Source organism: Dendrobates tinctorius, unplaced genomic scaffold (genome assembly GCF_039654945.1).
Source record: "Dendrobates tinctorius isolate UK_male_01 unplaced genomic scaffold, ASM3965494v1 ptg000113l, whole genome shotgun sequence".
Classification (NCBI taxonomy): Eukaryota; Metazoa; Chordata; class Amphibia; order Anura; family Dendrobatidae; genus Dendrobates; species Dendrobates tinctorius.
Genome location: NW_027361781.1, coordinates 3,249,404 through 3,393,582, shown reverse-complemented (window position 1 = coordinate 3,393,582; position 144,179 = coordinate 3,249,404).

Sequence of the window (144,179 nt, the reverse complement as noted above, 5' to 3'; positions counted from 1 at the left end):
GCTGTAAACTAAAAACAAAAGTCCTTTCCAAGGCTACATATTTTCTTTTCCCTATTAATATGGGAAAACTTGCAAACATATTTTATATACTTAATATAAAAACACAAGGCATGGGGTAATGGACAGGGAAGTTTACGTGCTGCTGATGGTGCATGCAGGGGCCGAGGCCAAGTAAACCTATGCATGCTGCGGGAACACAACAAGCTTGTTCATCCATGAGATGTAGATTCCTTTCCCACTTTGCAGGGGGATGCAGGACACCACTCTTAAAGCCAAAACAGTGCAAGCAGGTGGTCGGTTAAATGGCAGATAATGCTTCCAGTATGTTTCCTGGCACTACCCGTCTTCCACACGGTCCAGTCTCACTAGTCAGGAGTCTGGACCACAGAATCCTCACCCTGATGCTCTTTCCTCCCACCATGAGTAGTCCCAGGAGACAAGTAATTCCACACTCGGACACTCAGAGGAGTTCTTTACATTTCCATTTATTGACTCTGGCCTCTGACAGAGGGACATGAGGAGATCATGTGTAGTGAAGCCCAAATATTTGAGCAGCCACGGTCAGAAGAAGATGACAGTGGGTAACAGCAATTAGTGTCTCAAGAGGTAGATGATGAAATACAGTTGCCAACAAGTGATGTTATTAAGTCAAGTCAGGAGGACCAGAGTGTGGAAGTGGAAGATGAGGTGGTGGACGATGTCACAGGCTCAGTATGGGAAGGTGACATGCAGAGCGAGGACAGCAGCGCAGAGCTGGAGGAATCCACAGCACCACAAAAGGCAGGAAGAGGCAGTTGAGTGGCCAGAATGTGAAGGCAGGCAATTATTCCCCAGAGCACCCACACGCAAAAAGGGGTTTCGCTTTTCTGTATCTTTGCTATATTTTGCACCTATCTTCTGTTTGTAATTAGGAAGTAGGTAGTATGTTTGTTAGCAATACTTGTTTTATTCTTTGTCTGGTATTTCATTATTTACTTTACTCACTCTGGATTCTTTCCTTTTTTGGCACACTTCTCCTTTTGTAGGTAATTCCCAATCTGTAGAAGGAAAAAAGAAATGCCTCACCGTGCAATAAGTCATATGGATGCTCTCATTAGGTAGGCGTAAATCCAGTAACTGTTGACTACTGATGATAGATACATAAGAAAAGAAGGAAGCACATCACAGAAGAATATAAAATAAAATTCAAGTCGCCTTTATTCCATCCAGGTTAAAAATTAGAACATTCATGATACAAGATTATTTGACGACTAACGCCTTCAGCCAGAAACGCGTCAGAATGAACATGATTTTAATCTTGTGCCATTGATATTCTAATATTTAATCTGGAAGGAATAAATACTTAAATTCACATTCTGCTCTGCCCACCAGTTCTTTAGAAGGAATGTGAAGCAATTTGACATCCTTTTAGGGTATGTGCACACGGTGCGGATTCTGCTGCGGATCCGCAGCGTTTCTGCAGCTGCGGGTCCGCAGCAGATTTAGGTGCGTTGTACAGTACCATTGTTTTTAATGGTAAAGTGGAAAATGCTGTGCACATGCTGCGGATTTTTCCGTGCGGTTTTGCTGCGGTTTACAATCCGCAGCATGTCAATTCTTTTGTGCAGAAACGCTGCGGTTTCACACCTCATCCATTATAAGGTGTGAAACCACAGGGCAAAACCGTAGGCAAATCCGCAGATAAACCGCAGGACTTTATTCCTGCGGATTTATCTGCAGATTTTACTACAAAATCCGCACCACCAAAAAACTCCGTGTGCACATACCCTAAGGCAGATAGGTCAAAGTTGCCATCTCCTAGTCTGTGGTTAGGCTATCTCTGCCCCAGTAGGCACCACTAGGGACTTCGGTGCCAAGAGATGTATTCTGTACAAGAACCGTCAGGGTCAGTTGCAGTTATTTAGTGTATAACCTATTTTCCCAAGTGAGTTACCACACAGGCATAACACCGCATTTTGCCTGAGCTATTTGTGAAGGAACACCTTGTGTGTTCCCTATCCACAAGTCAGCTACAGCTGCCGCCAATCTAGCAGTGCTTCAGCAGCTCTTTCACATGCCAGTTCACAGACTGTAATTGTGGAATACATAGCTGACATCGAATTAACTGATGTTTTTAGCTGGTAGGCAGGTTCCCTTTAAACATAAGTGATAATAACGTTTTCCTCCACCTCCCCTGTTCCTAAGTCAATTATAAATCCCCCTTCCTCCCTTCCCAATCCCCCACACCCCTTATTGTCCTCCTCCCCCCGCATCCAATTATTGTCCTCTCCCCCACCATTGCCTTCTCCCCCAGCACCCCCATCATTGCCCTTTCCACCACATCTATCATTGCTTCCTCCCCTAGCACGCCATCATTGCCCATTCCACCACCTCAATTATTTTCTCCTCCCCTATCATCCCCATCAGTGCCCTTTCCACCATCATTGTCCTTTCCACTACCACCATCATTGCCTTTTCCCCCACCACCCCCATCAATGCCCATTCCACAACCTCTATCATTTCCTCCTCCCCACCACCCCATTATTGCCCTTTTCACCACAACCGTCATCATCCTTTCCACCACAATCATTGCCTTTTCCCCACCACCCCATCATTGCCCATTCCACCACCTCCATCATTGCTTTCTCCCCCACCACCCCATCAGTGCCCATTCCACCACCTCCATCATTTCCTCCTCCCAAGCACCCCATTATTGCCTTCTCTGCAATCACCCCCATCATTCCCCTCTCCTACACACACACACTCACCTCACCGCATGCTCTCCTGCAGCATCACCTTCGCCTGCAGCTACACACACACGCACTCACTCACTGCACCGCACACTCTCCCACAGCATCACCTTCGCCTGCAGTTTCCACTCTCTGGCACAGCTGTCAGCCATGCACTGAATGACATCATCCAGCCGCGCTGCTGACTGCTGTGACAGAGACAGGAAGCACGGGCAGGGAGCTGGATGGATCACTGCAGCTCCGCTTCCATTTTCTCTTATAGGCAGCGGAGCTGCAGGGATCTCTCCCTGCCTGACACACATGAGGGCAATCTGGCCAGGGGCCCCCCAGATCCTCCAGGCCAGATAAACAAGCCAGATTGCCCTCATTATTAGACACCCTGCAGGGGCCCCCTGGAGCCCCTGTGCAGCCACACTGGCTGCACATGCGGTGAGTCCACCCGTGTGTGTGTAGTGCTGCGGGGGAACATCCAGAGAGGTGAATGGTGCTGTCTGTGTTTGTGTGTGTGTAGGTGAAGAGGGCAATAATGGGGGCAATGGGGGAGAAGGCAATGATGGGGGTGATGGGGGAGAAGGCAATGATGGGGGAGACGGAGAGGGCATTGATGGGGAGGTGGGGGAGAAAGCAATGATGGAGGTGACAAAAAAGACAATTATGGGGTGATGGAAAGGGCAATAATGGAGGTGGTGGGGGAGGAAATGATGGAGGTGGTGGAATGGGCAATGATAGGGTGGTGGGAGAAAAGGCAATGATGTTGGTGGTGGAAAGGGCAATGATGGGGATGGTGGTGGAGGAGGAAATAATTGAGGTGGTGGGGAGAAGGCAATGATGGTGGCAGTGGAAAGGACAATGATGGGGTGGTGGGGAAGGGGGCAATGATGGAGGTGGTGGGGAAGAATGCAATGATGGGTGTGTGGTGGGGGAGAGGACAATGATGGGGGTGATGGGGGAGAGGGCATTGATGGTGGTGGTTGGGGAGAAAGCAATGATGGAGGTGGTGGAAAGGACAATGATGGGGGTAGTGGAATGGGCAATGATGGAGTGGTGGGGAAAAGGCAATAATGGTGGTGGTGGAAAGGACAATGATGGTCGTGGTGGAACGGGCAATAATGGGGGTGGTGGGGGAGGAGGAAATGATGGAGGTAGTGGAATGGGCAATGATAGGGTGGGGGGAGAGAGCAATGATGAGAGTGCTGGGGGAGAAGACAATGATGGGGTAGGGGAGAGGATAATAATGGTAAATGAAAAAGGGGAAAGCAACTGACCAAAAACTGGGATCACCACAATAAATCACAAAAAATATCAAACTTTTATTAAGTGTCACACAGACCAAGACACAATTAAAAACATTAAAAAGTCACTTAATGACAATACACCCATAAGGTTAATAATGTAACCCATGAAGGCTCCCCTAAAACTTAGAGTACAGGTATAATAAAGACAAATGATTGGTCCATTGAATCAATAGTCACATCGTATTATTCCACAAAACATGTAATACAAGTGAATAAATAGAGTCCAAATGGACACAATAAGAAACCAATGATAGTAGACTATTAAATAGTATGAAATATATCATTAATCAAGCCGCCCTATAATGTAGGAAAAGGACATAATCTAGAGGCAGGAAAAATTTCCAATGGTATATCTGAGCCCTGTAGAAATATACTCAGAGCCAGATGACCATCCTCCAGAATAGCGCATAACATGTGCGCTCAAATGCATAGCAGCCGTACCATACCAAAGTTAGGGGAAGCCTGTGAAAGTGCCTGACGCGTGTCGCTACCACACAGGTAGCTTCGTCAGGGGCTGAGAGAATGGTCTGACCGACATGAAATATATATAATGATAATCATACAAAATAAGCAACAGCTGCGGTATGTACCTGCATGGTAGCGTGTAGAGAGGCGGAGCCTAGTGATCAGCCACACACGAGTTTACGCTCGGATCTCACATCCGGCGGAAGAAGGTCACCAGGCCATCATGTCAAAAACAAACTAGTGCGCTTGCACATCAGACACTCCAGGTGTCCCTTCCGGCGGAAGAATGTCACTCAGGCCGCCGTGTCTAAAATAGAATAGTGCGCTTGCGCAACAGACACTCCATACTGGGAACCCAAGTACTATCAGAATAAAGATCATGTCGGCCGTTTTACTGAGGATGTTGCATTGCTAAAAATGTTACATTTGCTAACAGTATTGCATTGCTGCATATGCGCCCAACTAAAAAAGTAAAAATTTCAAATTATATATAATATGCCAAGTTATTATACGTTGATCCGCGCACCAGACCAAGTCATTACACATGCGTCTTACACACAAAGTGTCTTAAAGAAGAAGGCATTTCTCACATTATATATATATAGGAAACGGGTTTGTATATAATTCAAAATGCCGCATATTGCATCAGTTAAAACAAGCGATATATATGGTTTGCACAAATAAATAACCCGTCCATGTAAATAAAGAGATGTACACAACGGACCACATATAACAAATGCCAGTATTGAATATTTGCAGATATAATTAATGAATTATAGCACATGCCGACATACTAAGGTTCACAGCTAAGAACAAGCTATTTGTTCAGGTATCCAATAGTTATGCATACGAAAAGTGAACAGTCTTAAGGCCCCTTTACATTTAGCGATGCACCAGCGATCCGACCAGCGATACGACCCGGTCAGGATCGCTGGTGTATCGCTAAATGATCGCTAGTGAGCTTCCACACAGAAAGACCTCACAGCGATGCAGCAGCGACGCAGCGCACGATACTTACCATTCACACACAGCGATCCTGACGTCCTGCGCCGCGTCCAGCGTCGCTCGTCTCACACAGCAGGAAGCCCAGCAGGAAGCAGACGACGAGAAATGGAGCCGCCCGATCTCGCGCGATCAGCGACAGACAGCGGGGGAGCCGGTCGGAGGTAAGTATCACACATAGCGATATCGCTAGCAATATCGCTATAACGTCACAAAATCAGTGACGTTTTAGCGATATTGCTAGCGATATCGCTATGTGTAAATCCCCCTTTAGTGTATATGGGATAGCCATACAACAGAAAAAGTGTAAACACATGAGTTTTGATGACTCTTGATAAGACCCATGAGCTACAATTATGTAAAAGTAATAAAAAACAAATTCAGCACTGAATGTTCCAGGCTGCAGTTTTTAAATTTACATCAGCATGTATCAAAGACCAAATGATGGTCAGTCCAGTCAGATGATCACTATGGCCTTCCAAGCCAGAGTATACAACAATCCTATTTTAAAAAGATGGTAAACTTAAATTAAGAAACATAGAGTATATGTACGGATAGGTTTAAAAAATCCCTACATTGTATCAAGACACATAAAAGTTGCTCCCAAAATGATCCTGGACACCCTGAGATTCCAGGTCATTGTCATGATCCACAGGCTCCTCCCAAGATGATATATTGAAAAACAGTGGACAAATTGTGTCGCACCAGTTGATTCTGCATTTACAACAACTGTTTCTTTATTAATACAGCTTAGTTTACAGCTTCCAGGGTGGAGCCGGTGGATTTGCATTTCCGTCCACGGCACCACATGGGTGTGAGATTGCTTGGAGCTTCTTGCCCCCATGTTGAGAAGTGGATTGGTCATTCCCCATGGTGGGGCAGGGTTATACCTCTAAAATTTGGTCTTGAGACATGTATAATTTGTCTGGTGTCTGTACATAGTGGATTACATCTACAGGTACAACTTGATGTATCTGAACATGCCTTGTTGGCATGACTTTATCTTTTCACATTGTCGGCATCCATAAAATTTGGACGCCCCCACATCATTGTGGGAGGTCCAGTTTTGCTGATCCCGACTAGCAATTTATTCAGCACATTCATTCCCCTTTTTTTCCCCCATTTTTGTATTAGGTGGGAGTTTCAGTGGACATTCATTATGTCCGCTGTTTTTCAATATATCATCTTGGGAGGAGCCTGTGGATCATGACAATGACCTGGAACCTCAGGGTGTCCAGGATCATTTTGGGAGCAACTTTTATGTGTCTTGATACAATGTAGGGATTTTTTAAACCTATCCGTACATATACTCTATGTTTCTTAATTTAAGTTTACCATCTCTTTAAAATAGGATTGTTGTATACTCTGGCTTGGAAGGCCATAGTGATCATCAGACTGGACTGACCATCATTTGGTCTTTGATACATGCTGATGTAAATTTAAAAACTGCAGCCTGGAACATTCAGTGCTGAATTTGTTTTTTATTACTTTTACATAATTGTAGCTCATGGGTCTTATCAAGAGTCATCAAAACTCGTGTGTTTACACTTTTTCTGATGCATGGCTATCCCTTATACACTAAGACTGTTCACTTTTTGTATGCATAACTATTGGATACCTGAACAAATAGCTTGTTCTTAGCTGTGAACCTTAGTATGTCGGCATGTGCTATAATTCATTAATTATATCTGCAAAAATTCAGTACTGGCATTTGTTATATGTGGTCCGTGGTGTACATCTCTTTATTTACATGGACGGGTTATTTATTTGTGCAAACCATATATATTGCTTGTTTTAACTGATGCAATATGCGGCATTTTGAATTATATACAAACCCGTTTCCTATATATATATAATGTGAGAAATGCCTTCTTCTTTAAGACACTTTGTGTGTAAGACGCATGCGTAATGACTTGGTCTGGTGCGCGGATCTACGTATAATAACTTGGCATATTATATATAATTTGAAATTTTTACTTTCTTAGTTGGGCGCATATACAGCAATGCAATACTGTTAGCAAATGTAACATTTTTAGCAATGCAACATCCTCAGTAAAACGGCCAACATGATCATTTTTCTGATAGCACTTGGGTTCCCAGTATGGAGTGTCTGTTGCGCAAGCGCACTATTCTATTTTAGACACGGCGGCCTGAGTGACCTTTTTCCGCAGGAAGGGACACCTGGAGTGTCTGATGCGCAAGCGCACTAGTTTGCTTTTGACATGATGGCCTGGTGACCTTCTTCCGCCGGATGTGATATCCGAGCGTAAACTCGTGTGTGACTGATCACTAGGTTACGCCTCTCTACATGCTACCATGCAGGTACATACCGCAACTGTAGCTTATTTTGTATGATTATCATTATATATATTTCACGTCAGTCAGACCATTCTCTCAGCCCCTGACGGTAGTGACATGCGTCGGGCACTTTCACAGGCTTCCCCTAACTTTGGTATGGTACGGCTGCTATGCATTTGAGCGCACATGTTATGCGCTATTCTGGAGGATGGTCATCTGGCTCTGAGTATATTTCTACAGGGCTCAGATATACCATTGGAAATTTTTCCTGCCTCTAGATTATGTCCTTTTCCTACATTATAGGGCGGCTTGATTAATGATATATTTCATACCATTTAATAGTCTACTATCTTTGGTTTCTTATTGTGTCCATTTGGACTCTATTTATTCACTTGTATTACATGTTTTGTGGAATAATACGATGTGACTATTGATTCTATGGACCAATCATTTGTCTTTATTATACCTGTACTCTAAGTTTTAGGGGAGCCTTCATGGGTTACATTATTAACCTTATGGGTGTATTGTCATTAAGTGACTTTTTAATGTTTTTAATTGTGTCTTGGTCTGTGTGACACTTAATAAAAGTTTGATATTTTTTGTGATTTATTGTGGTGAGCCCAGTTTTTGGTCAGTAGCTTTCCCCTTTTTCATTTTCTAGTTTCTTATACTGACTATTGGTGTATCCCTGTGTTTATTGTTGGTGGTGCCCTCCCCATCCTTACTATTGAGGATAATAATGGTATGCGGGGGAGAAGGACAATGAGGGGTGTGGGGGATTCGGAAGGGAGGAAGGAGGATTTATAATGGATTTAGGAACAGGGGGAGGTGGAGGAAGACGTTATTATTGCTTATAATGTTTAACACAGCCCCTTAGTATATGGTGTACTCACTATACACAGCACAGCACCTTAGTATATTGTGTACTCACTTATGTATAGCACAGTCCCTTAGTGTATAGTGTACTCACTTATTATGTATAGCACCATCCCTCAGTATATGGTGTAGTCATTTTTTTCAATTTTTATGTATAGCACAGTTCCTTAGTATATAGTGTACTCACTTATTATGTCTAACACAGTCCCTTAGTATATAGCGTACTTACTTATTATGTATAACACGGTTCCTTAGTATGTAGTGTACTCACTTATTATGTATAACACCATCCTTAGTTACATAGTTTCCTCTTTTGTTATGTATAACACCGTCCATTATTAGATACCATCCTTTCTAGTTATATGTGGTGCTGTCCCTTATTATTAAACAGCTTCCTCTGCTGTTATGTACAGTGCTGTCTCTTACATAGTGTATTCTTGATATTTTTGTTATTCACAGTGCCCTCTTTTATTACATAGTCCGCTCTCTTGTTAGATATAAAATGACTGCTGATGGAGGAGCCGGTGACCAGACTACCAGTCCATCATCTCTTCCATTAGAAAGCAAGCTTTCCCATGCTCCATCAGCCATCATTGCATTATACAGCCAACAAGACAGGACCGTATGTAATAAAAAACATGGCTCTATATAATCCAATATGAAAGGGACAGTGCTGTACATAGCAAGAGAGAGCACTGTATAAGGGCCGGCAATATATATAATAAGTGAGACTGTAATATATATACATGTATGTATGTGTGGCTATATATATATATATATATATATATATATACAGCTCTGGTAAAAATTAAGAGAATACTTTCAAATGTTCAGCTTGTCTGATTTTTCTCTTTATAGGTATATTTTTGAGTGAAATGTAAATTGTTCTTTTAGTCTATACACGTTGGACAACGTCTCTGAATTTCCAAGCAATAAATTTTGTATTTTTTTATGACAAAGAAAAATGGTCAAAATTTAAAAAAAATCAGTGCTTTCAGACCTCAAATGATGCAAAGAAAACAAGTTGATAATCATTTAGAAACAACAATACTAATGTTTTAACGCAGGAAGAGTTCTGAAATTAAATTTTGTGGAATAACCATGATTTTTAAAAACAGCTTTCATGCGTCTTGGCATGCTTTCCACCAGTCTTTCTCACTGCTTCTGGTGCAAATATTTAAGCAGTTCTTCTTTGTTTGATGGCTTGCGACTATCCATCATCTTCTTGATTACATTCCAGAGGTTTTCAATGGGGTTCAGGTCTAGACAATGGGCTGCCCATGACAGGGTTTTGATGTGGTGGTCTCTTAATGTTTGCAAGAGCTATATATATATATATATATATAAATATATATATATATGTCTGTGTTTTTTTGCCCATATTAATCTTTTACTTTTCTTAGCCAGTCAGATATGGCTTTTTCTTTGCCACTCTGCCCTGAAGGCCAGCATCCCGGAGTAACCTCTTCACTGTAGACAATAAAACTGGCATTTTGCGTGTACTATTTAATGAAGCTGACAGTTCCTTTTTTCTGGTCATTTTGAGAGTTTAATGCAATGTACGAGAAATGTAATGCTCCAGATTCTCAACTAGCCCAAAGGGGGGTCAGGTTTATTCTCTAATCAGCCAAACTGTTTTTAGCTGTGCTATCATACTTGCACAAGGTGTCATGATCCAAGGTGGATCTGACAAGTAAATGGACAAAGTGAACTTTTTTCCTTTGGCTTGGTGCCAAAGTGGTGTGATTGCCCCCGGTGGCCATTAGAATTATTACACGTGGTGTCGTTCATTCTATGTTGCCCCGGTGGTGGTGAGCGGTAGTGCACTTTAGTTTCTTTGGTTTAATGTGCACTTAATTACAAATCAGGTTTGAGGCTCTATAAAAGAGTTCAGGTGTGTTTGATCACTGTTGGTGATATTGTGAGTTAGTCATTCTCAAGGAAGCCTGGGTGAAAGAAGGAGCTGAATGAGAGTCCTGGGCAGCCCAGCCAGAGGGGTTGAGTCAGCTATGGAGTCTGCATGGAGGGCTGGCATGGCGTGGTGGAGTCGCAGTTTATGGTGTCAGCAGGAGGTGCTTGCATGGCTTGGTGGAGTGGCGACGATGGTGAGAGTTGCACTCAGCATGCTGGACTTGGTGGCTGAAAACTGGACTCAAGCATGCTGGACTTTTTGGCAGAAGCTGGACTCATCTTTGGGACTCTGTTTACTGGGCAGCTGCAACTGGTGGTGGACTCTGCTCCAAGGCTGCACTATGGTGATGGATCCGGGTGGAGGAGAAGATGCACGCAGGTGGTGGGCTCTGTTGCTAGGAGTGTATGCAGCAGAGCAAAGCTAAGTGGTGTTCCCCCTGTATTGTCATTTTCTCTTGTGTGTGTTTAGTGCAGTGGTGGGATTATTTTCCGCACCGACCAATTCCCTAGTGAGGGTTTAGGGTCAGGGCGAGTCAGGGTTTTAAGGTTCCTGTGCGTTGCCCGGTGCGGAACCGGCATAGGGAATGTTAGGAGTGCAGGGACTCTGGCTCAGGGGAGTGCAGGAGGTCTTCACATCCCTATTCCCTATCGCAGGGCCCACCATTGTTAATGTTACCCAGGTTCCCCTTTATTATTTAAATTTGCCTTACTGGAGGCGGGGTTTCCAGACTACTTTATATATACGGGTAATATCTAAATTCGCCAGTTGGAGGCGGTGTATCCAGCTGCACATGTTATTATTTAAATTCGCCCCACTGGAGGCGGTGTATCCAGGGTCACGTGTGTCATATGGGTTCGCCTTGTGGTACTCGCTGCGTCCAGACACACGTGTCCATGACACAAGGATATTCAAGGGTATTCTACCTATCTATTAGCCTTCTTACATAGTTACCAAGCACAAACTACCATAAGAACAGTAGAGTGATGGTTGTTGGAAATGAGCCTCTATACACTTATGAAGATACTAGATGGTGGCCTGAATCTATCACATCGGGTAATCTAGAGTCTCTGTTAAAATAAAAAATAGTGATATACTCACCTTCCGATGGCCCCTGGACTCTGTCCCTCCTCTCACCACGCTCCTGGCATCTTCCGGTCCCAGTAATGCTTTGTGCGAAACACCGCTGATGACATCGCACTCTTGCAAGAGCTGCAGTCACTTTTCTGCTGTTACCTAATGTATTGTACTCCAGAATATGTACAGGACTGTGCCTGTGTAATGAGCGACGCAGCAGTGATGCCTTTACAGGCTGTAATATGCCTGTACAATAAGCAATGCAGTCATGTTGCCACGATGACTAAGCAACTGTCGCTGATTGGTCACGGCTAGTGTTGAGCGATACCTTCCGATATCGGGAAATATCGGATCGGATTGGATCGGACTGATACCCCAAAAATATCAGATATCACCGATTCCGATACCGGAAACCAATGCAAGTCAATGGGACACAAATTTTGGAATGATAATAAACCCTTACTTTCCTTGTAGGTTAATTCTACATGAAGGAAAACAACTAAGAATAATGTAGAATGTATTGGGAGAGGTGGAGGAGACGTTAAAGGCATAGAAGTTTAGCCCAATCAAATGGAATAGCAAGAATTAATTTTTTTTTTAAGACGTTCGGAGTTACAAAGATATTGACTATGTTAAGCTTTTTTATATTTTGTCAGATAATTATGTTTCACTACTTCCATGCTCTTCACCTTCTTTTTTTACTTCTCCCACTCTTTCTCCTTCATCATCCTCAGCAGCAGCATCTTTTTCATCAACTTCTTCACCTTATTCATCTTCTTCTTCTTCACCTTCTTCCTATTATTCTTTTTTTTTACATTCTTCATATTCTTCATATTCAACTATTATTCTTCTTCATATTCTACTTCTTCATATTCTTCTTCTTCATCATATTCTTATTTGTAACAGGCATTCCTGTAGTTGTTATCTATAAATGTTTGAAGACTACACCTTCCGTTCTACCTGTCACAAAAGATTTACAACAGGATTTGTCCACATTCAATTTTGCCTGCAGCAGCAGCTATTTTCCAGGGGCACCACGAGGAGGAACGGACTCACCCCCATACACTGCTTAGTCTTCTTCTGCTTATAATTTAGATAATATCTTTTGCTCTGATTTTTAGTCTTATGCTTAATGTTCATCTGCTTTTTGTTCTGCAACTTCTTGCTCTTCTGCTTCTTGGTTTTCTGTCTCTTGTTAGTCTGTATCTTGGTGGTTATCTTCCTGTTCTTTGTCCTCTTGGTCACCTTCTTCAGGGTCATCTTCTTGGTCTTCTTCGGGGTGGTCTTCAGGGTCGTCGTCATCAGGATCATCGTCTTCTTCGGGGTGGTCTTCAGGGTCGTCGTCTCCAGGGTCGTCGTTTTCGGGGTCGTCGTCTTCTTCGGGGTGGTCTTCAGGGTCGTCGTCTCCAGGGTCGTTGTTTTCGGGGTCGTTGTCTTCTTCAGGGTCGTCGTCTTTAGGGTCGTCGTCTTTAGGGTCGTCGTCAGGGAGATCCAGAGTGATTACCAAAAACCATTTCAAAAAGCTTGAACTTGGAAATGTAGCAGAAGGTACAAGAAGGCTGAGGAACTGCTGAGAACCAGCTGACGGTACTGGAATCTGGATGGGTAGCCGAAGGTACAAGGGCCAATGGAACTACCGAGGACCAGCTTATGGTACTGGAACCCGGTTAGTAAGCAGGAGGTACCTGTGCCAGAAAGCACTACCAAGGACCAGCAAACGTTGGTGGAACTCGGATACCGAGAAGGAGGCACCTAAGCCAAAGGCTCTGCCTGGAACCAGCTGACGTTACTGGAACTCAGGGGGACATATTCAAGATTGACTTCCAAAGAACCAGCTAATGGTACTGGAACTCAGATAGGCAGCAGAAGGTACACATGAAAAAAAAGTTGCAAGGCCGCGAGCCGGCCGGAGTTACTGAAACCCACAGTCTTATTGGCACTACAGAACCAGCCTTCATTGCCAGATCCCGCAGCCCACATAGGAAGCACCTAAACTGCAGGCACCATAGAGTCGGCTAACCCGACCTCAACACAACAGGACAACGTATTGGAGGCAAAGTGACCTTGACACTACCCGGAAACAGCTGGCGTGCTGGAACCAGGCTGGGCAGGAGGGAATACCCGTGCCAAAGACACTTCTGAGCAGCAACTGGTGGTGTTGGAGCCCAGGGATTACAGTAGAAACAGAGTGTAGCCAGAGGCCTAATTGGAGCAAGTTTAATATCTGTAGTAGTGTGAGTGTGGTCGGAGCAGGAGAAATTGCCGGACACACAGCAGGGGATCAGCTGACGTTACTGAACCCCAATAACACAGGAGCAAGTGTTGACTGTGCAGACAGCACTTCTGAGCAGCAACTGGAGGTGTTGGAGCCCAGGGATTACAGTTCAGGTGGTAGAAACATGAACACAACAGGAGACCTGGATACTGTTGCCAACCAATTATTTAATCTGGAAGAGGACTGGCAAATTCCTGCAAGATCCAGGCCTTGTTCATTTTCAGAAAAGTAAGCCGGTCAGTCAACGTTATCGCAGGATAGTCGCATGCGACGGTCTGCTAGTATACCACGTGCGGCACTAAAGACGCGTTCCGATAATACACTAGCAGCAGGGCAAGCCAGCACCTCCAATGCATACTGGCTAAGGCTGGTTTCACATTTGCGTTTTTTTTCGCGGTAATTTAGCGCTAAATAGCGCATGCGTTTTTTTTTCCTATACTTTGCATGGGATGCGCTTATGTGCGCATACACATGCGTTTGTACGCGTTTTACCGCGCATGCGTTTTTTTGCGGTATGCGCTCGGGCGCACAAAATGCAACTTGTTGCATTTTTTGTGCGTCCGATTTGCCTCAAAAAAACGCATGCGCACGCAATGCGTTTTTTTACAGCAAGACACCCATTATAAGTCTATGGTGAGCATATGTGCGCATTGGCATGCTTATTTATGCGTTTTTTTGCACATGCGTTTTTTTTTTACCATTAGTTTAGACAATGGAATTTAGGGGTTTGGGTAAAGTTAGGGTTAGTTAAGGGGGTTTAGGGTTAGGGTTAGGGTCAGGGTTAGGGTTAGGGTTAGGGTTAGGGTCAGGGTTAGGGTTAAGTATGGTTTGGTTAAGGGTTAGGGTTAGGGTTAGGGTTAGGGTCAGGGTTAGGGTCAGGGTTAGGGTCAGGGTTAGGGTTAAGTATGGTTTGGTTAAGGGTTAGGGTCAGGGTTAGGGTTAGGGTTAGGGTTAGGGTCAGGGTTAGGGTTAGGGTTAAGGTTAAGTATGGTTTGGTTAAGGGTTAGGGTCAGGGTTAGGGTTAAGTATGGTTTGGTTAAGGGTTAGGGTTAGGGTTAGGGTCAGGGTTAGGGTTAGGGTTAGGGTTAGGGTCAGGGTTAGGGTTAGGGTTAAGGTTAAGTATGGTTTGGTTAAGGGTTAGGGTCAGGGTTAGGGTTAAGTATGGTTTGGTTAAGGGTTAGGGTTAGGGTTAGGGTTAGGGTTAGGGTTAGGGTTAGGGTCAGGGTTAGGGTTAGGGTTAGGGTCAGGGTTAGGGTTAGGGTTAGGGTCAGGGTTAGGGTTAGGGTTAAGGTTAAGTATGGTTTGGTTAAGGGTTAGGGTTAGGGTTAGGGTCAGGGTTAGGGTTAGGGTTAGGGTCAGGGTTAGGGTTAAGTATGGTTTGGTTAAGGGTTAGGGTTAGGGTTAGGGTCAGGGTTAGGGTTAGGGTTAGGGTCAGGGTTAGGGTTAGGGTCAGGGTTAGGGTTAGGGTCAGGGTTAGGGTTAGGGTTAGGGTCAGGGTTAGGGTTAAGTATGGTTTGGTTAAGGGTTAGGGTTAGGGTCAGGGTTAGGGTTAGGGTTAGGGTTAGGGTCAGGGTTAGGGTTAGTAAAGTCATGGTTTGGGTTAGTGTGAGTGTCCACCTAATGTTGGAAAAAAACGCAAACGCGGTAAAAACGCACTAAAAACGCATACAAACGCTTAAAAACGCTGCGTTTTTTTCATGCATGCTCATAAAAATGCTTGAAAAAAACGCAGCAGTTGTATGCTTTTGTATGCGTTTTTCAATGCGTTTTTTTGCGGGAAAAACGCGCTGCAAAAAAAAGCAAGTGTGAAACAGGCCTAAGCTCTGGCTATGTATCCAGCTTAGAGACCCAAAACTTGAAGGGGGAAGAGCCATGTGGGAGAACACTGAGAGGGCAAGACATGTAGTCTGTCAGCATCTGAAGGAAACGTTGCCTCCTGCTGACTGGAGCCGTCTGTGATGGTGTAGACATTTGTGGCGGGGACACATTTGGGCCATAGTGGTCTTGCCTTGTGCTGAGGCACTGCATCTGCTCCCTATTTGTGCAGAGCTTGTCCACTGCCTCGACGCACTGAGCTGCTTTGTAAAGCACTAACAGCACTGCTCTCGGGTGGAATGGAGAACATGATGGAATGCACCAATGTGGTACTCTCGCATTTTACGCTCCCGGTTCAACGGTGTTATGAGGCTTTGTAAGTTGTCCCGGTAGCGAGGATCTAGGAGGGTGTACACCCAATAATCAGCCGTGTTGAGAATGTGGGGGATGCGGTGGTCGTTTCTCAGGCACTGCAGCATGAAATCAACCATGTGCTGCAGACTGCCAACTGGCCAAGAAACGCTGTCCCCTGCTTGAGGTGTCATCTCTGCCTGTTCTGGATCACCCCACCCTCGTTCTACATACTGACTACTAGAGCATTGTGTACCTCCCTCCTCTGGACAGATGTCTTCCTCCTCCATTGACTCCTCTTCATCCTCCTCACAAAGTGTCCCCTGCCTAGGCCTTTGTGAGGAACCACATTGTGCAGACTGTCCAGAAGCAGATGGCATTTGTGACTCCTCATCCTCCACCTCTTCCACAACTTCCTCCCTTAGTGCTTGCAGTATTTTTTCAAGCAGGCAGAAAAGGGGGATAGTCATGCAGACTAGTGCATCATCTGCACTCGCCATCCACGTGGAATCATCAAAGGCACGCAAAACGTGGCAGATGTCCTTCATAGAGGCCCACTCAGTGGTGGTGAAGTGTGAACGGCGCGAGGTGCGACTTGTTTGCGCCTGATGCAGCTGGTACGCCATTACTGCTGGCTGCTGCTCACACAACCTCTCCATCATATGTAACGTTGAATTCCACCTGGTGGGTAGGTCACATATGATGCGATGTTCCAGAAGGTGGAATCGGCGCTGCAGAGATGGAATGCGCGATCTTGCCATGCTGGAACGCCGCAAGTGAGTGCACTCTAGGCGGACCTTGTGCAGCAGTGCATCAAGATCCGGATAGTCCCTCAAAAAACTCTGCACGACCAAGTTGAGCACATGTGCCAGACATGGGATGTGAGTGAGGTTGCCTAGGCCCAGAGCTGCCACCAGATTTCGGCCATTGTCACACACTACATGCCTGGCTGGAGAGTCGCTGGCACAAACCACACGTCGCTCTCCTGCTTGATGGCATTCCAGATCTCCTGCGCTGTGTGGCTTCGATTCCCCAAAGAAATTAATTTCCGTACAGCCTGTTGACGTTTGGCCACGGCTGTGCTCATATCGGTCGTAACAGGTAAGCTTTCACGGGTCCATGTGGAGGTAGACTGTGATGGCTCCTGCAGCGCTGATTCAGAGGAACTGGAGTATGAGGAGGAGTCAATGTGTACAGACAGGATTCCTGCAATCCTTGGAGTTGGCAGAACACGTACAGCACCACTCTCAAGATCTGCACCCGGCTCCACAACATTTACGCAATGGGCAGTGAGGGAAAGATATCGTCCCTGTCCATGGCTACTGGTCCACGCATCGGTGGTTAGGTGGACCTTGCTGCTGATGGCGTTTAGTAGCGCATGTTTAATTTTTCCCTCCACATGCTTTTGCAGGGCAGGGACGGCTTGCCTGCTGAAATAAAAGCGGCTGGGCACGTTGTATTGTGGGACTGCCAATGCCATGAAGTTACGGAAGGTGTCAGTTTCCACCAGCCTGAATGAGAGCATTTCAAGGGACAGCAGTTTTGCAATGCCAGCATTCATAGCCTGTGCTCGGGGGTGGTTGGCCGAGTATGGGCGCCTTTTCTCCCATGCCTGTGCTACCGATGGCTGTAGACTGGCCTGGGAGTGTAAGGATGACAGGGAACGTCGTGCTGTGGGTGGAATGACACTGTGTCTCTGTACTAGAGTGCCAGAGGTTCTTCCATAGCGATCCTGTGAGGAAGCCGAACCAGCTGTGTGTGAGCTGGAGGAAGAGGCTACAACATGAGCTGAAGAGGTGGTAGGTGGCGCTGTAGGTTGGCCTAGGTCTTCAGTGTGTCCTTGTAACTCCACCATGTGCTTGGTGGGCACATGTTTCCACATATTTGTGGTATTGAGGTTGCTGACACTTTTCCCTCTTTTCACTTTCTGATTACACAGCTTGCATTTGACAAAGCAAACGTCATCTCCAACTATGTCAAAAAAGGACCAGGCACTGCAAGTCTTGGGAGCGCCCGTTTTGGGTTTTGGGAGAGGCATGCTCCTAATGGGTGCCGAAGTGGAGGCTACAGGCAACCGAGTCTGCCTCCTCCCTCTCCCTCCTTTTTTGGCTGTTCGAGGAATCTCTTCCTCAGAGCTGCTCCCACCACCTTCCTGTACCTCACGCCATGATGGGTCAAGGACCTCAGCATCTACACTACCCTTTTCAAATGACTGCTTCTCCTGGGTAGTCTCGACAGCACAGTACACACCAGAAAGTGTCACCTGAGTCTCATCATCAGATGTGTACTGAGGTGTGCTGACCATAGGCACTGGCCCACCCGCCTCTTCAGATTCAGAGAGACAAAGCTGTTGCGCATCACTGCATACTACCTCTTCTTCAAATTCTCGAATGCTGCTTGGCTGGCCCCCTCTTTCCAAGCAAACAGATTCAGAGAACAGAAGTAGAGATGACTCCTGTCCAGGGCTCTCTGACTGCCTGGGCAATTTGGCAGGTGGTGAAGAGACAGATGGGTACTCTTCAGTGCTCTCTCCCTACGTTCTTTCTTTCTTTCTTTCCCCTCTTTCTCTCTGTTCTTTCTTTCTTTTTCTCTCTCCATTCTTTCTTTCCCCTCTTTCCTTCTCTCTCTGTTCTTTCCCCTCTTTCTTTTTCTCTCTGTTCTTTCTTTTTTCCCCTCATTCTTTCTCTCTCTGTTCTTTCTTCCTCTCTGTGTGCTTTCTTTCTTCCTCTCTCTGTTCTTTCTTTCTCTCTCTGTTTCTTTCTTTCTCTCTCTGTTTCTTTCTTTCTTTGTTCTTTCTTTCTCTCTGTTTCTTTCTCTCTCTCTGTTCTTTCTATCCTTCCCTAATCTTCTTTCTCTCTCTCTGTTCTTTCTTTCTCTCCAATCTTTCTTTCTCTCTGTTCTCTTTCTTTCTCTCTCTGTTCTTTCTTTCCCTCTCTCTGTTTTTTCTTTTTCTCTCTCTCTGTTCATTTTTCCTCTCTTTTTTTCTTTCTTTCTTTCTTTCTTTTTTCTCTTTTTCTTTCTTCCTTTCTTTCTTTCACCTCTTTCTTTCTCTCTCTCTTTCTTTTCTTCCTTTCCCTTCTTTCTTTCTCTCTGTTCTTTCTTGCGCTCTCTGTTCTATCTTTCCCCTCTTTCTTTCTTTCTTTCTTTCTTTCTCTCTCTCTGTTCTTCCTCTATCTCTCTTTTCTTTCTTTCTCTAATCTTTCTTTCTTTCTCTCTCTCTGTTCTTTCCTTCTTTGTTTTTTCTCTCTCTCTTTCTGTTTTTTTTTCTCTCTCTCTGTTCTTTCTTTCCCCTCTTTCTTTCTCTCTCCCTGTTTTCTTCTTTCTCTCTCTGTTCTTTCCTTCCCTCTCTCTATGTTCTTTCTTTCTCTCTCTCCGTTCTTTCATTTCCCTTTCTTTCTTTTTCTCTCTTTCTTTTCTCCTTTCTTTCACCTCTTTCTCTCTCTGTTCTTTCGTTCACTGTTTTTTCTTTCTGCTCTTCCTTTCTCTCTCTCTGTTCTTCCTCTTTCTCTCTCTCCCTCTGTTTTTTCTCGCTCTATAATCTTTCTTTCTCTCTCTGTTCTTTCTTACTTTCTCTCTCTGTTCTTTCTTTCTCTCTCTTTGTTCTTTCTTTCTTTCTCTCTGTTCTTTCTTTCTCTCTCTCATTCTGTTCTTTCTCCTCTTTCTTTCTCACTCCCTCTCTGTTCTTTTTTCTCTTTCTTTCTTTCTTTCTTTCTTTCTTTCTCTCTCTCTGTTCTTTCTTTCCCCTTTCTTTTTCTCTCTCTGTTCTCTTTCTTTCTCTTCCCTCTTTCTTTTTCTCGCTCTGTTCTTTCTTTCTCTCTCTGTTCTTTCTTTCTATCTCTGTTCTTTCTTTCTCTCTCTGGTCTTTCTTTCTCTCTCTGTTCTTTCTTTCTTTCTTTTTTTCTTTCTTTCCCCTCTTTCTTTTTCTCTCTCTGTTCTTTCTTTCACTCTCTGTTCTTTCTTTCGCTCTCTGTTCTTTCTTTCTTTATCTCTCTGTTTTCTTTTTTTCTCTCTCTGTTCTTTCTTTCTTTTCCTCAGTACCAGTCAGTGTGCTGCAGCGCACCGCAACCCTTGTCCCTCTTTCCCTTTTTCAAAAGTTGGTAGGTATGATGGTGGGCCCCAAGAATGATTTTTATTTGGTGGGCCCAAGGTACTCCAGTCTGACGCTGTTCACTTCCATAGAAACATGTTCACTTCCATAGAATCCCCATATTCACCGCCATAGAATCCCCATGTTCACCCCCATAGAATCCCCATGGTCACCCCATAGAATCTCCATGTTCACTTCCATGGAATCCCCATGTTCACCCCCATAGAATCCCCATGTTCACCCCCATAGAATCTCCATGTTCACTTCCATAGAATCCCCATGTTCACCCCCATAGAATCCCCATGTTCATACACATGAAAAAAAACACACAACATACTCACCATGGTCCCATTCCGAGGCGCCCTGCTTCTGCTTTTGTTGATGTCTCCGATCCGCTGACTCTCCAGCAGTACACAGCTGACGCGATGAAATGATATCATCGCGTCAGCTATTTTGCACACTGATTGGTGGAGGAAGTGGCCAGAGGCCCCTCCTCCACCAATGCTTTCTGTGCCTAGGGAGACAGCGAACAAGCAAGCACGGTGCAGCCGGCAGACCTCAGGTTTTCAGCCCCATGGCTTTCTCGCTCCACGGGCCAGACTGAGACAGTCAGAGGGCTGGATGTGGGCCCGTGAGCCACACTTAACCCAGGTCTGAATTAGGGGATGATGAAGATGCCCCCCATGACCCCTATATTAGAAGCAGAGGTGGCCATGATGGCTCTAGATGGAGAAGCCAGAGATTCAGTCATGTTACGACCCCCCAAGGAGCGAGAAACCTTTAACAAGGTGCTGCAAATTTTGGAGGAGACCCATGGGGATCCCACGGACATAGGGGAGTTAAGGATGTGTCTATTTAGCTGTATACAAAAGGAGGAGGAGACAGTGACTCAGTACATGAACGCTCTTCAGGAGATTCATACTGCTATCATTAAAAAAGACAGCATAGGTGTAGTGCCTATTGACATATTTCTGCGAGATCAATTGGTAACAGGCTTGCGGGATGTGCTGGCAAAACAGGTTTTGCAGGAGTGCTTGCGGGTGAATCCTCGCATGACCTTTTCTGAGATAGGAAGTGAAGCATGCACAAGCGAGCAGGAGCAGGGGGAGCGGAGAGGTGTCTGTAAACATGATCACTGAACCACAATGGGTGGAGCAATTGCGGAAAGAGATCCAGGATATTCGAGGGGAGTTGGCTGATGTAAAGAAGAAGTCAGGAGGTACCTTAAATCTGCCAGGGGGCAGAGATGACCCTGTACTCTGCCATGAAACAAGGATGCTCTGTCGAGAGAGACCCCTCACCTGTTATAATTGTGGAGAAATTAGACATATGGCTTGTGAGTGCCCACGACAGGGTAGGCCCCTTCATCGTCGCCCATTACACTAGAGGGCTCTGAGCCCGAGGGCCACCACCCAGAGCCTGAACAGTCATGAAGGAGTATCTGAAGTCCCACAAATCTAGTCTCTACATGCCCTCTCGTTTGACTGAATTGGATGGTCGATCCTTACGTTGTCTGATGGATACTGACTCGCAGGTGGCTATGATGCCTGAAACTTACTTTCTGCAACACTTTCCTGAAGCAATGCAGCCTGAGTAAGGCCCAGTGATAAAGTTGACAGCTGCCAATCAATTGCCGATTCCGGTCGCAGGAGTGGTCTGGATTAGTGTTGAGCATTCCGATACCGCAAGTATCGGGTATCGGCCGATACTTGCTGTATCGGAATTCCGATACCGACTTCCGATATTTTTTCAATATCGGAATTCGGCATCGGAATCGGAAGTTCAGTTGATTGACGGCCTGACGTCATCATGATGCGCGGTGTGTGCGCATCATGATGCGCCGTCATTTCGGGCCTTCCGGGGGTCTCTGCCGGCCTGCCGGGGGGCTGTGCCGGCCTGCCGGGGGGCTGTGTGGACTGCCCGGGGTCTCTGCCGGCCTGCCGGGGGGCTGTGCCGGCCTGCCGGTGGTCTGTGCACCCTGTGGGGGTCTGTACCGGCCTGCCGGGGGGCTGTGCCGGCCTGCCGGGGGGCTGTGCTGATGTCCGGGGGTCTGTGCAAGCATCGTCCGATGGGACTACAAGTCCCATCGGGCGATGCCTGCTACCATGACAGTGATTGACACATTAGCCAATGATGGGACAGTAGTAGTCCCATCATCCGGCTAATGTGTTAAATGTTAAAAAAAAAAAAAAAAATACTACATACATACTACATGCATGCTACATACATACTACATGCTACATACATACTACATATATACTACCATACATACTACATACATGCTACATACATACTACATGCATGCTACATACATACTACATGCTACATACATACTACATGCATGCTACATACATACTACATATATACTACATACATACTACATACATGCTACATACATACTGCATGCTACATACATACTACATACATACTACATACATACTACATACATACTACATGCATGCTACATACATACTACATACATGCTACATACATACTGCATGCTACATACATACTACATACATACTACATACATACTACATATATACTACATACATACTACATACATGCTACATACATACTGCATGCTACATACATACTACATACATACTACATACATACTACATACATACTACATGCATGCTACATACATACTACATGCATGCTACATACATACTACATGCTACATACATACCACATACATACTACATGCATGCTACATACATACTACATGCTACATACATACCACATACATACTACATACATGCTACATATATACTACATGCATGCTACATACATACTACATATATACTACATGCATGCTACATACATACTACATACATACCACATATATACTACATACATACAATACATACATAGACATACAGTACATATAACATAGAGTAACATACTTACCAATACTTGTCACATTGTTCCCCGAAGCCATTGTCTTTCCGGAATAAATATTAACATAACAAACCACAAAAATACTCACCCACGATCCGAAGCAGTCCACGAGTGTGTCCCACGACGATCTTGGGTAGAGAACTGCAGCATCAGATGATGCTGCCGTTCTCTACGGGCTGCAGGAATCCAATGACGGAAGGTAGGTATCCTTCCGCACTGTATTCCTCCGCCACTTAAAAAAAAAAAAAGTCCCTAGTCTCACTTTATGCCATTGCTGCGTGGGAATTTCCCACACAGCAATGGCATAAAGTGAGACTAGGGACTTTTTTTTTTTTTAAGTGGCGGAGGAATACAGTGCGGAAGGATACCTACCTTCCGTCATTGGATTCCTGCAGCCAGTAGAGAACGGCAGCAACAGCTGATGCTGCAGTTCTCTACCCAAGATCGTCGTGGGACACACTCGTGGACTGCTTCGGATCGTGGGTGAGTATTTTTGTGGTTTGTTATGTTAATATTTATTCCGGAAAGACAATGGCTTCGGGGAACAATGTGACAAGTATTGGTAAGTATGTTACTCTATGTTATATGTACTGTATGTCTATGTATGTATTGTATGTATGTAGTATATATGTGGTATGTATGTAGTATGTATGTAGCATGCATGTAGTATATATGTAGTATGTATGTAGCATGCATGTAGTATATATGTAGCATGTATGTAGTATGTATGTGGTATGTATGTAGCATGTAGTATGTATGTAGCATGCATGTAGTATGTATGTGGTATGTATGTAGCATGTAGTATGTATGTAGCATGCATGTAGTATATATGTAGCATGCATGTAGTATGTATGTAGCATGCATGTAGTATGTATATGGTATGTATGTAGCATGTAGTATGTATGTAGCATGCATGTAGTATATATGTGTTATGTATGTGGTATGTATGTAGCATGCATGTAGTATGTATGTAGCATGCATGTAGTATGTATGTAGTATGTATGTAGTATATATGTAGTATGTATGTAGCATGTAGTATGTATGTAGTATGTATGTAGCATGCATGTAGCATGCAGTATGTATGTAGCATGCATGTAGTATATATGTAGTATGTATGTAGCATGTAGTATGTAGCATGCATGTAGTATATATGTAGTATGTAGCATGTAGTATGTATGTAGCATGCATGTAGTATATATGTGTTATGTATGATGCATGTAGCATGCATGTAGTATGTATGTAGTATGTATGTAGCATGCAGTATGTATGTAGCATGTATGTAGTATGTAGTATGAATGTAGCATGTATGTAGTATGCATGTTGTATGTATGTAGCATGTAATTTTTTTTTTTTTTTTTTTTTACATTTAACACATTAGCCGGATGATGGGACTACTACTGTCCCATCATTGGCTAATGTGTCAATCACTGTCATGGTAGCAGGCATCGCCCGATGGGACTTGTAGTCCCATCGGACGATGCCTGCACAGACCCCCGGAGCCTGCACAGCCCCCCGGCAGGCCGGCACAGCCCCCCGGCAGGCCGGCACAGCCCCCCGGAGCCTGCACAGCCCCCCGGCAGGCCGGCACAGCCCCCCGGCAGGCCGGCACAGCCCCCCGGAGCCTGCACAGACCACCGGCAGGCCGGCACAGACCACCGGAGCCTGCACAGACCCCCTGGCAGGCCGGCACAGCCCCCCGAAAGGCCCGTACAGACCCCAGAGAGGCTGTACAAGGGCAGGAAAGGGTTTTTCTTATTCCGATACCGGAAGTCCCATAGACTTGAATGGGACTTCCGGTATCGGAATCGGCGATACCGATACTTTTTTTAAAGATCGGCCGATACCATCCGATACGATACTTTGAAGTATCGGACGGTATCGCTCAACTCTAGTCTGGATGCAAATAACCATCGGTGGCAAAGATCTGGGTTGTAAGGGAGTGGCCTTGACCATTGGAGAAGCAGGTAACGGACATGCCGTCAACCTGGGGAAGAACGTGCTGAAGAAGTTCGGGAGCCTTCTCATCAGTGAGTCCTCAGACGTGACCCTGAAGCAGTGGAGCCCCTACACTCCCCAAAGAAGAGTGTTCCAAAAGTTAATACACGTGGCTTAAGCTCATGAGGCTTCCAGTGATGGAGGAACGTTGGGAAAAGTGATTGTCCCTGCCTCTGCTAAACTCATTTTGCCATCAGGACAGACCATGCTTACCCTGCCTGTATGGGCTTGTACCCCTCTAGAAGGAGTTGAGATACAGATTGAACCAGCTACTACTAGCATTTACCCCAAGGGCTCCTTGTAGCGTGAACGCTAGCCATTGTACATGACGGGATGGTTCTGCTATGCTGTGTCAATTTAGCCAAAGGTATCATCACACTATCTCCCAGAAGTGAAGTGGCTCGTATTATGGGCATACCAGAAGTGACACCACCTCAGGCCATGCAGTTGATGGTGAAGCAGGGAGCCCCTTGGACCGTGGCTGTGGATACGTCTCTGACACCGGAACCTCAGCATATCCAGGAAAGGCGTTGTAAATTGGAGCAGATGCATGCTGTGCTGACAGACCTTACTCCACTACAGATCCAGCAGGTGGAAGCTCTACTGGGGCGATATCAGGAAGTTTTCGCATGCCATGAGGATGACTTCAGCTGCACTATGGCAATCACACATGAGATACTGACTGGGAATGCCGCACCCATAATAGAGCGGCATCTGCAAATTCCGCCACAACTATATCAAGAGGTGAAAGGTATGCTAACTCAGATGCTGCAGAAAGATGTCATAAGGGAGAGTCAAAGTCTGTGGGCAGCCCCCATTGTGCTAGTGCAGAAAAAGGATGGCACCCTGCGTTTTTGTGTAGACTATCGTAAACTCAATGCCTGCACTGTGCAAGATTCCTATCCATTACCCAGGATTAAAGAATCCTTGTCTGCACTAGAAAATTCCAAATTCATTCATTGTTAAATCTAGCCAGTGGCTACTGGCAAGTACCGATGTCGGAGCAGGACCAGGCAAAGACAGCCTTTATACTTCCTATGGGACTGTATGAATTCAACCGGATGCCATTCGGTTTGGCCAACGCCCCTGAAACGTTTCAACGGTTGATGGAAAGGTGTTTAGGTGATGTAAACTTTGAAGCCACGCTCATCTGTTTAGACAACATCATAGTTTATGCCGCTTCGTTTGAGGACCAACTACAAAGACTGAAACAGGTGTTTAGTCGCCTTCAGAGACACGGTCTAAAAGTGAAGCCTCAGAAATGTCATCAGTTTTGCACTCAAATTGAGTGCCTGGGACACTTTGTTTCTGCTGAAGGGGTGAAGCCATCACCGGGGCTGTTGGGGTATTACCGGCTTTTCGTGAACAATTTTACCTGCATAGTGAACCCTCTACTAGAACTTTTAAAGGGAGTACCCTCAGGAACCACGAATCAGTCTATATGATTGGAAGAATGGCAGGAAAAGGTATTTCAAGATCTGAAGATGGCGTTGATGGAAGCACCTGTGTTGGCTTATGCGGACTTCTCTCAACCGTTCTTTCTTCACACCGACAGAAGCTTGCATGGACTTGGGGTGGTGTTGTCGCAGATGCAGGACGGGAGAGAGAAGGTGATCACTTATACGAGTAGGTCCCTTCATGATTCCAGATGAAATCCTGACATTTACAGTTCCTTCAAGCTAGAGCTGCTGGCGTTGGTGTGAGCTATGACAGAGAAATTTGCGAAATACCTATCCGGGTCTGAAGTACTTGTGCGCACTGATAGCAACCCTTTGGCTCATTTGGAAAATGCGAAGCTAGGAGCTCTGGAGCAAAGATGGGTGGCTCAAATTGCAAAGTTTCGATATAAAGTCGCCTACAAAAGAGGGGCTGAGAATACTCATGCTGGGGCCTTATCTAGGGTGAAACATGGAAAACCTGAGTGGAACAGAGATGAGGAATTGGATGATGAGGAGATTCCCAAGTTCCGAGATTCTGCCAGGTCGGTGGTAGCAATGCAGGAACAGGTGCAAGTGTTGGCCCAGGAGGGTGTCTTAGGACGATCCCATGATGAGTGGGTTTGGTTACAGCAGGAATATGGGGAACTTGTCCAACTAAGACAGTGGGTGACGTCTAACCAACGTCCCAGTCAAGGAGAGAGAAATGCCCTGTTTCCAGAAGCTCTGCAGATTCTTCAACAATGGGAAAGACTCCACATTAGAAATGGACTGCTGTATCAGAAGGTCCTACTACAACGAAAACTGGGTGTCACCTGGCAGGTGGTAATTCCATAGACGCTGTTATCTAAGCTGGCCATAGAGGTAAATGAAAGAGGAGCATACCTTGGCCAAGAGAAAACCTTTCAGTGGTTACAATGATTAGTTTATCATCCTCGACTGAAGGCTGTAGTGGAAGAGACCTGAAGCCTATGCAAGAGTTGTGAGTTGGCAAAACCACCAGAGCAGAGAGCTCCGACACAAGCCATCATGACTTCTGCCCCTCTGGAGGTACTAATGATAGACTACCTGACTACTGGGCCAGCTCATCAAGGGTACAAGCATTGTCTGGTAATGACGGACCACTTCACAAAGTTCATTGTCAAGACCCCAACCCGTGATCAGACTGCTGAATCCGCCGCGCATTCAATCTGTAAGAATTTCATTCAAGTATATGGCTGCCCAAAGTGAATTCATTCTGGCCAGGGGGCCTATTTTTTAGGGAAAGTGATGGAAGAATTACACTGTCTGTACCAGATTGAGAAATCTCCCACAATGCCGTATCATCCTCAGGGAAATGGAGCCTGTGAACGGTTCAACCGCACACTAATTCAAATGCTGAAAACACTGGAAGAAGACGGGAAGGCCCGATGGCCCGAGTTCGTAGCTGAGTTAGTATGAGTGTACAACAACTGCATGCATCGAACCACCAGTTATACTTTGTATACCTTGTTATTTGGTCGACCAGGGAAAGAGGAGGACAACCTACTGATGGGTGTGTCCACCTGGGTTCGAGAACATCATCACCATTTATAGACTTTGCATCGCCTAGTGGGGACCAGATTTCAGGAATTGGAACATGCAGAAAGAAGAACTCCACTGCAGGGGACAGATCTCCAAACTGGGGACCGTGTAATAGTACGAGAAAAACATCCTTGAGATCAAGAGAACCGGTGGGAGAGAAACCCATATCGGGTAAAACGGCGAATCAACTCTGAAGGACCCGTTTACGAAATTCAGCCTGAAGGAGAAGAGAACACTGCCACATGTATATTTCACCGGAATATGCTTCGGCGCTGTCTGTCAAAGTATCCTGATCAAGTGAAAGAGGTGCAAGATGCTTCTGAAGTACCTCTACCAGTAGTAGTAGATTGTGAAGAGGAAGAAAGTCCTGAAATGCCACCCGAAGATCTACAGGAGGTACAAGTACCTGAATTTCCCAAGGAGTCTTCTCCAGTGGAATCAGACATGCCACCACCCTCACCTATGCAACCTGTTTCTACCACCCAAGGTGATTACTACTCCTTCTGACTTACAGCGCTCTGAACGAACAACAGCCGGAATACTCCCCAATCGATACAATCAGGACCAATTTGTTTGACAGCACACTGTCCTGGAAAAAGAAGACGGCCAACGCAGCTTACAAGAACACTCGCCCATGGAATGGTGAGCAAAAGAAAAGGGGGAGCGTAGGAAGATGGACCGGGCCGGTGGTACCTCTCTTGCGTCGGTTCCGGAACTATTGGGGCTGTCACCATTGTTGCTGGGGGGAAAGCTTTCTGACCCGGACGGACCTTTGCACTCGACTATAGGGGGCATTCCAGAGATAAAAAGGACGGTGCACGACAAAGTGGGGGACTTGGTAGGTTGATTCCCTCTCCGTAGAGCTACGTGATAATGCAGGCCCGCGCTGCAGCTCCCCAGCCTATGTGCACACTGATTGTGAGCAACTTATACCTGAGGATCCATTCCGCTCCATCCCGCTGACTGCCGCAGGAGTGCGGCCTAAGTCTGCCCTGGAAAATCATAAAAAGCCAGGTTGCTTCACCCCTGCCTCCGCTACTGAACTGAGTCACACTCCAGCGGTGCCACAGACTACTTTACATGGGTCACCCTCCCAGGGCTGTGGGGTACTCGGTACCGGGCCGGTCTCTCAGTGGGGATTGTCACAGCAGCGGTGACCCGGTCCATGACCCTGGGCGCCCATGTAAAAGGGATTGAGTTGGAAATAAAGTTTATAAGTGATTCGTGACGCCACCTGTGGTGTTCGGCAAGGGAGGTGTTAAGCCGATGCTGCAGACAGATCCTCTGGGACAGATGGTGTAGTGCAGCAATGATGTTGTAGCCCTCCACAGGTAGGGCTGTTGGTCCCAGGGCAGTGTAGCGGAGTGTTTAGGAAGAGGGTGCAGTGTTTGGCACAGAGATGTAGCAGTGCTGAGGATGTTGCAGGAAGGAGGCAAGGACACAACATGGTGCAGTTTCTTTACCTTAACTTGGCAAACGCAGTCTAGGGTCCTGGTTACATGTGGCACAGGAGCAGGCTAGTCTGGAAGCAACTCAGGGATCTCTCTATCAGATGGGTTGTTTGGTCTCCTTCCTAGCGCTGGCTTGCGGTACATGCAGTACAGTGTTACACTGAAGTTCCTCCTTATCTTCTCTTAGAACTACCATGTATGGCAGACAGCTGTAGCCCTCTATCTCTCTTGGCTCATCCGTCGCTGTTGTGCCTCTGAGTCTTAGTTGGGAATAGAGCATTTACAGCTTCCTATTCCTCTGGTTTCTGTTGCAGGACCTTCAGTATCCATACAACCGTGGAGACCAGGCTCCAGATCATGCGCTTTCAATGTGAGGGAGCTCTCTATCCTCAGCTCAACCCCCAGCTTCTCTCCACATGTCTACACACGTTGCCCTCCTCACACTAACTCCTAATTTTCCTTCCTGGCCCTCAGAGAGCACTCCTCCCCTCATTCTGGTTCAGAGCTCCCTCTGCTGGCTTGGTGTGGGAACTGTGTTGCATGACATGGTTAACTGTCAGAGAGACCCTTCATTGCCTCCAAGCCTGCCATCACCCTCCCCGGAGGAAGGCAATGCCACTGTGGCGACCATACTCCTGGGGGCACCACATTCCCCCCTAGTGAAAGTCAGTACTCCTGGACTGATAAAAGAAAAACATGAAAAACATATAAACATGTAAACAATAGGAAGGTTACAAGATTTAAGAAAAAAGGAAAAATTTACAAAAACCACATGCTCCAAAAATAGTCCTATGATGACAAGTCCAAGCATCAATGTCCATGGTCCATTCCTGGGCAATTGGAGAACTATTTACAAGGGTAGTGACCACACAAGTCCTGTGGTCCAATGTCCATCAAAACTTGAAACAAGAACTTCAAAAAGGCTTCTTACAGGTTATCTGTAGGCACATAACTTGATAACAGTTACATATATATGCAATTTCAACATTCACAGAAACTTAGCTATACACGATATCTGATGGGCGGTATACCTTGTGTAGTATGGGTAGACCTGCGTAACTCTGGTGTGGGTAAACTAGGTAGTATTCTCCTATGGACTCTTAGTCTCACCATGGGTATGACAGATTCACCACTAGCAGGGCGAGGGCATCTGCTACCCGAACTTCTTGATTTTCAGAGTTCTCATGAGTCACTTCTTGTACTACCAGTTGGAGAAATGTCAACACTGGCACCACTATGGCACCATTTACTTTAGTCCAATTGGCAGGGAATTCTCCAAGTATAGTGCTCACCTTTTCTTCTTCTATGGGTTGGATGTTATTTTGTTCTTCCAATCTTTCTTTTAACTGGTCAGGGCATAATTTCAAATGATCCCTTGATACTGCTGCTGAGGTTTCTCCTCCATCTTTATTAATAAGGCACACCTTGGTATTGTCAAAATTTGAGGGTAGAATGGTGTAGGGTTCAGCTTCCCATTGGTCATCCAATTTATGCAGTCTTCTTTTCTTCTTGAGGACTTGTACTCCTGGTGACAAGGGGACTGCAGGTGCATGCTGATTGTAGTTCCTCTCTTGTTTTTGTCTTGCCTGAGCTAGACTCTTTTCCACACACTCTTGTACTCTTCTGTACTGTTGCTGCCTCTCTGTATCCCAGTCAGCATCTGGTGATGTCACTTCAGGTGTCAGGACTCCGATGTCCAAATCAATAGGCAGTTTACCAGGCCTCGCTCTTATTAGGTAGGCTGGAGTGCAGTTGGTGGAATTCATAGGAATGTGGTTGTAGAGGTCTAGCAGATCTGGCAACTTTTCTGGCCACAGATTCCTCTCTTCCAAGGGCAAGGTCTTCAGTAGGTCAATCACTACCTGGTTCATCTTTTCACACATGCCATTGGTCTGTGGATGGTACGGGGTTGTCCTGATCTTCTTGCAACCATACAAGTTACAAAATTCCTGGAACACTTCTGCCTCAAAAGCTGGACCTTGATCTGTAAGCACTCTCTTAGGGTAACCGTGTGGCCTATAGAAGTGCTGTTGAAAGGCTCTGGCTGCTGTCCTGGCTGTTTGATCTTTGACAGGCAAAACTACCAGGAATCTTGAGTAGTGGTCCACTATGGTAAGAGCATAGATGTAGCCTGAGCGGCTTGGGACCAATTTCACAAAGTCTAGGGTGACCAACTCAAGTGGCTGTTTGGTTATTATTGGCTGTAGAGGAGCTCTCTGGCTGTTTCGATCCTTTCTGCGCAGGTTACATTGTCCACACTCTCGGCACCACTTTTCAATGGCTTTCCTCATACCAGCCCAGTAGAATCTCTCCCGGAGCAAGGCTTCCAACTTCTTCCATCTGAAGTGGCCAGCTCCATTGTGGTATGCTTCCAGGACCATTGATGCCTCTCTCTTTGGGACTACCATCTGCCAGACCAACTCATGAGTGCGGGCATTGATACTCCTCCGACACAGCTTTCCCTCATAGATGAACAGCCGGCCTCTCTCCTTCCACAACTGCTGAGTTTCTTCAGGAGCATCCGACTCTGGGCGAGAGTCAGCTTGTGACAGTAGCTGCTTCACCAGGCGGACTGCGGGGTCGCTGTCCTGCGTTTCTGCCCAGTCATGATGGGGCAATGGATTTAGGGTGACCTCTTTCAATCCAGACCACCAGTTTCTCACTCCTTGAGCACGTTGGGCCGCAATTGGCCGGTGGAATGGAGGTAACTCTATTTCTTCAAAAGTCTCAGGGTCTTCTCCTGCATCTGGCAGATTAGGCATTCTGGACAGCGCATCAGCATTGGCATTCTTGTGCCCTGCCCTGTACTTGATGGTAAACTCATAGTTAGACAGCCGAGCCATGCATCGCTGTTCCAGTGCACCTAGTTTTGCAGTGTCCAAGTGAGTCAACGGGTTGTTGTCCGTGAAGATGGTAAACTTGGCTGAAGCTAGGTAATGCTTGAATCTTTCAGACACAGCCAGACTATGGTGAGGAACTCCAGTTGAGGAACTGTAGTTGTCTGGGTTCCTTTCAGTGGGACGAAGCTTCCTGCTGGCGTAGGAGATCACTCTTTCTTTGCCATTCTGTACCTGCGACTGCTATGAATGAGTCACCGGAGGAGGAAAAAACAAAAATGCACGCTAAGTCCAGAAAACCAGAGAGGTTGGTAGCTAGCGGATTGCAGACCCCTGATCCTATTCACAACTAACCGTAGCCGTGGAGCATTCCTACGGTGGCCCTAGATGTCTCGTCACAGCCGGAGAGCTAAATAAGCCTAAAGAAAGAAAGGGGAAATCTAAACTGCCCCAGAGCAGACCCCAAAGCAATAGACAGCCCCCAACATGTATTGTCGGTGAAAACAGATGAAAACACAAACACAGACAGAAAGACAGGCAGAGCAAATGATGGGGCCCAACTAACTAGATAGGACAGGACAGAAAAGATGCTGGCTGCAATCCGCAAAAACCCTACCAAAAATGTCCCAACACGTCTGATAGGAAAAATGGCCCTGAAGTCACTAGACTTCAAAATCCCTATATCAGCACTCCGATATATTCTGAAGACAGAGCAAAAGAGATTAAACCGATCAGGGACAAAATTGAAATTCAGCAAAGCCCCAGCCGGGGCTGGCTGAACACAAAACTAAGCAAATCAGACAAAATCTCATGGAACAATAACAGAGCAAAACTTAGCTTTAGAAGATAGGAACTTAACTTGAGGCCAAAGCTCAGAGCAGAGAAATCACCAGCAACCCTACTGGGCGTCGGCTGCCTTATATAAACTCAGAGATTCCTGATGTCCAATCGCAATCCACCTGTTCAGGTAACAGGTCTCTCCCATCCAAATCAGTTTCATCACCTCCTTTCACCAGCAGAGGGAGTTCATCGAACATCAAAGGTGAACGAGAAAATGAGCTCAAAACAGTACCTCCCCCTTGAGGATGGGTCACCGAACCCTCATCCACGCCACCAGGCCGATCAGGATGGGCCCAATGAAAAGCACGAACCAATCTTTCAGCATGAATATCAGATGCAGAGACCCAAGAATTATCCTCCTGGCCATAACCCTTCCACTTAACCAAATACTGGAGTCTCCGTCTAGCCAGACGAGAATTCAGTATCTTCACAACCTCATATTCCACATTACCTTCACCCAATACATGGTCAGGAGGTGCCACCACAGGAACTACTGGCTCAACAAACCTCTTCAACAGAGACTTATGAAACACGTTATGGATCTTAAATGTAACAGGAAGAGCCAATCGAAAAGAGACGGGATTAAGAATCTCCAAAATCTTGTAAGGTCCAATAAATCTAGGTTTAAACTTTGGAGAAGCCACCTTCATAGAGATATTCTTTGATGACAACCAAACCATATCACCCACCTTAAACCGGGGACCAATGGTCCTATGCCGGTTGGAAAACCACTGGGCCTTTTCCTGGGAGAGAGACAACTTATCCACCACTTGGTCCCAAATCTGGTGCATTCTCTCCACCACAGTGTCAAAACCTGGGCCGGCAGGACACTCCACCTGCCCTGAAGAGAATTGAGGATGAAACCCAAAGATACAAAAAAAGGGTGACATCAAAGTGGCAGAACTAGCTCTATTATTTAAAGCAAATTCGGCCAAGGACAAAAATGAGACCCAATCATCCTGATCAGCAGAGATAAAACATCTCAAATAAGACTCCAAAGTCTGGTTTGTTCTCTCCATCTGCCCATTGGTCTGAGGGTGAAATGCAAAGGAGAAGGACAACTGAATTCCCAGCTTGGAACAAAACGTCCTCCAAAATCTAGAGACAAACTGAACTCCTCTGTCTGATAAAATGTTCTCAGGAATCCCATGCAAGCGAACCACCTGTTACAAAAACAAGGGTACCAACTCTGAGGAAGATGGCATCTTAGGGAGTTGTACAAGATGGACCATCTTAGAGAATCTATCACAAATCACCCAGATAACAGTCATTCTCTGAGAGACAGGCAGATCAGAAATAAAATCCATTGAAATATGGGTCCATGGCCTCCTGGGGACCGGCAAAGGCATCAACAACCTACTAGAGCGAGATCAAGGTTTAGACCGGGAGCAAGTCCCACAGGACTGCATAAAATTCCTGACATCATGAGACAAGGTGGGCCACCAAAAAGACCGACTCACCAAATCTCTAGTACTAAAAATACCTGGATGACCAGCCAGTGCGGAGCAATGAACTTCAGACATCACTCTCTTCCTCCACAGGTCAGGAACATACAATTTTCCAATGGGACAGCGCTCAGGTTTGTCCTTCTGAAACTCTTCCAGAGCACGTCTCAAAGAACTACCCCTTCGCCTAAGATGGTAGCAGGCTTGGTCACCACAAGAGAATCAGCAAAGAAGCTCCTAGAGAGAGAGTCAGCCTTGACATTCTTAGTGCCAGGAAGAAAAGATACCACAAAATCAAAACGTGTAAAAAACAAGACCCACCTAGCCTGTCTAGGATTCAAGCGTTTGGCCCACTCAAGGTAAATCAAATTCTTGTGGTCAGTGAGGACCACGACTTGATGTCTAGCTCCCTCCAACCAATGTCTCCACTCCTCAAATGCCCATTTCATGGCTAACAGTTCCCGATTCCCCACATCATAGTTGCGTTCTGATGGGGAGAACTTTCGGGAAAAGAAAGCACAGGGATTCATTTTAGATGTTACCGGATCTTTTTGGGACAAAACAGCTCCTGCACTAATCTCAGAAGCGTCCACCTCTACAAGAAACGGGAGTGAGACATCAGGTTGCCGCAAAACCGGAGCAGAAGTGAACCTTCGCTTCAGCTCCTGAAAGGAAGAAACAGCCTCCGGAGACCAATTCAGCACATCAGCACCCTTCTTAGTCAAATCAGTCAATGGTTTGGCAATACCAGAAAAATTAGCTATAAATTTACGATAAAAATTAGCAAAACCCAAAAACTTCTGGAGGGCCTTCAAAGAAGTGGGCTGAATCCAGTCATAAATGGCCTGTACCTTGGCCGGGTCTATTTCAATAGTTGACGGAGACAAAATAAATCCCAAAAATGAAATCCTCTGTACACCAAAAAGGCATTTCGATCCCTTAACATACAGGGAATTCTCCCTCAAAATCCGGAACTCAGTCCGAACATGTTCCACTTGAGAGTCCCAATCCCTGGAAAAGATCAAAATATCATCCAGATAGATGATCAAAAATGTATCCACAAAGTCCAGGAAAATATCATTCATGAAGCACTGGAAGACAGAAGGAGCATTAGTGAGCCCAAAAGGCATCACCTGGTACTCAAAATGTCCCTCCGGAGTATTAAACGCCGTCTTCCATTCTTCCCCATGCTTAATGCGAATAAGATTATACGCCCCCTGAGGTCAAGCTCGGTAAACCAGCAAGCACCATTAACTCTGGAGAATAAATCAGAAATCAGGGGTAACGGATACTGATATTTAACAGTAATTTTGTTGAGGGAACGATAGTCAATACAAGGCCTTAATGAACCATCTTTCTTGGCCACGAAAAAAAAAACAGCACCCAAGGGTGAAGAGGATGGTCTAATATGACCCTTCTCCAACGACTCCGTAATATAAGATCGCATAGCCTCATGCTCGGGTACAGATAAATTGAAAAGTCGACCCTTGGGAAATTTACACCCAGGGCTCAGCTCAATTGCACAGTCATAACTCCTATGAGGAGGCAAAGACGCAGACTTATTCTCACTAAATACATCATAAAAATCAGCCAAATAGTCAGGAACATCATGCTACTGGGGAGAGGTGGAGAAAACAGGAGCATCACTAAGAGCACACCGACAACCCCAACTCACCACAGACACAGATTTCCAATCCAAAACTGGATTATGGATTTGCAACCAGGGAAACCCCAGAACAATAGCATCATGCAAATTATGCAACACCAAAAATCTGCAATTTTCTTGATGGTCTGGGGCGACCCGCATTACCACCTGGGTCCAAAACTGAGGCTTATTCTTCGCCAAAGGAGTAGCATCAATACCCCTCAAAGGGATAGGCATCCGCAGAGGTGTCATAGGAAACCCACAAAGTTTAGCAAAATCCAAGTCCATCAGGTTTAGAGCCGCTCCTGAATCCACAAAAGCTTTAGCGGAAAATGTGGACAGGGAGCAGATCAGAGTAATTGCCAGAAGAAACTTAGGTTGTACACCACCCACAGCAAATGTGTGTGCATTTAGGGCAGACAGAAATAATATGAGAGGCATCTCCACAGAAAAAACACAGCTTATTACGCCTTCTGAACTCCTGACGTTGCGCCCTAGACAAAACTCTATCACATTGCATAGGTTCAGACATTTGTTCAACAGGTGGCAACATTTCTCATGCAATTTTACGTTCACGTAAACGCCGATCAACCTGAATGGCTAATGACATAGAATCGTCAAGACCAGAGGGAACAGGAAATCCCACCATAGCATCTTTTAGGGTTTCTGACAAACCCTTCCGAAAGAGAGCTGCCAATGCACCATCATTCCAGTTAGTAAGGACCGCCCACTTTTGGAATTTTTGACAGTACAACTCTGCAGAATCCTGACCCTGGCTCAATGCCAACAGGGCTTTTTCAGCTTGATCAATAGCATTAGGTTCATCATACAACAACCCCAAGGCTTGAAAAAATGCGTCCACATTAGTTAGAATAGGATCATCAGGTGTCAAAGAAAAAGCCCAATCCTGGGGATCACTGCGCAGCAAAGAGATGACAATTTTAACATGCTGTGCGGAGCTCCCCGATGAGTTAGGCTTCAAGGCAAGAAATAATTTGCAATTATTCTTAAAATTCAAAAATTTAGACCGATCCCCAAAAAACACATCAGGAGTAGGGATCTTTGGTTCAGCAGCATGTGAACGAGCAAGATAGGCGGAAATTCCCCGCACTTCAGCAGTGAGCTGCTCCACATGATCAGACAATTGCTTAATCTCCTTTAAGAAAAAATTCCTCCTAAGGCCCCAGAGAAAAAGAGGAAAAAATATACATAAAAAAAAAAAATTCTGACACTTTTTTTTTTTTTACAATTCTTTCCTGCTATTGAGTACCATAGAATCTGCGGTATGGCTGGTGATTCTGTTATGAATGAGTCACCGGAGGAGGAAAAACAAAAATGCAAGCTAAGTCCAGAAAACCGGAGAGGTTGGTAGCTAGCTGATTGCAGACCCCTGATCCTATTCACAACAACTAACAGTAGCCGTGGAGCGTTCCTACAGTGGCCCTAGATGCCTCGTCACAGCCGGAGAGCTAAATAAACCTAAAGAAAGAAAGGGGAAATCTAGCAGACCCCAATGCAATAGACAGCCCCCAACATGTATTGTCGGTGAAAACAGATGAAAACACAAACACAGACAGAAAGACAGGCAGAGCAAACGATGGGGCCCAACTAACTAGATAGGACAGGACAGAAAAGATGCTGGCTGCAATCCGCAAAAACCCTACCAAAAATGTTCCAACACGTCTGATAGGAAAAATGGCCCTGAAGTCACTAGACTTCAAAATGCCTATATCAGCACTCCGATATATTCTGAAGACAGAGCAAAAGAGATTAAACCGATCAGGGACAAAATGGAAATTCAGCAAAGCCCCAGCCGGGGCTGGCTGAACACAAAACTAAGCAAATCAGACAAAATCTCATGGAACAATAACAGAGCAAAACTTAGCTTTAGAAGACAGGAACTGAACTGGAGGCCAGCGCTCAGAGCAGAGAAATCACCAGCAACCCTACAGGGCGTCAGCTGCCTTATATCCACTCAGAGATTCCTGATGTCCAGTCGCAATCCACCTGTTCAGGTGACAGGACTCTCCCATCCAAATCTGTTTCACCACCTCCTTTCACCAGCAGAGGGAGTTCATCGGACATCAAAGGTGAACGAGAAAATGAGCTCACAACATGCGACAGTACTGCTCCAAGTCCCACGTTGCTGGCATCAGTATACAACACAAAAGGTTTGTCATAATCTGGGTAGGCTAGAACTTCATCTCCTGTGAGAGCCATCTTCAGTCTGGTTAAGGATCTCTCCAACTCCTCAGTCCATTCAAAGGTGGAACTTTTCTGTTTGGCCTTCTTGGACTGCCCCACCATAAGATTTAGCATAGGAGTGGCTATTTCAGTGAAGCCCTTGATGAACCTTCGGTAGTAGCCTACCAACCCAAGAAATTGGCGTACTTCATGGAGGTTGCTGGGCTTCGGCCAGTCCCGGATGACTGTGACTTTGTCAGGATCTGGTGCCACACCTTCTGCACTCACTACATGACCGAGGTACTGTACATTGGGCTTCAGGAGGTAACAACAAGCAAAAAGGCAGCAACACTTACCTGCCCAGGTCTAGAACAAATGCACTGCAGGGTGCAGCCAGCCCATATAGCAAGATGTCAGCAACACAGGTGCAAAATACCAGATTAACAGCCACTCTCCACATACCCATTCCTGGAGGGGGTGACTGCCCAGTATACAATTGCACAATGAGGGTCCGCATAGGGTACCGTTCACACAAGGGAACTGCATGGTGTCTGGTTCACAGCCTATTAGTAACGCCCCTACTATTCGATTAGGCGGGCTGGCCAGCACCCTCTCAATGCATCCCAGTGTGAACACCCCTCATACGAGACCAAACGTGTCTGGGCTCGGCTGCACCCCGAATAATATAGTGCAAAAAATTTTTTACCAATTAGTGAGGTATTAGCTGATATTTTGGCCAAAATACTTGAGCCCGTAAACTGCGCCAAAGTTCCTCACGCTTACGGGTCCCTACACTAAACTAAATAGCAAAGCCATTGAAGAAGACTCAGGTCTTCAAAAATTCATTGGGGTGTTCACACTGGGATGCATTGAGAGGGTGCTGGCCAGCCCGCCTAATCGAATAGTAGGGGCGTTACTAATAGGCTGTGAACCAGACACCATGCAGTTCCCTTGTGTGAACGGTACCCTATGCGGACCCTCATTGTGCAATTGTATACTGGGCAGTCACCCCCTCCAGGAATGGGTATGTGGAGAGTGGCTGTTAATCTGGTATTTTGCACCTGTGTTGCTGACATCTTGCTATATGGGCTGGCTGCACCCTGCAGTGCATTTGTTCTAGACCTGGGCAGGTAAGTGTTGCTGCCTTTTTGCTTGTTGTTATAAATGAATTTTTGAAGACCTGAGTCTTCTTCAATGGCTTTGCTATTTAGTTTAGTGTAGGGACCCGTAAGCGTGAGGAACTTTGGCGCAGTTTACGGGCTCAAGTATTTTGGCCAAAATATCAGCTAATACCTCACTAATTGGTAAAAAATTTTTTGCACTATATTATTCGGGGTGCAGCCAAGCCCAGACACGTTTGGTCTCGTATGAGGGGTGTTCACACTGGGATGCATTGAGAGGGTGCTGGCCAGCCCGCCTAATCGAATAGTAGGGGCGTTACTAATAGGCTGTGAACCAGACACCATGCTGTTCCCTTGTGTGAACGGTACCCTATGCGGACCCTCATTGTGCAATTGTATACTGGGCAGTCACCCCCTCCAGGAATGGGTATGTGGAGAGTGGCTGTTAATCTGGTATTTTGCACCTGTGTTGCTGACATCTTGCTATATGGGCTGGCTGCACCCTGCAGTGCATTTGTTCTAGACCTGGGCAGGTAAGTGTTGCTGCCTTTTTGCTTGTTGTTATAAATGAATTTTTGAAGACCTGAGTCTTCTTCAATGGCTTTGCTATTTGGCTTCAGGAGGTAGCATTTGAAAGGCTTCACTTTCAGGCCAAAGTTGGACAAGGCTTCAAACACCTCAGCCAGGTGCTTGAGATGGTCTTCATAAGTCTTGGAGAAAACAATGACATCATCAAGGTACAACAGGACTGTCTCGAAGTTCTTGTGTCCCAGGCAGCACTCCATCAGCCGTTGAAATGTTCTTGGGGCGGTGCAGAGCCCGAATGGCATATAGTTGAACTCACAGAGACCCATTGGGGTGGTAAAAGCTGTTTTCTCCTTGTCTACCTCTGCCACGGGAACCTGCCAATACCCACTAGTGAGATCTAAGGTGGAGAAATAGTTAGCAGTTTTAAGTGCAGCTAATGACTCCTCAATTCGGGGTAATGAGTAGGCATCCTAATGTGTAATGCTGTTAATTTTTCTGTAATCAACACACATTCTCATGATACCATCCTTTTTCTTTACAAAAACTATTGGAGCTGCCCAGGGGCTACAACGGTCTCTGATAACCCCAGCTTCCCTCATCTCTCTCAACATACCTTTAGCTCATTGGTATTGTGTTGGGGGTATAGGCCGGTAACTTTCTTTTATGGGTGGATGATCTCCAGTGGGGATATGATGTTGAACCCTTTTTGCCTTCCCAAAATCTAGAGGGTGTTTGCTGAGTACCCGCTCATACTACTGGTTCACTCTGTAAACCCCATTCTTTTGGTATGAAGGTGTAGAGTCAGTCTCCACCTGCAGTTGCTGGCATCACTCCTCCAGCTGCTTAGCAGAGCCATTGTCCTCCACCTGGTCGGATGAGACCAAGGGCTCTGCTGCCTGCATTGAATTATTACTGACTGTGAGCAGCTTAGCAACTGTGGCATACCGAGGTATTGTGGCCTCCTCCTCCCCACAATTCAAAAGGCATACAGGTACTCTCCCTTTATGGACATATGTGGCGCCCCTGAGGCTCAGTCGCCACAGAGGTACTGCACCTTCTCCTACGGTGTAGTTTTGAGTTCAGTTTGAATTCAGTTAAAAAGAGTGCTGCAGCTGCCTCAGTGATCTGAGCCAGCTGGCACGGGAAAGAGAAGAGAAGGAGAAAGACGTAGACCTGCAACCTAAACTTCCATAAGATAGAGAAGGAACAGCGTGGAACGAAGGAGTAGGAGAACAGAGAGGAGTTGTGGGTTGGAACAGGAAACCTGCCTATAGGTTCTCAGAGCAAGGCCGGGGCCCGGTCCCCGAGGTTGTATGGACACTTATGGTTCTGCAGCAGACACCGGTGGAGTAGTTGGCTGTAAATGCACTACTCCCATCAAAGACTTGGGACACAACAGCAACTGGATTGAGAGCCAGGACTTCAGAGAAGGGAGTCCCCGATAGAGGCTACAGCTGTCTGTCATACAAGTAAGGTTCTAGGAACATCTGACGGGAGGGACTTCAGAGTAACCACGGTACTGGAGTTCTTCACACTAAAAGGCGCAATAGAGGAGTCGTTCAAGAAAGGTACATGTTGGCGGAGTGTTGGAGAGGAGAACCCTGACTTGCCCGGGAGGTTGATTGAGTCTCTACCCTGGAGGACACAGCACGGAGGCAGGCACCAGTGGGTACCATGAACTGTGAGTAAAGCTTTGAAACTGCAGCCCTGGTGTCCTCCATTCATTCGCCGATAACACCTTCAGCACCGCTACATCTGGGTACCAGCATCTATACCATTCTGCGCCTCTCCTCATCCATTGCACCCAGACTGCCCTGGGACTACAGCTCCACCTGTGGGGAGCTACACCATCTTTGCTGCACCACACCATCAGTCCCAGTGGATCTGCACGCAGCGTTGGCTCAACATCTTACTTGCCAAACACCTCGGGTGGCGTCACGAATTATCCATATAAACTATACTATTAACATCACCGCCATTGATATTGGGAGCCCAGGGCCACGGACCGGGTCACTGCTGCTGTGACACATCCCCTTGACACCAGCCAGGTACCGAGTACCCCGCTTCCCCCACGGAACCGGAGCTGCTGCTGGCTCCACCGCCGTCCCCGGTGTCCCACCGGGCAGTGCCCGCTACCACCACGACTGCACCGGAGCAGAGACCGCACCGCCGGGAACTCCCAGGTATATATCCCGGCCTTCCTAATGGGTTGTTGGGGAGGAGGAGGAAGACCATGCTGGTGGGAGTACGGTTGGAGCCGGCGTGCACGATCCGACATCTACAGGCCAGAGGGGGGTCTGGATCGTTTTGGGACGGTGATCTTGGGATCCCTTCACTGCCAAGTCCCCAGGCAGTTGCTTGTCAGCGCCACCAGGATGTAGAGGCCCTAGGAGCTAGACCTCGTACCAGAGCAACGGAGTCATCTATTGTGGAAAAGCAGTTGATAGGCGTTGAGATACATCATGGGTTCCATTTGCCACAGCTTCAAGGTCCTGTAGAGAGAAACCAAAATCAGGGTGAGGACAGTTCCAGTTCTTCCAGAACCCCAGGAGGGGACCACAATTAAGAAATACTTTTCAAATCTCGTTACCCAAGAGGGTTTGTTTGCACCAGTTGTGTCTTGTTTTGCTATCATGTTTTTCCGGTAGCACTTTTGTTGCACTGTTTTTGATTGGCAGCGTTTCTACATTTGGAACTGAGGAGATCATGAACGCTGTATGATCCAAAACTTTTATTGTAAATAGTTTGCACCTCTTTAGGTGCCCTTTCTTGGTTTTACATAAAAAGACACTTTGCGAAGATAATGTTTTTGCATGGACACTTTTTGAAGATGATGTCTACCTCAAAGGACACTGCAAGAGATCCCGGTTGGGAGCGGTGTCCAGCACTTACAAGAATAATTGTTGAATGTTTTACTGTGAAGTATCTGATAATGTGTTTTACAAGAGTATTACTAACTGAGAAATGGCTTTTATAGAAGAATTAGGAATGTCTGATTTAGAGATGAGAAATGTGAATAAAGAATTGAAAGTAGACAGGTGACGGACCAGGTACTTGCGGTCAGCGTCTTGCGTCTAGAAGAGATAGTGAAAGTAGAAAAATAAATGTGTACTAGAGAAGGAAAATGAGAGAAAATGTGTTACAGAGAATAGCACTTTGAATTGAGAATTGCACTTAGAATTAAACATTTTAGATAGAATTTAAGATAGAATTGTTTGTAACGTTCAAGATGAGTACCTCCTATAGTAGGAAGATTAGTATAAGAAATGTTTATGCATTACAAAAATTTTTGTATGTTTCTTTGCTGTCTACTTTGTTATCTTGCAGCCCGTGGACATGCTGTGTTTAACGGGGGGTATGTGGCACCCCTGAGGCTCAGTCGCCACAGAGGTACTGCACCTTCTCCTAAGGTGTAGTGCCCCACCGCCTAGGTAAGTTGGGAACTCCCTTCCACACTCCAACATCCGCATTCCACACACAGAATAGTTCAGTAGGTCTGCCAAGCAGCTTCAAGCTGGGGGTAGCAGAGCACCCTTCGTGGAACCCTGCTTCGTAACCCAAGATGTGCTGGGAGGTGGGTGGAGTTAGTATAAAAGAGCGGGAAGGTTGAGAATTGTAGGTCAGTCTGACAGGAGGTCAGGCGAGAAGAGTTCAGTTCTGAAGTTAGTTTTGAGTTCAGTTTGAGTTCAGTTTAGAAAGAGTGCTGCAGCTGCCTCAGTGATCTGAGCCAGCTGGCATGGGAAAAAGAAGAGAAGGAGAAAGACATAGACCTGCAACCTAAGCTTCCATAAGAGAGAGAAGGAACAGCGCAGAACAAAGGAGTAGGAGAACAGAGAGGAGTTGTGAGTTGGCAGAAGAACCCTGCCTATAGGTTCTCAGTGCAAGGCCGGGGCCCGGTCCCCGAGGTTGTATGGACACTTATGGTTCTGCAGCAGACACCGGTGGAGTAGTTGGCTGTAAATGCACTACTCCCATCAAAGACTTGGGACACAACAGCAACTGGATAGAGAGCCAGGACTTCTGAGAAGGGAGTCCCCGATAGAGGCTACAGCTGTCTGTCATACAAGTAAGGTTCTAGGAACATCTGATGGGAGGGACTTCAGAGTAACCACGGTACTGGAGTTCTTCACACTAAAAGGCGCAATAGAGGAGTTGTTCAAGAAAGGTACATGTTGGCGGAGTGTTGGAGAGGAGAACCCTGACTTGCCCGGGAGGTAGATTGAGTCTCTACCCTGGAGGACACAGCACGGAGGCAGGCACCAGTGGGTACCATGAACTGTGAGTAAAGCTTTGAAACTGCAGCCCTGGTGTCCTCCATTCATTTGCCGATAACGCCTTCAGCACCGCTACATCTGGGTACCAGCATCTATACCATTCTGCGCCTCTCCTCATCCATTGCACCCACACTGCCCTGGGAGTACAGCTCCACCTGTGGGGAGCTACACCATCTTTGCTGCACCACACCATCAGTCCCAGTGGATCTGCACGCAGCGTTGGCTCAACATCTTACTTGCCAAACACCACGGGTGGCGTCACGAACTATCCATATAAACTATACTATTAACATCACCGCCATTGATATTGGGAGCCCAGGGCCACGGACCGGGTCACTGCTGCTGTGACACATCCCCCTGACACCTGCCCGGTGCCGAGTACCCCGCTGCCCTGGGTGTGAGGGCGACCCACATCCACTACCCCTCTGGCTGTCAGGACAGTGGGCCTGCTATCAGAGTACACTGGTTCTGCCATTGCCTGGTAATCTTTTCCTCTGAGGCCTATGGCTGCCCGACACCAAATCAACATTTCACATCTAGGGGGTATTGCAATGGGGAAAGCATCACTCACTCTGACGCTGCCAATTTCTCCGCCAGAGAGTTCTACCTGCCGTCTTTGCATCAGGGCCTTGATCTCCTTCTGCAGGACTCGTTGTTCACTGGAACCAGCAGTCTCAGTCACCTGTTGCAACAAGACAGTAACCTCGGAAAGACAATTTTCAATTACATTTGTACCAAGAGTCATCATGGGATTACATTCTCGTCGATCAATATCCACAACTATCAGACCTTGAGATTTTAACTCCACCCTCCCCACTTTAACAGTAATTTCTTTACATCCCACTTGTGGTAAAGACTGACCATTACTGGCAACTACTGTTAGTTCATCACTTGGGCCACGGGTGAGTTCAGAGTCAGCCCAATACCGCTTGTAGAGGATATAGGGCATAGTGGTAACCTGGGAGCCAGTGTCTCCCTCCAACATACTTGGCTCGCCAGTTCCTTGGGCCTTGTGGTCCTACTCCTGGGGGTTGGCCCTCTGCCCCAGGGGTTACTCGTTTAAAGGACAGAATCTTGCGAGGTGGCCTGCTTTGTGGCAGTGACGACAGATGGGACGTCCGTCCTGGTCATAGCGATCGTTGTTCCTCCTTCGGAGTGGCGGGGTTCTCCTCCTCCGGAGCCACGGGACATCCTCTGGACTGGAAGCAAGCTGGATCTTTTCCTTGGAGGACACCTGCAGGGACTGCATGGTTTTAGTAAGTGCAGCCATCCCTTTGGTCAACTCCTGGACCAGAAGACGCAGCTCTTCTGTGGGATCTTTATCCAGAGTCTGTGCATCAGCCTCCACATGGATGGAAGGGAAAGATGTTGCTTCCTGGTGGTAGGTGATCGCTGGGCGCCGGACGGCTGACAGTTGGTTCATGCAGCACCCGGATAGCCCTGTCCTTGAAGTCTGCAAAATCCAGGTCAGGGTTCTGCAGGGCTATAATGCGCAGCTGTGCTCTGTGGGTACTGGATAGGAGTCCTTCAATAAACTGCTCCTTTAACAGTCTGTCTCCGTCCTGCACACTGTCTGGATCCATCTGGTTTATGACTCGCAGCACCTCCTGCAGGTTAAGAGCATAGTCCCGTATACTGTCCTGCGCTCTCTGCTTACATCCAAAGAATGTCATTATTTCAGCTGCAGTGCGGGTGTCAAAGGTGCTTCTGAGCTTAGCCAGGATCTTTTTAACAGTCTCTTTATCAGTGTCCTGCCAGGCTGTCACTTCTCTCTGTGCTGCACCTGTTAGCTGCCCAATAAGAATGTTCACTTTCTGACTTTTAGACAGAGGATACACCTCAAACAAACTGCACAGTCTCTCTTTGAATTCACTCAGGGTATGTGACTCACCCGAGTACTGCGGTAGCCAGGCCGCTCCCAGTATATAGGGCATAGACAGCTGCATTATGGGGACCGCTGCGGTGGGCGCTGATTCTGGCGCTGCCGGATTCAGTGGCGCTGTTGGAGCCGCAGCTGCGCTGGGCCCTGCATCTGGCAGCGCTGGGAGATTAGCAGGAGCGTCCGCCGCTGCATTGGCATTGTCCTCAGACATTTTCTCTCCCCCCTAGTTAACGTGGGCCAGGCCGCGGGGTTGTGCTGGCTTACCGGATGCTACTCCTCGGCGGGATCAGGGGACGCCGGAACTGCAGGCCTCAGCTTTTCACTTCCCGCGCACTCTTCTCCTTTCGCGCTTCACAGCTGGCTCCGCCCACGAAGGCCTGCCCCCTTTTCATCCCACGCGCGCCAATCAGCGGGACAATGGCGGCAATGGCGCCAATTTCGCACACAGTCTATAGCACTAAACACAGTCTCTGGCACACAGGACCCGGGGACACCGGGCTCCATAATCCTTTTTGTGACACCAAAATGGGTCACCCTCCCAGGGCTGTGGGGTACTCGGTACCAGGCCGGTCTCTCAGAGTGGATTGTCACAGCAGCGGTGACCTGGTCCGTGGCCCTGGGCACCCATGTAAAAGGGGTTGAGTTGGAAATAAAGTTTATAAGTGATTCGTGATGCCACCTGTGGTGTTCTGCAAGGGAGGTGTTAAGCCGACGCTGCAGACAGATCCTCTGGGACAGATGGTGTAGTGCAGCAATGATGTTGTAGCACTCCACAGGTAGGGCTGTTGGTCCCAGGGCAGTGTAGCGGAGTGTTTATTAAGAGGGTGCAGTGTTTGGCACAGAGATGTAGCAGTGCTGAGGATGTTGCAGGAAGGAGGCAAGGACACAACAGGGTGCAGTTTCTTTACCTTTACTTGGCAAACGCATTCCAGGGTCCTGGTTACAGATGGCACAGGAGCAGGCTAGCCTGGAAGCAACTCAGGGATCTCTCTATCAGATGGGTTGTGTAGTCTCCTTCCTAGCGCTGGCCTGAGGTACATGCAGTACAGTGTTACACTGAAGTTCCTCCTTCTTATCTTCTCTTAGAACTACCTCATATGGCAGACAGCTGTAGCCCTCTATCTCTCTTGGCTCATCCGTCGCTGTTGTGCCTATGAGTCTTAGATGGGAATAGAGCATTTACAGCTTCCTATTCCTCTGGTTTCTGTTGCAGGACCTTCTGTATCCATACAACCGTGGAGACAAGGCTCCAGATCATGCTCTTTCAATGTGAGGGAGCTCTCTATCCTCAGCTCAACCTCCAGCTTCTCTCCACATGTCTACACACGTTGCCCTCCTCACACTAACTCCTAATTTCCCTTCCTGGCCCTCAGAGAGCACTCATCCCCTCATTCTGGTTCAGAGCTCCCTCTGCTGGCTTGGAGTGGGAACTGTGTTGCATGACAAAGTTAACTGTCAGAGAGACCCTTCATTGCCTCCAAGCATGCCATCACCCTCCCTGGAGGAAGGCAATGCCACTGTGGCGACCATACTCCTGGGGGCGCCACATACACCAAGGACATCGCTCTGGGAATGCAGGATCTCGCCTAGGAGAGCCAGGATATGCTGCTTCCATCAGGAGACAGTGCCTCAACTTTCTTCAAGATCAGGCCAGGGACTTCACGCATCACTTGTGGCACCACCGCGGGATATCCAGCTTCCCCTGCCCGGAAACTATCAGACTGATAAGTTTACCTATTTCATAAACATTCATTCTTACCCTTATACAATACTCAGTTTTCCTCTCCTCATAACTCTATCTCTCCCTGAGTGGAGTATCCCCTGTAAAAAACCCTTTAGCTCTTGCTCTGCCTCCTGCTCGTCACTGCATCCCGCATACCTGTGATTCCTACAAAAGTATGAATAAACCTTAATTTCCAATTTATAACAAAAAAAATATTGCTATGGCTGTTTCTCCAAATGTATGATTATGAAATTGTAAAATTAATCAACTTTTCAGGAAAATGTTGCAAATAAAAATAATAAAATGCCTAAATTAGTGTTTTTTTGCCACCTTTATTGATGAGTGAGCATCGGGGTACTCGGGTTTGTACGCTGTGCCTGCAATGTATGTTTTGCACCTGTTAGACAACCAATAAACAAGCGGGAATTGACTTCCATACATGGTAGTTACGAAGCCATGCGGGCTATGGGCATTACTGTGTTTGGCCAGCTGCATTGTGTCATGGGGTTTTATATACTCAGATGGTGAAATGGACTCCCCTGTGGGCTGAACACATTTATGGGCTCTCTGATGATGGCCACTCCCACGATAGACAGTTTTTCTCCTCTTCACCAGTGTCGTGTCCATCTTAGAATCCATATTCCTAGCCACCATCTTGGACCACATGTATCCCAATGCTCTCTCTTTTGTGCAATGAGTATTCTCTTCCCCGATTACTTAAAATGAGGAATCTGGTTTCTTGGAACGCTTACAAAAATACTCAACCATTCACCCACATGCCCTGACACTAAAAGGACATATTTGCAGACAGCTTGCCCTGGAAATGTTGCCATTTAGACTTGTGAACACCAAGGCTTTCTGCAACCTCATGGCGGCGACCGTCCTTTGGTACTTGGTCCTCAACCACCACTATTTTTACCGGTGTGCTGTCTCTGCCTTAAACCAGCATGTGTCCCATAATATCACCTGTGCCCTGACCAACACAGTTACTGAGAAGGTACACCTAACCACCAACTAGTGGACAAGTGCTTGTGGCTTGGGTTACTATGCTTCCCTGATGGCACACTGGGTGAACCTTGTAAGGACAGAACCGAGTCAGACCCTAGAATGTCACACGTGCTATCGACACTGAGGATTGCGGGATCTAGTTCCATCAGGGTTTCCCCCATCTCCTACACCAGTTCCTGCACCCTCTCCTCCCCATCTTCCACCATATCAGCAGGGTCATCATGTGGCCCTCGCTCCAAATTTTCAGAGGGTAACAGGCGACCTTTAGTCAAAATATTTAGCGATTCATCATGCTGCCCTCCCTCTAAATTTTTAGGGTGAAATAGGCGGCCTTCAGTCAAAATTTTTAAAGGTTTATCAGGTGGCCCTCAATTATAATTTTTGGAAGGTTATCAGGTGGCCATTAGTCAATATTTTTGGAGATTCATCAGGCGGCACTCATTCATAATTTTTAAAGGGCAAACAAGTGGCCATCACTCAAAATGTTGCAGTACCTCCTTCTAATTTTTGGCAGTCCTTGCACTTAGTGGAAAGGCTTTATGAGTCTAGGAGTCCCACTCAGGGTCGCAGCTATAATGAGTCAAGTTGAGCCACCTGCTGAAGCGGCAGGCAGCAGGGGGCGGCATTATGTGCTCCTCTACCTGCAGCACCTACAATTTAGTCTCTGAGTCAGCAAGCTGATGCCGCGGTCCTGCAAGAGGCTGTAATTGATGGTCACAGGAGGGGAGTAGTTAGGGCCCCCTGATCATGTGACCCCTGACTCCTCCTCTCCTATGACCTCATCACAGGTCCTGTGCGCACAGAGCAGCCATATATGTGGAGTGCAGCTCTGCAGGTGGAGGTAGGTGCCGGAGGCTCCAATGTTCTCTATGTGGAGTGTGACTCTGCGGGTGGAGGTCGATGCTGAAGGCTTCATTATTCTCTGTGGAGTGCGGCTCTGTGGGTGGAGGTCGGTGCTGGAGGCTCCATTATTCTCTATGTGGAGTGTGGCTCTACGGGTGGAGGTCAGTGCTGGAGGCTCCATTATTCTCTATGTGGAGTGCGGGTGGAGTGCGGGTGGAGGTCGGTGCTGGAGGCTCCATTATTCTCTATGTAGAGTGCAGCTCTGCGGGTGGTGGTTGGTGCTGAAGGCTCCATTATTCTCTGAGGAGTGCGGCTCTGCGGGTGGAGGTCGGTGCTGGAGGCCCCATTATTCTCTATGTGGAGTGCGGCTCTGCGGGTGGAGGTCGGTGCTGGAGGCTCCATTATTCTCTATGTGGAGTGCGGGTCTGCGGGTGGAGGTCGGTGCCGGAGGCTCCATTATTCTCTAGGGTTTGGGGAGAAGAATTATATGGGGCCCATTATACTGTATGGAGCATTATATGGGGCCCATTACACTGCATGAAGTAATATATCGCGCCCATTATGCTGTATGAAGTAGTATATTTAGTCATTATTATGGGGGACTTCAACTACCCTGAAATACATTGGGGAACCGAAACCTGCAGTTCCAGCAAAGGTAATAGGTTTTTGACAACTATGAGAGACAATTACCTTTCACAACTGGTTCAGGACCCAACAAGAGGGGGGCACTGCTAGACCTAATATTAACCAACAGGCCAGACTGCATATCAAATGTAAGGGTTGAGGGTCACTTGGGTAATAGTGATCACAAATTAATAAGTTTTCATGTGTGTAGTAGAGGGGTTACAAGGACACTAAACTTCAGGAAGGCAAATTTCCAACGAATGAGAGATGATCTTGGTGCAATTAAATGGGACGATATCCTGAGCCATAATAATTACTCAAAGAAAATGGGAGACGTTTATTAGCATCCTGAATAGGACCTGTGCTCAATATATACCGTATGGGAATAAACATGCTAGAAATAGGAGGAAACCACTATGGCTAAATAGAGCTGTAAGGGGCGCAATAAGGGACAAAAATAAAGCATTTAGAGAATTAAAGCAAGTAGGTAGTGATGAGGCATTAAATAAATACAGAAAATTAAATAAATTCTGTAAAAAGCAAATCAAGACAGCAAAGATTGAGACAGAGAGACTCATTGCCAGAGAAAGTAAAAATGATCCCAAAATATTCTTTAACTACATAAATAGTAAGAAGCTAAAAAATGATAGTGTTGGCCCCCTTAAAAATAGTCTGGGTGAAATGGTGAATGAGGAAAAAGCCAATATGCTAAATGACTTTTTTTCAACAGTATTTACACAAGAAAATCCCATGTTGGATAACATGATCAGGGATAAAAAATTCTCCATTAAATGTCACTACCTTAACCCAGCAGGAAGTACGGCGGCGTCTAAAAAATCACTAAAATTGACAAATCCACGGGCCCGGATGGGATACACCCCCGAGTACTGCAGGAATTAAGCACAGTCATAGATAGACCATTATTTTTAAAGATTCCATAATAACAGGGTCTGTACCACAGGACTGGCGTATAGCAAATGTGGTGCCAATATTCAAAAATTGGACAAAAACTGAACTTGGAAATTATAGGCCAGTAAGTTTAACCTCAACTGTGGGTAAAATCCTGGAGGGTTTTCTAAGAGATACTATACTGGAGTATCTGGAGACGAATAACCTCATGACCCAATATCAACATGGGTTTACAAGGGACCGTTCCTGTCAGACTAATCTGATAAGCTTTTATGAAGAGGTAAGTTCAGGACTGGACCAAGGAAATGCAGTGGACGAGGTGTACATGGACTTTTCAAAAGCTTTTGATACGGTGCCACACAAAAGGTTGATACATAAAATGAGAACAATGGGGATAGGGGAAAATATGTGTAAGTGGGTTAAGAGCTGGCTCAGGGATAGGAAACAAAGGGTGGTTATTAATGGAGCACACTCGGACTGGGTCACGGTTAGCAGTGGGGTACCACAAGGGTCAGTTTTGGGCCCACTTCTTTTTAACATATTTATTAATGACCTTGTAGGGGGCATAGAGAGTAGAATTTCAATATTTGCAGATGACACTAAACTCTGCAGGGTAATCAATACAGAGGAGGACAATTTTATATTACAGGAGGATTTATGTAAACTAGAAGCTTGGGCTGATAAATGGCAAATGAGCTTTAATGGTGATAAATGTAAGGTCATGCAATTGGGTAGAACGAACAAGATGTATAATTATGTGCTTAATTGTAAAACACTGGGCAAAACTGTCACTGAAAAAGACCTGGGTGTATGGGTGGACGACAAACTCACATTTAGTGGCCAGTGTCAGGCAGCTGCTGCAAAGGCAAATAAAATAATGGGATGCATTAAAAGAGGCATAGATGCTCATGAGGAGAACATAATTTTACCTCTATATAAGTCACTGATGCGACCACACCTAGAATACTGTGTACAGTTCTGGTCTCCGGTGTATAAGAAAGACATAGCTGAACTGGAGCGGGTGCAGAGAAGAGCGACCAAGGTTATTAGGGAACTAGGGGGTCTGCAATACCAAGACAGTTTATTAAACTTGGGGTTATTTAGTTTGGAAAATCGAAGGCTTAGGGGTGATATTATTACAATGTATAAATATATGCGGGGACAGTACAAAGACCTTTCTAATGATCTTTTCACTCTTAGATCTGTGACGGGGACAAGGCGGCATCCTCTACGTCTGGAGGAAAGAAGGTTTAAGCACAGACGCGGATTCTTTACTGTAAGAGCAGTGAGACTACGGAACTCTGCCATATGATGTTGTAATGAGTAGAGTTGAGCGATACCGTCCGATACTTCAAAGTATCGTATCGGATGGTATCGGCCGATCTTTAAAAAAAGTATCGGTATCGCCGATTCCGATACCGGAAGTCCCATTCAAGTCTATGGGACTTCCGGTATCGGAATAAGAAAAACCCTTTCCTGCCCTTGTACAGCCTCTCTGGGGTCTGTACGGGCCTTTCTGGGGGCTGTGCCGGCCTGCCAGGGGGTCTGTGCAGGCTCCGGTGGTCTGTGCCGGCCTGCCGGTGGTCTGTGCAGGCTCCGGGGGGCTGTGCCGGCCTGCCGGGGGGCTGTGCCGGCCTGCCGGGGGGCTGTGCAGGCTCCGGGGGGCTGTGCCGGCCTGCCGGGGGGCTGTGCCGGCCTGCCGGGGGTCTGTGCCGGCCTGCCGGGGGTCTGTGCAGGCTCCGGGGGTCTGTGCAGGCATCGTCCGATGGGACTACAAGTCCCATTGGGCGATGCCTGCTACCATGACAGTGATTGACACATTAGCCAATGATGGGACAGTAGTAGTCCCATCATCCGGCTAATGTGTTAAATGTAAAAAAAAAAAAAAAAAATTACATGCTACATACATACAACATGCATACTACATACATGCTACATTCATACTACATACTACATACATGCTACATTCATACTACATAAATACTACATGCAACATACATACTACATATATACTACATGCATGCTACATACATACTGCATGCTACATACATACCACATATATACTACATACATACTACATGCATGCTACATGCATGCTACATACATAACACATATATACTACATGCATGCTACATACATACTACATGCTACATACTACATATATACTACATGCTACATACTACATATATACTACATGCATGCTACATACATACTACATGCTACATACTACATACATACTACATGCTACATACTACATATATACTACATGCATGCTACATACATACTACATGCTACATACATACTACATATATACTACATGCATGCTACATACATACTACATGCTACATACATACTACATATATACTACATACATACTACATACATACTACATGCATGCTACATGCATGCTACATACATACCACATACATAACACATATATACTACATGCATGCTACATACATACTACATGCTACATACATACCATATACATACTACATGCATGCTACATACATACTACATGCATGCTACATACATACTACATGCTACATACATACTACATATATACTACATGCATGCTACATACATACTACATGCTACATACATACTACATATATACTACATGCATGCTACATACTACATGCTACATACATACTACATGCATGCTACATACATACTACATGCATGCTACATACATACCACATACATACTACATATATACTACATGCATGCTACATACATACTGCATGCTACATGCATGCTACATACATACTACATACATACTACATGCTACATACATACCACATATATACTACATACATACAATACATTCATACAATACATACATAGACATACAGTACATATAACATAGAGTAACATACTTACCAATACTTGTCACATTGTTCCCCGAAGCCATTGTCTTTTCCGGAATAAATATTAACATAACAAACCACAAAAATACTCACCCACGATCCGAAGCAGTCCACGAGTGTGTCCCACGACGATCTTGGGTAGAGAACTGCAGCATCAGCTGTTGCTGCCGTTCTCTACGGGCTGCAGGAATCCAATGACGGAAGGTAGGTATCCTTCCGCACTGTATTCCTCCGCCACTTAAAAAAAAAAAAAGTCCCTAGTCTCACTTTATGCCATTGCTGTGTGGGAATTTCCCACGCAGCAATGGCATAAAGTGAGACTAGGGACTTTTTTTTTTTTAAGTGGCGGAGGAATACAGTGCGGAAGGATACCTACCTTCCGTCATTGGATTCCTGCAGCCCGTAGAGAACGGCAGCATCATCTGATGCTGCCGTTCTCTACCCAAGATCGTCGTGGGACACACTCGTGGACTGCTTCGGATCGTGGGTGAGTATTTTTGTGGTTTGTTATGTTAATATTTATGCAGGTCTTTCACGTATTGCATAGGCTTTACCAGTTTAGGAGTCCCAATCCTAATTTTTAACATTTCTTGAACTTAGAGCACAGGCTTTAACAGTGTAGGAGTCTACAGAGTGCTTCCTTCATCAATGAAACAGAATGTGTCTGACCACATCACACACACCACAAGCCCAGACAAGGTAGTAAAATGTTAAAATTACAATTACCGGTGACTACGGGTGGGTGTAATATTATTTCCCCCTCTACTGTAGTCATAGACGAAGGGGAAATACGGTTAGAAATGGCCCGGCTATTGAGGGGTGGAGGAGGCTTTTTTTTCTCTTTTTAATTTTCTCTTATACAGGAAAGAATGTTTGCTAACATTTTTTCCCTTAACCCCTTAAGCCAGGGGCCACTTTCCACTTTGGCATTTTCGTTTTTCTTTCCCCTTTTTCCCAGAGCCATAACTTTTTTTTTTTTTTTTGTCAGTGTGGCAATGTGAGGGCTTGTTTTTTGCGGGACAAGTTGTACTTTTGAATTATACCATTGGTTTTAACATATTTTGTACTGGAAAAGGGGAACAAAATTCCAAGTTAGGTGAAATTGCAAAAAAAGTGGAATTCCATAGTTGTTGTTTTTTTGTTTGTTTTTTAACCATGTTCACTAAATGGTAGAACTAACCTGCCATTTTGATTCTCCAGGCCATTATGATTTCACAGACACCAAATATGTTTAGGGTTTTTTTTATATAAGTGGGGAAAGAAATCCAAAATTTATTAAAAAAAAAAAATGATGCCATTTTCCGAGACCTGTAGCATCTCCATTTTTCATGATCTTGGGTTGAGTGAGGGCTTATTTTTTGCATGCCGAGCAGACATTTTTCTTGATTAAATTTTGGTGTAGATACAATGTTTTGATCAGCCGTTATTGCATTTTATTGCAATGCAGTGGCGATAAAAAAAAATGTAATTCTGAAGTTTTAATTTTTTTTTTCATTATGCCGTTTACCGATCGGATTAATTTTTTTTATATTGATAGATCTGGCGATTCAGATTGCGGCGACACCAAATATACATTTATTTGATTTTTTTGTTTTATTTTGAATGGAGTGAAAGGGGTGATTTGAACTTTTATATTTTTTTTTATATTTTAAAAACATTTTTTTTAACTTTTTGCATGCTTCAATTGTCTCCATGGGAGACTAGAAGCTTTAGTACTTTGATCGCCTCTGACACACAGGCGATGATCAGGTTGCCTGTGTGTAGCAGAAATTCTCAATTGCTATGAGCACTGACAAGTGGCGGCCCTTATATTATTCTGGCAATTACAACCACAGAGGTCTGCTGCACACCTCTGGTTGTCATGCCGATTGCCGACCCATCAGTGACACACGATTAAGTGATAGGATCATAGATGGGCGGGACTAGTGACACGCTTCCTGTAAGCGCGAGTTAAATGGAGCTGTCAGAGATTGACAGCGGCAATTAATTAGTTAACAGCCATGGGTGGATCGTGATTCCATCCACGGCTGTTGTGGGCACATATCAGATGTATAGATCAGCTGTCATGTTCCTGGAAAGATGCGGGCTCAGTGCCAGAGCTCGCACCAACCAGGGAGAGTCAGACATTGGTGTACTATTGCGCCACATGTTGGAAAGGGGTTAAAATCCATTTTATCTTCGGTTTTGTATATTTTACTGTAAGTCCATAAAAGTGGAGTAATACTCTGACAACAATACTCCCACCACCAACCTGGGTGTCAGAGTTGCGTCTAGGGGTCTTACCCATGCTGTAGCCATTCCATTTGAGTGCTGTTTCCATTCATGTCAGTGATTTTACTGACCTCCCAGCACCTCTTGTTTGGGTTTTCTGGAAATGTGCTCAAATTTCCCATTGACTTCCATAATACTCGTTACTCGAGTCAAGCCCGTCCGAGTGTCTGTCTGTCCTACAAAAATTAGATACACGTCACTCTGTATAAAGAGGTGCTCGGAGAAGGATACCACTCCCTTGATATATAAGAAATTCAAAAAATCCGACACTCAAGTAATGTGCAATAAAGTTTATTCAGATGAAGCAATCCCAGGGTTCATAACGTTTCGGTCTTACAACTAGACCTTCATCAGATTAGGATTGAAAACAGAAGAACCAATATATCAATAAATAAAAAAATGCCTTACGCATGATAAATTCACGTTGCAAAAAAAGTTCAATACAACGTCACATAAAGTTGCAATACATAATGAACAATGGTATACATGATTATTCTGAAAATCATATAAGAAGCAGTTTAGACACATAAATGTCATGATGATAAATATACCATAAGGTAATAATATGCAACATGTAAGCATAAATATAAGCTGTCTGACCTGCTCGATTCAAGTACCGAGCACACAAGCATTCTAATGCTCATTCATCACTAGAGACCTGACATCCTCAAAAATAAGAATAAAAAATGTATGCCAAAATGATCCTTATGGAAACTACTGTACAGCTCGGCGTGCAAAAAACAACCTTCTCAAAGCTCCTTTGATGAAAAAATAAAAACAACGGGTCTCCGACAAAGGCTATACAAAGTTCTACATTTTTAATCAATAAAATATAAAAAAATATATTGTGTTGGTAATGATATAATTGTCCTGACCAGGGGTGGACACAGACAGCTTGGGGCCCTGTGCAAGAAATGTGTCTGGGCCCCACTCTTTTTATGGAGACAAAGCTGCAATTATATATATAGTCATAGTCTCCTTTGTTATGTAGATTATTATCCCTTATTACACAGTGCCCTCTCTTGTTATGTACAGCACTGTCCCTTACATATTGGATTATTTATTGTGCCCACTGTCTTTATTACATACCACCGTCCTCTCCTATTAGATATATAATATAATGACAGCTGATGGAGCAGTGGAAAGTTTTTTTTCTAATGGAGGAGCTGATAGACTGGTCGTCTGGTCACCGGCTGCTCCATCAGTAGTCATTTTATATCTAACAAGAGAGGACTATGTAATAAAGGAGGGTGCTGCAAATAACAAAATTAACAAGAATGCACTAAATAAGGGTCAGCACTGTACATAACAGCAGAGGAAGCTAACGGACTGTGCTATACATATTAAGGCTACATATCTGTATCCGTGTGAGGTGTTGGTGTGCTGCACACTTTTACAAATTATTTTCACTAAATACCCTTATTATTACTATTACCTTCATGCAATTTTTGAAATTTATTTTTTACTTTTTTATTTTAGGATATTTGTTTTTTGTTTTTGGCTTTCTCTGTGTAAAGGTCATGTGTTTATATGCATTTACATTTTGCATATACATTAATTTACTTTTTCAGCTCAGATCTAGTTTCTCATTTAGTTCAGTGTGCATTCTGTGCATATAAGGGTGTGACCGCCCTGTTTGAGTTGGGAATTCCATCCTGTCTGGCCTATGCTTTTACTGTTGGTGCAGTGCCTCGGTCCTTGTTCACATTTACGTCACTTCACAAGTGGAAAGGTTTTAAATACTAGAGTAGGGACTGTCCCACAAGGGTTGCCTTGACATGGCGGGATGGCTTGTACATTCTTTTGATCAAAATTATGTTTACTAAATATCCTTATTATTACTATTACCTTCATGCAATTTTTGCAATTTATTTTTTACTTTTTTATTTTAGAATATTTGTTTTTTGTTTTCTCTGTGTAAAGGTCATATGTTTATATGCATTTACATTTTGCATACAGATTAATTTACTTTTTCAGCTTAGGCTAGTTTCACACTAGAGTTTCTCTGCGCTGCGTTTGGTGCGCACAACAAACGCGTGGCAAAAATGCATACACACGCATGTAAACGCTGCTTTTTTTTCGCATCATCGTGCGCGTTAAGGCAAAAAAACGCAGTGTTTGTATGCGTATGTAAGCGTTTCCCATGCGTTTGCTTTTTTTATGCGCATGTGATGTCACAATCACAGGAGGAAAAATCCTTGACCAACTAGTGCAACAGACTCCACCAATTGGACAGCAGTGGGGTTGTGTTATGGGAATTTGTTATATAGACCATGTTTTCAGCTTAATTCTTCACATTTGCTTGCTTTTTATATTGACGACATGGATCTGCGCTGGAAGAGTTTTCACTTCAACTTGGATCTGGACATCAGGATGGCTCAGGCTTATTTATGCAGTTGATTGCCATGAACAAAGGGAGGGAGAGAGACAGCGAAGACGGCAGCGCCGGCATTTGTGGATACCTCCGATTGTTAAACTCCGTGAGAGCCGTGTAGCGTACCACACCCTCTACAGCGAGCTACAGGCAAACCCGGATAAATTTATGGACTATACACGGATGTCCCAACAAAGCTTCATGTATTTGCTTGGTTGTGTCCAAGATGTCATCCGGAGACAGGACACACAGCTCTGTCATGCGATTCCTCCCGAGGAACGGCTCCTGGTCACATTACGGTACATAGTATTTAAAAACCAATGCCTGCAAAATTTTATCTGTTCTCAGATGTACTATTCCAAAGCTTGCTGAATTCTTTATCTGCCATGTACTTAACCAAAGGCTGCAGCATTATTTTTATGCCAGTAATGAAAAGGCTGAAGATTTATTTTTTAATGCCCTTTTTTTTGTGTTAAAGTTTTTTGTTTATGGTGTGGTAAAAAACAATATGCACAGATGTTAATTTTTGTTGTTTCTTTGTGTCGCAGATTCCTGGCTACAGGAGAGACCCTCTCTTCACTGCACTTCCAGTACCGGCTTGGAATATCCACCTTGTCTGGAATAGTTATGGACACCTGCCGGACTTTGTGGGACGTTCTCTGTCCAGAATTTCTGCCCCTGTCCACCGTGGAAAAGTGGATTGAACATGCAGAAAGAGTCTGGATAGTCTGCAATTTCCCCAACTGTTTAGGTGCGGTGGATGGGAAACACATCCGGATTATAAGACCCAAAAGAACAGGCTCGGAGTACTATAACTATAAACAGTACTTCTCTACAGTTCTCATGGCCATTTCTGATGCAGACTGTAAGTTTGTTGCAGTGGACATTGGTGCATTTGGCTGTGGGAATGACTCCCAGGCTTTTAAGAACTCTGACATGGGCCGGAGGTTGTATGGCAACCAGTTCAATTTTCCCATGCCACGGCCTCTTCCCAACACCGAAGGTCCGCCACAGCCCTTTGCAATGGTTGGTGATGAGGCATTCCAGATGTGCCAAAACCTTCTCAAACCCTTCTCCAGCCGTGACCTGGACCACACCAAAAGAATTTTTAATTACAGGCTGACCAGTGCAAGAAGATCTATAGAGTGTGTCTTTGGAATACTTGTCTCAGCACAGCCATTAATCTTAAACTGGAAACAGTGGATGAGGTGGTGAAGGCCTGTGTGGTTCTACACAATTTTGTGATGGTTAGAAAGCACCCGAATTTTGAACTCGATGATGCCGCTCCTAACCCCTTGCCTGAATTTAATCAGCACCCTCTCAGGTCATCCGTTGAAGTAGGCCAAATGAGGGACCAATTTGCTGCCTACTTCAACTGTAGGACGGGTGGCCTGGCAAGAGCAAATGGTGTAACCAAGTTTACTTTTGTGTGTATGTTAATAAAAAACCTGTGTTGATACCTGTACTGAGTGCACTCTGTCTTTTTACACTTCAATACAATAATCAACTGGCCAGGTGTAAGAGTGAATTCACGATGCTGGGTTTTGTGCATCATGAATTTACTAGTACTATACATACACACAAGTTGTGTGATCTTTATTGTCCTTAAACTTTGAGTTCAATGTGATGCGACGGTGGAGATAATACAACTAATATTTGTGTCACCTGTCAGGATTAAAAAACTCTTCATTTTGGAATGCAGTATCATCCCAAAGTATGTATCATACAGAACGCTGTGACTATCGATATTAGTTGTATTATCAGCACTGTGGCCAGTTTGAACTCAAGAATGTATACATAATATTGTTGATACAACTTGTAGAATACCCAGGCCTGGTGTCATGCTGAAGTGAGGACGCCTAAAGCAACGTATCCAGACTTCATAAGGTGATCACACATTGTCAGGAGAATACACATAAGAGGTAAACTGCAGCATCGCTACAGTCTGATAGAAATATATGCAGACTGAAGCAACGCTGCGGTTTAAAACTCATGTGTATTCACCTGGCCAGGTGTGTTAGTTACTTTCAAAGGCCAGGGTATTGCACAAATGGCGTGTATTTTCAACATCATCTCCTCAGTTTTTCAACATACACTGAATAGAGGGTGAGATTAATTACAAAGTCTACCTAGAATAACCATGGATTGTATCCCAAAAAGTTAAATGATGTTAAAACACACCATAGTCAATTAACTGTTTAGGATACAAGTCAAGGTAACAATAGATAGGCCTTGCACTTAACTCCATCCTCTATTCAGTATGTGCTATATTATCTTACTGAAGAGACTGTTGTGGAAAATAAAAGTCATATAGATTAGAGTTTTGACTACACATAGCTCAAAGATTGACACGCGAAGCACGTGTCAGTAGTGGAGCTATGTGTTGACAAAAATGCCAAATATATGGTGCAGGGTGTGTATGCCGCAGTGTGTGTAGGCGGCGAAAGACACATTAAACAAACCTTTTTTTGAAACATAAAAATTGCACATTTTTTGTAACAAAAAATTTTTTTTCCTTTTGAAGGACGTTTGGGGGAAGAGTGGGATACTTTGGGGGTGTGGAGAGACGAGGAACGGCTGGAAATTGAGGAAGGGGTTCTAGGTGAAGGGGCTACTAAAGTACTGGGGGAAGGTAGATCAGGTATGGAAACGGAGGCAGTTTGAGAAACATTGGAAGGAGAGGGGGGACTGACTAACAAAGTCGCGTTATGCTATACCCGATAGCGCAGATGAATCATCTGTGCTAGTGGTGATGGAGCATCAGATGCTGCAGGCCGCGTCCGAGGCTCCATCAGCGTATGACTGCACATCGTGAACGCATGCGTCGCGATGCGCCCCACAATGGGGCTCAATGGTGGCACTAACGGACTGCGTTACACCACGTTAAACCGCGGTGTAACGCAGTCCGTCAATGGACTGCCTAAATCGCAGTGTGAACCCGGCCTAAGGGTGTGACCGCCCTTTTTCTGAGTTGGGAAATCCATCCTATCTGGCTTAGGCTACTTTCACACATCAGTTTTTCGCCGTCAGGCGCGATCCGGCGTCGCCGGATCCGGCAAATGTTATGTAAAACCGGATGTGACGGATCCGGTTTTCTGCTTGATCCGTCATGCGCATCCGACCAAAAACCGGATCCGTCTCATCCGTTTCAACTGTTTTTCGACGGATACGCCGGATCCGGTTTTTAAAAAGCCAGCCCCTTGGTGGGCTTCTGAACAGGATTGGCTACTGAAAAACTATATATACCGTGTTCCTACAGCCCATCTTTGACAGGTTGTAGAGGAGAAAGTGCAGGTTGGAGAGAAGAGCAATTGACTGGCAAAGATGGATGTTGTGATTGGAAATATTTTGAAGAACTTGGTGGATTTTACAGTGGAGGCAAATCGTTTGAGGGTGATTGTTCTGGAGAAAGAGAGAGCGAGACAGCAGCACATCATGCATCGTCGACGCCGTTTGTGGATCCACCCCATCACAGCCAAGAGAATGACGTGTGGGGTCTATTCTGCACTTTGCATGGACCTTAGATGAAACCCGGAGAAATTTTTCGCATATGTTCGGATGAAAATGGAGAATTTTGATTACTTGGTGGAGAGCATAGCACACCGCATAAGAAAATCAGACACCTATTGCCGCTTCTCCATTTCACCGACAGAGCGTCTGATGGTGACTCTAAGATAAGACTCATTTATTGTATCTGATTGCATCAGAGCGCACTTTCACTGGAATGTTGTTGGTGGTACTTTGTATCTGCAAGTGTTATAGCTGATTTTTGGTATGTATGCTGTGATTTGGAACTAATAATTTTTTTTTTATTTGCCCATAGATTCCTTGCAACTGGAGAATCCCTTTCGTCACTCCATTTCCAGTACAGACATGGGATTTCCACCATATCTGGAATTGTGAAGTACACATGCCGTGCGCTGTGGGACTGTTTACTTGATGAGTTTTTACCAGAGCCCACAACAGAGAGGTGGATTGAAATAGCTGAGAAGTTTCAACAGATATGTCAGTTTCCCAATTGCTTGGGCGCTGTGGATGGGAAACATATCCGCATTGTTAAGCCATCAGGATCCAGATCGGAATTTTTCAATTACAAGAAATATTTTTCCATTGTCCTCATGGCAATCGCTGACGCGGAGTATAAATTTATTGCAGTGGATATCGGGGCCTATGGCCGCTCAAATGACTCTCAAGTTTTCAAACTGTCTGCCATGGGGCGTAAACTGTATGGAAACACCTTCTAGTTTCCACCCCCTAGACCGCTGCCTCAAACATCTGGCCCACCTATGCCATTTGTCTGTGCAGGGGTTGAAGCATTCCAGCTGTCCGAACACCTTTTTAAACCGTACGGTAGCAGAGGATTGACAAGAACAAAATGCATTTTTAATTACCGCCTCACAAGAGCAAGAAGAATGGTGGAATGTACCTTTGGTATTCTGACAGCCAAATGGCGGGTCCTATTGACTGCGATCAACCTCAAGACTGAAACTGTGGACGAGGTGATCAAAGCTTGCGTGGTACTCCACAATTTTGTTCTCTGCAAGGAACCCATTACCATTGAGGACACCTCTGAAGAAACCACCTTGCAAGATTACCAGAACATTACCAATAGAAGTTTCGGTTTCAGTAATGAGGGACAATTTTGCACAATACTTCATGTCACCTCAAGGAATACTACACTGGCAGGATGACAGAGTGTGAAAAATGTCTGCCCTTTACCAAAGTTGTGAACCTTCTGTACCAATAGTATACCTTTGCCAACCAAACTTGGCTATGTTGTCGTGGTTGAACTATTTTTACCTTTTGGCCACAGGTGTGTACCTGGTTGTGTTTTATTCAAAGTATTTCACCTTTTAACAAAAGTTGTGTACATTATTAGTAAATCACCAACAAGATACACAACTTTTTATAAAAGGTGAAATACTATGAAATACTTTGCTTAAAACACAACCAAGAACACAACTGTGGCAAAAAGGTAAAATGTTGTTACCTTTTGCCCACACTTATATACCTGGTTTTGAATACCTTTTTACCTTTAAAATACCCTGTATTATACCTTTTAACCTTTTAAATACCCTGTATTAAACCTTTTGGTATACCATATTTCGCCACAGAAATAAATCACAGACAACCATTTTAAAACAATAATTTAACTTTTATTGATAAAGTTATTTTGTAAACATTTTTTTTTTAATAAAATGTTTTGAAATTTTATAAAACTTTTAGAATAAAGCTTTGAAACAATAACATTGGTCATTTTTATTGAACACAAAATTATAAGTTTGTGTATTGTGGGGTGGAAATACTGCTGGAGGGGCTGCGGGACACTTCGACACTTGGAGTGTGGAGAGAGGACTGGGATCGTGGTGGGGAAGGAACAGTTAGAGGTGAAGGTGTGGAAAAAAATAGAGAATGGGTGGAGATGTGGGAGGCAGAACAGGTGGTGGGTGGTGGAGTGCAGGGTTGGGCAGGGACTGTAGGAGCAGATGATGTGGATGGAAAGTGGTATGGGGAAGGAGTTTGGTACGGGGCAGGTTGCTGGAAGTGGGGAGATGGCTGGTACTGGGGTGGTTGCTGGTACTGGGGTGGTTGCTGGTACTGGGGAAGTTGGTGGTACTGGGGAGGTGGCTGGTATGTAATAGGAGGGGGAAGAGGGACAGTGGCTGGAGTGTTATGAATGAGTCACCGTAGGAGGCAAAAACAGAAATACTAGCTAAGTCCAGAAAACCAGAGAAGTTGGCAGCTATCGGATTACAGACCCCTGAACCTATCAACAACTAGCAGTAGCCGTGGGGGGTTCCTACGGTGCCCTAGACCCCTCGATCACAGCCGGAGAACTACATAGCCTAAAGACAGAAAGGGAAATCTAAACTGCCCCAGAGCAATAGGCAGCCCCCAACATATAATGACGGTGAAGCAAGATGAAAAAACATTCACACAGATAGAAAGATAGGCTGAGCAAATGATGGGGCCCAAGCTAACTAGATAGGACAGGATAGAAAAGCTGCTGTCTGTAATCCGCCAAAACCCTATCAAAACAAGAGCCAACAGCTGATAGGGAAAAAAGCCCTGAAGACGCTAGGCTTCAAAAAGACTATATCAGTACTCGGGTATTTTCTGAAGACAGAGCAAAAAGGAATTCAGCTCACCCCAGCAGGGAATGGCAGAAATCAAGGAAAACAATGCAAAACCAAAACACAAATGCAAAAAGTAGAGCAGAAAACTTAGCTTTTGAGGAGCAGGAATCAGATTGGTCTCCTAGAATCCCTCAGAGAGATCACCAGCAAGGCAGAAGGGCGTCGCCTGCCTTATATCCAGTCAGAAATTCCCGTCACCCAGTCATCATCATCCTGCCCAGGTGCTAGGTAATCAACCTCACTACCTTCCTTCACCAGAAGAGGGAGTTCATCAGACCTCAATGGCGAAGGGGAAAATGAACTCTGGAGAGGGTGCAGGTGGAGGAACTACAGGGGTGGGAGGAGGAGGTAACTTGCAGTAGAGCACCATGGCACGAATGCATTACATGCATCTGCTGGCTAGGAGAGAGTGTTTCCTTGCGCTCCACAACAGACCTGAAAAAGGTGTGGTTTGGCGAAGATCTTGCTTCTGAATGCATGGTTTGCAGAAGTGTCTTCAACTCCAGAATGCTGGAGTTGATCTGCTGAAAGCCTGCGGAGATTTGCTGTGACAAGACTTTTAGACAGTTCTGAAAAGATGCATTCAGATGCAAGAACTCTGGCGCATAGCTCTTTTCCTGACTCCTCTGCCGCTGCCGCCCAGTACCTACAGGTGTACTAGAGGTGAGAGGGGCAGAAGGGTGGGGTAAAGGGAAAGCGATCTCCTCACCAGCAGCTTCATGTAATGTAGGCGGCCACGATGCTCCTGCGCTGGTGGTTGGGAGAGATGGGTCGAATGTGTGGGAAGGCTGGGAAGGTGCAGATGTACCGGGGCGGTCGAAGTGTCCCTCGGTGTCGGTCTCCTCGGATCGCTTCAGAAGGGTCCAACCGTGCAGGCTCCCGAATGCTGCTTACCGTGCTGTGGAATAAAGAGAAAAACATACAATTAATATAGTGACATGGCATGGCCCTGGCTGGAAAAAAAAATTAGACATGTAAAGATTTTTTTTGACATGTGGTGTGTAATATTTACCTTCTGGTGACCATTGTATCCCGGAGGAACGACCGGGCTCGTGCGTACTTGTACTTGCTCCTACGTCCTCCGGAGCCACTCGGGGCCCGCATCTCTTTGTTGAACTCCTTCTTGAAACAATCCCTCACAGACCGCCTCCACTTCACAATTCTCTCCCCTGAAACGAGAAAGCACAAAGTGGTTAGTATTCAACATCAGTGTTTCACAAACTCCAGTCCTCATGCCCCCCACGGGTCATGTTTTCAGGATTTCCATAGTGTTCCTCTAAAGGAAATCCAGAAAACATGATCCGTGGTGACCACGAGGACTGGAGTTCAGGAAACACTGGTTTACATCAAGCAACTGGTACTGTATATACTTACGCTCTTTAATCTGGGCCGGAGCATCGAGGTCCTCCCGGCGGTCCACAAGGAGCAAACAGATTTCCTCCCAGAGCCGTCGGGTAACTATCAGGTCAGCTGTTATGAATGTGTCACCGTAGGAGGCAAAAACAGAAATACTAGCTAAGTCCAGAAAACCAGAGAAGTTTGCAGCTATCGGATTACAGACCCCTGAACCTATCAACAACAACTAGCAGTAGCCGTGGGGGGTTCCTACGGTGCCCTAGACCCCTCGATCACAGCCGGAGAACTACATAGCCTAAAGACAGAAAGGGAAATCTAAACTGCCCCAGAGCAGACCCCAAAGCAATAGGCAGCCCCCAACACATAATGACGGTGAAGCAAGATGAAAAAACACTCACACAGATAGAAAGATAGGCTGAGCAAAAGATGGGGCCCAAGCTAACTACATAGGACAGGATAGAAAAGCTGCTGTCTGTAATCCGCCAAAACCCTATCAAAACAAGAGCCAACAGCTGATAGGGAAAAAAGCCCTGAAGACGCTAGGCTTCAAAAAGACTATATCAGCACTCAGGTAACTTCTGAAGACAGAGCAAAAAGGAATTCAGCACACCCCAGCAGGGAATGGCAGAAATCCAGAAAAACAAGGAAAAACAAAACCAAAACACAAATGCAAAAGGCAGAGCAGAAAACTTAGCTTTTGAGGAGCAGGAATCAGACTGGTCTCCTAGAATCCCTCAGAGAGATCACCAGCAAGGCAGAAGGGCGTCGGCTGCCTTATATCCAGTCAGCAATTCCCGTCACCCAGTCATCATCATCCTGCCCAGATGCTTGGTAATCAGCCTCACTACCTTCCTTCACCAGAAGAGGGAGTTCATCAGACCTCAATGGTGAAGGGGAAAATAAACTCACAACAGTACCTCCCCCTTGAGGAGGGGTCACCGAACCCTCATCCACGCCACCAGGGCGATCAGGGTGAGCCCGATGAAAGGCACGCACCAATCTTTTGGCATGAATATCAGAAGCAGAGACCCAGGAATTATCCTCCTGACCATAACCCTTCCACTTAACCAAATACTGGAGTCTCCGTCTAGTCAGACGGGAATCCAGTATCTTCTCTACCTCATATTCCATGTTACCTTCAACCAATACAGGGTCCGGAGGTGCCACCCCAGGAACTACTGGTTCAACAAACCTCTTTAACAAGGACTTATGAAACACTTTATAGATTTTAAATGTGACAGGAAGAGCCAAACGAAAAGAGACCGGATTAATAATCTCCAAAATCTTGTAAGGCCCAATAAATCTAGGCTTAAACTTAGGAGAAGCCACCTTCATAGTGATATTTTTTGATGATAACTAAACCATATCACCAACCTTAAACTGGGAACCAATGGTCCTATGTCGGTTGGAAAACCGCTGGACCTTTTCCTGGGAGAGAGAGAACTTATCCACCACTTGGTCCCAGATCTGGTGCATTCTCTCCACCACAGTGTCAACACCTGGGCAGGCAGAAGGCTCCACCTGCCCTGAAGAAAATCGAGGATGAAACCCAAAGTTACAAAAAAAAGGTGACATCAAAGTGGCAGAACTAGCTCTATTATTTAAAGCAAATTCGGCCAAGGGCAAAAATGAAACCCAATCATCCTGATCAGCGGAAATAAAACATCTCAAATACGACTCCAAGGTCTGGTTTGTTCTCTCCGTCTGCCCATTGGTCTGAGGGTGAAAAGCAGAGAAGGACAATTGAATTCCCAGCTTGGAACAGAAAGTCCTCCAAAATCTAGACACAAACTGAACTCCTCTGTCAGATACAATGTTCTCAGGAATCCCGTGCAAGCGAACCACCTGTTGCAAAAACAGGGGCACCAACTCAGAGGAATATGGCAACTTAGGGAGTGGTACAAGATGAACCATCTTAGAGAACCTATCACAAATCACCCAAATAACAGTCATTCTCTGAGAGACAGGCATATCAGAGATGAAATCCATTGAAATATGGGTCCATTGCCTCCTGGGGACCGGCAAAGGCATCAACAACCCACTAGAGCGAGAACAAGGTTTAGACCGGGAGCAAGTCCCACAGGACTGCACAAAATTCCTGACATCACGAGACAAGGCGGGCCACCAAAAAGACCGACTCACCAGATCTTTAGTACCAAAAATACCTGGATGACCAGCCAATGCAGAGCAATGAACTTCAGACATCACTCTCTTCTTCCACTGGTCAGGAACATACAACTTCCCACTGGGACAACGCTCAGGTTTGTCCTCCTGGAACTCTTCCAGAGCACGTCTCAAATTGGGCGAGATGGCAGAAAGAACTACCCCTTCACCTAAGATGGTAGCAGGCTTGGTCACCACAGGAGAATCAGCAAAGAAGCTCCTAGAGAGAGAGTCAGCCTTGACATTCTTAGTGCCAGGAAGAAAAGATACCACAAAATCAAAACGTGTAAAAAACAAGGCCCACCTAGCCTGTCTAGGGTTCAAGCGTTTGGCCGACTCCAGGTAAATCAAAATCTTGTGGTCAGTGAGGACCACGACTTGATGTTTAGCTCCCTCCAACCAATGTCTCCACTCCTCAAATGCCCATTTCATGGCTAACAGTTCCCGATTCCCCACATCATAGTTACGTTCAGATGGAGAGAACTTTCGGGAAAAGAAAGCACAGGGATTCATTTTAGATGTTACAGGATCCTTTTGGGACAAAACAGCTTCTGCACCAATCTCAGAAGCGTCCACCTCTACAAGAAACAGGAGTGAGACATCAGGTTGCCGCAAAACCGGGGCAGAAGTGAATCTTCGCTTCAGCTCCTGAAAGGAAGAAACAGCCTCCGGAGACCAATTCAACACATCAGCACCCTTCTTAGTCAGATCAGTCAATGGCTTGGCAATACTAGAAAATTTTGCTGTAAATTTCCGATGAAAATTAGCAAAACCCAAAAACTTCTGGAGGGCCTTCAAAGAAGTGGGCTGAACCCAATCATAAATGGCCTGTACCTTGGCCGGGTCCATTTCAATAGTTGACGGAGACAAAATAAATCCCAAAAATGAAATTCTCTGTACCCCAAAAAGGCATTTCGATCCTTTGACATACAGGGAATTCTCCCTCAAGATCCGGAACACAGTCCGAACATGTTCCACGTGAGAATCCCAATCCTTGGAGAAGATCAAAATATCATCCAGATAGATAATCAAAAATTTATCCACAAAGTCTCGGAAAATATCGTTCATGAAGCACTGGAAGACAGAAGGGGCATTAGTGAGCCCAAAAGGCATCACCAGGTACTCAAAATGTCCCTCCGGAGTATTAAACGCCACCTTCCATTCATCCCCATGCTTAATGCGGATAAGATTATACGCTCCCCTGAGGTCAAGCTTGGTAAACCAGCAAGCACCTTTAACTCTGGAGAATAGATCCAAAATCAGGGGTAATGGATACTGATATTTAATAGTAATTTTGTTGAGGGCACGATAATCAATACAAGGCCTTAATGAACCATCCTTTTTGGCCACGAAAAAAACCAGCACCTAAGGGTGAAGAGGATGGTCTAATATGACCCTTCTCCAATGCCTCCTTAATATAGGATCGCATAGCCTCGTGCTCGGGTACAGATAAATTGAAGAGCCGACCCTTGGGAAATTTACACCCAGGGCTCAGTTCAATTGCACAGTCATAACTCCTATGAGGAGGCAAAGACGCAGACTCATTCTCACTAAATACATCATAAAAATCCGCCAAATAGTCAGGAACATCATGTGACTGAGGTGAGGTGGAAAAAAACGAAGCCTCACCAAGGGCACACCGACAACCCCAACTCACCACAGACACAGATTTCCAATCCAAAACTGGATTATGGATTTGCAACCAGGGAAACCCCAGAACAATGGTATCATGCAAATTATGCAACACCAAAAATCTGCAATTTTCTTGATGGTCTGGGGCGACCCGCATTGCCACCTTGGTCCAAAACTGAGGTTTATTTTTCGCCAAAGGAGTAGCATCAATTCCCCTCAAAGGGATAGGCGTCCGCAGAGGTGTTTTCGGAAATCCACAACGTTTAGCAAAATCCAAGTCCATTAGGTTCAGGGCTGCTCCCGAATCCACAAAAGCCTTGGCGGAAAATGTGGAAAGGGAGCAGATCAGAGTAATTGCCAGAAGAAGCTTAGGTTGAACACCACCCACAGAAAATGTGTGTGCAAAACGTTTCTCTCGTTTAGGACAGACAGAAATAATATGCGAGGCATCTCCACAAAAAAAACACAGCTTATTACGCCTTCTGAATTCCTGACGTTGCTCCCTGGACAAAACTCTATCACATTCCATAGGTTCAGACACTTGCTCAACAGGTGGCAACACCTCTCGTGCAGCCCTGCGTTCACGTAAACGCCGATCAACCTGAATGGCTAATGACATAGAATCGTCAAGACCAGAGGGAACAGGAAATCCCACCATAGTATCTTTTACGGCTTCTGACAAACCCTTCCGAAAGAGAGCTGCCAAGGCATTATCATTCCAGGTAGTAAGTACCGCCCACTTTCGGAATTTTTGACAGTACAATTCTGCAGAATCTCGACCCTGGCTCAATGCCAACTGGGTCTTTTCAGCCTGATCAATAGCCTGATCAATAGCACCCCAAGGCTTGAAAAAATGCGTGCACATTAGTCAGAATAGGATCATCTGGTTTCAAAGAAAACGCCCAATCCTGGGGATCGCCACCCAGCAAAGAGATGACAATTTTAACCTGCTGCGCGGAGCTGCCTGACGAGTTAGGCTTCAAGGCAATTACAATTATTTTTGAAATTCAAAAATTTAGACCGATCCCCAAAAAACACATCAGGAGTAGGGATCTTTGGTTCAGCAGCATGTGAATGAGCAAGGTAGGCGGAAATTCCCCGCACTTCCGCAGCGAGCTGCTCCACACGATCAGACAATTGCTTTATCTCCATTGAGAGAAAAAATAATTCCCCCTACCGCCTCAGAGATATAGAGGAAAAAATATACACACTTTTTTTTTTTTTTTTTTACAATTATTTCCGGCTATTGAGGCCTCTAGGATCTGCGGTATGGCTGGTGATTCTGTTATGAATGAGTCACCGTAGGAGGCAAAAGCAGAAATACTAGCTAAGTCCAGAAAACCAGAGAAGTTGGCAGCTATTGGATTACAGACCCCAGAACCTATCAACAACAACTAGCAGTAGCCGTGGGGGGTTCCTACGCTGCCCTAGACCCCTCGATCACAGCCGGAGAACTACATAGCCTAAAGACAGAAAGGGAAATCTAAACTGCCCCAGAGCAGACCCCAAAGCAATAGGCAGCCCCCAACATATAATGACGGTGAAGCAAGATGAAAAAACACTCACACAGATAGAAAGATAGGCTGAGCAAAAGATGGGGCCCAAGCTAACTACATAGGACAGGATAGAAAAGCTGCTGTCTGTAATCCGCCAAAACCCTATCAAAACAAGAGCCAACAGCTGATAGGGAAAAAAGCCCTGAAGACGCTAGGCTTCAAAAAGACTATATCAGCACTCAGGTAACTTCTGAAGACAGAGCAAAAAGGAATTCAGCACACCCCAGCAGGGAATGGCAGAAATCCAGAAAAACAAGGAAAAACAAAACCAAAACACAAATGCAAAAGGCAGAGCAGAAAACTTAGCTTTTGAGGAGCAGGAATCAGACTGGTCTCCTAGAATCCCTCAGAGAGATCACCAGCCAAGCAGAAGGGCGTCGGCTGCCTTATATTCAGTCAGCAATTCCCGTCACCCAGTCATCATCATCCTGCCCAGATGCTTGGTAATCAGCCTCACTACCTTCCTTCACCAGAAGAGGGAGTTCATCAGACCTCAATGGTGAAGGGAAAAATGAACTCACAACAGTCAGCATGGCGGCGGTCAGCCATATTCCATAGCGGCTCCCTTTCTCTGACGAGATCGATTAGCTGGTCCACATCGATTCCTCCATCCTCACCGTCAGAGTCGGGAGCACGCTGTGAAGGCTGTTAAAGTAACAGAGAAAAATAGCAAAATTAGGCACCACACTTTAAGACATGAAATAAAAAGTGTAAAAAAATTAAACTAAAATATTATGCTTACATGCTGGTGACCGCCACGTTGTTGTCGCTGACGACCCTGGGATGCACTGCGAGGACCTCTTGGCCGAGCACCAGATTGGGAAGACTAGAGAAGAAAAGGAAAAAAATTATGTGTTTGGATGTCGGCATATTTGTTTGCTGTGTGATGTCTGCGGTACATTGTTTTCTATGTGTTGTGTGTAGTGTGATGTTGTGTTTCTGCGCTTGATGCAAGAAACTTACCTATTGTGAGCCCACTCCAGGTATCTGTCCACCCCTTCGTTCTTCTTCTGGGAGCTCCTCTTCAGCTTGTGATTCCTGTTTTGAAATAAAAGCCAATGAATAGACATGTAATCCAGAGATAATGGATATTGGAAATAAAAACTTACCGTCAAATGCTGACGATGCGAGGGAGGGCTCCCAGAAGAAGATGTGGTGTCCTCCTGCTGGCCAGACTCCACTCCGGTTGGTGGTGCTGATGCTGCTGTTGCTGCTGATGGTGCTGCCGCTGCTGCCGGTGCTGCTGCTGCTGCATCATCTCTACAGTCATGGCCAAAAGTTTTGAGAATGACACAAATATTATATTTTCACATGATCTGCTGCCCTCTGGTTTTTATGTGTGTTTGTCAGATGTTTTTATCACATACAGAAATATAATTGCAATCATATTATGAGTAACAAAAGGTTATATTGACAGTTAGAATGAGTTAATGCAGTAAGTCAATATTTGCAGTGTTGACCCTTCTTCTTCAGGACCTCAGCAATTCTCCCTGGCATGCTCTCAATCAACTTCTGGATCAAATCCTGACTGATAGCAGTCCATTCTTGCAAAATCAATGCTTTTATTTTGTCTGAATTTGAAGGTTTTTGTTTGTCCACCCGTCTCTTGATAATTGACCACAAGTTCTCAATGGGATTAAGATCTGGGGAGTTTCCAGGCCATGGTCCCAAAATCTCTATGTTTTTTTCCCTGAGCCATTTAGTTATCACCTTTTCTTTATGGCAAGGTGCTCCATCATGTTGAAAAAGGCATTGTTGATCGCCAAACTGCTCTTGGACGGTTGGGAGAAGTTGCTCTTGGAGGACATTCTGGTACCATTCTTTATTCATGGCTGTGGTTTTAGGCAAGACTGAGAGAGAGCCCATTCCCTTGGCTGAGAAGCAACCCCACACATGAATGGTTTCAGGATGCTTGACAGCTGGCATGAGACAAGACTGGTGGTAGCGCTCACCTGGTCTTCTCCGAATAAGCCATTTTCCAGATGTCCCAAACAATCGAAAAGGGGATTCATCAGAGAAAATGACTTTACCCCAATCCTCAGCAGTCCACTCCCTGTACCTCTTGCAGAATATCAGTCTGTCCATGATGTTTTTTCTGGAGAGAAGTGGCTTCTTTGCTGCCCTCCTTGAGACCAGGCCTTGCTCCAAGAGTCTCTGCCTCACAGTGCGTGCAGATGCACTCACACCTGCCTGCTGCCATTCCTGAGCAAGCTCTGCACTGCTGGTAGCCCGATCCCGCAGATGAAACACTTTTAAGAGACGGTCCTGGCGCTTGCTGGTCTTTCTTGGGCGCCCTGGAGCCTTTTTGGCAACAAGGGAACCTCTCTCCTTGAAGTTCTTGATGATGCGATAGATTGTTGACTGAGGTGCAATCTTTCTAGCTGCGATACTCTTCCCTGTTAGGCCATTTTTGTGCAGTGCAATGATGACTGCACGTGTTTCTTTAGAGATAACCATGGTTAACAGAAGAGAAACAATGATGCCAAGCACCAGCCTCCTTTTAATGTGTCCAGTGGTGTCATTCTTACTTAATCATGACAGATTGATCTCCAGCCCTGTCCTCATCAACACCCACACCTGTGTTAATGGAGCAATCACTGAAACGATGTTAGCTGGTCCTTTTAAGGCAGGGCTGCAATGATGTTGAAATGTGTTTTGGGGGATAAAGTTAATTTTCTAGGCAAATATTGACTTTGCAAGTAATTGCTGTTAAGCTGATCACTCTTTATAACATTCTGGAGTATATGCAAATTGCCATTAGAAAAAATGAAGCAGTAGACTTTGTAAAAATTAATATTTGTGTCATTCTCAAAACTTTTGGCCATGACTGTAGGGCGTGAATAAATGCTGATGAATAAAGAGAAACAAAAGGCCAATGAATATCTTGATATTCCATGGCCCTAGTTTTGAGGAATGGGGGATGTCATAATTACCGTCTGTCATCTGCTGGTGGACTCCCCTCCGCCTGGTCACCATGCTCCATTTGGGGTGGTGCAGTTGTCGTCTCCTGCCATCTTCTGCATCGGTCTCCTCTCTTTTTAGGTGGCCTTTTGGCTGTGGCTGAGGGTCCCACTGTCATGGATTTATATATGTTTGTTGTGGGCAGGGCTACTGAGCATGCTCAGACCAAAAAAAACCGGATCCGGCCAAAGCCGGATCCGGCGCATTGCAGCGCTCATAGACTTTCATTGTGTGAAAAAGCTGGACGCGCCGGATCCGGTGGGTCCGGCTTTTTCGCTGGAGACAAAAAACATTACAGTTGCCGTTTTTTCCAGACGCCGGATTGCGACACATTGCCGGATCCGGCCAAAACCGGACGAAACGCATGACCATCCGGCGCGATCCGGCGCTAATGTAAGTCAATGGGGAAAAACCAGATCCGACATTGCATTTCGCCGGATCCGGTTTTCCTAAAAATAGCCAGGTCGCGCCTGATGGCGAAAAACTGATGTGTGAAAGAGGCCTTATGCTTTTATTGGTGGTTCAGTCCCTCCGTCCTTGTTCACATTTATGTCACTTGACAAGTGGAAAGGTTTTAAATACAAGAGTTAGGACTTTCCCACAAGGGTTGCCTTGACGTTTCGGGATAACTTGTACATTCTTTTGATCAAAATTATGTTTACTAAATATCGTTATTATTACTATTACCTTCATGCAATTTTTGCAATTTATTTTTTCCTTTTTTATTTTAGAATATTTGTTTTTTTGTTTTTGGCTTACACTTTTACAGATGCAGTGAATATGTCCTATTCTGATCATCAAAATCGGATCAGAACAGAACATTCTCTGACTCTCACAGATCACATTCCCAGAGCCATGATTTTCACGGATGTGTGAATGGACCTATAAAACTCCCCGAGTCTGTGTGCCATTCGATAAAAAAATCTGGCAGAACAAGGACATTTCATGCAAATGTGAGAATGTGGCCTAAGGGATTTTATGAATATCCTTATCACTCCACATCAAACAGTGCAGATACAGAATTATATCTACATCCAGACACTTACCGCTGACGTCTAGTCTGATTAGTCTTTTACTGCTGTTTCTTCTCCATCTGTTCAGACCTTCATGTCCACATCTCCCAGCCACGACTCGACTTGTCACAATCATCACTGCAGCCCTTAAAATAACAAGTTCAGATTCATTGTTTACATACATGTGTCTCACCCGCACTGCACCCCTGAATAAAGCTATGTACCCCAACATTAATATAATACCACGCACCAATCAAAATATAAAGTCATATGCAGTGCTGTGCATATATCTCTGCCACCTAATAATATCAATTATTCAGTCTGTGACTCTCCTCAATTAACTGTAAGGCTATGTGCACACTGAATATATACAAGGTTTTATAGTACAGGCGAAGTGAATGTGATCCCTGAAGTCTCACACATACGTTGCATATTTTTTCCTTGCAGATTTTCAGCAAATCTTGCAGCATATTTCACCTATACTAATGGGTGGAGGTAAATATGCAACAAAAGCATGGCAAAAATGTATGTTACTCTTGAAAATCCTGAACATGTGCACATAGCCTTAGTCCTTGTCTTGTGGGAGAAGACATCAGGTATTGAGCATCCTCCACCACCTACAAATTCATTACAAGTTCCTGATAACATCTTCTCCCACCTTTCAATTCATTATAACGTGTCCTATGCACCTTGCCCCCTCCTCTCCCCAATACATTTTAAGTCCCTGAAGGTGTCATAATGAACTGTGAGATGGGGAGGAGGCTGTCAGGAATTTAGCACTCTCCTCCACCATCCAATTCATTTTACATCAATATCTTACGTCCTCCTCCCTTTCTCCCTGGTCATAAGTCCATTATAAGGCCCTTTGCTCCCATCTCAATCCCCCACACCCTCATTGTCATCTCCCCCACATACCTCATTGTCATTTCCCCCACATCCCTCATTGTCATCTCCCCCACCACCTCATTGTCCTCTCCCTGACATCCCTCATTATCCTCAACCCCCACACCCATCATTGTCCTTTCCCTTCTCATTTTCATCTCCCCTAACCTATCATTGTCCTCTCCCCACCCCATCATTGTCCTCTGCACCTTATCCATCATTGTCCTCTACCCTACTTTTATCATTGTCCTCTCCTCCGCATCCCTCATTGTCCCCTCCACAAGCAGCATTGCCCTCTCCCTTGCCTCCATCAATGTCCTCTCCCCCACCTCCATTATTGTCCTATCCCCAATCTTCATCATTGTCCTCTCCACCACCACATTATTGTCCTTTCTGTGCCACTCTCATTGTCATCTGCCTCACCCTCATCATTGTCCTCTTCCCTACTCCATCATTGTTCTCTCCCCCACCCCATAATTATCCTCTCCTCCACCTCATCATTGTCCTCTCCCACACGTCAATCATTGTCCTCTCCCCACATACCTCATTGTCCTCTCCACAACCCCCATAGTTGTCCTCTCATCCATCTCCATTTTTGTCCTCTCCCCCATCTCCATCATTCTCTTCTACCCCACCTCATCATTGTCCTCTCCCCCACCTACATAATTGTCCTCTCCACCACCTCCATCATTGTCCTCTACACCACCTCCACCATTGCTCTCCTCTACCAATCCCATCATTGTTATCTCCCATGTGTATCGGATTAAAAAGAAACACAACAACACTCACCTCTCTGTCAGTTTAACGGCAGCATCGTAGTTCCCAACTTTCTGACACAGGCACGAGCTGCATGGTGAAGTCATCAAGCCATGTGTGCCTGTTTCAGAGAGAAATCTCTGGGCAGGAAGGAAGCAGAGGATGGATTCCTGCTGCTCCACTGTCTTTTTCTACTGTAGGCAGTGGAGTTGCAGAGATCACTCCCTACCCGCCACACATGATGAAGGCAATCTGGTCATGGGCCCCCCGGAGCTTCGGACTCCAAGAAACAGGTCAGGTTGCCCTTATAATTAGCTGATCTACAGTGGCACAGCTCCAACTCCAGGCCCCAGTGCAGCTGCACCTTTTTAGAAAAATTAGGTTACCTGTGTTTTCTTTCATAATAATTTTTATTGCACTTGTTTATTATATTTATAAATATATACACATATATTTATATATATTTATAAATATTTATATATTTTTTTTATTTGCACTAGTTTTTATTGCATTTTTGACATTGTGTTTTTTTGTCTTTTCGTTATATCATGTTTTAAATAAAGCTACTTTTGTTCTTGATCCTTCCTGGTATTTGGCTTTGATAAAGCTTTAGTGACATAGTCATGTATTGATTATATGCATTTTATTGCATTTATTCAATGGAAGTGAACTAAAAACTCATACACCATGTGCAGAATTATTAGGCAAGTTGTATTTGAGAGGATTCTTTTTATTATTGAATAACAACTATGTTCTCAATCTACCCAAAAGACTCATATACAGTGGGGCAAAAAAATATTTAGTCAGTCAGCAATAGTGCAAGTTCCACCACTTAAAAAGATGAGAGGCGTCTGTAATTTACATCATAGGTAGACCTCAACTATGGGAGACAAACTGAGAAAAAAAAATCCAGAAAATCACATTGTCTGTTTTTTTTTCATTTTATTTGCATATTATGGTGGAAAATAAGTATTTGGTCAGAAACAAGCAATCAAGATTTCTGGCTCTCACAGACCTGTAACTTCTTCTTTAAGAGTCTCCTCTTTCCTCCACTCATTACCTGTAGTAATGGCACCTGTTTAAACTTGTTATCAGTATAAAAAGACTCCTGTGCACACCCTCAAACAGTCTGACTCCAAACTCCACTATGGTGAAGACCAAAGAGCTGTCAAAGGACACCAGAAACAAAATTGTAGCCCTGCACCAGGCTGGGAAGACTGAATCTGCAATAGCCAACCAGCTTGGAGTGAAGAAATCAACTGTGGGAGCAATAATTAGAAAATGGAAGACATACAAGACCACTGATAATCTCCCTCGATCTGGTGCTCCACGCAAAATCCCACCCCGTGGGGTCAGAATGATCACAAGAACGGTGAGCAAAAATCCCAGAACCACGCGGGGGGACCTAGTGAATGAACTGCAGAGAGCTGGGACCAATGTAACAAGGCCTACCATAAGCAACACACTACGCCACCATGGACTCAGATCCTGCAGTGCCAGACGTGTCCCACTGCTTAAGCCTGTATATGTCCGGGCCCATCTGAAGTTTGCTAGAGAGCATTTGGATGATCCAGAGGAGTTTTGGGAGAATGTCCTATGGTCTGATGAAACCAAACTGGAACTGTTTGGTAGAAACACAACTTGTCGTGTTTGGAGGAAAAAGAATACTGAGTTGCATCCATCAAACACCATACCTACTGTAAAGCATGGTGGTGGAAACATCATGCTTTGGGGCTGTTTCTCTGCAAAGGGGCCAGGACGACTGATCCAGGTACATGAAAGAATGAATGGGGCCATGTATCGTGAGATTTTGAGTGCAAACCTCCTTCCATCAGCAAGGGCATTGAAGATGAAACGTGGCTGGGTCTTTCAACATGACAATGATCCAAAGCACACCGCCAGGGCAACGAAGGAGTGACTTCGTAAGAAGCATTTCAAGGTCCTGGAGTGGCCTAGCCAGTCTCCAGATCTCAACCCTATAGAAAACCTTTGGAGGGAGTTGAAAGTCCGTGTTGCCAAGCGAAAAGCCAAAAACATCACTGCTCTAGAGGAGATCTGCATGGAGGAATGGGCCAACATACTAACAACAGTGTGTGGCAACCTTGTGAAGACTTACAGAAAACATTTGACCTCTGTCATTGCCAACAAAGGATATATCACAAAGTATTGAGATGAAATTTTGTTTCTGACCAAATACTTATTTTCCACCATAATATGCAAATAAAATGAAAAAAAAAACAGACAATGTGATTTTCTGGATTTTTTTTTCTCAGTTTGTCTCCCATAGTTGAGGTCTACCTATGATGTAAATTACAGACGCCTCTCATCTTTTTAAGTGGTGGAACTTGCACTATTGCTGACTGACTAAATACTTTTTTGCCCCACTGTATATCAAAGCTTAATATTTTTGGAAGTTGGAGTGGGTTTTTTTTAGATTTGGCTATCTTAGGAGGATATCTGTTTGTGCAGGCAACTATTACTGTGCAGAATTATTAGGCAACTTAATAAAAAACAAATATATACCCATCTCACTTGTTTATTTTCTCCAGGTAAACCAATAGAACACAAAATTTAGAAGTAAACATTTCTGACATTCAAAAACAAAACAAAAAAAAATCAGTGACCAACATAGCCACCTTTCTTTACGGTGACACTCAAAAGCCTTCCATCGATAGATTCTGTCAGTTGCTTGATCTGTTTACGATCAACATTGCGTGCAGCAGCCACCACAGCCTCCCTGACACTGTTCGGAGAGGTGTAATGTTTTCACTCCCTGTAGATCTCTATGGGGTTCAGATCAGGTGAACAAGGGGCCATGTCATTTTTTCTTCTTTTAGAGCTTTACTGGCCAGCCATGCTGTGGAGTATTTGGATGCATATGATGGAGCATTGTGCTGCATGAAAATCATGTTTTTCTTGAACGATACCGACTTCTTCCTGTACCACTGCTTGAAGAAGGTGTCTTCCAGAAACTGGCAGTAGGTCTGGGAGTTGAGCTTCACTCCATCCTCAACCCAAAAAGGTCCCACAAGTTCATCTTTGATGATACCAGCCCATACCAGTACCCCACCTCCACCTTGCTGGCGTCTGAGTCGGAGTGGAGCTCTCTGCCCTTTACTGATCCAGCCTCGGGCCCATCCATCTGGCCAATCAAGAGTCGCTCTCATTTCATCAGTCCATAAAACCTTAGAAAAATCAGTCTTAAGATATTTCTTGGCCCAGTCTTGACGTTTTATCTTATGTTTCTTGCTGAAAGGTGGTCATTTTCCAACCTTCCTTACATTAGCCATGTCCCTGAGTATGGCACACCTTGTGCTTTTGGATACTCCAGTAGTGTTGCAGCTCTGAAATATGGCAAAACTGGTGGCAAATGGCATCTTGGCAGCTTCACGCTTGATTTTCCTCAATTCATGGGCAGTTATTTTGAGCCTTTTTTTTATCAACACGCTTCTTGCATGGATATTTGCCATGAAACGCTTGATTGTTCGGTGATCACGCTTCAAAAGTTTGGCAATTTCAAGACTGCTGCATCCCTCTGCAAGACATCTCACAATTTTTGACTTTTCAGAGTCCGTCAAATCTTTCTTCCGACTCATTTTGCCAAAGGAAAGGAAGTTGCCTAATAATTAAGCACACCTTATATAGGGTGTTGATGTCATTAGACCACACTCCTCCTCATTACAGAGATGCAAATCACCTGATTTACATAATTGGCAGTTGGCTTTCAAGCCTATACAGCTTGGAGTAGGACAACATGTATAAAAAGGATGATGTGATCAAAATACTTATTTGCCTAATAATTCTGCACCCAAAGTATGCGTTTTGACCTGTGGATTTGCCACATCTATTAAGCCACATTCACACACTGAGTATTTGGTTGAGTTTTTCACATCGGTATTTGTAAGCTAAAACGAGGAGTGGCAAAGAATGCAGAAGTGGTGAATCATAGAATCATAGAATCATAGAATCGTAGAGTTGGAAGGGACCTCCTGGGCCATCTGGTCCAACCCCCTGCTCAAAGCAGGATTCGCTAAATCATCCCAGTCAGATGTCTGTCCAGCCTCTGTTTGAAGACTTCCATTGAAGGAGAACTCACCATGGTGACATGCTTTCATTATATTTTTCTTACTTTTATGTAAAATACTGACTGTTCTGTCTCCGATATCTAATTCACAACCTTTGACTGTCTATTTGATAATATTTCCAATGATGTATTAAGAATATATAGAATGTTCAGTTTACTATAGATTTTATTGTTTTCATTGTTTCTGGCTCCATCTAGTGGCCAGAGTCATAACCGCAATGTTATTCTCTTTTACTTTCATTTTGCTTCTATTTTTTCCCTCCGTTCACAATGTATTCTGGGAAAGTTGCAAGGCACTCTGGTAAGTTTTGCAAAGGATCATGGTTAGTCCAGCCCCCATTTTCCCTCCAGTTCTCCATTTTCTCTCAGCCTGCAGCCTGGAAACATCTCATTTCTCTCCTCCCCTTGTGTCAGCATCGCTGGTATGTAAACATGCTTCCTATATCTATTTTCTGTCCCAGATCAGCCTGCTCAGTTAGTTTTCCCCTGCTCAGCTAGTAGTGCAGATGTTGATTCTTAATGTATTATGTATGATATGTATCCCTGATGTACCCTGTATTGACTCAGTGTATATATATGTTTTTGTTTGTAGTTTCACTCCATCAATATACCACCACGTTCAATAAAATACAGATTCAACCTACAGTCTCCTTACTGTACCCCAGTATAGCGGTTTAGCTGCCTGTATAAGCTACCTGAAGTCTGCTTCAATTAGTGACGACAGAACACTGACCAAATGCTCAATGTGTGCACGTAGTCCTAGGCAAATTGACATGTTTTGAAACACGTGTAACAAGGCGGCACAGGGTGGTAGTTGTGGGCGAGTTCACTAAGCCACAGTCAGTGAGCACCCCGACACCTTGTATATGAAAGGATAAATAAAGGGATAAATAAAGTCCTGGTACTGCTATACATTTGGTTACCTCTGTTACTCCAGCTTCTGACTTCCAGGTTCCAGGAAACACAACAGAGTCACAGTTCTTTTCCAACAGTTGAACTTTACTAAACAGTAAGGCATCCATCACATCAGTAGCACAGTCCACACAGGGCAACATTTTCTGTACTTTCCCTTTCTCTGCCATACGGGCAGTCCCTTTGTACAGTCCATGTCCCATCTGTACCTTCAGTGTCACCAGCTCTCTGTACGTCCCTTGTCTGGTTCGAATAGGGAAAGGTGCCGAGAATGCCATCTCAGCTGCTCCCGCCTCCATCTTACATTCTCTTCATGGGGATGATTCCTTTAAGCTGGTGCCTGTTTACACTATTCTTCAGCTGGGGACCCCATACTGCTATCCACAGACTTATCCCCACAGCTTGCTATTGTCCACTGGATACGTCCAGCTCTTGGGCAGACTGCCCGGGCATCTGAAAGAACCAGGAAGTATCTGTCCTTTACCCCCCTGCTCTGTGCTGCTCTGCTCTGTGCCCCTTCCATCGACTTAATTCCACACTGCCTGTGCCTAAACTAGCACTGTTATCTATCCTATTCGCTATCTCTAATGTGCTCCTTTCTATTCTTATCCCACTATTACTCTATGCTAACTTTGATCTCTAATCCTAAACATATACACATTAAATGGCAAATACATGACATCACAGTACATAAACATTACATTACACATTAATAACAATGAGGTGCCACATGTGATCACCCGAACAGTGGCAGGGGGAGAGGAGGCATGTGAGGTTCCCCGCCACCTCCTTATACTAGCACTGTAGTTCAGTGTAACATAGAAAAGCACAGGGGGCATGAGATTTCTTTAAATCCCATCCCGTTTTCTGGAACTGTAAGACATTTTGTTTGATTTTTCTACATGGAGAAAATGCACAGAGTCAAAAACTCATTGTGTGAATGTAACCTAACCGGAAAACAATGAAATATTTTTTTTTGTTTTTTTTTTCACCATTTTGCCGTAATTGGAATTATATTGCTGTTTTTCAGCACATTTTTATAGTAGAATGACTAATGGAAATCAAAACTGCCAAAAAATCAAAACCTCATATGGCTCTGTCCACAAAATTTTGCTCTTGTAAGAAAAGGATAAATAAAAAAATTAATGGCAAAAAAATAAAAATTGTCTGGAACTGGAATTGGTTGATAAACTTATTTATATATAGCGCCAACATATTCCACGGCGCTTTCACGTGATCCAGACAAATCAGTGATTACGTAGTAACGAATCAACAGTGCAAACAAGTGAAGAGCTCACGATCTATGGGATCAATATATGGGATCAATATATGGGATACATTCTATCAAGGAAACCGCAGAGTCGCCATTTAGAACAAATATATAAAGTGGCAATTATTAGTAAGCTGTAAGCACATGAAGGGGAAGTATCCTGTGGTTATCTTCACTGTGAGCGCAGACATAAATGGGCTCTGAGGTCTCCCCATTAGGCAGGGACGTCTCATCGCCTCCATGCAAATTTTACATTAACGGAAAACATCTTCGAAGAAATGTGTAGGAGAAAAGTAGCACAGCAGACTTATATGTCTGTACCTCTGGGATTTCAACCTATCCTTTTAATTGATTTCTAAATTGCTTTTAAATACCAGGAACGTCGTAATTCAGCATAATGTTGGTTGCAATAGGGCAGCTCACTGACTTTCCAGACCCCACTTGAAGAGAAAGACAATTTGCTTCTCGTTGCAATTTAGTCAGCATTTATTTAATTTGCAAACGCAAGCGAAACCTCTGTAACTCTATTAGACAGTTCAGATACCAAGGCTTCCATGTTCATCAGCAATCATCAGCTTTACTTCTATTCTATTTATCTCACATAAACCCAAAATATCTATTCCCCATCAACAGAAAAGAGCCTCGTGGAGAGCATACAAAGAAATCGCTCAACGGGTAGCTGCAAGTATACAAAAAGCATTAGAGACTTGGATTTTGGCTCTGTATTTGGGGAACCATCTTTAAATGGTCACTGGCAAGGGAAAAAGCTTTGCATAATGGGGAAAGAAAATATAAGAAACTGAGGGATCAGGTTACAGCTGGAAAGTCAAATACACAAAGTGGGTGCTGCAGCTTTCTAGCAAGTGTTTTATTGTACACATGTGCTGGATTCACAGTTACACTACCAATACTACTGCATGACATTCTTCATGCTTCTGCTAATGGCTCTGAACATGTGCTGCACGAGTGCAGTTAAAGAAGTAATCCCTATTATATGGCACTGTGTACTTAATATTCCCCATTTGCCTTTCTATCCAGTTAATTCTTGTGCTTCCATTAGGTTTATAACATCACATGATTGAACACAGACTAGCTGAATCCTTCTTAGCTCTATGTAGAAACAGGAAGTCTCTTTCCCCTGAATGAGTCATCACTAGAACTACAAATGTACCTGCAATGGGTACCTCCTATTCCTTCCTAGTCAGGACAGGACTTCTCTAATCCTCCAGGACCGGCTTACATGATGCCTTTATGTAGCCCACTCCTTCTGCCCCTCTCTGCCCTGTTTATTGTTACAGCTGGTACTCAGTGATGGGGAAAGAAACCTTGATATTCCTCCTAACTCTGCACTCTAGCCATATAGGTAAACCTTTCAAAAACATCTGTTGCTGAACACACTTTCCAACCTGAGGCCTTCTCCCCCTAAACAATAATGCTTATCTCTCCAATAGCTATTTATGAACTCCCTAAGAAAGAGGGGAGAAGCTACCAATAGTGATTTCAAAAGAAGGCCAATGTCATTAGTCTACTGGGAGCCAGTAGAGCATATTATGTGACCGCAGTCATGGAACTAAGGGGGAAGTTCGAAGCTTTGTGTCGGGAGTGGAAGCCAGACTCAGATACAGAGCCAATGAGCAGAGAGGACATGGGAGACTGAGTCACCACATTCGAGATGGAGGAGCAACTTCAAATTGTTGAAGGTAAGTCCTGGGGCTGACGTCAAGAGGAGAAGTAGGCTGCAATATCATATTAGGAATCACTGCTCATCAAAGGCAAAGTTCTCAGTTGTCTCCCCCCAGCTTATTCGGTGTGGTGCCCCTCCCCCACAAGCACGTAGGAGATTTGCACATGTAGTACCATGCCAACAAGCTGCTCACCCTAATTCTCTCAATGTACAGTGAAAAAGTGGAAGAAGCAGGAACCAGTTGTCACTTGACCATATGCATGAAAATCGCACATGACTGAAATGGCCATGTGATGACTGCTGGAACCTGCAAGCAGAGTTGAATCCTGATAGTGAGACATATTACACGCTGTTAGGATTGACTACAGAGCTTCATTTTGTAATTATAGGGCTTGTACAGGTTCGAGATGAAAGTCTGCAGTCACTCTATGCACTCTGTATGACTGCAGGCTTCTGAATTCTCACAGTGCATGCAGTGCACACTTAAGATTCACCTTTGCTGGTGGCCAGAGTGGACGGTCATTTGAGCACAAGTATGCGATTTGTATGCTTCTAGCCACTCTACAACTAGACGTGTCCTGCTTCGCTCAATCCATTTTCACTGAGTGAGACTATGCATCTCCAGTCGGCATGTGACGGTATGTATGCAAATTGTCGACACCAGAGAATCCTGACTGTGAGACTAGAATGACTGCTGACTGAATTAGTCAGTATCACAAATAACATTTACATCCAGGTACCTGATAGATGACTTTGCCTCTGTTTGGAGTCATTTTCTTTCTATTCTTCATCTTTCTTCCAGATGCTATGATGAATTCTCTCATCCACAGCTTGTCTTTGCAGACTTTCATCTTCTCTAATCTTCTGCAGCACATCCCACACGATGCCCTTAAAAATAGCAGTGTCATTATAATTTTCCTGAATAAAAAATATCTGCCCTATGCTGGGCCCCTGAATAAATAATTGCCCCTCACTATATTCCCAGTGCAAAATATTACCCCCCACACTGTCCCTCTTATGGATGGCACAACACTGTCTAAGGAATGTGCCACTGACTGCGGTGCCCCTCCTCCACCACAGAATCATGCAGCCGGGAAGTAACCTCCCCTTCTCCCCCTTCTTTTATTCTTTGATGGTGGTGGTTTTGCCAGTATTACACAGGCCATTGGCATTTTAGACATTTCAGCCCTTCCCCCTGGCAATACCTGGGTATTTAAGGGCAGTGGCAGTGAGGATCCTCCTCTTCAGCTTTTGGGTCCCGGAGGTGCTCGTCTGTGCTGTCTGGTGAAGAGATAGATGGATCACCCCGTGCTGGATTTGCTGTGTGCCAGGGCATCGCAGGAGGGTGAGCAATGGATGCAGGCCCTGATTTCAGGGCTTAGTGCCTATCTCCCAACTCCTGCTGCCGCAATGTCAGGAGGCTGTCGGTCCGCGAGGCTTTCCCGCCCTCCTGCCCATCTCAGCCCTTCCCCCATTACCCCTTCTGCTTTCTCGGGTGTGCGTTCACGTGGCCGTCGGGAAAGCAGAGTGTCCCCATCTTTCCCAGCTTCGGCTGTCGTGGCTCCACCCACTGTGAGTCATGGTGCCGTGGCTCCGCCCACTGCACGGCATAACGCTATAGCTCCTCCCCCGTTATGGTGCTGGTTGTACAGCCAGCACCTGCTGTGGATCCCTCTGCAGTTGCCGGGCACTTGGGTGTGCGCCGGGCAGATGGAGGGAACCAGGTTACTCTTCCCCTAGCTGCGCTCTCTGCTCCGCTGCCTGCCGAGTCTGTGGCTGTGCACTCGGGCCAGACAGAGAGTGTGGCTCCGCCCACTTTTTCACAGCCCAGCCTACCCTCACAGGACAGCGTGCAAAGCAGGGCAGACGCCATTACTGATACAAACCAGACAGGCCTAAATGCATCTGCACTAATGCAGGGTGCAGCGGACCCAAGTAAAATGGCAGCTGCACAGGTGCATAAATACCAAATGAAACAGCCAGCCTACAATCAGGGATTGGCCGTGTGGTACACCAGTGCAGAAGAAATAATCTGCATGTGGCAGTGTTCACACAGGGAATGCAGGGCTACTGGTTCACAACCTCTTAGTAACACCATAAAGGGGGGCTGCCCAGTGCCAACTAGAATGCATCCCATGTGAACAGAGGCCACAAGTTTGCAGAACCATTTGGGCCTAACTGCACCCTGGAAAAAAATATAAAAAGTGCACAAAAAACATATCAATATATGTAAGGTATTGGTTGATAATAAGGCCTTAATACGGAAGCTGGCAAACTGCGTCAAAGTTCCTTACACTTGTTAGTCCTACTCTAACATCTGGCCAATCCCTGATTGTAGGCTGGCTGTTTCATTTGGTATTTATGCACCTGTGCAGCTGTCATTTTTCTTGGGTCAGCTGCACCCTGCATTAGTGCAAATGCATTTTGGCCTGTCTGGTTTGTATCTGAATTTTTTGGAGGATTCAGACGCCATTTCTGAGCCACCAACAGTAACCCCTTCACCACTGCTATATTCTGTGCAGCCCACATATAGTGCACAGATGGGGGCTAGAGGCAGTACCTCAGCCTCCTTTGAGGATACACCTGAGTCTGTGTCAGTAGCCTTGCAGCAACCTCTTAGTGTGCCCCCTCCCCTGCCTGAGCGTGCTGTTTCTGGCGCAGCTGCTTTCTGTAATGTGATTTCAGGTATCGCTTTGGCTCCTGCTGTGCCTCAAGGGGTGGCTCCTGTTCCTGCTACTGCTACTTCTAATGAGGTTGAACCAAATAGGCGTAGTCGCCGTGGTTCCAGTGGGTCCTCATCAAATTCATCCCATCGCCATCATCATTTTGGATGCCGCTCCTCACACCGGCAGAGCAGGCGTTCCGCGCATGCACGTCGGAGGTGTAAATCTCACAGGTGGGGTCGCAGATCACGGTCCTCAAGATGGCACTCTCCGTCAACTTCGGAGTCTTCCAGCGCATCGACAAGTCCCGATTATTGGCCTCTTTCTCATGGCGAGAGACGGAAGCTGACAGATACTGCCAGGGCATCCAGCCTGGCTGAGCCGAGAACGGCATCCAGGGCTGCCAGCCTGGCCCTCACTCATCCAGATGTCAGTCCAGGTGCCGGAGTTCCTCCTTCAAGTGGAGTCCCTCCTCCTGCGGCTGAAGTGGTGAGTGCAACTTTTCTTTTGCAGGAAAAACGGACGATTCTGAGTTGTTACCAGCCCTTAGGACTTTGATTGAGCAATTTCCAACACCGGTTGGTAATACACAAGTGAAGCAAAGGATCTCAGGAAGTAGAGTTGAGACACCTTTAGCTAGTATATTTAAAAATTCCCTTTATTGTGGTATCAGTCCTCTTGATTCTCACTTAGATAGCAAAACAAAAGAGAAAATATGGTCAAATGATTATATAGATATATGGTCTTTAGTATCGGTTGACCAACATACGGTCGATAAGGAAGGGCGTTTAACTGAGAGGCCTTTCGATAGGAGCAGGCAGAAGGTCACAAAAACCATGAATAATTGTTTACAGGTTTTTGCGGTTTTGGGCTGTGTCATGGGCCAAAAGCATCCGGAATGGTGTTCTGATTTGTTCATTTACCAGGACCAGGACATGATTTACACTTCTTACAAAGTGCATGGCGGTTCTGCCTGGTGGCGCTACGATGAGGAGTTCCGGAGGTGGCTGGCCCTGCAGCCTGAAATAGGTTGGGGGGTTAAGGCTACGGATGTGTGGATCAAGTTAATGCTTTCTCAAAAACAGTCCCCCTTTTCAACAGCGGCCACTAGTCACCCCTCAACAGCAGGTCACAACTCAGTGGTCGTCCGTAGACCGGGAGCCTGCTGTTATTCAATAAAGAACACTGCCATTTCTTTGGTTTATGCAAATATAAACATAAATGCTCCTCCTGCAGAGGAGCTCACCCCGCGGCACGCTGTCCCAGCCCTACAAACAAATTGCCAGTCAAGCCTGCCTCTAGTGAAAGCAGGGATCATAAGGACCCCGGTGAGTGTATTCGCGATGGGCCCTTGGTTAGACCAGTACCCCAATAAAGACGCGGCGGGGCGAATTCGATTCGTTTTTTTCATATGGGTTTTTTATTCCTTTCAAATTTACTAGGTCCTCTTCATTTGCTGCTAATTTGAAATCTGCTCGGGACCACCCTGAAGTTTTACGCGAGAAGATCAACAAAAAAGTGAAGTTAGGCAGGATTGCGGGCCCATTCAACACTCCTCCTTTTTGGAACTTTAGAGTCTCCCCTATGGGTTTGGTTCCAAAAAAGGAACCTGGCACTTTTCATCTTATACACCATCTATCCTACCCCAAGGATGAGTCTGTCAATAATGGAATCTCTTTGGAGGACGCATCGGTATCGTACGTTTCATTTGACAGGGCGGTAGCCTTGGTTCGCTAGGTTGGCACTGGTGTCCTCCTGGCAAAGTCTGATATCGAGTCCGCCTTCCGTCTCTTGCCAGGTCACCCTGACTGTTTTCATCTGTTGGGATGCCAGGTGGATGGTGGTTATTATTACGACATGTGCCTCCCGATGGGCTGTTCCATATCTTGTTATTATTTTGAACTCTTCAGTTCCTTTTTGGATTGGGTTGTCAGATCGGGAACGGGTTTCAGGTCTGTCATACACTCCATGGACGTTTTTCTGTTTGTGGGGCCAAAAGATTCAGCCATGTGTTCACAGTTATTGAATTTTTTCAAGGAGATTGCTCACCATTTTCAGGTCCCGCTATCTGAAGAAAAAAATGTCGGTCCAGTTACGACCCTGTCGTTCTTAGGTATTAAAATTGACATCGCGAACATGGTCTATCGTTTACCTGTTGAAAAAGTGAAAAACCTGTTGGACATAATTGAAGGTTTTTGTTCTGTTAAAAAAGTTACCCTACAACAAATGCAATCCTTACTCAGACTCTTGGTTTTTGCCTGTAAAGTCATGCCAATGGGTAGGGTGTTTTCAAGTCATCTGTCGTTGGCTACCTCTCCCGGGCCATAAAATCAGGATAATGAAAAGTTTATGAGCAGATTTGGAAGTGTGGAAAACATTCTTGAGTTCATTTAATGGCCATAATTGTTTCTTGTCTTCAGAAATGACCAGTCAGGAGTTACAATTATTTTCAGATGCGGCCGGGTCGGCTGGTTTTGGTGTAATTTTTGGAGAAAACAGTGGTGTGCAGATGAGTGCCCAAAGTCATGGAAGGTTCAGGGGTTTTGCAAAAATCTTATGTAGGGAAGGTGACCTGACGGAGGGACGGACTAGTCAGAGTGAAGAAGGAAAGGTTTGCACAGTGTAGGTAGGTGTCAGTTATTACAGTGGGGAAACAGCTAGGAAAAGTGTAGTGGACGTGCAGTACCTTGGGATGACCATTAGATGGCAGGGTGGAGTGTGAGCAAAGGACTTGACAGCAGCTTAGGGCTTTAGAAACCGTTGGTCATGGGGGGCGGAGTTACAGTGACAGGGGACCGGGAGAGCTATAAATACTGAGGGAGGATTCCAGAAGGTTCCAGTCCCCAGGGGGAGCTCCAGTGACAGGAGGACTGCGACAGTTCGTGCGCTGTGAGGAGAATCTAAACCAGGGGGACTGAGGAGAGAGAACATCAGGGGGGTGGTCCTGACAGGAAGAACCGCAGAAGGGACGAGGCACTGGGTGTGAGACACCGTATTTGACACGACGACTGATCAGTGGAAGTGCTATTGGTTTACGGGCCTAAGGCGGCCACAGTGATGGACCTGTCAGGAGCGTCGACGAGTGAGGAGGGGACGGTGTGTGCAGACACGTCCCTAGTATAAAGTACGGTATGAGAAGCGGCTCTGGAAACGGAGGGCCGACAAGGGAAGCAAAGTAAAGTGTATTGCTTTGAAGTGCGGTATACTGTGGAGGCTGTCAAGTGGACGGCCAGAGAATAAAGCTTGGACCTGTTGCACCCTGAACTTGCCTCCATCTTGTCTCTGTTTCGTCTTTGCGCGGTAAGAAGAGGGACCACCCCCCCAGCTCGGCCCACCGACCCTACATTTACACTACTGGAACTTTTCCCCATTGTTGCAACGGTGGAGATAGGGGGCACCCAGTTTGCCAACACAAAAATATGTTTCTGGTGTGATAATGTCAGCGTGGTTCATTGCATAAATCGTTTGTCTTCATCTTCCCCTCCGGTTCTTTGCCTTGTTCGCCACCTGGCCCTTGTGTGTTTGAATAAGAACATATGGTTCCGGGCTTGCCACGTTCCAAGAGTAAAAAATTATATCGCTGATGCTTTGTCGCATTTCAATTGGCAGGTTTTCAGGGAGCTCCTCCCCAGTACACACCCGATTGGCCTGCCTTGCCCTCCTTCTCTATGGGACATTGTAGCCAACAGTTGATGTCATTGGTCCGTTCGTCAGTGGCCCCCTCTACATGGCAATCATACGGTAAGTCCTGGGGTGAGTGGTGCCATCTGATCAAGGGGTGACCAGTTCACTCATGTTGCAAGGACAGACTGGATGTGACAGTGGAATTTTTGATGTTAATGTTGCAGTCAGGGATTTCCGTTTTTTCGGCCCAATAACGTTTATCGGGTTTGGCATTTTATTTTCAGTTACTAGGTTGGCCTGATGTTACTAAGGCTTTTATTATTAGACAGTCTTTAAAAGAGTGGAAAAGAGCACAGCCCTGCAAAGAAAGTAGATGACCCATTTCTATTTTCCTATTGCACAAGCTGGTTTCATTTACCTCTGTTAGTTGTTGTTCTCAATTCGAAGCTGCTCTGTTTTCTGCTGCAAACGTAATTTTGTATTTTGGCGCACTGCGGATCAGCGAATTAGTTCCTAGATCAAAATCTATTTCAGATAGAAGCCTATTGTGGGAGGATGTGGTGGTAGCTGGGGATGCGATTTGTCTCCGTATTCGCTGGTCGAAGACAGATCCTTCAGGTCGGGGTTCCGTGCGGATGAGTCCCCCTTGACAAAATTTCAATTTCAGTCTATTTTTCGTAAGGGCTTACAGGCATCAGGGGTCCCTGCAGGAGAGTATGGTACACATTACTTCCCCATAGGGGTCGCTACTGAGGCTGCTGAAGCTGGTTTACCAGAGGCGGAGGTGAAAAGGATTGGACGATGGAGATCCACTTGTTATTCCAGGTATATCAGATCGGATTTAAAAATGTAATCTGTTTTTCTTTTATTGACTAGGTCAGTGGTCCCCAACCTTTTTTGCACCAGGGACCGGTTTCAAGCAAGACCATTCTTCCATGGCCTGGCAGGGCGGGGATGGAGGTGTGGCAGGGACGGGGCTTTGGTCATAAGGGGGCGGGGCTATGGACGCGGTTGTAGTGTAGCAGTGCATACTTATAATTAAATAATATTTATAATGTGACTCAACTCACCATAGGTTTTGAATGAGTGCTCCATCACCTCCATCGTTGTCTGCTCCATCACCCCATCATTGCCTTCACCCCATCACTCCCTTCTCCCCATCATTGCCTTCACCCCATCACTCCCTTCTCCCCATCATTGCCTTCACCCCATCACTGCCGTCTCTCCATCACTGCCTTCACCCCATCACTCCCTTCTCCCCATCATTGCCTTCACCCCATCACTGCCATCTCTCCATCATTGCCTTCACCCCATCACTCCCTTCTCCCCATCATTGCCTTCACCCCATCACTGCTGTCTCTCCATCATTGCCTTCACCCCATCACTGCCGTCTCTCCATCATTGCCTTCACCCCATCACTGCCGTCTCTCCATCATTGCCTTCACCCCATCACTGCCGTCTCTCCATCATTGCCTTCACCCCATCACTCCCTTCTCCCCATCATTGCCTTCACCCCATCACTGCCTTCTCCCCATCATTGCCTTCACCCCATCACTGCCGTCTCTCCATCATTGCCTTCACCCCATCACTCCCTTCTCCCCATCATTGCCTTCACCCCATCACTGCCGTCTATCCATCATTGCCTTCACCCCATCACTCCCTTCTCCCCATCATTGCCTTCACCCCATCACTGCCGTCTCTCCATCATTGCCTTCACCCCATCACTCCCTTCTCTCCATCATTGCCTTCACCCCATCACTGCCGTCTCTCCATCACTGCCTTCACCCCATCACTCCCTTCTCCCCATCATTGCCTTCACCCCATCACTCCCTTCTCTCCATCACTCCCTTCACCCCATCACTGCCTTCTCTCCATCATTGCCTTCACCCCATCACTCCCTTCTCCCCATCATTGCCTTCACCCCATCACTGCCTTCTCTCCATCATTAATAATAATAATAATAATAATAATAATTTTTATTTATATAGCGCCAACATATTCCGCAGCACTTTACAATTAAGCGGGGACATGTACAGACAATAAATTCAATACAAGTTAAGACAATTCAAACAATGACATTAGGAGTGAGGTCCCTGCTCGCAAGCTTACAATCTACAAGGAAATGGGGGGACACAGTAGGTGAGAAATGCTTGTTAATTCAGGTCTGGCAATTATAATAGGGATTTTCATATAAAGCTGCATGATCCGGTCATCAGCCCGTGTGTTTAAGCGCAATAGACAAGTATCAAGTGCAGTTATCAAGTGCATGAAGGGTGTGGAGACAGATGAATAGTAGGGTGCAGATTCAGAATAATATTTGGAAGGAGGGAACAGGGCAAAGTTAGCTTGCTGAGTAGTTGATGTGATAGGCTTCTTTGAAGAGATGGGTTTTCAAAGCGCGCTTGAATAGGTCAGGGCTAGGTATCAGTCTGATCGTCTGGGGAAGTGCATTCCAGAGAGCTGGAGCAGCACGAGAGAAGTCTTGGAGACGGAGGTGCGAGGTTCGGATTACGGGGGATGTTAGTCTTAGGTCATTTGTAGAACGGAGGGCACGTGTAGGGCGATAGACAGAGATGAGAGAGGAGATATAAGGCGGTGCAGAACAGTGGAGAGCTTTGTGGGTGAGAGAGATGAGTTTATACTGGACCCTGTAGCGAATAGGTAGCCAGTGTAATGACTGGCACAAGATGGAGGCATCGGTGAAGCGGCTGGACAGAAATATGACCCTGGCTGCCGCATTCAAGATGGATTGGAGAGGAGAAAGTTTGGTAAGAGGGAGACCGATCAGAAGAGAGTTGCAGTAGTCCAGACGAGAATGAATAAGAGCGACAGTAAGAGTCTTAGCAGTTTCAAAGGTGAGAAAAGGTCGGATTCTGGAGATGTTTTTAAGATGCAGGTGACAAGAGCGACTGAGTGATCGGATGTACGGAGTAAAGGAAAGTTCAGTGTCGAATATGACCCCAAGACAGCGGGCATGCTGCTTGGGAGTTATGGTTGAACCCTCCAGGGTTATTTCGATGTTAGGTAGAGTGAGGTTAGTAGAGGGGAGAAACACAAGAAGTTCAGTTTTAGAGAGATTTAGTTTCAGATTGAGGGAGGACATGATGCTAGAGACAGCAGACAGACAATCCTTGGTATTTTGAATTAGGGTAGGGGTGATGTCAGGGGAAGAAGTGTATAATTGGGTGTCATCAGCATAGAGATGATACTGGAACCCAAATCTGCTGATTGTTTGTCCAATAGGGGCAGTGTATAAAGAGAAGAGGAGGGGGCCTAGGACTGAGCCCTGCGGGACCCCGATAGTAAGGGGACGAGAAGAGGAAGAGGAGCCGGAAAAAGATACAGTGAAGGAGCGGTCAGAGAGGTAGGAGGAGAACCAGGAGAGGGCTGTGTCCTTGAGGCCTATAGAGCGGAGCATAGTGAGGAGGAGCTGGTGATCCACAGTGTCAAATGCGGCAGAGAGATCCAGGAGAATCAGCAGGGAGCAATGACCTTTCGATTTAGCTGTTATTAAATCATTAGAGACTTTAGTGAGGGCAGTTTCAGTAGAGTGTAAAGAGCGGAAACCAGATTGTAAGGGGTCGAGAAGAGAGTTATCCGAGAGATAGCGGATTAGACGGGAGTGGACCAGGCGTTCCAGGAGTTTAGAGATGAAGGGAAGGTTAGAGACAGGTCTGTAGTTAGCAGTGCAGTTCTGGTCCAGGGATGGCTTTTTAAGTAAAGGGGTTATGATGGCATATTTAAATGAGGAGGGAAATATACCTGAAGAAAGAGAGAGGTTAAATATTTTAGTCAGGTGAGTGGTGACCACTGGTGAGAGAGACTGCAGGAGCTGTGAAGGAATAGGGTCACTGTTGCAGGTTGTAGGCCGAGCAGAAGCGAGGAGCTTGGAAACTTCTTCTGAAACAGGCTCAAAGATGTCTAGTGAGCTTGAGGTGCGGCAGGGAAGGGGATCCAGGCACTGAGGAGATAGGGCTGAGATATCCTGATGGATGTGGTTGATTTTTTCTAGGAAATAAGTGGCCAGATCCTCACCGCTGAGGTTGGTGATGGGGGCCTGTACTTTAGGTTTCAGGAGGGAGTTTAAGGTTTCAAAAAGTCGTCTTGGGTTGTTGGATAGTGAGGTGATGAGGGTGGTGAAGTAGGATTGTTTGGCCAGATGAAGGGCAGAGTTATAGGTTTTGAGCATGAACTTATAGTGGATGAAGTCTTCTGCTAAGAGAGATTTTCTCCACTGCCGCTCTGCACACCTCGAGCAGCGCTGAAGAGAGCGTGTTTGTGTTGTGTGCCAGGGCTGCTTTTGTCTGTGTCGGGTCTTTCTGCGTATAGAAGGTGCTGCTTCATCTAGGGCATTCTTCAGTGTATTATTGAAGTGTGACAATGCTATGTCTGGACAGGAGAGGGTGGAGATGGGGGCTAAAGATGTGTGGAGATTGTCCCTAAGCTGTTGGGTATTAATGGTACGTGTATTCCGATAAGTGTGGTAAGTGGGGGTGTCCCGGGTGAGGAGACAATTCTTGACAGAGAAGGAAAGAAGGTTGTGGTCCGAGAGCGGGAGAGGTGAATTAGTAAAGTTGTGCAGCGAGCCGGGACGGGAGAAAACCAGGTCCAGAGTATTCCCGTCCTCATGTGTAGGAGAATTAGTAAACTGTGAGAGGCCGAATGAAGAAGTTAGAGAAAGAAGATGAGAGGCAGACTGGGAGAGCGGATCATTGATGGGGATGTTAAAGTCTCCCATGATGAGGGTGGGGATGTCACAGGACAGAAAGTGAGTAAGCCAGGTGGTGAAGTGGTCTAGAAACTGGCGGGAGGAGCCTGGAGGGCGATAAACGACCACCACTCGTAAGGAGAAGGGCTTAAAGAGTCTGACGGCGTGGACTTCAAAGGAAGGAAATGTAAGTGATGGAACCGGGGGGATGACCTGGAAAGCACATTGTGATGAAAGGAGCAAACCAACACCTCCACCCTGTCTGTTCTCAGGTCTGGGGGTATGTGAAAATTTCAGCCCACCAAACGAGAGAGCGGCAGCAGCGGTGGTGTCTGAATGCTGGATCCAGGTTTCTGTAATAGCCAGAAGGTTAAGGGAATTAGAGAGAAAAAGATCGTGAATGTAAGTCAGTTTGTTACACACAGACCGTGCATTCCAGAGAGCACATTGGAAAGTGAGAGGAGAAGGCATGCACTGAATGTTAATAAGATTAGCAGGGTTTCTATATGCAGCTGGAGGAGAGTAATGTATGCTGGTGGAGGGAGGCCCAGGGTTGGGGGAGATGTCACCTGCAACTATTAAAAGGAGAAAAAACAGAAAAAGCAGGTGGTGGGATGATTTGTATGAACGTTTTGAGTGCTGCATGGAGGTTTTGGATGGTTTGGTGTGGGTAAGAAATGTCAATAGAGCCTCAGAGTTAAACATGGGAGAGGGGAAAAGGGAGGGGTGGATATGCAGAGAGTGCACAGAATGTGTAAAAGGGCAGGCGAGTTGTTAAAAAGCAGAAGTGAAGACAAATAAGCAGCAGGTTGATATGATCAATGCATATTTAGTACAACTGACCAAGAAGCAAGCGTGCATGAAAAACTTATGCACCTTACCCGTCTCCTGCCCTGTCCAACTGCATTGTCTAACTGCAAAACACTTTATCCTGTTGCACTTAATCTGTTGCACGCGTAAGCCCGCACGCGTGCTATCCCAGCCAGAGCTAAATATATATGAAATGAAATGTCTGCTAGCTTCAGCCACCAAAAGGCCACAATCAGTAATTAACCAATTAGCACAAGGCCAGAGCAGGCATTACTATGCAGGGTAAATAACTAACGCTGGACAAGGCCATCAAACTGAGAAAGGGAAAAAAAAAAAAAAAAAAAACACACAAAAAAACATCATTGCCTTCACCCCATCACTCCCTTCTCCCCATCATTGCCTTCACCCCATCACTGACGTCTCTCCATCACTCCCATCAATGCCTTGTCTCCATCACCCCCATCATGGCCTTCTCCCATCACCCCAGGCATCATGGCCTTCTCTCCCCATCACGGTCTTCTCCTCATGTCCCCATATCCTCCAGGGCCAGGCTCCACCTACACAAACACAGACAAACACACACACACAGACATACATGTACACACACAGACAGACATACATACACACACACATTATATATACACACACACCACCTCTCTCCTCTCACCTGTCCGCAGCATCGCCCGCGCTTCCTTGCTCTGACACAGCAGCGGCGCGCTCCTCTCTGTGTCAGTCAGAGACAGGAAGCGTGGGCGGCGGGCAGGAAGCTGGACGGGTCCTGCTATTCCCTCTTGCAGGCAGCGGAGTTGCTTGGATCGCTCCCTGGCCGCCGCTACACGAGGGCAGTCTAAGAATTGCTGCGCGCCGCCCCAGCCCCTGCTACGCCACTGACCGCCCCTGGCTCCCCTTTTGTCCGCGGACCGGCAAGGGCACTGCAGCGGCCCGGCGGTTGGGGACCCCTGGTCTAGGTCATTCCAGGCCAACGGTGTGGCTGTTAGGCCATTCATATATTTTCTGGGCGGCTCAGAGGGCAGAATGCCGTCCTGGTGGAAGACTTTTGGGTTTTCAGGGTATGGAAGTAAATTGGAGGGGTATCCGGGGTCTGAGATGGCCTCAGATTTTACAAGAGGTGGTTGATATTGGGAGGGATGTGGTTGGTCCAGTAATTCTAGTTTTACATGCTGGTGGAAATGACTTGGGTTCCTACAAAGTGGCTGAGCTGCTGACCATGATGAGGTCTGATTTGGAGAGGTTCCCAAGTTTTTCCCCGACCTTGTTTTAGTCTGGTCGGAAATTGTTCCCAGAGCGGTGTGGCAGGGTGCCCGGGATGGGATGGCAGTGGAGCGGACTAGGCGCAACATCAACGCACGTATGTCCAAGTTTGTGCGGGATTGTGCTGGAAGGTGACAATGCAGCTCTCTTGAGGTCAGATTGTGTCTACCTCACTGATATTGGTTTAGATATCCTGTTGTCAGGGCTCCAAGATGGGATAAAGCAGGCGTTGTATTTGTTGGGTGGGGGTTGGAGTCCCGTGTAGGACTACACTGGATCCCCCTTGGCTGTTTCAACAAAGGAAGCAATGGAATGGTGAGGCTAAGTAGGCTGACTTGCCTGCAGATGTTGCAGAGCATTTGGCTACTGGCAGTTGTGAGTTTTAAAAGTGCTTCCTTTTATTGTTATTGTTAAATATATATTTATATAAAAGAAATTAAAAGCTGTGACCCTCACCCAGCAATTACTTGTGTTTGTCTCATTATTTATAAGGTAGTTTTGGGAAGTGGAGGGTGAGAGATATGATTGGGATTTTGGTTGGGGGTCACTGCAGTCTTGTACATGCCCTCCACACTGCCCTCTCTTTTCCATACTGGGCCCCGTCTTCACACGGTCCTCTCACACTGGGTCCCCCCTACAGGGCCCAGTCTCTATACTGTGCGCCCTCATCACACTCCCCTTTATTAGCACATTGTCTCCTCTTGGCTGCACTTTCCCCCCCCATACTGTGTCCTTATACTATTCCCCCTTTCTCCTCATACTGTCTTGTCACATCCCCCTGCTAACCGTACTGTCTCCTCATATATTTACCCCTTGGTCTTCATACAGCCTTCTCACATATCCCCCCGATTCCTCATATTGTGTCTTCAAATTTCTGCTGCTCCCCATATTGTGTCTATGTAGGTAACAGCAGGTTCACAGGATGCAGTGATGAGACGCGAGACTTGTTGAACTTTGAAAAGCAAACTTTTATCATTTGAAACCGCTAGGGCTATACTAAGCAACCAAAAAGGGGTAATAACAGTTGTCCTCGCAGGGACTCAGTACAACCAAACACTATTTGAAAAGACCACGACTAACCCGGCCGAGGCCGGTTACTATGGGGCCACGATATGGCCGTCTACGGGTCTTTATACTCTATAATGTCACTTATCCGTCCTGACGTCCCTCGGCGTCTCTGTTGGAGATGCGTTGCGGATGAAGCTGCTTTGACGTCTTTGATGAGGCTGCTGTGGCATCTTTGATGAGGCTGCCTTGGCGGCGCAGCCACAGGGCCCAGCTGCTGAAGATTTGGAGTAGTCTTCGGGCGTTCCAGCGCCCAGGAGGAGTTGGGGCACAACAGGCCCTGATGGAGTCCTGAGATGAAGTAACCCCCTGTTGTAACAGCGGGGTTGCGCTTGTTAGCGAGTTCAATTAGACTTCTGTCCCCAAGAAGGGTTGTGTCGCATTGCTCAAGAGTGGCTGTTTAGTGGCCACACACACAGCCTGAGGCTGTGTGCAGAGTGTCTCTGTTGATGAGGAACAGGCCCCAACTGAAGACTGCAGCGGGGTGAAGATGGCTGTGAGCGGTGATAGACAGGCCGCAACCACGGGCTAAAGTGAAATGGCAGCGTCCGTGGGTAGCAGCGGGCAGGCCGCAACTGCGGGCTGGAGGGGGATGGCAGCAGCCGGGAGAGGGAGCGGACAGGCCACGGAGGGCTCGAGCTCAGCGGTAACGGCCAAAGATGACCGGGGGCAGATCATAACCCAGGATTGGGGTGGAGAGACAGTCCCCTGTTGGTAAGCTCGGCACCTCTTACCTGAGGGCCACTGTGTATCTACCCTCTGCTGCTGGTCTCTTCTCTCAACTGTCAGTGTCCTTCCTGTTCTCTCACGCCCCCTCCGTCTCCTGCTCCGTGTCTGACGTATCACCAACTGACTTCTCGGCGCGCTCCCTGCCCCTTTTATACTCACCCCTCCCCTTGCTGTCCTGTCACTCTCAACAGTCCACTCTCCTCCTCTGTTCCCCGGGTACTGTTTCCTTAGGAACTCAGATGGTGGTCCCCTTGGTTCCGGCCCGGACACTCTGTGGGGGTCCTCCTCCCTACACCTGGATCTGTCTCATACTTGCTCTCCAGACTTGTATCCTCAACTCTTCCCCGCCCATCACCCACACTAAATGCGACGCTGCTTATGTTGCTCTGATCAGGTGGTCAGAGCTTCAATTGCACTCCTGTTTGAAAGACACAAATATAATTGTTCACTGGGAGCCGGCGGGCTGCATCTTCTCTGAGCCGACTGTCATATTGACAGCCGGCTTAGAGAATGGCCGACTCCCATTCTAGGTGCCGGCAAAATGCAGCCTCCAGGGGAGACACTTCAGACCGCCACATGAGTCGGCCCACCGGCGCTCACCCTGCCAGCAGAACCCCTCCTAGATACACATCTGGGCAGAGCTTTGGTCTGGAAATTATGGACAACTGATATGGCCATTTGTGTTCTTTTACAGAATGGAGCTTGGCTTAAGAGTGCCCCAAAAATGGATATATAAATGTTGAAGTATGATTGCATGAGAGAAGGATTTGAATACTTCCAAAGACCGAACCCCAGTTTCATTACATGGACTATCAATTTTGACCTACTGTAGGTCCTAGCCACAAACTTTTAGTTGCGGTGAAGTTACCAACTCTTTCTAACTGAAGCTATCAACATTGATTCAAGGGCATTTGTCACCAGGTTTTTCCTACCCTGTCTGAGAGCAGCGTAATGCAGAAGCAGAAACCCTGATTTCTCCACTGTGTTACTTACTGGGATTCTTGCTGTAGTTTTGATAAAATACAGTTTTCTTTACTGCAGATGTAGCTGAGCTGTTTGTACTCCCATCCGCACCACTGACTGGCAGCTTTCTGTGTACACTGTGCATAGGCAGAAAACGGACAATCGTTCTGGGTGGGGTTATACAGAGCTCATGAATATGGAGGATTACATGGCAGCAGGTGTACTAGTTTTCTAATGATAATACCCTGCTGATAAAACAGTGAATTTATTAAAAGTACAGAAAAGAGCCCAGTAAGTAACACATCGCTGGAATCAGGGTCTCTGTCTGTACATTATGCTGCTCTCAGATTAAGTGGCAAAAACCTGGAGACAGATTGTCTTTAAAATGTTTTTTCTTTTTGCTTAGACATTCAATGTAGTATCCATCGATGTCCCCTGTACTTGTGTTTGCCATTCATCTCTCCTTTGTAGTAGTGATTTATCTACTGTATCATTTCATACTAAACGTTTTGATTCAAGTGGTATTGATAGTGAATTTAATACTGACCTCCTCACTGAATTACCAAATTACTTACAAGAAAAACATTTCTCTGGATGTAAAATTTTATAAAATACAGGTAAAAAGTAATTGTCTAACACTTATGTAGTAATTGGGGACCATGAATCGGTTGCAAAGACTCAGACCGACACGGTAACAAGTCATTCTCTAACCGCTTCAAATAAAAATCTATTTTCGCTCAGCTGAGCCATCGTGCCTTCCTAGCGTGCACCTTCCTCCTTTTCTCCTGTTCGCACGTTAGCCAAGATGATATTTTATGGACAGATGATAGATATAAAGGAGAAGCCCAGCAGTAGTAGTGTATCTAGGAGATCTTACACATTATTTCAGCTTCCAACCCTCTGGACTTCAATTTCTCACCACACACATTAAATAAAATGGAACTGATTTATTAAGACTAATGTTACGTGAGATGTGTCGGCTGACCAGAGTGTTCTAAGGCTACGTGCACACGCTGCGGAATGGGGTGTGGATTTGGCTGCGCGGATTTTGTAAAATCCGCAGGTAAATCTGCAGGTCAAAAGACCTGCAGATTGCTCTGTTGTTTTTCATCTCCACAATGGAGGAGATGGCAAACTGCAGCGGAATCCGCAGAAAGAATTGACATGTCAATTCTTTCTGCGGTTTCAAAACCGCAGGAAAACCGAGTGGAAAAATTCACACCGTCTGCACTGCGTTTTTTTATTCCCATAGGGAATAATGGTACTGTACACCGCAGCAAAAACTGCTGCGGACGCGCAGCGGCCAAATCCGCGGCAGCGCTTTCACATCACCTGCTACTACTGCCGGCTTCTAAGCGGTGAGCTGTGCACAGCGAGCCTGTGTGTGCACTGTAGTCTGCAGATGAGTGTGCTGTCCTCCACCTCACCTGCTTCCTGCCCGGAGCTTCCTGTCTGAGACAGCCCAGCTGGATGGCGTCATCATCCAGCGCACTGTCTCAGACAGAAAGTTGCCGGCAAGGAAGAGGCTGCCGGGATGTGCTGCTGCTGCGGGGAGGTGAGCTGTGCTGTGTGTCTGTGTGTGTATGTGGTGCGGTGCTTTGTGTGTGAGTGTGAGAGAGAGGTGGTGGGGAAGGACAATGATACTGGTGAGGGGAGACAATGATGGAGGTGATGGACAATGATGGCAGTGGGGGGAGGCAATGATGGAGTTGATGGACAATGATGGTGGAGGAGGCAATGTTGGAGGTGATTGACAATGATGGTGGTGGGGGAGGCAATGATGGAGGTGATGGACAATGATGGTGGTGGGGGAGGCAATAATGGAGGTGATGGACAATGATGGTGGGGAAAGCAATGATGGCGGTGATAGGCAATGCTGGTGGGGGAGGCAATGATGGAGGTGATGAAATGTGCAATGATGGTGGTGGGGGGAGGCAATGATAGAAATGATGGGCAATGATGGTGGTGGAGGCAGTGATGGAGGTGATGAAATGGCCAATAATGGTGACAGGGGAGGCAATGATGGAGGTGATGGGCAAAGATTGTGCTGGGGGAGGCAATGATGGAGGTGATGAAATGGACAATGATTGGTGGTGGGGGAGGAGGCAATGATGGAGGTGGTGATGAGGACAATGATGGGGTGGAGAGGGGCTGCATTATACTTTATGAAGGGGCTACATTATATTCTGTGGGGGGGACTTCATTTTTCTCAGGGGATTACATTATATTCTGGGGGCTACATCATACAATATGAGGGGGCTACAGTATACTCTATGGGGGGCTGCATTATATTTGGTGGTGGGGCTGCATTATTCTCTCAGGGGACTACATTATATTCTGGGGGGCTACATCATACTATATGAGGGAGCTACAGTATACTCTATGGGGGGCTGCATTATTCTCTCAGGGGACTACATTATATTCTTGGGGGCTATATCATACTATATGAGGGGGGCAGCATTATGCCCTATGAGGGGGCTACAGTATACTCTATGGGGGGGCTGCATTATATTCTGTGGTGGGGGTGCATTATACCCTATGAGGGTGCTACATTATATTCTATGGTGGGGACTGCGTTATACCTTATGAGGGGGTTGCATTATATTTTGTGGGGTGCTACATTATATTCTATGAGAAGGAGCTGCAGTATATTTTATGAGGGGGGCTACATTATAGTCTATGAGGGAGGCTACATTGTATTCTATGAGGGGGCTACATTGTATTCTATGAGGGGGCTACATTATATTCTATCAGGGGGCTACATTATATTCTATGAGGGGGCTACCCCTCTATGATTTTACCCCAACCCCTGCTACATAATTAAGATGTGTACTACCTTATATTATACCCTGATATTAGCGTGTTTTACCATACAATTGGTGGTCTTGTATTTCTTTCTATGTAGCTACATAGTGGGCCCCAAGAATGATTTTCTCTGGTGGGCCCAAGGTGCTCCAGTCTGACGCTCCGTGCGCCTGCTTGCGCCTCATAAGAAATTAATTTCTAGTCAGGGATGGGAGTAGCATTTCTGGCGTAGGAAATGGTGGCACTATTAATGGTTTTCCTAAGAGAGTGTAGCCATGAACCATCCTGCCATGGCTCCTTCCCACCTCACCTGTATTTACAGAGGAGCTTCAAACTAACATGGAAATGTCAAAAAGTTGCAAAATGTTTGCACAAGTTTGTATTGCATAAACATTTTGTGACTTTTCAAAGTGTTTTCAGTTAGTTTTCTGTTGTAAAAACTTTTATGACTAGGTCCCAACATAGCTATGTAAGCAGGTGCGAAATAGTGTAATGCAGGGATTGCAGAACAAGGCTGTATAACAATATATATTTTTTTAACAAAAGGGATGGCAATGGTCTCCTCGCAGGGAGTTAATAGACAAAAACAAGGGGTGAAAGGGTTAACTCGATAGTCTGATATTTAAATGACACTTATCATAGTCTTCTCTGGGGAAAGAGGGCCAGGACGGTAGTCACAGCCGAGGACACAGAGGCTCTGGTGTCCTGACCTCCTCCCACAGAAAAACCATCAGCTTCTACCAGCGTACCTGTTTGGGGTGCTGGTCCATGGTCAGGGATTCCACTACAGTGCGACCCAGCTCCTGCACTCTTGGCTCCAGTGCTTAGGGTTGAAATAATGGACACATAACGGTTCTGATGCTAATTTAACGATTTTACTTTCTTCTTCAACGGTCCCGGACACATCAGTTACATTACAGTTCACACAGCATTCCTCCTGTACTTTCCCTTGCTTACTTTCTGCATCCTCACACACATTCCAGGGTAGGAGCGCCCTAGGCGGTACCGCAGCATCACTAATGTAGGACCTCAAGATATAGGGGATCCCGTTCATCCGCTTTGCCTTAGACTTTCAGGCTTCAGCCCTATTTAAGATCTGCCACATGGTGAATACTCTGCACCCTGCATGAGTCTTGGACCACTTATTCCTTTCCGTACCTGCTGCTGTAATAAACCGCAATTTCCCCAGGTGCCCAGGTCTTATCCAGCACCCATCTGACTGTGCCTGTGCTTTTCTGATTTTCATCAATGTTGCGTAGCTGCTATGGTGTCCTGGGCTTAGAGCCCTTGTGGACTTGTCGGGCATGCTCACCCTTCTGACTTACTCCTATAACATACACTGACTTAACCCATAGCAGCTCCTTCTACAGTTAACTCGTATGTGAACTACGTATCAACTATACCTAACAAGGCCCACTAGTATACTCCCATCTAGTGGCCCACAACAGAACTATGCTTACCCAGTCTATGGCACTATATACTAACAGTGCCCTCCACTATTGAACCCAAAGGATGCACTGCCTTACCCTAATCTAAACATTAATATATGGCTTACAATACAATAGAATACAATAGATTACATCATGGTAACACATAATGTGGCAGTACCAATGAACAGGAGGTAATACACCGTAGTGTAGCAGTACCAAAGCATAATCATATCTGTACAATATTTACAATATATCTATATGGGAACTTTTAAAGGGGAGGTGGCATTAAAGGGATACTCTTCTTCAATCCCTTACACTTATCCACATGTAGTCTGATGGGAGTTGGAGTACTGGCAACGGCCAGCATGGTGTCATCAGATGAATCCCAACAAAGCACGGTCCAGCTTCTGGTGGCAACGGGCGGTCACCAGTGCTGTATGCTGAGCCCCTAGTCCATAAATCTGTGCAGCCAAAGTGGAGAGCGCTGCAGGAGTCTCTTTACCACAGGTGTGCTGCTGTGTGTCTGTCAGCAATGGGGAACGCACCTCAGGGTCCTGCATGTTGCACCCGTTCCTATGCATGAGCACTGTACTCTGCTTAGCCGGGCGCACAGCACTCTGCACACTCACTGGCCAACTCCGCGCAGTCTCTCACGCTGTGGAGCACGTCGCACATTTGCCTCTGCTCTATCTGCCGGTGGAAAACTGAGACCTCGTTCCCGCGCTTTGTGTTCACTGTCCGGCTTAGCCACGCTCCCTCTCCTCAGGTCATGGGACCTGTCCGATCCCCCGTTCTTTCCCCCAGGCAACACTGGACGCAGCCTCGACAGTTCCAGACCCAGCATGACACAGGTACCCGCAGCCCGGTCTTCCTCCTTACAGCTACATGGTAAGCCAGAAAAACACTTGCAAAAATCCTGTATTAGAAATTGCTTACTGAAAAAAAATATAATATCTTATTTGCACACAAGGACAATGCCCATCCAGAATATTACCCACACAGAAAAATGCCCACCAGTAAAATTGCTCACACTGAAAAAGCCCACATGAACTTTCTGTGATCGTGTAATAACGTGCAGGTGCTGGGTATGTCACCACAGAACAGAGACAGACCAAAAGATAAAGGGTTTTATTTACAGGGATCTAAACCTCCTCACAGGGAGGAAACAGTGGGGGTTAAACTGGCAAAAGAATGATGAAACTTCAGCAAAGTTATCAAACAGTCAAGGCAGATAATGGTAGTTAACGGGTATTCATGAAACTTATCAGTCTGAAGGAATCTTGCTTGAAGGGTCGTCTTCTCCAACGTCGGTGCTGTCAGCAGCGGCACTTGTAGTCTCTGTAGTCACTGTATACGCTGTAGTCTCTGTTAGATTGTAGCCGGGATCTCCATGGTTAAGGTGGAAGGCAGGGGGACACTGGGACAAACTGGGTCTCCCCTGCTCAGAATCTCTGCTTCAAGTTAACAGTCTCTTCGCCGGAACAATGCTAAGTCTCTCTGCTGGAACAATTCTCAGTCTTTCTGCTGGAAAAATACTCAGTCTCTCTGCCGGAATCAGGGGCTCTGACCTGTCATCACAGCCACGGTGACTATGCGTGCGGGTCTCTGTCTCTGCACGGTTAGGAGGACGTCTTCCTCTAATCACACGGGACTCTGCGTTCACATACTCACAAGCAACAGTCTGCATGTCACGTCATCCAGTCTTATCTTTCTGGCTGGGAAAGCTCTCTCCTCCCCTGCCTGCAGCTACGTCCTATTCTGTCTCCTGTACAAGATGCTCTGCCCTGAGCATGCTCTGTCTTCCCGCCCTCAGCCTGCACCCCTTTCTGTCAAGCTCAACTTCCTCTTCCCACTGTTACTCACAGGCCCATGATGCAGTCGGTCCAGGTCCAAAAGTCTTCCCCCTGGCAACCCTACTGCGCAGCTACAGTATATAGTTCCGGACACGGAGCAGAGGAGGTAAACCCTTTCTTGTTCTTCTTGTGCTTCACCCCCTTACAATCGCGCAATTCAGAGATATTAGAGCAGTGTGTTCTGTGCTGTGTTTACAGATCTCTATGTTATCTGATAACTGAACAGTCAGATCCTGCCCGCAGACCGGTGTAACTTACTGTCCAGTGTGCAGAATAATACAGATTAGACGTGAAAAAGAGCAGTCTGTGCAGATACTGAACTGCAAGAACCTTCTAGCTAAATCTGTCTCAGAAACGATTGTACACTGTCCTTTCTACCTTTCTACATGTCTGCTGACAGGAGAGCTTGTGTATGTTGTAAGAAATAAGCAGGAAATCGGGATGCAGTGATGAACAGGAGGCAGAGCAACAGTTAACGGGTTTATTACAGGGGATACTCCACGCATGGATAGTGTAAGGGGTATAAAGGGTAAGGCTCAGTATAGTAACAGAAAGAGAATAAATATTCCTATAATAGGTAAACTTATCAGCATCTGATGTTTTCAGATAGTGAAGGCTTGAAATCCCACAGTGGCGCTGCAAGTGACGCGTGAAGTCTCTGGCCTGATCCTGCAGGAAAGTGAGGCACTGTCTCCTGACGGCAGCGGTGTATCCTGGCTCCCCTAGGTGCAGTCTCACAGTCTTTGGCCAAAGCACACGATGCGTAGTAGTCTGTGGCACCACCAAAGAATGACTAGTGTTGTGAGTTCATTTTCCCCTTCGTCACTGAGGTCTGGTGAACTCCCTATTCAGGTAAAGGAAGGTAATGAGCCTGATTATCAGGCACCTGAGCCTAATGATGATGACTGGCTGAGTGGAGTCACTGACTGGATATAAGGCTGCCGACGCCCTTCTGCCCTGCGGGTGATTTCTCTGTGGACTTCTAGGACACCAGCCTGATTCCTGCTCCTCTAAAGCTAAGTTTTCTGCTTTGCCTTTTTGCATTTGTGTTTTGTTTTTGTTTGCCTTGCTTTTCTGGATTCTGCCATTCCCTGCTGGGGTGAGCTGCATCTCCTTTTGCTGGTTGCTCTGTCTTCAGAATATTCCTGAGTACTGACATAGTCTTTTTGAAGCCTAGCGTCTTCAGGGCCTTTTTCACTGTCAGTCTGTTGGCTCTTATTTTCATAGGGTTTTTCACAGATTGCAGACAGCAGCCTTCCTGTCCTTTCCTATCTAGTTAGCTTGGGCCCCGTCTTTGCTCAGTCTATCTTTCTGTCTGTGTTGTGTTCTTTCTTCTTGCTTCACCGTCATTATATGTGGGGGGCTGCCTTTTGCTTTGGGGTCTGCTCTGGGGCAGTTTAGATTTCCCTTTCTGTCTTTAGGCTATCTAGTCCTCCGGCTGTGATCGAGGGGTCTAGGGCATCGTAGGAACCCCCCACGGCTACTGCTATTTGTGTTGATAGGTTCAGGGGTCTGCAATCCGATAGCTGCCAACCTCTCTGGTTTTCTGGACTTAGCTTGTATTTCTGTTTTTGCCTCCTACGGTCACTCAGTCATAACAGACTAGGTTCGTAGGAGGGGGCCGGAGTTATGTTACCTGGCTCTGCGTGTTCCTCCCGATCAGAACGAAGTCGCGTTCCAGCAATAGTCAGCGGAATGGCACAGGACGTCTTCTCTGTATCAGAGGTGAACAGGCACACAGTCACAAGTTGCTCAGAGTCAGTAGGCGCGTGGGCTGGTAATATGCAGCACGGTCATGTACTTTGGCACCTCTCTGAGGAGCGTGAATCAACCTTCTCCTGCTGCGCGCTCTGTCTTCCCGCCAAGAGCCCTGCATTGGCACGCACCATCCCTTTTAAGTCTGACCCACCCCATACAGTCGAATGCAAAGGTCTGTTCCAGCCCTGACACGAGAGAGGTACCACTTGCCGGGTCCATCTCCCTACACTCCTCCTCTCCTTTTGCTCACCATTCCATGGGCGAGGGTTCTTGTAAAACGTGTGTGCGTTCCTTTTCTTCTTGAACAGTTCGTTGCCAAATAAATTGGTCTTGATTATATCGATTGGGGGGTATTCTGACTGTTGTTCATTCGGAGCGCCGTAAATCTATTAAATTCTTCACTCAACTGTACCACTGTTGAGACATCAACAGCAGTTGCCTATTCAGTGCATGAAGTATTGGTGCAGAGTGATGGAACATGCAGAAGAGGACGTTGCTTGCCATGAACACCAGAAGAAAACAGAGCCAGAAGAGGATTGAGCAGGGAGTTGAGGCAACCGCAAAGGTGAGGGGCGAGGTGAGGGTACTATTTTCATTTTTTTTACCTTTTTCCCGGACCTCAACAATCCAGCTAAATGGCAAAAAAAGGATCTTTAATGTTTTGAAGACCTGAACAGGCCAGTGTAAGATGGATCCAGTAATGTACCGGCTGCGGATCTGCAGCACTGGGACAGTTTATCTGCAAAGTGCGCATATTTTTAAAAAAACATTTTCTGGTCGTCAGCTGGCTGTCATTTTGCTCTATTTACACCAAGTAAATCAACAAAAATGTGAATCTATATACTGTATATATATATATATTTTTAATTGAAGGCAAACAGATTTATACCCTCTACTTACGAGTTATGTCTTTGAACAAATACATGAGCATTAAATACTACAAGACACATTCATAAATCTCTAAAAGTAATTTGTTGGATTTTCTGTTCCTTTTGACCTTATGTCTTTTTGATCCTGGATTACTGCCCAGTTCTGTCAAGAGATGCAGAGATTGATCCCTATGTTTTAGAAATGTGTGTTATTTTTAGATAAACATGCGAGATTAACATTAACCAGAAACGAATCACCGAATGGAAATGTAGAGCTGAATTCTGCCAACTGTTCAACTTGTCATACTGAATAGAGTTGGGGTTGTGTTTAGGCTTTACACTGGGTGTAGTCATCAGATAGGCTGAGTTCACACGTAGCTTTTTTTTGCGTTTTCGCAGTGTTTTTAAACACGCGATTTTGCTGCGAAAACGCAAAAATAAGGCCTCTTTCACACATTAGGTTTTCGCCGTCAGGCGCGATCCGGCGCTTTTGACAGAAACCGGATCCGGCGAAATGCAATGCCGGATCCGGTTTCCCCCCCATTGACTTGCATTTGCGCCGGATCGCGCCGGATGGCCATGCGTTTCATCCGGTTTTCGCCGGATCCGGCAATGTGTCGCGATCCGGCGTCTGGAAAAAACGGCTACTGTAACGTTTTTTGTCTCCGGCGAAAAAGCCGGACACGCCGGATCCGGCGCGTCCGGCTTTTCCACACAATGAAAGCCTATGAGCGCCGCAATGCGCCGGATCCGGTTTTTTGGTCTGAGCATGCTCAGTAGCTCTGCCCACAGGAGATATATAAAAGCAAGACAATGGGACCCTCAGCCACACCCAACATGCCACCCAAGCCAAGAACCAGGAGCAGGAGAAGGCAGCAGACATCTGCAGCAGCAGCAGCACCATCAGCACCACCACAAATGGAGCAGCAAATGGAACATGCTGAGGAGGGGAGTCCAGCAGCAGATGAGAGACGGTAATTATCAAATCCCCCATTCCTCCAAACTAGGGCCATGGAATATCAAGATATTCATTGGCCCTTTGTTTCTCTTTATTCAACAGCCGCCAAAGAGATGCAGCAGCAGCAGAAATGGCATCACTGGCAGCAGCAACAGCAGCAGCAATACCCACAGCCATGGAGTCTGGCCATCAACAGGACAGCACATCTTCTTCTGGGAGCCCTCCCTCGCATCGTCAGCGTTTGACGGTAAGTTTTTATTTCCAAAATCCATCATCTCTGTAATATATGTCTATTCATTGCCTTTTATTTCAAAACAGGAATCACAAGATGAAGAGGAGCTCCCAGAAGAAGAAGGAAGGGGTGGACAGACACCTGGAGTGGGCTCACAATTGGTAAGTTTTTGGCATCAAACGCAGAAACACAACATCACACTACACACAACACATAGAAAACAATGTTCTGCAGACCACACACAGCAAACAAATGCCTACATCCAAAGACATAACATTTTTTGTTTTCTTCTCTAGTCTTCCCAATCTGGTGCTCGGCCAAGAGGTCCTCGCAGTGCCTCCCAGGGTCGTCGGCGACAGCAACGCGGCGGTCACCAGCGTGTAAGTATAAATATTTTTGCTTTGTTTTTTTGCACTTTTTATTTCATTTCTTTTGTGGAGGCTAATTATGTTATTTTTGTCTTTTTCTTTAACAGCCTTCACAGCGTGCTCCCGACTCTGACGGTGAGGATGGAGGGATTGATGTGGACCGCCTCATCGATCTCGTCAGAGAAAGGGAGCCGCTCTGGAATATGGCTGACCGCCGCCACGCTGACCTGATCGTTACCTGACGACTCTGGGAGGAAATCTGTTTGCTCCTTGTGGGCCGCTGGGAGGACCTCGATGTTCGGGCCCAGATTAAAGAGCGTAAGTATATACAGTACCGGTTGCTTGATGTAAACCAGTGTTTCCCGAACTCCAGTCCTCGTGGTCCCCACGGATCATGTGTTCAGGATTTCTATTTACTATGGAAATCCTGAAAACATGACCCCTGGGGACCATGAGGACTGGAGTTTGTGAAACACTGATGTTGTATACTAACCACTCCTTTCTCGTTTCAGGGAACAGAATTGTGAATCGGTGGCGGTCTGTGAGGGATCGTTTCAAGAAGGAGTTCAATAAAGAGATGCGGGCCCCGAGTGGATCTGGAGGACGCAGGAGCAAGTACAAGTACGCACAAGCCCTGTCGTTCCTCCGGGAAACAATGCTCACCAGAAGGTAAATATTACACACCACATGTGAAAAAAATGTTAGATGTAACTTTTTTTTTTCAGCCAGGGCCATACCATGTCAGTATTTTAATTGTTTTTTTTTCTCTTTATTCCACAGCACGGTGAGCAGCACTCGGGAGCCTGCACGATTGGACCCTTCTGAGGCGATCCCTGAGGAGACCGGCACCGAGGGACACTTCGACCGCCCCGGTACATCTGCACCTTCCCAGCCTTCCCACACATTCGACCCATCTGTCCCATCCACCAGCACAGGAGCATCGTGGCCGCCTACATTACATGAAGCTGCTGGTGAGGAGATCGCTTTCCCTTTACCCCACCCTTCTGCCCCTGCCACCTCTAGTACACCTGCGGGTACTGGGCGGCAGCGGCAGAGGGGTCAGGAAAAGAGTTATGCGCAAGAGTTCTTGAATCTGAATGCATCTTTCCAGAACTGTCTAAAAGTCTTGTCAGAGCAAATCTCCGCAGGCTTTCAGCAGATCAACTCCAGCATTCTGGAGGTGAAGACACTTCTGCAAACCATGCATTCAGAAGCAAGATCTTCGCCAAACCACACCTTTTTCAGGTCTGTTGTGGAGCGCATGGCAACACTATCTCCTACCCAGCAGATGCATGTAATGCATTCATGCCACGGTGCTCTACAGCAGGTTACCTCCCAACCTCCACCTCCCACCACTGTAGTTCCTCCACCTGCACCCCCTCCAGCCACTTTCCATCCTCCCCCTCCTATTACATCTGCACCCCCTCCAGCCACTTTCCATCCTCCCCCTCCTATTACATCTGCACCCCCTCCAGCCACTTTCCATTTTCCATCCTCCCCCTCCTATTACATACCAGCAACCTCCCCAGTACCAGACATCTCCCAACTTCCAGCAACCTGCCCCGTACCAAACTCCTTCCCCGTACCAAACTCCTTCCCCATACAACTTTCCATCAACATCATCTGCTCCTACAGTCCCTGCCCAACCCTCCACTCCACCGCCCACCACCTCTTCTGTCTCCCACATGTCCACCCATTCTGTAGCTTTTTCCACACCTTCACCTCTAACTGTTCCTTCCCCACCACGATCCCAGTCCTCTCTCCACACACCCAGTGTCGAAGTGTCCCGCAGCCCCTCCAGCAGTATTTCCACCCCACAGTACACAGATTTGTAATGTGTGTTTTTTGTAATAAAAATGCCCATTGGGTTTAAAACCTTTATTAAAAAAGTTTTTTGCACTTTAAAAACATTTTACAAAAAAAAAAAAAAATTTAAATAAAAGTTAAATTATCGTTTCACAATGGTTGTCTGTCATTTCTTTCTGCGGCGAACTATGTTTAAAAAAAAGGTTAAATACAGGGTATTTCAAAGGTAAAAAGGTATTCAAAACCAGGTATATAACTGTGGGTAAATTTTAGCTTTTTGCCACAGTTGTGTTCCTGGTTGTGTTTGAAGCAAAGTATTTCACCTAAAAAGTTGTGTTTATTGTTGGTGATTTCCTACAAATGTACACAACTTTTGTTAAAAGGTGAAATACTTTGCATAAAACACAACCAGGTACACACCTGTGGCCTAAAGGTAAAAATAGTAAGACCATGACAAGATAGCCAACTTTGGTTGGCAAAGGTATATACTGTTGGTCCAGAAGGTACACAAGTTTGGTTAGGGCACAAATCTTTCACACTCTGTCATCCCAGTGTACTCTGCCTTGAGGTGACATAAAGTATAGTGGAAAATTGTCCCTGAAACCGTCACAGAACTTCTAGTGGTAATATTTCCAATGACAACATCCATCTTCGCCAGTAACTTGCTCTTCTCTCCAACCTGCACTTTCTTCTCTACAACCTGTCAAAGAAGGGCTGTAGGAACATGCTATATATAGTTTTCCAGTAGCCAATCCCGTTCGGAAGGCCACAAGGGTCAATTTTAAAAACCGGATCCGGCGTAATCCGTCGAAAAACGGATAGAAAAACGGATGAACCGGATGAGACGGATCCGGTTTTGTCTGTCAAGAACAAGACGGATCCGGCAGAAAACCGGATCCGGCACATCAGGTTTTACAAAACATTTGCCGGATCCGGCATTCCGGCACGACGCCGGATCGCGCCTGACGCCGAAAACCTGATGTGTGAAAGTAGCCTAAAGCATCCCATGCAATCCTATGGCATTCCGCACATGCTGTGCTAATGCTGCATTTTTGCGCGGTGGAATTGCATTGCTGAAAAATACGCAGCATGTTCATTCTTTGTGCGGACTCGCGTGAAAATCCGCACACATAGGAATGCATTGTTCCTCTTACTTTGCATATGGCTATGCCCACCATGTGAAAAGTAAGCGGAAAATTTGCGGATGGTACCCACGGTCTGGAGGAGAGGAGATTCTCCTCCAGGCTCTGTGTACTATATCCCTGTAAAAATTAGAATTAAAATAAAAAATCGTGATCTTCTCACCTTCCGGCGTCCCACACAGCATCACCAGGCCTCAGTGATGCTCCTGCCAACTCCCGTTCCCAGTGATGCCTTGCGACAATGATCTTTGATTACGTCGTGGTCTCGCGATACCGTAGCGGTCTCGTGAGACCGCGACGTCATCAAAGGTCATTGTCGCAAGGCATCGCTGGCAACGGGACTTGCCGGGAGCATCGCGATGATCGGGAATGCTGCGTGGGACACCGGAAGGTGAGAAGAACACGATGTTTTATTTTTCTTATTTTAAACTTTATATCTTTTTACTATTGATGCCGCATAGGCAGCCTCATAGTAAAAAGTTGGTCACACTCGTCAAACACTATGTTTGACGAGTGTGACCAACCTGTCAATCAGTTTTCCAAGCGATGCTACAGATCGCTTGGAAAACGCTAGTATACTGCAGCTAATTACTCTTGCAAATCGCTAGTTTTTCCGCAGGAAATACGCGGGAATTTAAAATGCGGATTTCTCGCATATTTCCCGTGGAATGGAATTCCGGAATTCCCACGGATTCCACACGTGTGCGCATAGACATAAGGTTTGGAGTAACAAACATGGGTGAACAGCATGGAGAGGTTAGGATTGTTCTCTTCCATCTTGGTTTTCCATGGAATCTTTGTAGGAGTGACTCAAAAATTTTATAGAATTTTATACTATTAGGATTTGTACTGTGTTTTTATTATACCTGATGAAGGATATACACTGTATTCGAAATGCGTTGTATCTCCTCTTTTTTAAACTATCAAATAAAAAAAAAAATGAAATATCATCTTTGGATGGGAGTCCTGGGAAGCGCTGCCATTCATGGGCTGGATGTGCTTTTCTTGATTTACTCATCCTGTGTGAGCCTGAATCTGGCTCTTTCACTTGGATCCACCCGAGGCAAGCTGCAAGCCCTGTCTTTTGAGAAGTATCCTAGAAGGAAGGATTTTTGAGGATACACAATCTAAAGCCGTATTAGTCTTCTATCAGGTGAATGCATAAAATTGTGCACCCTTTAAAGACTACAATATTGTGTTTACGCACTTAGGGCGCCGTGATTTGTCTGTTCTCTCCCAGACAGGGATTTTTTTGGCACCCTGCAGCCGATGGAAGACACGGGCATGGGCACAGGAACCCACGGATGCTGGCCGTAGTTAAGGAGGAACGGGGTCTGTCCAGTAGAATCGGCTACGGCGTTGTTCAGTGCAAATTCCGCCCACGGTAGCAAGGATGCCCAGTCATCCTGCCTGGCTGAAACAAAATGTTGCCAGTATGTGGCCAGGGTCTGGTTGGCCCTCTCTGCCAACCCATTCGTCTCGGGATGGTAAGCTCAAGAGAGATTCAGCTTAATGCTGAGTAGGCGACAAAGCTCTCTCCAGAACCGAGACGTGAACTGGGAATCCTGGTTACTGACAATTTTGTCAGGCATACTGTGCAGGTGAAAAATGTGCTTAATGAACAGCGCCGCCAAGGCCTGTGCAGAAGGCACCCGTGGAAGAGCATCAAGTGCACCATTTTGGAAAAATGGACAGTGACTACCCAGATAACGATGCAGCTACGAGACTTGGGTAAACCCTCCACAAAGTTCATCCCGACCATTTCACAGGGCCTGTCAGCCACCAGCAGGGGGTAAAGTAGCCCAGCAGGCTGTTGCTGAGGAGACCGATTCTTGGCACAGGAGACACACGCCCAAATATAGTCTCCGACATCACGAGCCATATGGGCCACCAGCACGTCCTCACCAGGATCTCAGATGTCCTCTTGGTCCCAAAATGTCCACCCACCCTGGACGAGTGAGCCCAAGAGAGAATCTCTGGTCGTAAATTAGGTGGTACAAAAGTCTTGCCCGGGGGGCACAGACTCTAGACAGACCGGGCCACAGTTCTCAGGCTCTCAGAAGGGACAATTAGCCGAGGCTCCTCCTCCTCTGTTGACACTAGGGAGCAAGAGAGAGCGTCGGCACGAATGTTCTTCTCCCCGGAGAGAAAATGAAGGGTGAAATTGAACCGTGAGAAGAACAGGGAACATCTAGTCTGGCAAGAATTTAGCCTCTCGGTGGTTTGTAAGTGCACCAAATTCTTCGGTGTAAACTTGGAAGGGAAAATGAGCCCCCTCCAGGAGGTGTCTCCACTCTCCACTCTATAAAGGCCAACTTCATGGCTAGCAACTCCCTGTCCCCGATGGAATAATTATTCTCCGCCGGTGAGAAGGTCTTGGAGAAGAAGAAGCAAGGATACTCCCGACCTTGAGCATCTTCTGGAAGAGGACTGCTACAGCACCGACGGAAGAAGCATCCACCTCCATAATAAATGGTTTATTAACATCGGGGCAAAGTAAAATGGGAGCGCTAGTGAAGTGTGACTTGATAGAGAGGTAGGCCTTGGAGACCTCCTCCGACCACAATTTGGGATTTGCTCCCTTCTTGGTGAGGGCAACCAAGGAAGCTACCAAAGTTGAGAAGTAGGGAATGAATTGGCGGTAATAGTTAATGAACCCCATAAAGCGCTGCACCGCTTTGAGAGAATGGGGCTCCTGCCAATCCACAACCGCCTGTAGCTTGGCAGAATCCATGGCCAATCCCTGGGCGGAGATGATATAGCCCAGGAAAGGCAAGGACTCCTGCTCAAACATACACTTCTCCAACTTGGCATAGAGGGAGTTTTCCCATAGGAGGTCAAAGACTTTGTAAACTGTCGATTTTCTTTTCCTTTTTTGTTGTTATTTGCTATATGCTATTTAATGCCTATTTGTGGGTTTTCTAGTTTTAAATTTTTTCTGTACCTGTACAAGGTTCTTTACTTCCCATTCCCTTTCCTCCCTTCCTACCTTCCTTCCCTTACCCTGTTTAATGACTGAAAACCAATAAAATTATTTGAAAAGAAAGACTTTGTAAACATCTCTCCGGTGGGAGTCTATATCTGGAGAGTAGATGAGAATATCATCCAGATAGACTACGACCAAAATGGTGAGCGTATCCCGGAAGATATCATTCACAAAGTCTTGGAAGACCGCAGGGACATTACATGGCCTGAAGGGGATCACCAGATATTCATAGTGCCCGTCCCTGGTGTTAAAATGCCATCTTCCAGCAGGGGGTACTTATTCTTAACGGTTATGGCGTTAAGACCCCTGTAATCTATGCATGGACGTAGTTCTCCATTCTTCTTCTGCACGAAGAAGAACACAGCCCCCGTGGGTGACACTGACTTCCAAATGAATCCTCTTGTCAGATTCTCCTGGATGTACTGGGTCATCTCCTCTGTCTCCAGGAGAGGTAGTGGATAGACTTGACCCTGGGGAGGCTCTGCACCAGGCAAGAGGTCAATAGGACAGTCATAGGGGCGGTGAGGCGGAAGAGTCTCTGCAGCCTTCTTGGAGAACACGTCCGCATAGGGCCAATAGTGCTTGGGGAGAAAGGAAAGATCTGCGGATACCTCTGTAGTAGCAACCTGAATACACTCCCTCCGACATCTGCCCTCACAAGATTCACTCCATCCCAAAATTCTCCCTGTGGACCACTAGATATGAGGAGAGTGGTAACGTAGCCAGTGTATCTCTAACAGGACCTCATCAATTCCCTCCAGAATGACAAGCAGAGAGATTATCTCCTGATGGGACTGCGACATAGAAAGGGTAAATGTGATGGTTTGATGAGTTATCTATGAGGGCAGTGTCGACCCATTTACCACTCATATGGTCACTGTCTTGGCGAGAATCACTAGGGGTATTATGTGCCGTTGGGCGAAAGCAGATGACATGAAGTTGCCCTCCACTCCGAAATCCACGCAAAGCTCGACTGTATGAGTGGATGAGCCAATGGTTATTGTCCTCTTGAAGGACAGTTTGGAGGAAAATGCCGCTGTGTCTAGTAAACCTCCTCCTATAGTCACTAGACGCGGTCGTTTTCCCGACCGCCGGGAACATTTTCTGGCATAATGTCCTGACTGCTGGCAGAGAGGACAGACCATGGGGATTCGAGGACTTAGATCCCGCTCGAGAAACCTCCATGGCCTCATGTGGCTCAGACACCTGGACTGAAGATTCCAGAGGTTTGGCGAAGGTGGGAGCCAGCCGAAACCTCTGCCTACACTGGGCTGGCTCCAACCTTCGCTCATTAAAACGAAGGTCGATGAGAGTTGATACCGCTATTAGCTCCTCCAGTGTGGTGGGAATCTCCCTAGTGGCCAAGGCGTCCTTCACATGGTCAGCCAGACAACTCCAAAATACTGGGATGAGGACTTTATCCAGCCACTCCAGCTCAGAGGCTAAAGTCCGGAAGTGAACGGCAAAATGGCTGACAATGGACGATCCCTGTGTCAATGCCAGCAGTTGAAGCGCCGTATCATGGGTGACTCGAGGTCCCAAAAACACCTGTTTCAGAGTACTCAAAAACCGCAGAGCACTCTGCACCACATGATCATCGCGCTCCCACAGCGGCGTAGCCCACTCCAACGCCTTGTCCGACAGCAGGGAAAGAATAAACCCTACTTTAGCCCACTCTGAGGGGAAACGTGCAGCCAGTAGCTCCAGGTGTATCGCACACTGGTTCACGAATCCCCTACATGACTTGCTGTCACCTGAAAACCTCTCAGGCAACGGGAGGCAGGATAAGGTCAGAACAAGGGTGGCAACGGACATACGGGCTGCAGCCTCACTGGCTGCCTGAACAGCTACTGCAGACACATCCACATCTGAGGTTGTACGCTCGAGAGCTGACAACCTGCCCTCCAGCTGCTGGATGTACTGCTGTAGTCGCTGTTCGTCCACCATTACTAGCCAGACCCTGGTGTAATATAAGGCTACAGGCTGGCGGAACGCAGCAAATAATAAGAAGATGGTAGTAAGGTGCATTTGCAGTCCATCGTGCAGAGATGTTAACTGCTGCTCGGAAATGGCGGATACAAAATGGCGGTATCGCACTGAACACACATGGGTTAAACACCACCGAATGTGTAGTAGCAATGGGCTCTGTTGCTTCACAGAGCCACGGAACTGCAGAACACAAATGCCGTACCCTGTTAACTGTCACAGGGCACAGCTGAGTCAGCGCTAGTGTATGGTCACAAGACTCTGCCCCAAGGACGTGGGGTAAGAGCCTCTCTAGACCCACTAAGCGCACGGTGTCACAAATATGAATGCCACTAGTAGACACTGGCTACTGTGGAGTGCAGACCAAGTGCACAGTGGCGTACAGGCAAAGCCACTACTTGGCGCTGAAGCTAGTCCCTGACTCTGCCTCCTACCTGCACTAACAGCCTAGGCACTAACTGGCAGGGCTGAACAATACATGTGTGCCAAGGGTAGGGGTTTCATAATGAGTCATTCACCAGAGAAATTCATACGTACATACAACTCACTCCACATGGTCTATACTAGCTCACGGCCGTGCGATCCTTTTATAACCGCAGACTTCCAGGACCTTGCTGATGGCCCAATCCGAGCTGTTTGAGGACCTGAACATGTGACCTCCGACCACCAATGACCAGTCGTCTCACAGGCATGCTCAGATTGAGAAAAGCAGGACTTAGTCCCAGGAGCATCAGTTCGCCGCTGACTAATGCTGGATGCTTTAGCTGAACCTGGGGCAGCAGCAGCAACCAGACACATAGCATTAACCTGAGCAAGATGCTGTGACCGACATCTCTGCTGATCAGGAACCTCTGTGGCTGAAGAAGAATGAGAGACTGGAGAGCATATGGCTTGAGATTCCCCCTGTGCAGTGGCAGGAACTCAACGCCTAACACTAAATAATAGTTTTTCAATAGTTAAATGTGAAAAAGCCTTCTGTATCCCACCTTGTAATTTAGTGCAGTGGTGATATGAAATTGTCTGCAGACCTAAGGCACATTAAAAAAAAGTAGATTTTTTCTGTTGCTAAATGTGAAACAGCCTGCTGTATCCCACATTATGTTGTGGGAGTGATATGAACCTGTCTGCAGACCTAATGCGCATTCAAAAAAATTCTAATCTTTTCTGTTGCTGAATGTGATACAGCCCACCATATTCCACATTGTCATGTTGTGGCGGTGATATGAACATGTCTGCAGAACAAACGCGCATTCAAAAAAATGTGAATGTTTTCTTTTGCTGAATGAGATACAGCCCACTGTATCCCACATTGTCATGTTGTGGCGGTTATATGAATCTGTCTGCAGACCTAATGCGCATTAAAAAAAATTATAATTTTTTTCTGTTGCTGAATGTGATACAGCCCACCGTATCCCACATTATCATGTTGAGGCGGTGATATGAACCTGTCTTCAGACCTAACGCGCATTAAAAAAATTTGAATATTTACTTTTGCTGAATGTGATACAGCCCGCCGCATCCCACATTTTCATGTTGTGGCGGTGATATGAAGGGACATATGACTTTTAAATTGTTTGGAGCATTCACTCAATCTTATACAGGCCTTATCAACAGACCCCAAAAAATTCTTCGGTTACTAACGTCATACAGCAGAGGACATGTGACTTTTGTTTGGAGGCTATCTTCTAGATTATGTGCATATTTGGCATTTAATTTCCCACGGGCATCTTTTATACGTAGCTTGAGACACACATCTGTTAGGCTACTTTCACACTTGCTTTGTTTTGCAGCGCGTTTTTCCCGCGTTTTTTTCAAGCATTTTTATGAGCATGCAGGAAAAAAACGCAGCGTTTTTATGCATTTGTATGCGTTTTTAGTGCGTTTGCGTTTTTTTCCAACATTAGTTGGCCCCTCACACTAACCCAAACCATGACTTTACTAGCCCTAACCCTAACCCTTAACCAAACCATACCCTAACCCTAACCCTTAACCAAACCATACCCTAACCCTAACCCTTAACCAAACCATACTAACCCTAACCCTTATCCAAACCCTACTAACCCTAACCCTAAACCCTAACTAACCCTAAACCCTAATCCTTAACCAAACCATACTAACCCTAACCCAAACCCTAACCCTAAACCCCCTTAACTAACCCTAACTCTAACCCAGACCCCTAATTTCCATTGTCTAACCAATGGTCAACAAAAGAACGCATGCGCAAAAAAACGCATACATGAGCATGCCAATGCGCACATATACGCACCCATAGACTTATAATGGGTGTCTTGCTGTAAAAAAACGCATTGCACGTGGATGCGGTTTTTTTGAGGCAAGTCGGACGCCCAAAAAATGCAACAGGATGCATTTTGTGCGCCCGAGCGCACACCACAAAAAAACGCATGCGCGTAAAAACGCATACAAACGCATGTGTATGCGCACATAAGCGCATCCCATGCAAAATATAGGGGGGAAAAAGCGCATGCGTTTTTTAGCTCTAAAATACAGCGCAAAAAAACAAGTGTGAAACCAGCCTACACCCATCTTCTGATGAGCATGAAACACTCTCTGGTAATTGGTGTTGGGTAGATGAGTATTAGTTGTAGGCTGGATCCTGGATGATGTACTTCCCATAGCCGCCCTGTTATTGATCCTATTGTACGTTCCCATTCCCACAAAAAAAATTCTTCTGTTACTAACGTCATACAGTAGGCATCCTCCATTCACAGCGGTGCACACCGCACAACCAAGGAGCCACCATCACAGCGCTTATCCATTAGCGACGCATGTCGCCACACTGCAGCGCTATTCTTTCTGCCTATCAAAGCAGCATCCAGCAAATCCTTAGAGAAACTCTGATGAAGGTCCAGTGTTGGGCCAAAAATGTTTAGTAAATGTTATCTGGATGCCAATAAATGGAATCACCTTTTTCACCACTTTGAGTGCCAAGTTCTTTAATATTTATGATATGGGCTGGATACCCTTACTTGTGCACCTTCTAGGGACCTATTAATGTTCTGAGTGCCTTGTTGTTTCTATTACTTGTCACTTGTAAATTGTTTGGAGCATCCAGTCAATCTTACACAGGCCTTATCTACAGGCCCAAAAAAGTTCTTCTATTACTAACGTCATACAGTAGGGGACATGTGACTTTTAAATTGTTTGGAGCATCCACTCAATCTTATACAGGCCTTATCGACAGGCACAAAAAAATTCTTCTGTTACTAAAGTCATACAGTAGGGGAGATCTCAGTTTTAAATTGTTTGGAGCACATCTTCTTTGTCATAGCAGCCACATCCACACAGAATTTTTTTTTTCTGTGACTAACTCGATTCAGCATGCCATATTTCACCTTCTCATCATTTAGTGTCACTGAAATTCAGCTGTGCAGAGGTGGTGCAGAGAAAAAAATACAGTTTTTAGTTGCTAATTCTGTGCTCATAGCACACTAAGGCTGGTTTCACATTAGCGTTGAAACAACGCTGCGCACTGTGTCGGTAAGCCCCGCTCCGATCCGGCTCCCTGCCCGCCCCATCCGGGATCACCGCCTACATTCGCATTTGCACGCATGCGATCGGCGCACCCTATCTTTAGCATAGGGTGCGCAGATCATGTGCTGCCAGTGTGAAAGTAGCGTGCTGCGCACTTTGACGGTGCGCCGTGCGCGCCGAAATGCAACATGCTGCGCAGCACGCTACTTTCACACTGGCAGCGCATGATCTGCGCACCCTATGCTAAAGATAGGGTGCGCCGATCGCATGCGTGCAAATGCGAAAGAAGGTGGTGATCCCAGATGGGGCGGGCAGGGAGCCGGATCGGGGCGGGGCTTACCGACGCAGTGCGCAGCGTTGTTTCAACGCTAATGTGAAACCAGCCTTAGCGAGCAACATGACTGGGACAAAGCAAGGCCATGGTGGAAGGGGGATTAGGTTCAGTGTTCAAGGTCTAAATGGGGTAGGTGATGAAATTGATACCACTTTATTGTTGTCTGCCACTAATTTTTGGAAATGTGTACACTCCAGGTTGGTTGTCCATTTGCTGTTTTAGCTGTGGTGGAAGATGCATCTGTCCCTATTATAGTATTTCTACTCTCTTGAAATTGATACCACTTTGTTGGTGTCTCCAACTAATTTTTGGAAATGTGTGCACTCGTGGTTGGGTGTACATCTGCTGGGTTGGCTGTATTGGAAGATTTGTCAGTCCCTATTATACTATTTCTACTGTGGTGAAATTGATGTCACTTTGTTGGTGTCTGCCAATACATTTTTGGAAATGTGTAGACTCTTGGTTGAATCTCCTTCATGTGTGCTGCCTGTAGCAGTAGGCCTCCGAGACTGGCAGTCCTCCTCTCCAATTGAGTCAACTACCCGTGTTACTATTTTTACATTTTTCTGACAATAGTAATCAACAAAACTGATATCTGTGCCATCTGAGTGTGGCTGAGCATCAATTTCAAATTTTTTTAGCACTTATATAGCGCCAATAATTCAACATTTGCTGTGCCGACATTTACAGACATTACTGCCACTGTCACCACTGGGACTCACAATCGAAATTTAATATATGTATGTCTTTGAAGTGTGAGTGGAAAAATAAGTACTGGGAGGAAACCCTTCCATACACGGTTAGGACACACAAACTCTTTGCAGATGCTGTCCTTTTTGGGGTTGGAACACAGGATTCCAGTGCTGCAAGGCTGCTAATGTTTTTGCGTTGATGACTCAACGTTTCTGTGGTTAGAAGCCTATCACTGTGATGCAAACTGTGTGCATCACTGCTGTCAGGGAAAACCATTGTCAAGATTCTCTTCAAGCATATTTTGATACTGCAGAATGGGCGTGTCCCTTTTTCAAGTGGGGAGGCAACTGGCAAAATGTACTTATGTATCATGGATAGAACACACTAGCACCCAGAAGTCAGTACTATTTTGTATCATAACTATACAGGTAATAATCATGTTGCAGATAGTGCTGCAAAAAGGCGCACATGGGTTGATCTCTTTAATGAGGTCCAACTCCACAGTGTGTTGGTATCGGGATAACGCTCAAGCTTTCTTCCTCAATCCCCTTGTGGCAACCATGGACAACAGAGAGGGAATCATTATCCTCTTCATCTCCTGAGTCCGAACTGGTTTGCATCCATTACCTCTTTCTTCTCGTCATTTTCATGATCCTCCTCCATTTGTTCCTCCTATGGCAACCGCCTGTGAGATGACAGACCTGAACTTAGAGATATTGTTAACCCTTAAGGCATCCTCCTCTGCTCCCACGTGTTCCTCGGGACTAGAGTTGAGCGACTTTGGTCGGATCGGGTTTTGTGAAACCCGAATGAAACAAAATTTGTTTCAGATGAAACTGGTCCGACTAGGGCAAAAAAAGTCAGAGTTTTGTCTGAAACCCGACCCCAATGCAAGTCAATGGGAAATAAAAGTCTAAAAGTCGTCATTGAGCGGTTGACATTCATCCACTCAATGCCGACTTTTATTCCCCATTGACTTGCATTGGGGTCGGGTTTCGGACGAAACTCCGACTTTTTTTTGCCCTAGTCGGACCAGTTTCATCTGAAACAAATTTTGTTTAATTCGGGTTTCACGAAACCCGATCCAACCAAAGTCGCTCAACTCTACTCGGGACCACCACCTCCTCACCCAGACTATTTAAAGTGTGGTCCAGCATTTAGATGACAGTAATACTGATGCTGATGACTGCATTGTCTCCGGTAACCATCTTAGCAGCCACTTCGAAAACATGCAGAAGGGTGCAGAGGTCCTTCTTTTGTGTCCGCTACGCAAGTGTAAATTGCAACACATCCGTACTGCGATGTGCCAGGCTATGCAAAATGTCATACTGCACCAGGTCTCGGCTCAACTGCCACAGTCTTTGCAACATGTGCAGAGTTGAATTCCATGGTGTGGCCACTTCGTATATCAATCGGTTAACCGGTGTTCCGAAATATCTATATACCAACTTAGGCAGAATGGTGAAAGTGAACACATAACAACAGTGTTTTATACAGCAGCGCATCCATGCTGGGACAGTGGTGTAGGAATTGCTGTACCATCAGTTTGAGTATGCGAGCCATCTGGTCCAACCCCCTTTGAGCAGGGGGTTGGACCAGATGGCCCAGGAGGCCCCTTCCAACTCTACGATTCTATGATTCTATGAAAGTTGGCCTGGCATTGGGCCGCCACCAGGTTTGCAACTTTATTGCACACGACCTTCCCTGGCTCTAGGTTGAGTGTAGGCAGCCATTGCTCAACCTCTGCATGGATAGCTGTCCACAACTGTTGATCTGTATGACTGCGATCTCCAAGACATATTAATTTAAAAGATGCCTGATTGCGGTGAGACATAGCTGTGCAGTACAGAGGTGGGGGGATTCCCTCTCTAGTGTTGTAACATCTGTTTTATTAAGGCAGAAGTTGAGGGCACAGGTGGAGGTCCTAGAGGAGGTGGAGGAGGCAGAAAAACTGGAGGAGGTATTAGATAAAAAAGTTTCCAGCTCACCGCTTCTGCATCTTGGTAATGCCTGGAGCACGGACCTGCTGTGTCAGGGTGTGGGAAATCCAAATTAAGAAGAATGTCCAGCTCAACAGCATAATGAAAAGCAGAGTTTTCTATTCACCACAAACACATTCCATAGAGATTCCATAATCATGATTAAGGGAGCTTGGTCTCCAGAAACGCATCGATCCGACCATGTGTAAGGTGTCATGCTGATGTTTTATTTTCTCTATGGAATGTGTTTGTAGTGAATAAAAAACTCTGCTTTTCACTATGCTGTTGAGCTGGACATTCTTCTTCATTAGGAAGTATTAGATACAGAGGTTTGTTCCGCAAGCCCTGGGGATTCCAAGACTTGGTGTCTAGTGACACCTTGCTGTCTAGTGCTTTAAGTCTCCATCCCCTGGTGTGTAGTAGTTTATTTCTCCATTTCAAGCTGTTTACTAGTTTAGTTCTCCAACCCCTGTTGTCTAGTAGTTTAGTTCTCCATGTTCTGGTGTGTATTTGTTTAGTTCAGCAATCGTAGCTGTTTAGTAGTTTAGTTCTCTAACCGCCGTTTTCTATTAGTTTTGTTATCCATCATATGGTGTGTAGTGGTTTATTTGTACAACCCTAGCTGTTTAGTAGTTTAGGTCTCCAACCCCTGTTGTCTAGTAGTTTAGCTTTCCATGTTCTGGTGTGGATTTGTTTAGTTACATAATCATAGCTGTTTAGTAGTTTAGTTCTCCAACCCCTGTTGTCTGTTAGTTTAGTTATCCATCGTTTGTTATGTAGTGGTTTAGTTCTACAGCCCTAGCTGTTTAGTAGTTTAGGTCTCCAACCCCTGTTGTCTAGTAGTTTAGCTCTCCATGTTCTGGTGTGGATTTGTTTAGTTACATAATCATAGCTATTTATTAGTTTAGTTCTCCAGCCCCTGTTGTCTATTAGTTTAGTTATCCATCGTTTGTTGTATAGTGGTTTAGTTCTACAGCCCTAGTTGTTTAGTAACTTAGTTCTCCAACCCCTGTTGTCTAGTAGTTTAGTTCTCCATGTTCTAGTGTGGATTTGATTTGCTTCAACCCCTGTTGTCTGTTTGGTTTTCCATCGTATGGTGTGTAGTGCTTTTGTTCTAGAACCCTAGCTGTTTAGTAGTGTAGTTTTCCAATCCCTGTTGTCTAGTAGTTTAGCTATCCATCTTATGTCTGTAGTGGTTTATTTTTCCATCCCCAAGTCCCCAGCAAGCCTTGGGGATTACAAAACTTGTGGAGCAGCCCCTTCCCCGACTGCCCCTACAGCCACCAGAGTCATCCAGTGCCCAATCATCTAGCTGTAATTCCCCTGTCCATGATTGCTCATCCACGTGTCATTGTTGAAATGCACCCTGGCAGACATAGAATTTTTCAGGGAACGGGTGATGTTGTCTGCGACTTGTTGCTGTAGCGCAGGCACATCTTTCTTAGAGAAGTAATGGTGACTGGGCAACTGGTATTGGGGGGACTGCGACGGCCATCAGTTTTCGGAAACCATCTGTATCCATAAGGCGAAAAGGCTGCATTTCCGTGGCCAACAGATTGGAGTGGCCTTGCAATAATCACAGTGATCAGAGGCCATGAGTCAGACAGAAACAAGCGCTGTGATCTTAGAAGCAAATAGCTCTCAGCTGGCCCCTATCATCCAGACGATGACACGATTGGGCCACGAACCATCGAAGGAGGCCGCAGGCTGTTCACAATAATTTCTTCTCAGAAAAGTAATAGTGAGCGTACGGCTTATCCACATCCAGATTACAACACATGAAATATGCGTACATCCCGCTGTACGATCATCGCTAACTCCACGATAGCCCTACACTCCTCGCTGTCAACAACAATCCTGTTTTTAACCCAATAAATAAATGCAGGCCGATTGGATGCCAGTCTTCTTTTGAGGTTCACACCATCAGGGTGTTCCATCCCCTCTCCCTCAAAGTAGTAGTCATATACCGGCCCCCAGGCTCACCCACCCACTTCCTTGATGAGGAAGCCAACTACGCGAAATGCACGTCAGGCCTAGCACGTGCACCTGTCACTGGGTCTCTCCTCCCCACATGGGTAAGAATTACACTGTTTGATATGCTTTGAGTGGCACTTGTTTTCTCCTGTCCCTTTGAATGTATGCCAGTCGGACATATCGTGTCTTACATAGACTGGGATCTGGGTTACTGTATTTCTCTCTTTTTGTGGAGACCTGCCTATGCACTTTGCATTTAGCTCAATGTATATCATGAGTGATATACATCTATTGGAGGTTCCAGTACTGTATATGGTGCCGTCTGGTTCTTCATATCCCCCACTTTTTAACACTCTTCTTGTATTTTGTCTTTTGGGCTACGAGCCCGTACTACGTATGTGAATGAGTTATATTAAAATAAAGATTTTTTGTACTTTATTTAAATCTTTTTGCCTCATTGCACTTTATACCTTCTTGTTGAGGGCTATTACTCCCTTCTCCTGGAGGATCATATGTTTGTATGGAGTTGTTCTTTTATGTCTGTCAGGGTTTTGACCTGGGGACTATTCATTCAAATGTGTTTCCAACATGTCAGTTATTGTTAACTATATACGAAATAGTGTCAGCTTCCGAGCTGGAGTCACCTGAAGAATGGTCAGGTCACTTCTTTTTGTTGCATTGCGGATTTTGAATCCTGAAGTGGTTAAAATAATTAAAATAAGATGGCACATGTGCAGAGCTAGTCGTTTTTACATAGCAGTGCATATGTTTATTCTTTGTAGCATTTTTGAAGCACTTCTCTAGATAGGTTCCAGGCAGAATCCGCCTGGAGGAGACTTGTCTGTACATAACCATATGATGATTAGTAGTTTCCAATGCCCTACATTTATAATAAATTACGTTTCTCTGTTATTTTTCACCTGAACATAATGTTTCAGAAATTCTGTGTCTTGCAGAAAGATGTGTGTTGATCCTAATTAGCTATCTGCACAATAGCATGAATCACTACACCATCTGTACACATGAGAATTTGAGCTATGGGACTGAGCTATCTGGATAATATGAGAGGAAATCAAAAGAGGGCAGGGGAGTAACAATCACTGTAGAAGACTATGTGACTGTGACCATGCCTGGAGAACAAGGGGCCTGCCAACAACAGTGCTATTTTCAACTGGATGTGCTTCTTGAGATGCACATCCAGTTGAAAACTATTGCAGAGCAGAGAGTCCCTAACTCCCTGTGCTTCAATCCCTAATTATGCCACCGGCCTATCAGAGGCCATCACCTGCTGTAATCCCATTGCCCCACCTTCGCTGGATGATGGAGGAATAAAAAGGTACAACTCATTGTGGGAGCGGGGACTGGTGAAGAGCATAGCTGATGTATATATGGGGCAGAATGGGGGTCATTAATGCTATACTAAGGCCAGAATAAGAACATTATAAGTGTATAGGGGGCCAGAATGGGAGATATTATTATTTTATGTTGCCAAAATGGGGGACATTATTAGTGTATAGGGTCACAGATTGGATAATATTGTTGTATGGGATGACAGAAGAGTATAATAACATATGGGGCCAAAATTGGGGATGAATGATACAACAGTAATGGGGGATAAAATGTGGACACTAGCACTGTTTGGTGTGTTGCTGCTGTAGAGGTTGCCACTGGGGAGAGGCATTACTGCTGCATTTAGACACAAAGACAAACATTACTATGGTATGGATGTACAAAGAGGACTTACTGGGGCGACATATGCATAAATACCGTAAGAGGGGCACAGAGCGGGACAATTCTACTGTGATGGGGTCACAAAGGGGATTTCTATACTTTCTGCTGTATGTTTCATTTTTTTAGATACTGTCACAGTGAGGGAAGCAATGAGGGTACAGTGAGGGTATTACTATTTTGTAGGGCACCAGAGTGGTAATATTTCACGTTTCTTCTTCATCCAGAGCAGTATAGACACGGAAGAAAAAGTGAGGGGTACTCTAGAAGAGGTGAGACATGTTTGTCTATTTGTGTCATTCTGCAACGATGAGCAATTGCTGGAATAAGTGGATGAACAAGAAAACAAATAACATCAATTGGAAATGTTACTGGGGGTCAATTTATTTACCTGTACTATATACAATTATACTATCCAAATAGCTCCTGTGTATCAGTGTCATTAGTGGTAATATTAGGGTCAGTATGTTAGTTTTTATTATTGATCAGTAGGTTGGTATGATTTGTATAATGGTCTTTACTCAGTAACAATATGGAAATAATGTTTGGTATTTGGTAGTGGTGTGATTAAGCATCACTTAGAAAATGACCTTATTGCTGCACTTTCGGAATTTTATTCATGGGGGTTAAAGATACAATATGAGTCTTTATAGCCTCTGGCAATACCACTGAGGCCGGAGTCACACTAGCGACGAATATGGACAAGTGTATCATCAGTGACATCACCGCTATTCACTGAAGCTGTTCTCGCTGAACTGCTGTGACCACAGGACCGTGGGAAAATGCCAGTGATGATGTCACGGCAGTTCATGCTCAGTATATTCACAGCTGATCACCGTGAGAAATTGTTCTTTTAGTCTACAAACTTCTGACAACATGTCTCCGAATTTCCAAGCAATACATTTTGTTGTTTTTTTTTAAAATGAGAAATGGTCAAAATTAAAAAAAAACAGTCCTTTCAGACCTCAAATAATGCAAAGAAAACTAGTTCATTTTCATTTAGAAACAACAATACTAATGTTTTAACTCAGGATTCAGAAGAGTTCAGAAATCAATATTTTGTGGAATACCCATGATTGTTAATCACAGCTTTCATGCGTCTTGGCATGCTTTCCACCAGTTTTTCACACTGCTTTTGGGTGACCTTATGCCACTCCTGGTACAAAAATTCTTCTTTGTCTGATGGCTTTTGACTATCCATCTTCCTCTTAATTACATTCCAGAGGTTTTCAACGGGTTTCAGGCCTGGAGATTGGGCTGGTCAACACAGGGATTTGATATGGTGGTCCTTCATCCACACATCGATTGACCTTGCTGTGTGGCATGGCACATTTTTCCTGCTGGAAAAAAACAGTCCTCAGAGTTGGGGAACATTGCCTGAGCAGAAGGAATCAACTATTTTTCCAGGATAACCTTGTATGCGGCTTGATGCATACGTCCTTCACAAAGATTAACCTGCCCAATTCCAGCCTTGCTGAACCATCCCCAGATCATCACCGATCCTCCACCAAATTTCACAGTGGGTGCAAGACACTGTGGCTTGTACGCTTCTCCAGGTCTCCGTCTAACCATTAGACGACCAGGTGTTGTGCAAAGCTGAAAGTTAGACTCATCAGAGAAGATTACCTTACTCCAGTCCTCTATGGTCCAATCCTTATGGTCTTTGGCAAACTTAAGCCTGGCTCTCCTTTGCTTATCATTGATGAAAGGCTTTTTTCTAGCTTTACATGACTTGAGCCTTGCCTCTAGGAGCCTGTTACGAAGTTCTTGCCGTGCACTTCACCCCAGCTGCCATTTGTCATATGCCATTCCTTTTGTAGGTCACTTGATGTCATTCTGCGGTTACTGAGTGACATTCGAATAAGATGACGGTCATCCCAGTCAGTGGAGAGTCGTTTTCGCCCTCTGCCGGTCTGTAGCTTTGTTGTCCCCAATTCTGCTGCTTGACCTTGTTGTAATGGACTGCCGTCTTAGAAATTTTAAGGATGGAGGCAACATGAGGCTTACTGTATCCCTCTGCTAGTAAATCCAGAATGGAGCCCTTCTTTTCCTCACTCAAGACTTTTTTTTTTAACTCCTATGGCATAATTAAAAGTTATTTTTTCATTCCTATTACTTTTGGAATATTACTAGCACTTGTTTTGCCACCATCCAGCTTGTCCTGTTGCAAGAGGATTTTGAACACCACAGCAGTGTTTTTATACTTGCCTTCGTTAAATAAGATTTGGTTCAGGTGATCACCTAATCAGAAGCACATTAAGTAGAATGAGGTGTACTCTGGTCGGAATTCAACTGACACTGGAACGGAATGGCTGTCAGAGAAGCTGATTTTTATAAAACTGTGCATTGGTCTCTTAATTTTTGCCAAATCTGTATAAATATACACCTATGCTATGTGTATATATCTACTCTATCTATTCTATTCTAACCTGTCACTGTGACTATACTGTATGCGGCAGATCATTTGTCGGCTTTTAATCTATCTGTATATCAATCTAATATATACATATATATATATACAGTATACAGATATACGAGTATATATGTGTTTGGAAGAATATTTCATTTTAAAACGATGTGTCAATGACAGAGTACTGCTGTATGTAAAAGCTCATATTAAAATCGAATTGCATACAGATTGCATACTGATGTCATACGGATACTATATGCGAGGAAATCGCATCATCGCATTGCAAATGGATTATATATGGATCACCATATGGAGAAGGAGAATACTTCTGCAATTCTCGGCCGAGAAAATCGGACCGATTTTTCATACAGCAAGTGTGGCGCCGGCCTGACCCATACATCTGAGCAAAAGGCTGGTGGGGGGAGGGGTCCACTTTCAAATTGCAACCTGGGTTCCATAGGACTCTAGTTATACCACTAAAAGGGACATTCCACAAAGTAAATAACAGCAACATCTAGACACAGGATCATTTTTTTTAAAAATTCTCTTACTACAAATTTTACCTCTAAATAGTGAAAAAAACACATTTATTCAATCATTCTTATACAGCCTAATATGTGACATATTACAGATAGATGTAGCTGGAACATTCATTTTTAGATCTCCCTGAAATTTTAAAGTAAATACTCATTTTGTGCACATTTGTAGGGAATGTAGAGTTACCCTACGATGGCCTCATTGTATTGTAGTTGATTATAGCCATGTGGTAGAACTATGATGGAGTAAGAAAAAATTAGGTCAGAGGTAATATATGAATATATAAATGGAGAGAAACATTTTCTATTAGTTTTCACAACAAAAATCTGAATATATATATAAATATATATAAATATACAGTGGGGCAAAAAAGTATTTAGTCAGTCAGCAATAGTGCAAGTTCCACCACTTAAAAAGATGAGAGGCGTCTGTAATTTACATCATAGGTAGACCTCAACTATGGGAGACAAACTGAGAAAAAAAAATCCAGAAAATCACATTGTCTGTTTTTTTTCCTTTTATTTGCATATTATGGTGGAAAATAAGTATTTGGTCAGAAACAAGCAATCAATATTTCTGGCTCTCACAGACCTGTAACTTCTTCTTTAAGAGTCTCCTCTTTCCCCCACTCATTACCTGTAGTAATGGCACCTGTTTAAACTTGTTATCAGTATAAAAAGACACCTGTGCACACCCTCAAACAGTCTGACTCCAAACTCCACTATGGTGAAGACCAAAGAGCTGTCAAAGGACACCAGAAACAAAATTGTAGCCCTGCACCAGGCTGGGAAGACTGAATCTGCAATAGCCAACCAGCTTGGAGTGAAGAAATCAACTGTGGGAGCAATAATTAGAAAATGGAAGACATACAAGACCACTGATAATCTCCCTCGATCTGGTGCTCCACGCAAAATCCCACCCCGTGGGGTCAGAATGATCACAAGAACGGTGAGCAAAAATCCCAGAACCACGCGGGGGGACCTAGTGAATGAACTGCAGAGAGCTGGGACCAATGTAACAAGGCCTACCATAAGTAACACACTACGCCACCATGGACTCAGATCCTGCAGTGCCAGACGTGTCCCACTGCTTAAGCCTGTACATGTCCGGGCCCGTCTGAAGTTTGCTAGAGAGCATTTGGATGATCCAGAGGAGTTTTGGGAGAATGTCCTATGGTCTGATGAAACCAAACTGGAACTGTTTGGTAGAAACACAACTTGTCGTGTTTGGAGGAAAAAGAATACTGAGTTGCATCCATCAAACACCATACCTACTGTAAAGCATGGTGGTGGAAACATCATGCTTTGAGGCTGTTTCTCTGCAAAGGGGCCAGGACGACTGATCCGGGTACATGAAAGAATGAATGGGGCCATGTATCGTGAGATTTTGAGTGCAAACCTCCTTCCATCAGCAAGGGCATTGATGATGAAACGTGGCTGGGTCTTTCAACATGACAATGATCCAAAGCACACTGCCAGGGCAACGAAGGAGTGGCTTCGTAAGAAGCATTTCAAGGTCCTGGAGTGGCCTAGCCAGTCTCCAGATCTCAACCCTATAGAAAACCTTTGGAGGGAGTTGAAAGTCCGTGTTGCCAAGCGAAAAGCCCAAAACATCACTGCTCTAGAGGAGATCTGCATGGAGGAATGGGCCAGCATACCAACAACAGTGTGTGGCAACCTTGTGAAGACTTACAGAAAACGTTTGACCTCTGTCATTGCCAACAAAGGATATATCACAAAGTATTGAGATGAAATTTTGTTTCTGACCAAATACTTATTTTCCACCATAATATGCAAATAAAAGGAAAAAAAAACAGACAATGTGATTTTCTGGATTTTTTTTTCTCAGTTTGTCTCCCATAGTTGAGGTCTACCTATGATGTAAATTACAGACGCCTCTCATCTTTTTAAGTGGTGGAACTTGCACTATTGCTGACTGACTAAATACTTTTTTGCCCCACTGTATATGTGTATATGTGTAAATATATATGTGTATATATAATATATATACACTGGTCAAAATTACTGTTAACGTAATCAGTTCAGCAAGTTGAAGATGAAATGATCTCTATTAGAGTTAAAGATGACCATTTACTTTGTATTTCAGGTAAAAATGACTTGTGAGGAAAGAATGATTCTGAGAAAGGTCAGGAATCAGCCCAGATCTAAATGGCAGGATATGGTCAATTACCTGAAGAGAGCTGGGACCACAGTCTTAAACATTACTATTCATAACTAGTGATGGCCGAACCCATGGGTGTTTGTGCCAAGTGTGTTCGGCCAAACATCTTAAAAAAAAAAGTTTGGTTTGGGTACCACAACGATACCCGAACACGGACCACATTAAAATGAATGAGGGGCCCAAACATGCTTTGTTTGCCACTCGTCATTTGCATGACAGTATGGCAAACACAGGATCTGATTGGCTGTAAGATCATTACCGCCGGTCAGAGAGCAGCGGTTCCCATGCTGTCAGATGACAGCATGAGCCAGCATCTGTGACTGGCAGTAAAAAGGTTATCTCTGGTCACATGCATCAGCTGATGAGAGAGTGCTACACCCATCAGCCTACGCCTGCTGTCGCTGATAACAGCGAGAGCAGGTGACACTGATGGGAGTATTCATTAGGTGGTGCCTGTGCTATAAATAAAAGAGTAAATAAAAGAAAATAATGTGAGGTCTCTTCTATTTTTGATAACCAGTACAGGTAAAACTGACAGCTGTGCTCTATAACCCTCACGTGTCAGCTGTCTCATGGCTGGTTATCAAGAGGAGAGGGGTCCTGACATCGAGGGCAAGGGTTAGTAATGGAGACGCCCCCATTACTATCCCCAGAGTTACATAGCTAGATTGTAAAAATGACAGCCAGAATAAAATACTTTAATTGAAGCAATGACACAGACTCCTATATTTGAAATCAAAATAAAAAAGTACAGTTACAGTGGGTATGGAAAGTATTCAGACCCTTTTAAAATTTTCACTCTTTGTTTCATTGCAGCCATTTGGTAAATTCAAAAAAGTTAATTTTTTTTCTCATTAATGTACACTCTGCACCCCATATTGACTGAAATAAACAGAAATGTAGAAACTTTTGCAAATTTATTAAAAAAGAAAAACTGAAATATCACATGGTCATTTGTATACAGACCCTTTGCTCAGACACTCATATTTAAGTCACATGCTGTCCATTTCCTTGTGATCCTCCGTGAGATGGTTCTACTCCTTCACTGGAGTCCAGCTGTGTTTAGTTAAACTGATAGGACTTGATTTGTAAAAGCGCACACCTGTCTATTTAAGATCTCACAGCTCACAGTGCATGTCAGACCAAATGAGAATCATGAGGTCAATGGAACTGGCCAAAGAGCTCAGAGACAGAATTGTGGCAAGGCACACATCTAGCCAAAGTTACAGAAGAATTTCTGCAGTACTCAAGGTTCCTACGAGTACAGTGGCCTCCATAATCCTTAAATGGAAGAAATTTGGGATCACCAGAAGTCTTTCTAGACCTGGCCGTCCAGCCAAACTGAGCAATCATGAGAGAAGATCCTTGGTGAGAGAGGTAAAGAAGAACCCCAAGATCACTGTGGCTGAGTTCCCCAGATGCAGTAGGGAGATGGGAGAAAGTTCCACAAAGACAACTATCAGTGCAGCCCTCCACCAGTCATGCCTTTATGACAGAGTGGCATGACGGAAGCCTCTCCTCAGTGCCAGACATATGAAAGCTCACATTGAGTTTGCTAAAAACACATGAAGGACTCCCAGACTATGAGAATTAAGATTCTCTGGTCTGATGAAATGAAGATAGAACTTTCTGGTGATAATTCTAAGTGGTATGTGTGGAAAAAAACAGGCATTGGTCATCGCATGCCCAATACAATCCCAACAGTGAAACATGATGGTGGCAGCATCATGCTATGGGGGTGTTTTTCAGCTGCAGGGACAAGACGACTGGTTGCATTTGAAGGAAACATGAATGTGGCCAAGTACAGAGATATCCCGGATGAAAACCTTTTTCAGAGTGCTCTGGACCTCAGACTTGGCCAAAGGTTCTCCTTCCAACAAGACAATGACCCTAAGCACATAGCTAAAATAACAAAGGAGTGGCTTCAGAACAACTCTGTGACCATTCTTGACTGGCCCAGCCAGAGCCCTGACCTACACCCAACTGAGCATCTCTGGAGAGACCTGAAAATGGCTGTCCACCAATGTTCACCATCCAAACTGACGGAACTGGAGAGGATCTGCAAGGAAGAATGGCAGAGGATCCCCAAATTCAGGTGTGGAAAAACTTGTTGCATCATTCCCAAGAAGACTCATGGCTGTACTAGCTCAAAAGGGTGCTTCTACTCAATGCTGAGCTGAATACTTATGACCATGTGATATTTCAGCTTTTCTTTTTTAATAAATTTGAAAAAATTCTACATTTTTGTTTTTTTTTCAGTCAAGATGGGGTGCAGAGTGTACATAAATGAGAAAAAAAATATTTTTTTTTTAATTTACCAAATGGCTGCAATGAAACAAAGAATGAAAAATTTAAAGTGGTCTGAATACTTTCTGTACCCACTGTATACTCACCTTTACAGCTAAACTATTAAAGCCCATGTCACCTGTATAAAACAGAAAATAATAAGCAACCATAATACTCATCTTTACACCTAATCCACCAATGCCCATGTCCCTTGGAAAAAAAGAAAATTAATAAACCACCATATCCTCACTTCTCTGACATCATAATCAATGCTGAGACATGTGTGTATGTGAGTACGTGTGTGTATGTGAATACGTGTGTGTATGAGTACGTGTGTGTATGTGTGTGTGTATGTGAATATGTGTGTGTGTGTGTATGTGAGTACGTGTGTGTATGTGAATACGTGTGTGTATGAGTACGTGTGTGTATGTGTGTGTGTATGTGAATACGTGTGTGTGTGTATGTGAGTACAGACGGTGGTGGGGGGGGTTCAGCGGCGGCAGTTCCAGCAGTGGGGGGGTTCTGGCAGCAGCCAGCCGGCAGGAAAGACCGCGGCCTTTCTTGCCGGCTATGATGGAGGTGGGTGGGAGGGCAGTGGCAGGTCCGACGGGGGGTCCTGGTGGCAGCCAGCCAGCCGCAAGCCGCGGTCTTTCCTGGCGGCTGTGACGAAGGTGGGTGGGCAGGAAGTGGCGGGGGGTCCATCTGTGGGGGGTCCGGCAGCAGCGGGGGGGGTCCGGCAGCGGCGGGGGATCCCGTCGGTGTCCCGCTGGTGGTCCTGGTACCACCAGCAGGCGCCATATTGGAACACCCATCACTGGGGTATTTCAATATGGCGGTCGGCGTACTTCCGGTCGGCGCGGCGGATTGTGGGATTCGGGGACATCCAGACGTAAGTGGATGACAGACAATTTAAGGCATTATATATATATATATATATATAGATAGATATTCTTGTACATGTACAGGAATATAACTACTATAATACTGCCCAGCCATATGTACAAGAATATAACTACTATAATACTGCTCCCAACTGCCAGATATTTGGAGCTGAATCAGCTATTATCTCTTAGTCCTATCCTAATACATTATTAATTGTGAATGTTTCATATGAGCTTCCTTTTAAAGCATTAAATGATTGTTTTTTTTTTGTCTTTTCAATGCCTTACTCTCATGTTCGATTTCTCATTATAATTTCCATTTCTTTTCAGATTTCTTTATCACTGTCACTGAGGCTGAACTCTTCTTCCCGTGCATTGTATGTGGATCCGCACATGGAGGAATCATATTATACAGTTGTTTGAAAGATGCTTTAAAATCCAAGCGCCATCGAAGCAATTACACGGATGTAGAGAGATACGAGAGGCAAGGTCGCCCCATTGTGTTACCGCCTTACTGAAATAAACAAGCAATGTGTGAAATGCAGAACGTATCCTAATGTACGTGGAGGAAATAACTTGGAGGAGAGGAATTGTAAAGAATAAATTAACACTACATCTGTCCGAGCTACGCCGCAGAAACACTGGAACAATTCAATGTTACACTAAACGTGAAGGAGAACAAAACCGAAAAAATCCACAGGAAGAACGGAGGCAGCGACAATGGATTTCCTCTAATTTTAGATGTACATCTCTAGAGGAAAATGCAATTGGCTGTAACAAGGAACATCGGGCAACGCAGTTCATGAATTCTAGAACAATATTAACATATAGCAGTGCCAAGGAAAAAATAAGCGGCAACATTTTTCTCGGTGCATATCATTTCGCTTATGTAAGAAATGTCCCTATTTCTTTAGCACTTTTTAAAAAGATCTCCCACTAAAAATCTGACAATCCAAACAGTGTACGTTATTACACAGATTACCGATCTATTCTTCCTGATGACACTGGTGTACTTACTGTGAAAACCCATTCAGACTTTTAGAGGAATATCCTCATATTAAAATGAGCATTTCATTAGTTCATGTTTAACTCGACTCATAAGATTCTTATTATATTATAAGACTTTTACAGCTATTACATGGATTATCAAAAAAAGTACACCAGCCTCATCAGATCCAAGAGATTGATATAATAATATATGTACAGTAGGGCCAACAGTTTTGTGACTGATGTAGATTTTGTGGGGGGTTTCCCAAAGTTTTCTGCTTCCATGGTTTTTACTGTAGGTCTGATGTTTCTTTGGTTACTGTTGGTACAATTATCAGCATTTCATAAGGTTTGGCAAATGCATCAAGTTTTATGTAAAGAATCAATATTTACAGGGTTGACCCTTATTTTTCCAGATTTCTGCCCTTCTTCCCGGTAGCTAACTATAAGCTTCTAGGTCAAAACCTGACTGGTGACCGCCCATTTTTGTCACATCGATGCCTTGAGCTTATCACTATTTCTGTGTGTTTGTCCTCCCACTTTTTGATAATTGACCACATGTTCTCAAGGAGATCTGGGGGTTTCATGGCCATGGACCTAAAATTTCAATGTTTTTTTCAGAGAGCCACTTAGTTATGACTTTTGCCTTGTGATATGGTCTCCATCAACTGGAAAAGGCATTGTTCATCACCAAATTGCTCTTGGATGGTTGGGAGAAATTGCTCCTTGAGGAGGCTTAGATCCCATTCTTCATCCATGGTAGTGATCTTAGGCAAAATTGTGAGTGAGACCCTCTCTATGGATGAAAAGCCCCCACACATGAATGGTCTCAGTATGCTTTAGAATGAGACAAGCTCATGGTAGTGCTCACTTTTTCTTCTCGAGTAATCATTCTTGCTGATGTTCCAGAGAGTCAGAAGAGGGCTTCATCAGGGAAAATAACTTTACCCAAGTGAACCAAACATTGAAATTTTGTGTCTATGAGCAGGAAACTCCCCAGATCTCAATAGCATTGAGAATCTGTAGTCAGTCCTCAATAATTGGTGGACAAACAAAAACACAAAAATTCTGAATAACTCCAAGCACTGTTGAGAAAAGAATGGGTGGTCATTGTCAGGATTTGGAATAAAAGATAATATACAGCTGGCAGGGTGAAGGACAGAAGTATGGACAAATAAGCAACAACACTGGAAATATTGTATAGAAACGTATGGAGTTCACAACACCTGCCACAGGTTAAATGCACTGAGATCTTCAAATGGTACACACACGGTCAAAATTGTTGGTACCCCTCGTTTAATGACACGAAAACCCACAATAGTGACAGAAATAACTTGAATCTGACAAAAGTAATAATATTTCAAAAATCTAGGAAAATGAACAAATGGAAGTCAGACATTGCTTTTCAACCATGCTTCCACAGAATTATTCCAAAAATAGAACTCATGAAATAGGCCTGGACAGAAATTATGGTACCCTTAACTTAATAATTTGTTGCACAACCTTTTGAGGCAATCACTGCAATCAAATGATTCCTGTAACTGTCAATGAGACTTCTGCGCCTCTCGACAGGTATTTTGGTCCACTCCTCAAGAGCAAACTATTCCAGTTGTCACGTGTTTGAAGGTTGCCTTTTCCAGACGGCATGTTTCAGCTCTTTCCAAAAATGCTCAATAGGATTTAGGTCAGGGCTCATAGAAGGCCACTTCAGAAAAGTCCAATGTTTTCCTCTCAGCCATACTCGGATGTTTTTAGCTATGTGTTTTGGGCCATTATCACTGACACTGGGCAGCACATTTCTCTTTAGAATTCCTTGATAGTCTTGAGATTTCATTGTACCCTGCACAGATTCTAGAAATCCTGTGCCAGATGCAGCAAAGCAGCCCCAGAACATAGCAGAGCCTCCTCCATGTTTCACAATAGGGACAGTGCTCTTTTCTTGATATGCTCCATTTTTCCATCTGTGAACATAGTGCTGATATGCCTTTCCAAAAAAGTTCCATTTTTGTCTCATCTGTCCATAGGACATTCTCCCAGAAGCTTTGTGGCTTGTCAACATGTAGTTTGACAAATTCCAGTCTGGCTTTTTAATGATTTTTTTCAACAATGGTGTCTTCCTTGGTCATCTCCCATGAAGTCCACTTTGGCTCATACAATGACGGATGGTGCAATCTGACACTGATGTTCCTTGAGCTTGAAGTTCACCTTTAATCTGCTTAGAAGTTTTTCTGGGCTTTTTTGTTACAATTCGTATTATCCGTCACTTTGATTTGTCATCAATTTACCTCCTGTGGCCACGTCCAGGGAGGTTGGCTACAGTCCCATGGAGCTTAAATTTCTGAATGATATGTGCAACTGTAGTCACAGGAACATCATGCTGCTTGGAAATGGTCTTATAACTTTTACCTTTAACATGTTTGTCTATAATTTTCTTTCTAATATCCTGAGACAACTTGTAACAAACCTGCCGACATCACTGCATGGCCTCCCATCCCCCACACACCAACTTACTCACTGCTCCAGGCCTTGCTGTGTGTTCTGTCTGCTGCCGGCTCCATGTGTGCCTCTTGCTTCCTGCCTGCTCTCTGCATGCTTCCTGGCTGTGTGCATAGGAGAGCGGCGCCAGATCTCTCTGGTTCTTATGGAATCAGGGTGCACCTGCCTAATGTGCCCCTGGCCAATTACCAAGATGCCTTTAGTATTTAGGGCAGCTCCACCCGGTGGTAGCTGCCTGAGCAAAACTTTAACTCAGTTAGTGTCTTGCTGCTCAGTAAGGCAGGTCCTATCCTATATTTCACCTTCTCTCTGTGTCTCTGTACCTTGACTAGTACCTCCATCCGCCCTCCAGGAGGCAGCATATCCTGACTCCTGTACTATAGTTTCTTACCTTGCCTTGTACCTCTCTGTCTGCCCTCCAGGAGGCAGAATATCCTGGTCCCTGTGCTATTATTCCTTGCCTTGTCTTATCCTGGTCTCTGCGTCTTTGTTCTAGCCTTGTCTTGTACATGTCCTCTCTGCCCACCAGGAGGCAGTATTTCCTGGTTCCTGTGTCTTTGGTCTTGTACCTTGTCTCGTACAGTTACCTTGTCTGAACTCTGTCTTACCTCGGTCTCTCGGTCTCCTTGTCTGTGGCTCTTTTCCCTGCTTTATCTTTCCTTTTGTCCTCTCCATCTGCCTGTGCTCTGCACTCCTGCGGCTCTGCCTGTGTCCCGCAATCCTGCGGTTCTGCCTGTGCTCCGCACTCCTGTGGTTTTACCTGTGCTCCGCACCCTTGCAGCTCTACCTGTGCTCCGCACCCTTGCGGCTCTGCCTGTGCTCCGCACTCCTGCGGTGCTGCTTGTGTTCCGCACTCCTGTCGCTCTGCCTGTGTTCCGCACTCCTGCGGCTCAGCCTGTGCACCACACCCTTGTGGCTCTGACTGTGCTCCGCACCCTTGCGGCTCTCCTCCTGTGTGAACAAGTCCAAACCTGTTCTGTCATACTCCACTCCTTCCTATCAGTACCCGTACCTGCACCTCCTGTGTGAACAGGTCCAAACCTGTTCCATCATACTCCACTTCTTCCTGCCTGTTCCAGTACCTGCACCTGCTGTGTGAACAGGTCTCTACCTGTCCCTTCATACACCGTTCCTTCCTGCCTGTACCAGTACCTGCACCTGCTGTGTGAACAGGTCTCTACCTGTCCCTTCATACACCGTTCCTTCCTGCCTGTACCAGTACCTGCACCTGCTGTGTGAACAGGTCTCTACCTGTTCCTTCATATACCACTCCTGCCTGCCCTGTATCCAAGCCGTGCCTGCCTGCCCTGTGTCCCAGCCTTGCCTGTCCTGTGTCCCAGCCGTGCCTGCCTGCCCTGTGTCCCAGCCATGCCTGCCTGCCCTGTGTCTCAGCCCTGCCTGCCCTGTGTCTCAGTCGTGCCTGCCCTGTGTCTCAGCCGTGCCCGCCTGCCCTGTGTCTCAGCCGTACCTGCTTGCCTTGTGTCTCAGCTGTGCCTGCCTGCCTTGTGTCTCAGCCGTGCCTGCCTGCCTTGTGTCTCAGCCATGCCTGCCTGGGTACCAGCCGTGACTGCTGTGCCCACCTGCCTGCCTGTCCATCGCACCTGTTCAAGTATCCTGTCCCCCAGTGGGATCAGCAGCCACAACAAGACACCACCCTTGAGTGGCACCTGGCAGCTACCTGACGCACAAGCCTCACCTCATCATCAGAGGCTCCAGCGAAGATTGAGGTGGTTGTCTTAGTCACGCCCCTTCCAGGGTAGTCTGGTTTGTGGCACAGTGGGGCCACAACCCCCTGGCTCATGCCCAGGGTGTGAGCGTGACACAAATCTTTTCTTCTTTTCGTCTGGTCCATGTTCAGTGTGACACACACCATGTCACCAAACAGCACAATGGGTATCTGTAGCCCTCTATACAGGCCACTCACTGATTCCAAGATTGTAGACACCTGTAATGCTAATTATTGGTCACACCTTGATTTAACATGTCACATTATTTTCAGGGGTACCATCATTTCTGTCCATGAGTTTTATTTTTTTTTTTAATTCTGTGGAAGCAAGGTTGAAAAGCAATGTCTGACTTTAATTTGTTCATTTTCATATATTTTTAATTTATTATTACTTTTGTCAGGTTCAAGTTTTTTCTGTGACCATTGTGGGTTTTTCTGTCATTAAACGAGGGGTACCAACAATTTTGACCACATGTGTAGGTGCTGAATTCAGCTGGTTGTATGAGCAAGAAAAAGGAGAAATTCCGGCACATCATCCGGTAAAATCATTCTTTATTTAAACTCCCATTAATCGTTCTTTATTTAAACTCCCATTAAAACAAGATGATCCATGTGAGAACTTAAAAATCTGAACTTTTGGTCTAGTTTTTAAGTTGTCACATGGATCATTTTGTTTTAATGGGAATTTAAATAAAGAACATTGATTTTACCGGTTGGATGTGCCGGAATTTTCCATTTTCTTGCTCACTACAAATGTTGAGTTTTTGAATAAACTTCATGTATTTGTAAAAAAAAATAAATAAAGCTTAAAAGCTTATTGCATCTTTATAATTGTCCTTCAGTAACCATAGAAACATCCAACTAAAAGATTTAAAAATGCTGAAGCAGTAAAATTTGTTTAAAACAAAATTTGTGTCAATTGCAAAGCTTTCGGCGGTACAGTACAGAAGCTTGCATCATGAAATCTGGTGACAGATAAGATTTGAAATCTTTAAAAAAAGCAATACATTTCAAGTGTTTTTCATCATTTTGTACAAGCACGTAATGTGTTTTTTCTGATGTTTTTCAAGACCCTTAAAGAAGAGTGTGGGAATACTCCATATCCAGAGAATTACAGGATGATTTTCTCAAGTTGC